The 144179-nt window shown below is 44.5% G+C and overlaps 2 protein-coding genes across 2 annotated transcripts; one reads left to right on the plus strand and one right to left on the minus strand.

Annotated features, from left to right (window-relative positions):
* Positions 1-868: 868 nt before the first annotated feature.
* On the minus strand, positions 869-88156 carry NUBP1 (NUBP iron-sulfur cluster assembly factor 1, cytosolic). Its single transcript, XM_077275202.1, has 11 exons — positions 88024-88156; positions 87842-87946; positions 83020-83153; positions 36157-36225; positions 25178-25210; positions 19333-19423; positions 13671-13825; positions 11801-11911; positions 3575-3677; positions 2319-2402; positions 869-1260 (listed from the first exon to the last, which is right to left on the minus strand). The coding sequence occupies exons 1-11, from the start codon at positions 88052-88054 to the stop codon at positions 1229-1231; spliced, it is 948 nt and encodes a 315-aa protein (XP_077131317.1). The 5' UTR covers positions 88055-88156; the 3' UTR covers positions 869-1228.
* Positions 76207-82706, plus strand: LOC143785081 (uncharacterized). The gene is made up of 3 exons (XM_077273753.1): positions 76207-76470; positions 76548-76965; positions 82650-82706. Exons 1-3 carry the CDS (start codon positions 76412-76414, stop codon positions 82704-82706), a joined length of 534 nt encoding a protein of 177 aa, XP_077129868.1. The 5' UTR covers positions 76207-76411.
* Positions 88157-144179: the final 56023 nt, after the last annotated feature.

Below are 144179 nucleotides of genomic sequence, written 5' to 3' on the forward strand. Positions count from 1 at the left end.
ATAGAGACGTGCACAGAGAGGTTACAGTTACTGCTCAGCCCTATACTGTGAGCGGCAGCTGTATGCACGCCCCAACACTTGGATTTACAGCTCATCAGTGTATAAATGGACACAAAGCAACAAGGCACGCTCACAGCATAGTGCTGTGCCCTGAGCGGCGACTGTACCCGCTCTGTGCACGCCTCTGACTGAAAGCCGGCGGTGCCCCGCTGGAAATAGGCTCATTTTGTCATGACAGCCGCACCCTCAGTTAGACAACATTATAATGATTATCCCGATATCTGCAGGTAAACGGTGCTTTCATAGGTGACAGCTTCCCTTTATTAAGGCTTAGGCCACTTAAAGTGTATACATTGCATTATGTAGGTAGATTCACTGAATATAATTTTATAGGGGTTCAGAGCTTCACTTTACACTGAATTATCAGATTCTCATCATGTACAGATCGTACTAAGGGATTATTATGGGGTTGTCTGGTTCCATGAAAAATGGACCACAGGCTGGATCTGTGGTAGAAAACTCCCAAAACAAGCAGTGCTTCCCTACTGACACCCCCGCCACTCCAGGTACGTCTCTGCTATTCCAAGGTGTTCCTCATTGACAAGGCTGTAGTGGTAATGTTAAATCTACCGCCCATGACCCCTGAGGCCAGTCACTGGGCTCAGCAATATTGTATTGTTTACCTATAGCATGGTCACTAAGCCCAGTGATTGGTTGCAGCGGTCACATATAGGCATGACATAACCACCGCACCTCTGTAAACACAACCAGCGTAGAGGTGGTGCATTAGAGGCAGGGGCTTTATTTGCTCTAACTGGGGTATCAGCCCCTAGATATTTAGTGCTGCTTAACACAAATTATTTCCAAATCATCTGATATTCTTTATGTGGCTGCAGTGACCACATTTGATCTGATCCATTGCAGTTTTCTTCTGTCTCGGTCTTGTGATCCTCGCAGTATTTTGGGTCCACCTGCTTTCCGTTACCCATTCGATTGTTATCCTGCTCGCTCAGTGTCAGCAGATTCTTATATGAATAGTCCAGGACTTTTCTAAGCAACATGTCAGTGCCTAGAAAAGGACAACTTTTCAAGATGAAGATTCTCCGGTTTTACAAAATAACAGGTGAAATAATGTCCCTCCTGCCACAGATTCAGTTACTGGAATATTAAAAATCACTTGGTGGAAAAAAAAACAACTTCTATTTCTTAAATCAGAAAAAATGGATCGTTATGGTCTCTGAGAACAAAAATCTTGAATTTCTGTGGGAAACAAAAAGAAGGCGAAATCACAAAGGTTAGTTATTAGTGAATGTGCTGGGATAAGGTGTTATGCTTGTATGGTAACCGAGTGTCTTTGGCGTGCTCGAAAAATATGGTCGCGATCCCGCGGCTGTTCGACAGGCGCAACACATGCATGGATTACCTAACAAACAGACAATCCCTCCATGTGTTGCAGCTGTTGTACAGCCGTGGGGACTCGGACATATTTTTTGATACTCTGTTGGTCACGAGCATGCTCGGATAACACCTTATCCTAGCACATTTGCTCATCACTATTAGTAATTGCTCTGCTCAATGTTATTTTGCCTTTTGGATTAGTTACCCTCTAATGAGAACGCGTCAAAAGAATTTTATACCCCAAACATTGTCCCTTTCTCCCTATTCCCAGCAGTCTGCCTGCTTGCTAGAGACAGAAGGCAGGCTGTGGGTGGGCAATAGGGAGAAAAAAGTAGAAGAGATGCCAGTGTGGACCCTCCCAATCCACTGAAAATTATATGCTAATGAGCTGCAACTATAGATTTCTGTAAATGAGAAAAACGGATTTACTGTGCATTATAGCTTTACCTCCATGCCATTCGTTTACGGTATAAAATCCTGATGACAGGTTTTCTTTAAAGAAGGGGTATTCCCATCTCCAAGATCCTATCCCAATATGTAGTAAGTAATAATAGTAATAGAAAATATATTCAATTATAAATGCAGTATAGTTCTTCTGATTAGCTATGTTGCTTACCCCATGTGCAGGGCATTGCAGTAGCTTGTAACAATCACTAACAACTAACTATATGAATAGTCGGAACCATGGATCCTTAAAGTAACTGCAATGCCCTGCACATGGGGTAAGTGACATAGTGAATCAAAAGAACTATACTACATTTCTAATTGGAGGTATTTGCTAATACTATTATTATTACACCTATTCGATATGGAGATGGGAATACCCCTTTAAGCCTCATTCTCACATTGTAGATTCGGTCGTTATTTTCCATCAGTAGTGGATGGAAACAGAAGTATAGGTAAAATGGTTTAGGACATACTTCGTATTATGGTTCTGTAGGACAACGTTGCTGGAGAATCCGGAATTTCAGCAAGAAATGATTTTCCTGTGTCACAGCTCTTCCCTTAAAAAGAAAAATAAAGTACAATTATTTCTGAGTCTTTTCAACAAGTATTTTTTTAGGTTATGTTCACACACTCTAGATCGTAAAAAACGCCCAATTTACAGTGTTTTTGAAGAGTTTTTGGAACTTTTTTTGGATGCGGATTACGCGTGCTTTGTCTACAGTACACGTTTACATAAAGTAAATTTTAGTCACCACAACCGCTTAAAAATGCTGTAAAAAATTTGTACTGTATTTGGAGGATTTTTTCACTCATTACTTTCCATGAGACAAAAGACACTGCAAGAATTGACGTGCTGCAGTTTTAAAAAAACTTGATCTGAAAAAAAAAAAAAAAAAAAAAGTATACAGATTTCTGAAATCTCATAGCTTTTCCTGTTACTGCAAAAAGCAGCCTTTAATATGCATTAAAAAGCTGCAAAAAAAAAAAAAAACGCAGCAAAAATGCTGCATGTGAACATGGCCTCGCAGTGCCTGCCCAGCATCCTTGTAGAGGGCCTTCGCCATCACAACTAAACATGCAGTAATTCACTTTTGGACACATAATGACTGTGAACATCGTCATGTATAGCTCTAAGAAAGCTATCCTTTATACAGTTCATGAGAGCAGCCATCTTGGGATTGGCAGCTCAGCCTGCGGTCTTCTAACAGGACATGCCACCAGATTCCAGACTTGCAGCCACCATAGCCTCTGGTGAGCAGTAGGGTGGTAACCCTAAGAGCCAAGTTATACAAGAAGAAATACATACAATTATATAGAGAATATCTCCCGCTATACAGTAGTGGACAAAAGTTTTAGGTGAGAGTGGAAAAAATGCTGCCAAGTACTGGGGTTGAACAGTCATTCTGTGCCGACAGAGTCCCTTTAAGAGTGGTCACTAAATGTATGGGGCGGCCTTGCTGCAGTTCTGTACAATGCTTACATGCAGCTGCCGAAAGAGCAGATAGCTGATTGTGGGGGTGCGGAGCGGAGGACCCCGACCGATCAGATACTGATGACCTATCCTACATGGTACCACCCCTTCATGGTTCTCGGGAGGAAGTTTCCCATTTACATTAAATTCATAGAGCTGAGAAACACCTAAAACCTATAGTGAAAAGCTGAAGAAACTATTATTTACATTAGGGCTCATTGTGTTCCAGGAAAGAATGTGGAGTAACCGGTCACCGACCTATGGTTGGGTCCAAGGGAACCTGACCCAGCAGGGGAATGTGGAGATCGCTGCACATTTTCTCTGCTCCACCCGTCGTCGGAGGGAAAATTTGAGATTCATTCTGAAAGGAGAGAAATAAGAACAAACGGTCATTAGCTGGCGCTCTACAGACGACTCCTCGCAGCGAGACGTTCACCATTCACTGCAGTACATCATTCTAATGAAAGCCGGGACTACTGCAAATGTTGGACGCTTACTTGGACACTACAGATAGATCGAGTACACAGGGGTTGTTAGGTTTTATTTTTTTACATTTTTCGACATCTACTGTGTGCAAAATTGGAACATTCAAATATGCTGCACCCCAATGTATCACCCAGGCGCCACAATATTGTGTCCCCGAACAGTCTGATGTTCATGATGAAAACAGCAATATTAAAAAAGGGATTTTCCACCAAATTTTTTTTATTAAGATTAAAATGTATGTATTTGTGGCCACAAATCATTTTTGCAATTGGGTTTCATAAAACGTGTTGTCCTGAAAGAGCAAATTGATTCTAAGGGTATGTGCACACATTGCAGATTTCCTGCGGATCCACAGCTTTTTTTCCGCGCAGAAACGCTGCAGATCCGCAAGTGATTTACAGTACAATGTAAAATCAATGGAAAAAAAATGCTGTGCTAATGGTGCGGAAAATTCCACAGGCAAATCCGCAACGTGTGCACATAGCCTAAATGAAGTACACTCCTTTAGACTTTTACATAATTTGCGGATTTTAGAAAATTCAATTTGGCTGCTGTTTTGCAAGACTCAATTGGGCTGAAAAAGGGTTAAAAGACAAAATGTACCCCTGGCACGTCCCAGACACTATCTCCTCCGCCGGCTTCCAAGGGCATCAGCTGGCCATCAATGCACAACCTGAGATCAGTGTGTTTTCTCACGCGTTCACATGGGGCAGCGCATCTCATGACGAGCGTCGGGGCCGAGAAGGTGCTGAACTGCCAGAAGAGGAGAGGAGACCAGAGCAGGAGCCTTAGGAAGCCAGTGGGAGACTGGCACCAAGCTGCGGTGGTGGCAGGGATAGGTGAGGGACGAGGAAAGTAGAGATTTTATTCCTGGCCTATACATTTATGGGGTTGGGAGACCTCACAGCATAATATAGGTTTTTATTTTGTTTTTCTACTGCAAATCAGAGCTCATTCGATTTGCAGTCAATAAATTATTTTTTGACATATTGTGCCGCAACCAATGAAATGACAAAGAGAAGCGACTGTGATATTAACACTCCTATGTTGTGTGGGGTTGCAGGTCTCCGAGCGCAGCCTGCAGTGTAGACAATGGCGCGGTCATTCAGGTTGCCATGGCAGCATACGGGGACAAGTTTCCTTTATTATGTCAATAAACCTCAATGTGCTTACTAAACAGTACAAAGCTAAAGTAGATCTGTGTGTCAAGCATACGTATAACCATAGCAATCAGGATGAAAGCGTCCATTGTTCACACTGCTCACGCCGCTCATATTACAAAAGGATTCTCATTTTAGGACTAAACAGCCTTATTTACTGAGACCCTTTAACCCCTTCCCGACATTTGACGTACTATCCCGTAGAGGTGGGGTGGGCCCGTATGACCGCCGACGGGATAGTACGTCATAGCCGATCGGCCGCGCTCACGGGGGGAGCGCGGCCGATCGCGGCCGGGTGTCGGCTGCATATCGCAGCTGACATCCGGCACTATGTGCCAGGAGCGGTCACGGACCGCCCCCGGCACATTAACCCCCGGCACACCGCGATCAAACATGATCGCGATGTGCCGGCGATGCAGGGAAGCATCGCGCAGGGAGGGGGCTCCCTGCGGGCTTCCCTGAGCCCCCCGCAGCAACGCGATGTGATCGCGTTGCTGCGAGGGTCTTACCTCCCTCCCTGCCTGCTCCAGACCCGGATCCAAGATGGCCGCGGATCCGGGTCCTGCAGGGAGGGAGGTGGCTTCACAGAAGCCTGCTCAGAGCAGGCACTGTGAAGCAGCCTGCACTTCTCGCAGATCGGTGATCTGTCAGAGTGCTATGCAAACTGACAGATCACCGATCTGTATTGTCCCCCCCTGGGGCAAAGTAAAAAAGTAAAAAAAAAAATTTCCAAATGTGTAAAAAAAAATAAAAAAAAATATTCCAAAATAATGAAAAAAAAAAAATATATTATTCCCATAAATACATTTCTTTATCTAAATTAAAAAAAAAAAACTATAAAAGTACACATATTTAGTATCGCCACGTCCGTAACGACCCAACCTATAAAACTGCCACACTAGTTAACCCCTTCAGTAAACACCGTAAGGAAAAAAAAAAAAAAACGAGGCAAAAAACAACGCTTTATTACCATACCGCCGAACAAAAAGTGGAATAACACGCGATCAAAAAGACTGATATAAATATCCATGGTACCGCTGAAAACGTCATCTTGTCCCGCAAAAAACAAGCCGCCATACAGCATCATCAGCAAAAAAATAAAAAAGTTATAGTCCTGAGAATAAAGCGATACCAAAATAATTATTTTTTCTATAAAATAGTTTTTATCGTATAAAAGCGCCAAAACATAAAAAAAATGATATAAATGAGATATCGCTGTAATCGTACTGACCCGACGAATAAAACTGCTTTATCAATTTTACCAAACCCGGAACGGTATAAACGCCTCTCCCAAAAGAAATTCATGAATAGCAGGTTTTTGGTCATTCTGCCTCACAAAAATCGGAATAAAAAGCGATCAAAAACGGTCACGTGTCCGAAAATGTTACCAATAAAAACGTCAACTCGTCCCGCAAAAAACAAGACCTCACATGACTCTGTGGAGCAAATGTGGAAAAATTATAGGTCTCAAAATGTGGAGACGCAAAAACTTTTTTGCTATAAAAAGCGTCGCTGGTTTCACACTTCCGTTTTTGTCTGCAGCGTTTTTTGCACAAAAAAACGCATGCGTTTTTTCCCTATATTTAACATTGAAAACGCATGCGGTTTTTTTGTACGCGTTTGGTCGCGTTTTCAAACGCATGCGGTTTTTTTCTGCATGCGTTCATTTTCAGAAATACAACCTGCAGTATTTTCTTGCGTTTTTAAGCACATGCGTTTGTTTGCGTTAAAAACGCATGCATTTTTATCGAAAAAAACAGAAAACACACTGAAAAGCCAACCCCACCACCATCAAGGTGATAAAGGGATCCAAACCCTAACCCTAACTCTACCCCTAACCTCACCCCTAACCGTTTAATGAACATTTTCTGACAGTCATAGTGCCACGTATTTCAGTGCCACGTATTTCAGTGCCACGTATTTCAGTGCCACGTATTTCAGTGCCACGTATCACGTATTTCAGTGGCACGTGTTTCAGTGCCACGTATTTCAGTGCCACGTATCACGTATTTCAGTGCCACATATTTTAGTACCACGTATTTCAGTTGCACGTATTTCAGTGCCACGTATTTCAGTGCCACGTATTTCAGTGCCACGTATCACGTATTTCAGTGCCACGTGTTTCAGTGCCACGTATTTAAGTGCCACGTATCACATATTTCAGTGCCACGTATTTCAGTGCCACGTATTTCAGTGCCACGTATTTCAGTGCCACGTATTTAAGTGCCACATATCACATATTTCAGTGCCACTTATTTAAGTGCCACTTATTTAAGTGCCACGTATTTCAGTGCCACGTGTTTCAGTGCCACGTGTTTCAGTGCCACGTGTTTCAGTGCCACGTATTTAAGTGCCACGTATTTCAGTGCCACGTATTTCAGTGCCACGTATTTCAGTGCCACGTATTTCAGTGCCACGTATTTCAGTGCCACGTATTTCAGTCACGTTTAGGGGTAGGGTTAGGGGTAGGGTTAGGGTTAGGGTTGGAGGTAAAGTTAGGGTTGGGGCTAAAGTTAGGGTTGGGGCTAAAGTTAGGGTTAGGGTTTGGATTACATTTACGTTTGGATTAGGGTTGGGATTAGAATTATGGGTGTGTCAGGGCTAGGGGTGTGGTTAGGGTTACCGTTGGGATTAGGGTTAGGGGTGTGTTTGGGTTAGGGTTTCAGGTAGAATTGGGGGGTTTCCACTGTCCAGGCACATCAGGGGCTCTCCAAGCGCGACATGGCGTCCAATCTCAATTCCAGCCAATTCTGCGTTGAAAAAGTAAAACAGTGCTCCTTCCCTTCCGAGCTCTCCCGTGCGCCCAAAAAGGGGTTTACCCCAACATATGTGTTATCAGCGTACTCGGGACAAATTGAACAACAACTTCTGGGGTCCAAGTTCTCTTGTTATCCTTAGGAAAATAAAAATTTGGGGGGCTAAAAATCATTTTTGTGGGAAAAAAAAGATGTTTTATTTTCACGGCTCTGCATTATAAACTGTAGTGAAACACTTGGGGGTTCAAAGTTCTCACAACACATCTAGATAAGTTCCTTGGGAGGTCTAGTTTCCAATATGGGGTCACTTGTGGGGGGTTTGTACTGTTTGGGTACATCAGGGGCTCTGCAAATGCAACGTGACGCCTGCAGACCAATCCATTTAAGGCTGCATTCCAAATGGCGCTCCTTCCCTTCCGAGCTCTGTCATGCGCCCAAACAGTGGTTCCCCCCGACATATGGGGTATCAGCGTACTCAGGACAAATTGGACAACAACTTTTGGGGTCTAATTTATCCTGTTACCCTTGTGAAAATACAAAACTGGGGGCTAAAAAATCATTTTTGTGAAAAAAAAAAAAAGAATTTTTATTTTCACGGCTTTGCGCTATAAACTTTAGTGAAACACTTGGGGGTTCAAAGTTCTCAAAACACATCTAGATAAGTTCCTTGGGAGGTCTAGTTTCCAATATGGGGTCACTTGTGGGGGGTTTGTACTGTTTGGGTACATCAGGGGCTCTGCAAATGCAACGTGACGGCTGCTGACCAATCCATTTAAGTCTGCATTCCAAATGGCGCTCCTTCCCTTCCGAGCTCTGTCATGCGCCCAAACAGTGGTTCCCCCCCACATATGGGGTATCAGCGTACTCAGGACAAATTGGAAAACAAATTTTGGGGTCCAATTTATTCTGTTACCCTTGTAAAAATACAAAGCTGGGGGCTAAAAAATCATTTTTGAGAAAAAAAAATAAATTATTTTCACGGCTCTGCGTTATAATCTGTAGTGAAACACTTGGGGGTTCAAAGCTCTCAAAACACATCTAGATAAGTTCCTTAGGGGGTCTACTTTCCAAAATGGTGTCACTTGTAGGGAGTTTCAATGTTTAGGCACATCAGGGGCTCTCCAAACGCAACATGGCGTCCCATCTCAATTCCAGTCAATTTTGCATTGAAAAGTCAAATGGCGCTCCTTCCCTTCCAAGCTCTGCCATGCGCCCAAACAATGGTTTACACCCACATATGGGGTATCAGCGTACTCAGGACAAATTGCACAACATTTTTTGGGGTCCAATTTCTTCTCTTACCCTTGGGAAAATAAAAAATTGGGGGCAAAAAGATCATTTTTGTGAAAAAAATATGATTTTTTATTTTTACGGCTCTGCATTATAAACTTCTGTGAAGCACTTGGTGGGTCAAAGTGCTCACCACACATCTAGATAAGTTCCTTAGGGGGTCTACTTTCCAAAATGGTGTCACTTGTAGGGAGTTTCAATGTTTAGGCACATCAGGGGCTCTCCAAACGCAACATGGCGTCCCATCTCAATTCCAGTCAATTTTGCATTGAAAAGTCAAATGGCGCTCCTTCCCTTCCAAGCTCTGCCATGCGCCCAAACAATGGTTTACACCCACATATGGGGTATCAGCGTACTCAGGACAAATTGCACAACATTTTTTGGGGTCCAATTTCTTCTCTTACCCTTGGGAAAATAAAAAATTGGGGGCGAAAAGATCATTTTTGTGAAAAAATATGATTTTTTATTTTTACGGCTCTGCATTATAAACTTCTGTGAAGCACTTGGTGGGTCAAAGTGCTCACCACACATCTAGATAAGTTCCTTAGGGGGTCTACTTTCCAAAATGGTGTCACTTGTAGGGAGTTTCAATGTTTAGGCACATCAGGGGCTCTCCAAACGCAACATGGCGTCCCATCTCAATTCCAGTCAATTTTGCATTGAAAAGTCAAATGGCGCTCCTTCCCTTCCAAGCTCTGCCATGCGCCTAAACAACGGTTTACACCCACATATGGGGTATCATCGTACTCAGGACAAATTGTACAACAACTTTGGGGGTCCATTTTCTCCTGTTACCCTTGGTAAAATAAAACAAATTGGAGCTGAAATAAATTTTGTGTGAAAAAAAGTTAAATGTTCATTTTTATTTAAACATTCCAAAAATTCCTGTGAAACACCTGAAGGGTTAATAAACTTCTTGAATGTGGTTTTGAGCACCTTGAGGGGTGCAGTTTTTAGAATGGTGTCACACTTGAGTATTTTCTATCATATAGACCCCTCAAAATGACTTCAAATGAGATGTGGTCCCTAAAAAAAAATGGTGTTGTAAAAATGAGAAATTGCTGGTCAACTTTTAACCCTTATAACTCCGTCACAAAAAAAAATTTTGGTTCCAAAATTGTACTGATGTAAAGTAGACATGTGGGAAATGTTACTTATTAAGTATTTTGCGTGACATATGTCTGTGATTTAAGGGCACAAAAATTCAAAGTTGGAAAATTGCAAAATTTTCAAAATTTTCGCCAAATTTCCATTTTTTTCACAAATAAACGCAAGTTATATCGAATAAATTTTACCTTTAACATGAAGTACAATATGTCACGAGAAAACAATGTCAGAATCGCCAAGATCCGTCAAAGCGTTCCAGAGTTATAGCCTCATAAAGGGACAGTGGTCAGAATTGTAAAAATTGGCCCGGTCATTAACGTGCAAACCACCCTTGGGGGTGAAGGGGTTAAAGAATATTTTTACATTTTAAGTTTAAAGAGGAACTTTTTTCCTAAATTTTTCATGTTGAACTGGACACCCGATGTAATAGTGGTTGCAGAGTGCAAAACTTGCCCCCGCCATATCTTAGAGCGCCGAATCCTCTGTGTGGGAGATGTAATGATTCAGCTCAGATCTCCGGCATGGGTCAGTGTGGGGGAGGGGCAGCGCAGCGGAGTTTAGCGGTGTCATTATATACCCTTAAAAAAATAAAAATCAACCAAAAAAAATAAACATTTCACACTCTGCAGCCACTATTACATCCTGTGTTCACTTCAACTGAAAAAAAAAAAAAAATGTTCTCTTTAAAGGGGTTTTCCCATAATAATCATTTATCAGGTCTCCACAGGACGGGGGTTAAAGCTATGTGCACACTTTGCGGCGTCCTCTGCGGGTTCTCCCACAGCGGATTTGATAAATCTGCAGGGCAAAACCGCTGCGGTTATCCCTGCAGATTTATCGGCGTTTGTCTTGCGGTTTCCGCTGCGGGTTTACTCCTACTATTGATGCTGCATATGCAGCAATATGCAGCATCAATAGTAATGGTAAACATAATTAAAAAATGGTTTATACTCACCCTCTGACGTCCCGATCTCCTCGGCGCTGCACGCGGCGGTCCGGTTCCAAAGATGCTGTGCGAGAAGGACCTTCGTGACGTCATGTGACCACGACGTCATCTCAGGCCCTGCTCGCACAGCAACCCTGCGACCGGACGGCCGCGTGCAGCGCTGAGAGGTGAGTATATCATTATTTTTTATTTTAATTCTTTTTTTTTTACACAAATATGGTTCCCAGGGCCTGGAGGAGAGTCTCCTCTCCTCCACCCCAGGTACCATCTGCACATTAGCAACTTACTTCCCGCATCGTGGGCACAGCCCCATGCGGGAAGTTAGCGGATCAAAGCATTCCTATGTGTGCAGAATCGCAGCGATTCTGCACAAAGAAGTGACATGCTGCGGAATGTAAACAGCTGCATTTCTGCGCGGTTTTTCCCGCAGCATGTGCACAGCGGATTGCGGTTTCCATAGGGTTTACATGTTAATGTAAACGCTATGGAAACTGCTGCGGACCTGCAGCATCAAAATCGCCGTGGATCCACGGGAAAAACCACAAAGTGTGAACATGGCCTAAATGTAGGATTGCTGGGGATACCGCAGTTATGTGAATGGAGTTCCCACAGTCCCCTGTGAATGGAGCATATGCGACCGCCACTCCATTGACTGTCCATGGCACTGACAAAGATTTTGCATTCCTAATGGAATAGTACATACATTATATGGATATCTATGAGAAGTCCAAGCACTCACCTTGCATTTTGGGCAGATAAAACCGCTCATGTTTTCGACAACTCCTATAATTGGTAATTTTACTTTGCGACAAAAACTGATTTCTTTTCGTACATCCTGCAGTGACACCTCCTGGTAAAGAGAGAGAAAACTTGTAAGTAGGTGGTTTTCCGTATAGAAGCTTAATGACATGGGGATTATAATCCACATCTATAAGCCTGGGCTACACTGCAACTTTTTGTAGCGCTACTGATTGATTTTAACTATTTAGTTAGAGCTGCAGTCCTAAGCAATACATTGAGTTGTATGTAATCGGTTGGACTGCGGCTTAATACTTTAGGGGCAGCCGCAGACCACCTAATTGCTTACAACTCAATAACTTCTTGGACTGCAGCTATATAGCTAAAACCAATAAGTAGGGCTACAAAAAAAGTTGCAGTGTAGCCCTGGCCTAATTGAATATTAATTACATGGTGATCTTTTGTCAACTACTGGTCCAGACTGATAGATGGCATCTGTCCGCTGTGACAAACTGCCGGAAATCAGAAAAGGTTTCCCCCATCCTGTGGATAGGCGATAGAGGTCATTAGTGGCACAAGTTCAACATCCACCCGGACGGAGCTGTGAAAAGCTGCAGCGCTGTGTCCTCCACTGACCTTGTGACATTTTGCCACACAAGCGCTGCAATCCATTGGCGGTCATTGCTGGGCTGTAGCTTTCACTGCATCATCTGCATAGTATGGTTTTTTTTTTTAGAACATTCAAACTGTGTGTCCAGTAGTGGACAACCACCAGCACCCGACATTGACACGCCACCAGGCCCAGCTTTAACATTGACTTCCACTACTGCCCAGTCTCAATTTTAACATACACTTTCACAGTAGAAGAAGATGTTAAAATGGGGTCTTGGTCACTACTGGGCAGCCGCTAAGCCAGCCCCAAAGGAACTGATCACCCGGCAGCACCATATTTACCAGAGGCTGCTTACCAAGACCGGTCAGCCAGGATAATGGCACTGATATGGAGCCTGCAGAGGTTTCTTTGTTCTTTACAGCCTGAGGTCCCATTGGTTGATCCTAAGGAGCTTCATTAATGGCTCTGCCGCCATCATTACACAACAATATCCACTCTCTAACTAGAGCCCGGGAGTAATGGCAATAAATCCGTGTGCAGCAGATCTGCTCCCCGCACTCCCGTATGGGCAGCCTCACTCTCCCTGCTCACCCTCTGCCATGCCGTCCCTGCTCACCCTCTGTCATGCCATGGGGTCCCTGCTCACCCTCTGCCATTCCATGATGTCCCTGCTCACCCTCTGTCATGCCATGGGGTCCCTGCTCACCCTCTGCCATTCCATGAGGTCCCTGCTCACCCTCTGCCATGCCGTCCCTGCTCACCCTCTGCCATGTCGTCCCTGCTCACCCTCTGCCATGCCATGGGGTCTCTGCTCACCCTCTGCCATGCCATGGGGTCCCTGCTCATCCTCTGCCATGCCATGGGGTCTCTGCTCACCCTCTGCCATGCCATGGGGTCCCTGCTCACCCTCTGCCATGCCGTCCCTGCTCACCCTCTGCCATGCCATGGGGTCCCTGCTCACCCTCTGCCATGCCATGGGGTCGGGGTGCACTGCTTTTCCATTGACCTCATGTACAGCTCCATGGCTGTGCTCTTCCCTACTCAGAATTCAGTCTCATGAATAGTTGTGTGACCTCTGAGTCCGGCACAAGGAAAACTAGGCTGCGGGTCACAAATAATTGGGTCCGTTTTTTCTTTAAATTGTCTCAAGTTCCCACTCAGCCTTGTTTGCCATAAATCTGCCGCAACCAAGTTTCCCATAGTTATAATTCTATGAAAAATTATTAAAAACAGCATATAAAAAAATGTAAAGTCTTACCTGAGGAGTAGTGATGATGACAGCGCCATCAATGTGGGCAGCACTGAGATACTGAACCACTGACAGGTGCTCATCAGAGGTGCCCGGAGGAGTGTCCACTATCAGGTAATCCACCTCTCCCCAGTCTACATCTCTTAAAAACTGTTTAATCATTCCTGAAGGATTGGAAAGAAAACAGTATTACATCAAACACTGCCCAGCCATTCATTTCTATCACATATACTGTACACCCAGAAAAGATCACGTGGCCGAACAATCCCCCGGATCACGTGGCCGAACAATCCCCCGGATCACGTGGCCGAACAATCTGACCATGGACACATCAGACTAAATTGGTAAGGGGGGTGGGGAAGGATTGTGCAAAGTGACAACTTATTAGCCATTTGACCAGTCATGCGCGGCACTGGTGGTCTTATATTTTTGGAAGACTGTCTACATAATAGGACACTATGTGCACTAGAAATACAGAACAATCCGTACTTCTCTAAAGATTCAGAGGGATGCATCAAGACCGGCATGGTTCACGCTGGAAAGGGGGTGCACTCCTGAGAAGAGAAGACTCCTTTGCGACTGTATATTATAAACTTATGTCACGTGGGTGCATTGGGTATATGAAAATGGCTCAAACACCGAGCCCGCGCCATTCTTGGCAGACAATGGCTATGTTACATAGCTGACATCTGCCCGTCGTAGCAGCGGCTAATGCGAGCTCCATTGAAATGATGCTGAAGCCCCTCATGACTGCCATGATGACCCTCCAATGGAGCCCACCTGTGCTCCACTACAAGATCCTCCAAGTAATACTACAACAGCAGGTCATTCCATATCAAGTGATCCAAATATGAATATTGTTTTCACCTCGCGTCTTTAGATTTTTTTTTTTTTTTTATGAAGTACGACTTTAGTTAGATACAAATTAAAAGTTTTAAATTTTTTTCTTCATCAGTTAAATTTTTTTACACACTTCTAAAGTTTTGAAAAAGCGCGGATTTTGGCCTGGTATGGCTTCACATTCTTTATCATATCTCGGGCTAGAATTAAGATAAAGAGGTGGGAGAGGAATCATTTTTCTCAGAACGGTACCGGCTTTCGTTTGCTATGTCACAATACTATGTTTCTTTACATTTTGTTTTGGAGAAATCAAATTCAAACTTTTGATGCGCAATTGTGAAAAAAAACCTGTATGTTTTAACCCCTTCACCCCCAAGGGTTGTTTGCACGTTATGGACCGGGCCAATTTTTACAATTCTGACCACTGTCCCTTTATGAGGTTATAACTCTGGAACGCTTCAACGGATCCCGGTGATTCTGACATTGTTTTCTCGTGACATATTATACTTCATGATAGTGGTAAAATTTCTTTGATATTACCTGCGTTTATTTGTGAAAAAAACGGAAATTTGGCGAAAATTTTGAAAATTTCACAATTTTCCAACTTTGAATTTTTATGCAATTAAATCACAGAGATATGTCACACAAAATACTTAAAAAGTAACATTTCCCACATGTCTACTTTACATCAGCACAATTTTGGAACCAAAATTTTTTTTTGTTAGGGAGTTATGAGGGTGAAAAGTTGACCAGCAATTTCTCATTTTTACAACACCATTTTTTTTTTAGGGACCACATCTCATTTGAAGTCATTTTGAGGGGTCAATATGATAGAAAATACCCAAGTGTGACACCATTCTAAAAACTGCACCCCTCAAGGTGCTCAAAACCACATTCAAGAAGTTTATTAACCCTTAAGGTGTTTCACAGGAATTTTTGGAATGTTTAAATAAAAATGAACATTTAACTTTTTTTCACAAAAAATTTACTTCAGCTCCAATTTGTTTTATTTTACCAAGGGTAACAGGAGATAATGGACCCCAAACGTTGTTGTACAATTTGTCCCGAGTACGCCGATACCCCATATGTGGGGATAAACCACTGTTTGTGCGCATGGCAGAGCTCGGAAGGGAAGGAGCGCCGTTTGACTTTTCAATGCAAAATTGACAGGAATTGAGATGGGACGCCATGTTGCGTTTGGAGAGCCACTGATGTGCCTAAACAGTGGAAACTCCCCCAATTATAACTGAAACCCTAATGCAAACACACCCCTAACCCTAATCCCAACGGTAACCCTAACCACACCTCTAACCCAGACACACCCCTAACCCTAATCCCAACCGTAAATGTAATCCAAACCCTAACTTTAGCCCCAACCCTAACTGTAGCCTTAACCCTAGCCCCAACCCTAACCCTAGCCCTAACAACCCTAACCCTAACCCCAACCCTAACGGAAAAATGGAAATACGTTTTTTTAATTTTTTCCTAACTAAGGGGGTGATGAAGGGGGGTTTGATTTACTTTTATAGCGGGTTTTTTAGCGGATTTTTATGATTGACAGCAGTCACACACTGAAAGATGCTTTTTATTGCAAAAAATATTTTTTGCGTTACCACATTTTGAGAGCTATAATTTTTCCATATTTGAGACCACAGAGTCATGTGAGGTCTTGTTTTTTGCGGGACGAGTTGACGTTTTTAATGGTAACATTTTCGGGCACGTGACATTTTTTGATCGCTTTTTATTCCGATTTTTGTGAGGCAGAATGACCAAAAACCTGCTATTCATGAATTTCTTTTGGGGGGAGGCGTTTATACCGTTCTGCGTTTGGTAAAATTGATAAAGCAGTTTTATTCTTCGGGTCAGTACGATTACAGCGATATCTCATTTATATCATTTTTTTATGTTTTGGCGCTTTAATACGATAAAAACTTTTATAGAAAAAAATAATTATTTTGGCATCGCTTTATTCTGAGGACTATAACTTTTTTATTTTTTTGCTGATGATGCTGTATGGAGGCTCGTTTTTTGCGGGACAAAATGACGCTTTCAGCGGTACCATGGTTATTTATATCTCTTTTTGATCGCGTTTTATTCCACTTTTGATTCGGCGGTATGATAATAAAGCGTTGTTTTTTGCCTCTTTTTTCTTACGGTGTTTACTGAAGGGGTTAACTAGTGGGACAGTTTTATAGGTTGGGTCGTTACGGACGCGGCGATACTAAATATGTGTACTTTTATTGTTTTTTTTATTATTTAGATAAAGAAATGTATTTATGGGAATAATACATATATATTTTTTTCTTTATTTTGGAATTATTTTTTTTTTATTTACACATGTGGAAATTTTTTTTTAAACTTTTTACTTTGTCCCAGGGGGGGACATCACAGATCGGTGATCTGACAGTTTGCACAGCACTCTGTCAGATCACCGATCTGACTTACAGCACTGCAGGCTTACCAACCGCCTGCTCTGAGCAGGCACTTGGTAAGCCACCTCCCTCCCTGCAGGACCCAGATGCCGCGGCCATCTTGGATCCGGGACCTGCAGCGAGGAAGGAGGTAGGAGACCCTCGGAGCAACGCGATCACATCACGTTGCTGCGGGGGTCTCAGGGAAGCCCGCAGGGAGCCCCCTCCCTGCGTGATGCTTCCCTATACCGCCGGCACACCGCGATCATGTTTGATCGCGGTGTGCCGGGGGTTAATGTGCCTGGGGCGGTCCGTGACCGCTCCTGGCACATAGCGCCGGATGTCAGCTGTGATAGGCAGCTGACACCCGGCCGCGATCGGCTGCGCTCCCCCCGTGAGCGCGGCCGATCGCGCTGGACGTACTATTCCGTCCTTGGGAAGTAGGGCCCACCCCACATGGACGGAATAGTACGTCCAATGACAGAAAGGGGTTAAAATTGTGAAAAAATGCATGTGTGTTACTTGTGTTCTTGTTTATATTTGTACAGGGATTCAACTTGGGACCTGTCAAATTTCATTTTTTTTCTTTTAAGCCTTGAATCATCTGATTTTATGTTTGTGTGAGTTTTTTTTCTTTTGTCTTTTGAAATGACAACTTATTGAATTCAACATTTATATGCAACAATAAAGAAACACAAAAAAACAACTACTGAAGTGCCGGAATAAATCCATGTTAGTCATCATAACACAACTTGCTCAGCATTTTCAACCTGAATGCATTGAACACGCCAAAAGAAAAAACATGATCATATCCTCAAGTGTGGTTTTCTAAATACAGTCTCATCCTAATTATATGTTAAAAACAAGATTAAAAGAACCAATATTTCTACCACCTTTTTATACATGGAACAATTTTTTTTATTATATCACTAAACATGTCATTTATGAAGTGTTTAAGAAGAATAGTACAGTAGTTAAATCCTCGTTCTATAAAATACGAACTAATCAAACAATTAATAGTAGGTTTTTACACTGGTCTTTTATCAATGTGTCCCTTCTAGAGGGCGAAATGTCATCTTGTCCATAAGCGCTCACTAGCATTGTGCGGCTGTCATGGTGCTCGGCTCCACCTGAGTTAGTATCTGATTTTTGTTCTCTTTTACAATGTCTGGTCTTCTTGGATACACAAAGGACGGCGCTGGACCAGAAGGTGCAGAAAAGTCACTTCTTCATTTTCACAATCTTTGGAGAGTCCAGTAGCCGTCAGCGCTGATCATATTCATAGGTCACATAGCCAGTTGTCATCCATGGCCGATCTTGTGCCGCCTTCTAACACTTCATGGACGTCACTGTCTTTATTTCCACTACATGGGATGACAGTCTGGTATTGCTGAGTCCCTGTGATGGGTTCTGCTTCCTGTATCCGAGGTTTTCACAATCTTTCCTCTTCGTAGTCCTGGTTTGTACAATACATGAACTGGATGTTAGAGTATTTTTCTCCCTCCATTTGAGGAGTTGCCTGGGTGTTAAGATTTGGTGTGAATACGGTCTGTGGAGGCCCGAGCTGCCGGCCTGTCATCTGCTCTGCAGTCACTGTCTACCCCTGACAAAGCTTCTCCTCTGTCCTCTCCTGCTTCTAAGCTGTAACATAATAAAATAATACAGTAATATCTAACAAGCATGGTTTATTTGGTAAATATGGACCCCACACTAAGACCACAAGCTGAACAGATCTGAATTCAAGATTCTCAAACTGACACTGTAATAGTTTTATTCTTTTTAAATATGATCCCATCAAGATCCCAACTTGCATTTCGGTACAGATGTGGCTAGGAGCCTAGCAGGCACATGTGCAGTTTTTGAAATTAAACGTTATTTTTGGAAATGCGTTTTAAAATTTTGTGCTTGCGTTCGCATGGGTAAAATATTAACAAAGATACTCTTGTGACATATCTGGTGAAAGCCTGTACAGTTCTGAGTAGAATAGTGTTTATTTTGTTTCTCTATCTTTTTTTAGCCTGAGGAGAAATGTAAAGGCAGGCAACACCGAAATTCGCACTTTTTCCGAACTTTGAAAATCAATTAAAAAGAAAAAAAAAAAAAAAAAATCTAGAATTTTTTTTTCTTCACATTTTGCATTCTCTGACACACTATTACCAAATAACAAAATCTCAAAAGACTTAAAAATGTAGAGGTAAAAATCATTGGTTCACTTGACATGGAATGACCCCATGGCGCTGAAGGGGAAATATTTGACTGGTCTGAACGTTTTTGCCCTGACTTTATCCAACAATGGCGTCATGCTGCTTTCTTTATAATGTATGTTCCTGAATTTGGTAGGGCAGGGGGTTAGCTGAAGGCAATGAATAATCTACTTCATCAGATTCATTTCCGCTTAATTACATAAATTTCATACAAACCATTTTTCTTGGGGCCCCTCCATATAACGGCATCATCGGGACTGCCAAGTAAGAAGCCGACAGACATCACCGCCAGGTTGTCCTCCACATACTGAAATACAAGCACAGGAAGCTCACAACCGACCAGGGACCGGTATTGCTGCTCCTAGACTTTACATTTCACAAGTAATGATATATATTATAGTGTCACGCAATTACAGCGGAGCATAACTGAGGTCAAAAACACCAACTTATTCTATAAAAGAGTAATATAAAAATTAATGCCACAGGATGGCTGATGTGATACAGATATAGAAGAAGGGTAAGAAGGTGGATCCAGGCAACTAACGTCCAGTAAGTGACATCACTGGGGGGATTTTTGAGGGCATCATAAGAGATGACCTGCAGAGAACAATATAATAACTGACAAGCAGCACAGATTCATGAAGGATAGGTCGTGTCTTACCAACATGTTGGGTTTCTATGAGGAGGTGAGTGCAAATCAGTATGTTGGTAATGTGGTCGATATGATTTGTCTTGACTTTCCAAAGGCATTTATTACTGTACCACATAACAGCCTTAGGCCATGTTCACACGCTGCGGGTTCCTCTGCGGGTTAATCCCGCAGCGGAATTGAAAATCTGCAGGGCAAAACCGCTGTGGTTATCCCTGCAGATTTATCGCGGTTTGTTCCGCGGTTTCCGCTGCGGGATTACTGCTGTACTATTGATGCTGCATATGCAGCAATATGCAGCATCAATAGTAATGTAAAAAATAATAAAAATTGGCTATACTCACCCTCTGACGTCGCGATCTCCCCGGCGCTGCAAGCGGCTGTGCCGACAAGGACCTTCGTGACGTCACGGTCATGTGACCGCGGCGTCATCACGGTCATGTGACCGCGACGTCACCACAGGTCCTGTTCGGCACAGCAACTGAGACCGGACGGCCGCGGGCAGCGCTGAGAGGTGAGTATAGCTTCATTTTTTATTTTAATTCTTTTTTTTACACTATTTTATGGTTCCCAGGGCCTGGAGGAGAGTCTCCTCTCCTCCACCCCGGGTACCACCCGCACATTATCCGCTTACTTCCCGCAACGTGGGCACAGCCCCATGCGGGAAGTAAGCGGTTCAATGCATTTCTATGGGTGCAGAATCGCAGCGATTCTGCACAAAGAAGTGACATGCTGCGGGTTGTAAACCGCTGCGTTTCTGCGCGGTTTTTCCCGCAGCATGTGCACTGCGGTTTGCGGTTTCCATAGGGTTTACATGTTAATGTAAACGCTATGGAAACTGCTGCAGACCCGCAGCATCAAAATCGCGGCGGTTCCGCGGTAAAAACCGCAGCGTGTGAACATGGCCTTATACTGAAGCTACAGAAGCAAGGACTGGAGGAAAATATATGCAGTTGGATAAGAAATTGGTTAAGAGACAGGAAACATAAAACTGTGAATTGTATTTACGTGAAATGTAATAAAGTCAACAGTGGAGACCCACAAGGAAGGGCCAACAGTGGAGACCCACAAGGAAGGGCCAACAGTGGAGACCCACAAGGAAGGGCCAACAGTGGAGACCCACAAGGAAGGGCCAACAGTGGAGACCCACAAGGAAGGGCCAACAGTGGAGACCCACAAGGAAGGGCCAACAGTGGAGACCCACAAGGAAGGGCCAACAGTGGAGACCCACAAGGAAGGGCCAACAGTGGAGACCCACAAGGAAGGGCCAACAGCGGAGACCCACAAGGAAGGGCCAACAGCGGAGACCCACAAGGAAGGGCCAACAGCGGAGACCCACAAGGAAGGGCCAACAGCGGAGACCCACAAGGAAGGGCCAACAGCGGAGACCCACAAGGAAGGGCCAACAGCGGAGACCCACAAGGAAGGGCCAACAGCGGAGACCCACAAGGAAGGGCCAACAGCGGAGACCCACAAGGAAGGGCCAACAGCGGAGACCCACAAGGAAGGGCCAACAGCGGAGACCCACAAGGAAGGGCCAACAGCGGAGACCCACAAGGAAGGGCCAACAGCGGAGACCCACAAGGAAGGGCCAACAGTGGAGACCCACAAGGAAGGGCCAACAGTGGAGACCCACAAGGAAGGGCCAACAGTGGAGACCCACAAGGAAGGGCCAACAGTTGAGACCCACAAGGAAGAACCAAAAGTGGAGACACACAAGGAAGGGCCAACAGTGGAGACCCACAAAGAAGGACCAACAGTGGGGACACACAATGGACCGACAGTGAGGACCCACAAAGGACCAATAGTGGGGACACACAAAGGACTAACAGTGGGGACCCACAAGGACCAACAGTGGGGACCCACAAGGATTTGTCTTGAGACCAATTCTTTTTATTCTCTTTATTAATGAGTTTGTGGATGGGATTTAAAGTAAAGTGATTCTTTGCTGATGACACAAAACAATGAGAGGATAATAAAAATTGAGCTTAACAGTATAATATTACAATCTGCATAAGATGTGTGAATGGGTAAACACGTGGCAGATGAGGTTTACCATTGATAAATGTAGATTAATGCACCTAGGACGGAGTAGTTGTCTTGCTGCATTGATCTTATTGGAATATACACATTGCAGATACAGACTGAAGGCCGTACAACCACCAGGGGCTGTGGAGTCGGAGCCCATTTTGGTGGAGTCTGAGTTGGTGTCATGGAAATTGAGGAGTCGGAGGTTTGGCTTACCAACTCCACAGCCATGACAGCCACACAGGAACACATACAAAAACACGGAGTACAGAAACACGTGTGGAAAAAAAAAACAAAACAGATTGTGTGTTAAACCTTAGATTCCTCACAGTATCCCACTTTTACACACCATGAACAGTCTCTCAAGCAGCTTCATCAGCTAGTCACCTGGAATGACTTTTTAAGTCTCAAAGGAGATTCCAAAGTGCTGAGCACTTGTTGGCTGCTTTGTCTTCACTCGGGAGGTCCAACTCCTCCCAAACCATGTCTGTAAGGTTGAGCCCGGGTGATTGTGGAGTCCACACCATCTGATGCGCCACCCAATCACTCTCCTTGGTTACACAGCCCTTACATAGCATGGAGGGATTTTTGGTCATTGTCCTGTTGCAACATAAAGGATAGTCCCTCTAAGTCCAAGCCAGGTGGGGTGGCATGTCATTGCAGAATTCGGTGGTAGCCATGTTGGGTAAGTGTGCTTTGAATTTGGAATACCGTATATACTCGAGTATAAGCCGACCCGAGTATAAGCCGACCCCCCTAATTTTGCCACAAAAAACTGGGAAAACTTAATGACTCGAGTATAAGCCTAGGGTGGGAAATGCAGCAGCTACCGGTAAATTTCAAAAATAAAAATAGATACCAATAAAAGTAAAATTAATTGAGACATCAGTAGGTTAAGTGTTTTTGAATATCCATATTGAATCAGGAGCCCCATATAATGCTCCATACAGTTTATGATGGCCCCATAAGATGCTCCATATTAAAATATGCCCTATATAATGCTGCACAAAGGTCATAATGGCCCCATAAGATGCTCCATTGACACATTTGCCCAGTATAATGCTGCACAAATGTTGATTATGGCCCCATAAGATGCTCCATAAAGATATTTGCCCCATATAGTGCTGCACAAACCTTGATTTTGGTCCCGTAAGATGCTCCATACAGACACTTGCCCCATATACCGTAATGCTCCACAAATGTTAATTATGGCCCCATACAGACACTTGCCCCATATAGTGCTGCACAAACGTTATGGCCCCATACAGACACTTGCCCCATATAGGGCTGCACAAACGTTATGGCCCATAAGATGCCCCATACAGACACTTGCCCCGTTATAGTGCTGCACAAACGTTGATAATGGCCCCATAAGATGCCCCATACAGACACTTGCACCATATAATGCTGCGCAAATGTTATGGCCCCATAAGATGCTCGATTCAGACACTTTCCCCATATAATGCTGCACAAACATTATGGCCCAATAGATGCTCCATACAGACACTTGCCCCATTTGCTGTTGCTGCGATAAAAAAAAAAAAAATCACATACTCACCTCCGTCGCTCAGGCCCCCGGCACTTTCAATATTCACCTGCTCCTCGTTCCGGTGCCGCTCCATCTTCAGCGTCTTCTGCACTGACATTCAGACAGATGGCGCGCACTAACCACGTCACCGCGCCCTCTGACCTGAGCGTCACTGCAGAAGATGCTGAAGACGGAGCGGCGCCCGAACGGGGAGCAGGTGAATATCGCGCAGCGCTCCCCTCCCCGTTATACTCACCTGCTCCTGGCGCTGTGCAGTCCCTGCTTCCCCGACGCCGCAGCTTCATCCTGTACTGAGCGGTAACAGTTACCGCTCATTACAGTAATGAACATGCGGCTCCACCTCCCATAGAGGTGGAGCCGCATATTCATTACTGTAATGAGCGGTACCATGTGACCGCTCAGTACAGGAAGAAGCTGGGGCGCCAGGGACCTGCAGGGACCGCGCCAGGAGTAGGTGAGTATAATTAGACAGCCCCGCTCCCCCTCCCCCCCCTGGGTATGACTCGAGTATAAGCCGAGAGGGGGACTTCCAGCCCCCCAAAAATGGGCTAAAAACTCGGCTTATACTTGAGTATATACGGTAAATGATCAACAGTGTCACCAGCACAGCACCCCCACACCTCCTCCTGCATGTTTCACGGTGGACCCCACACATATAGAGACCATCCATCCACCTTTTCTGCATCTCACAGACACAGCAGCAGTCGATACCAAAAAATCTCACATTTTACCTCAGACCACAGTAGTGATTTCCAGTGATCTTATGTCCAGTCCTTGTGTTGTTTGGCCCAAACAAGTCTCTTCTTATTTGCGGTTCTCAGTAGTGGCTTCTTTGCAGCAATTTGACGAAAAAGGCCTGCTTCTCAGGCTCCTCTGCACAGTTTATGTTGAGATATGTCTGCTACTTGAGGTTTATGCATCACTTATGAGGGCTGTTATCTGAGGAGCTATTGATTTGCCGTGTCTTAGGATGGTAGCTAATTCTTGGACTTCCTTTTCCTGGGATAGACCTCATGAGAGCCAATTTCATCTCAGCGATTGATGGTTTTCATTATTGCACTTCAGGATACCTTCAAGGTTCTAGCAATTGTCCAGACTGACGGTCCTTCATACCATAAAGTAATGACGGACTGTTTTGAGTGGTTCTTGCCATATTCTGGCTTAGAACAGTTGTGAAATATGGAGCCGTGTACCAACACGATGGCTATGCAAAACATGCGCAGATGGTCGCAAACACGTTCTGAGGCTAGGGAAACGAGATCCTCGAGGAATACCTGTTCATTGGAAGCCATTCAAGGTGACTACCTGATTAAGCTGCTTGAGAGAATGCGGAGGGGATGTACAACAGTGATTTGAGTAACACATGGATATAGTGGGGAATCTAAGGTTTAACAAGCAGGCTATGTGTACAAAATGTCTTTTTCAGGCAATTTTACTGTAATATGTAAAATGCTTAAGAGACTACTAAAAAAAACTCAATTATTTTTTTTTACACATCCTGTAGTAATGGCAGACATATCAGCTTTTCATTAGCCAAAAGAATTAAAAGGTTAAATCATACTCTTGCTATAAAAAAAAATGTAAAAATTATTTAAATGGTTTATTAAAAAAACAAAAAAACAAAACAAAACAAAAAAAAAAAAAGACATGGCCCATCGAGCTCAACCTACATGGTAAATAAAGGTCAGCAGCTCTGTACATATCAGTGTGAACACTGCGGTCACTATATAGAAAGGCGCAGTGTGGCCACTGGGGGGCACACTTGTACTTGCACAATCCACCTCTCCCATAATATACAGCCATCCGGCAGTCCGGTCAGGATGACAGATACTTACTACAGGTGACCATCCTGAGCCACTTTGGTGAACCTAAGGGTAAAAAAGGATTAACAATAATTAGCACAAGTAGAAAGCCCACATTAGATTTTAACCTATCTAATTATGGTGAATGAAATTCTATTTAACAAAGCCTGAAAAAAAAAGTGAGTCTGAATATTTATTTTCTCATTGCTATATTTTCCTAAAGGGTTACAGAAACACCCCACAAAAAAAACACAAAAAAACCAGTACTAAAAAAAGAAATAAATAAATAAAAAAAAGAGAGAGAGAGAGAGAGAGAGAGAGAGAGAGAGAGAGAGAGTGACAAAAAACTTAGGGTGTGTTTCCACGGTCAGGAAACGCTGTGTGTTTGGCGCTGCGTAGAGCCGCAGGGCCAAACACGCAGCGTCCAGATGTTACAGCATAGTGGAGGGGATTTCCTGAAATCCCGTTTCCACTATGCGTTAAAACACACATGCGGCAGACCCGCGTAAACGGACATGTGGCGCGTCTTTTCAGAACGCAGCATGTCTGTTTACGATGCGGCAATGCTCCGTCGCTGCACCGTAAATTTCCCATAGACAATTAGATGCGGTAAAACTGCATCTAATGATTAGTCACATGCGTAATAACTGCGTAAAGGCAGCTCATTACACATATCTACTAATTTACATGCGATCTTACCTGTCCCGCCGCTGGTGGAAGTCCCGCGTCCACTGCAGTTCTCGCGGTAAGCTGAGTTCTTGCGATAACCTGGCTTACCACGAGAACGGCCGTGCACGTGACCGGGGGTTATCTCAGGTCACTAGTCTGTTTCAGGCATCCAGATGTAGCAGAGCTGGACTCATCGTGGGACACTCGTTATTAAGGACTACGTCGGACACACGGAGTATACTGTTGGTTTTTTTTCTTTTTTTTTTCCAGGAGACGAGGGCTTCGCTTGGATTACCAGTACAATAAAAATATGGTCAAAACTGTGTGGTGTTTTATTTTATTAAAATACTTTACTCTGCATGTGTGTGCGTTTTATTAACCCTTTAACATCTATAGGATTAGTAATGGTAGGTATCTTATTGACGCCTCTCCATTGCTAAGCCGGCTTAATGTCACCTTACAAAGGTGACATTAACCCTTTATTACCCCATATCCCACCGCTACTCGGGGTGGGAAGAGAGGGGCTAAGCGCTGGAATTGGCGCATCTTACAGATGCGCATTTTCTGGGGTGGCTGGTATTTGTAGCCAGGGGGGCCAATATCCATGGCCCCTCTCTAGGCTATGAATATCAGTCCGCAGCTGTCTGCGTAGCCTTTTTGGCTATAAATTATAGGGGCACCCCACGTCATTTTTTTTTTGGGGGGGGTCCCCCTATTTTTATAGCCAGTAAAGTCTAAATACACAGCTGCGGGCGGATATTCATAGCCTTGGATGATCCATGGGTATTAACCCCTTCCCAGGCTACAAACATCGGTCCCCCAGTCGCTGGCTTTCCCTCTCTGGCGCAGAAAATTGCGTGGGAGCTCACGCCATTTTTTTTTTTTTTTTTAAATTAAACATACTGCTTTTAAGGCCGGGGTCACACTTGCAAGAAACTCACACAAGTCTCTCGCCTCAATACCTGTGACTGCCGCCGGCACTCGAACCGGAGCGTTCAGCTACATAGAAATACATGCAGCTGCACACTCCGTTCCCGCGTGCCAGCGGCAGTGTCGGGTATTGAGGTGCGAGACTCGTGCGAGTTTCTTGCAAGTGTGACCCCGGCCTAACGCAGATTTTGTGTGTGTGTCTATAAGGCCGGTATCACACATGCAAGAAACGGATACGATAGATGATAGATACGATAGATACGATAGATACGATAGATAGATAGATACGATAGATAGATAGATACGATAGATAGATAGATACGATAGATAGATACGATAGATAGATAGATACGATAGATAGATAGATACGATAGATAGATAGATACGATAGATAGAATAGATAGATAGGTACGATAGATAGATCGATAGATAGATACGATAGATAGATACGATAGATAGATACGATAGATAGATACGATAGATAGATACGATAGATAGATACGATAGATAGATACGATAGATAGATACGATAGATAGATAGATAGATATAGATAGATACGATAGATAGAGATACGATAGATAGAGATACGATAGATAGATACGATAGATAGATACGATAGATAGATACGATAGATAGATACGATAGATAGATAGATAGATAGATAGATAGATAGATAGATACGATAGATAGATACGATAGATAGATACGATAGATAGATAGATATAGATAGATACGATAGATAGATAGATACGATAGATAGATACGATAGATAGATACGATAGATAGATACGATAGATAGATACGATAGATAGATACGATAGATAGATAGAGATACGATAGATAGATAGATACGATAGATAGATAGATAGATAGATACGATAGATAGATACGATAGATAGATACGATAGATAGATAGATACGATAGATAGATAGATACGATAGATAGATAGATACGATAGATAGATAGATACGATAGATAGATAGATACGATAGATAGATACGATAGATAGATAGATACGATAGATAGATACGATAGATAGATACAATAGATAGATACGATAGATAGATACGATAGATAGATACGATAGATAGATACGATAGATAGATACGATAGATAGATACGATAGATAGATACGATAGATAGATAGAGATACGATAGATAGATAGATACGATAGATAGATAGATAGATAGATAGATAGATACGATAGATACGATAGATAGATACGATAGATAGATACGATAGATAGATAGATACGATAGATAGATACGATAGATAGATAGATACGATAGATAGATAGATACGATAGATAGATAGATACGATAGATAGATACGATAGATAGATAGATAGATAGATAGATACGATAGATAGATAGATAGATACGATAGATAGATACGATAGATAGATAGATACGATAGATAGATACGATAGATAGATAGATACGATAGATAGATAGATACGATAGATAGATACGATAGATAGATATAGATAGATACGATAGATAGATAGAGATACGATAGATAGATAGATACGATAGATAGATACGATAGATAGAGATACGATAGATAGATACGATAGATAGATACGATAGATAGATAGATAGATACGATAGATAGATACGATAGATAGATACGATAGATAGATAGATAGATACGATAGATAGATACGATAGATAGATACGATAGATAGATAGATACGATAGATAGATACGATAGATAGATACGATAGATAGATAGATATAGATAGATACGATAGATAGAGATACGATAGATAGATACGATAGATAGATACGATAGATAGATATAGATAGATACGATAGATAGAGATACGATAGATACGATAGATAGATAGATACGATAGATAGATACGATAGATAGATACGATAGATACGATAGATAGATACGATAGATAGATAGATACGATAGATAGATACGATAGATAGATACGATAGATAGATACGATAGATAGATACGATAGATAGATACAATAGATAGATACGATAGATAGATACGATAGATAGATACGATAGATAGATACGATAGATAGATACGATAGATAGATAGAGATACGATAGATAGATAGATACGATAGATAGATAGATACGATAGATAGATACGATAGATAGATACGATAGATAGATAGATACGATAGATAGATAGATAGATACGATAGATAGATAGATAGATACGATAGATAGATACGATAGATAGATACGATAGATAGATACGATAGATAGATAGATAGATATAGATAGATACGATAGATAGATACGATAGATAGATACGATAGATAGATACGATAGATAGATACGATAGATAGATAGATAGATACGATAGATAGATACGATAGATACGATAGATAGATACGATAGATACGATAGATAGATAGATATAGATAGATAGATATAGATAGATACGATAGATAGATACGATAGATAGATACGATAGATAGATACGATAGATAGATAGATACGATAGATAGATACGATAGATAGATAGATACGATAGATAGATACGATAGATAGATACGATAGATAGATAGATAGATATAGATAGATACGATAGATAGATACGATAGATAGATACGATAGATAGATACGATAGATAGATAGATAGATACGATAGATAGATAGATACGATAGATAGATACGATAGATAGATAGATACGATAGATAGATACGATAGATAGATACGATAGATAGATACGATAGATAGATACGATAGATAGATAGAGATACGATAGATAGATAGATACGATAGATAGATACGATAGATAGATACGATAGATAGATAGATATAGATAGATACGATAGATAGATACGATAGATAGATACGATAGATAGATACGATAGATAGATACGATAGATAGATACGATAGATAGATAGATACGATAGATAGATAGATAGATAGATAGATAGATAGATAGATAGATAGATACGATAGATAGATAGATAGATAGATAGATAGATAGATAGATACGATAGATAGATACGATAGATAGATACGATAGATAGATACGATAGATAGATATAGATAGATACGATAGATAGATAGATACGATAGATAGATAGATACGATAGATAGATACGATAGATAGATATAGATAGATACGATAGATAGATAGATAGATACGATAGATAGATAGATAGATACGATAGATAGATAGATAGATACGATAGATAGATACGATAGATAGATACGATAGATAGATATAGATAGATACGATAGATAGATAGATACGATAGATAGATAGATACGATAGATAGATACGATAGATAGATATAGATAGATACGATAGATAGATAGAGATACGATAGATAGATAGATACGATAGATAGATAGATACGATAGATAGATACGATAGATAGATACGATAGATAGATAGATACGATAGATAGATAGATACGATAGATAGATAGATAGATACGATAGATAGATAGATACGATAGATAGATACGATAGATAGATAGATACGATAGATAGATAGATACGATAGATAGATAGATAGATACGATAGATAGATAGATACGATAGATAGATACGATAGATAGATACGATAGATAGATACGATAGATAGATATGATAGATAGATAGATACGATAGATAGATACGATAGATAGATACGATAGATAGATATAGATAGATACGATAGATAGATAGAGATACGATAGATAGATAGATACGATAGATAGATACGATAGATAGATAGATACGATAGATAGATACGATAGATAGATAGATACGATAGATAGATACGATAGATAGATAGATATAGATAGATACGATAGATAGATACGATAGATAGATACGATAGATAGATACGATAGATAGATACGATAGATAGATACGATAGATAGATACGATAGATAGATACGATAGATAGATACGATAGATAGATAGATAGATACGATAGATACATAGATAGATACGATAGATAGATACGATAGATAGATACGATAGATAGATAGATACGATAGATAGATACGATAGATAGATACGATAGATAGATACGATAGATAGATACGATAGATAGATACGATAGATAGATAGATACGATAGATAGATAGATACGATAGATACGATAGATAGATAGATACGATAGATAGATAGATACGATAGATAGATACGATACGATAGATCGATACGATAGATCTATCTATTTATCCCATATCTATCTATCGGTCTGTGTAAACATTATTCTTCAATGGAGTATGTACCGTAAATGAAGAGGTTGGACAAGAAATGACATCACAATTCTTTTTTTTGGTATATCTTTATTTAGCTTACAAAAACACACAAATCCGCATGTAAAAATGCATAAAAAACGCAGGTGACTTGCCAGTGACATCAGGTGCAGATTTGGTGCAGATTTTACCTGCGTCAAATTCTGAGCAAATCCTGATGCAATCCTGACCGTGGAAACATACCCTTAAAGGGAACCAGTCATGTCAGATAACATTTAAAAGAGGTTATCCACTACTTTATCATTGATAACCTATCCTTAGGATAGGTCAGCAATGTCTAATCAGTGGGGATGCGACACCCGGCACCCCCGCCGATTATCTATTCTCGGTGCAAATGCTCAATTGCACAGCTGCTCCATCTTCGGATAGTGGCCGCAGCTGGGTACTGCAGATCCGCCTTCCATTGATTTGAATAGGAGGAGGATGCGGAGTACCCAGGCGCGGCCCCTATTAGATGACGGAGGAGCTCCACAATAGAGCATTCGCAGCTGCCGACACTGAGAATAGATAATCGACGGGGGTGCAGTGTTGCATCCCCACCGATCAGACATTGATGACCTACAGTGGTGTTCAAAAGTCCTGCATAGGATAAATTGATTTTTCAAGTTTTAAACGTTTTCTGTCGAATATCTTCGATGCTAATGTGACATATTATATATGGTTTTGTTCAGAATACAATTTTGCATTCTCTCCCTGTAATATTTTTAGCTTTTGAAGCAGTTTTGCCTGAAATTATTGCAACAATATGGGAATTGAAAGCACAACTATATATTGTACAGCTTCAGATCCAAAATTAGCCAATCACAGATGAGGTTCTTGTGACCAATCATAACCTGGATATGGCAGCCAATCACATTGCATTACATTGCATCACATCTGCTGCTTTGTTTGTTTGTTTTATCTGTTGGTCTATCTAGTGAATCATACTGTAGAGTTTTATGATGGGAGCCTTCAGATTTTTGTCAGCGGAGGATCGTGTGCGAGTTGTGGTGCTACATGAAGAGGGTTATACTGGCCCCCAGATCGCAAGGAAGGTCGGCTGTAATCAGAGTATAGTCGTAAGAATTTTGCAGAAACATAAGCAGCTTGGAATTGCCCAGGACAGGCCCAGATCTGGTCGGCCCAGAAAGTCAACTAAAAGGGAGGATAGAGTACTGATAAGAACATCCCTTGCCAATCGAAAGCTCACCTCTCCTCAGCTTCTGCGAGAATGGCAAGAAAAGTGCAATATTGAGGTAGCAACATCAACTGTTAGGAAGAGATGTTTGGAAGCAGGATTGAAAGGGTGCAAGGCCCGAAAGAAGCCATTGATGACAGCCATACAAAGACAAAGGAGAAAACTGTGGGCATTGAAATATTTAAAATGGAGGAAGGAGGAGTGGGAAAAAGTGCTAATTAGTGATGAAAGCACTTTTTGCATTTTAGGAAATGATGGCAAGTCTTATGTGAGAAGGTTCCCACATGAAGAGTACAAGCCAGAGTGTTTGAGCTTCTCTGTGAAACATGTAATGAAAGTAATGGTCTGGGGCTGTATGGCAGCCATTGGTGTTGGAAGAACAAGGTGGCTACTATTGACTGGCCAGCTCAGTCCCCGGACCTCATTCCAATTGAAAATTTGTGGCACAAGGTATCATTAGAGATATCTAGAAAACAGCCAAGGACCAAGAGTGAGTTGATTGAGGCTCTGATACAGGCCTGGAACCACATCATCACTCGTGAACATCTGCAGAAGCTTGTTCACTCAATGCCACAGAGATGCAAGCTGGTGCTCAAGAGCAAAGGCTGGCCAATAAAGTATTAGAAGCTAAAGATGCACTCAAAAGGCCCTTTTCAGGACTCTGAATTTAATAAAAAATAATAAATCTTAAAAAGTAAAATTTAAGTCTGTGTGAACTTGCATTGGAAGTTAATGAACTTATAAACCTGTTCACCATTCTACACACTGTACTGGTGTAGGTATGGTTATGCTGTAAAAAAAATTATCAAAAATGCGCATGCCATAAAATTAATACACTTGGGACATTCAAAAATGAGTATGGCATACAATGAGGGATTACAAAAACATATATGTTCCACCAGTTTCACTGTAGAGCTGCAGAAATATGAAACATATATTTTTCTTCACGCCTATGCAGGACTTTTGAACACCACTGTATCTTAAGGATAAAGCATATGAAGTATATAATAAAGTATATGATATAGAAGTATATAAAGTATATGATAAAGTAGTAGACATCCTCTTAAACTTGTAGATAAAGGGTAAATCTGCAGGTTAATAGCACTAGGAAAGTGCCTGGCAGCTGTACTGCAAGTATGACACGCAGGTGAAAATGACCTTTATGTCTCCAGGCAGCCGCCGGCTTTCAGTCATACAGGCGTGCCAGCGCAGCTACAGTCATCACTCAGGATACAGCGTGTAGCAGTTGTAAGCACACCCATTACTGACTGACAGCTAGCTCAGCAGTACATGACTGCAAAGAAGGTGTCAAAGTGTCAAGGCCCATGTCTGTGTCCTGAGCGATGACTATAGCTGCGCTGGCACGCCTGTATGATTGAAAGCTGGCAGCTCTCGGGATAAATAATGTTAGTTATCTCTCAGGTCCTGCATTTTCAGTACTGTGGCCATGTGAAAGCGAGGTGGTTGCTGATTGCTACAAGAGCCGTGCAATCAATGTTGTGCGAGTCCCAGAAGAACGGGAGCGGACAGTGCTGAAACGGCGCTGGCATGAGAAGTAAACACACACACCGTATTTAGCCTGTTAAATGTCGCTATCAAACTCCCATGATACGATTGATCTTGGGACACCAAAGGCCTGCTATGGCAGCCGAGGGTCTATAGAAGACCTCCGTATCTGTCATCACGGAGCTCCTTTGAAATCCTGCCTGTGGCCGAGCTTCAAAGGAGACTGTTTACCATGTGCAGCAATGCTGTTGTATCACAGTATATCAGGTCAAAATCTCCTAAGGGGACTAATATAAAGTTTAAAAAAAAGTTGAAAATATGAAAATAACTTAAAAAAAAAAAGTTTAATTCATATCCCTTTTTGCCCCATTAAAAGAAAAAATACAACACAAAACAAACAAAAGTTATGGCTGTTGGAAGTAGGAAAAACAAAACAAAAAAATAGAAATTGGCCAAGTTGGGAAGGGTTAAAGAGAACCTGTCATAAGGATGTTATGCCCCATACTATGGACATGTACAGTACAGACCATAAGTTTGGGCACACCTTCTCATTTAAAGATTTTTCTGTATTTTCATGACTATGAAAATTGTACATTCACACTGAAGGCATCAAAACTATGAATTAACACATGTGGAATTATATACTTAACAACAAAGTGCGAAACAACTGAAATTATGTCTTATAGTCTAGGTTCTTCAATGTAGCCACCTTTTGCTTTGATGACTGCTTTGCACACTCTTGGCATTCTCTTGATGAGCTTCAAGAGGTAGTCACCGGAAATGGTCTTCCAACAATCTTGAAGGAGTTCCCAGAGATGCTTAGCACTTGTTGGCCCTTTTGCTTTCACTCTGCGGTCCAGCTCACCCCAAACCATCTCGATTGCGTTCAGGTCTGGTGACTGTGGAGGTCAGCTCATCTGGCGTAGCACCCCATCACTCTCCTTTTTGGTCAAATAGCCCTTACACAGCCTGGAGGTGTGTTTGGGGTCATTGTCCTGTTGAAAAATAAATGATGGTCCAACTAAACGCAAACCGGATGGAATAGCATGCCGCTGCAAGATGCTGTGGTAGCCATGCTGGTTCAGTATGCCTTCAATTTTGAATAAATCCCCAACAGTGTCACCAGCAAAGCACCCCCACACCATCACACCTCCTCCTCCATGCTTCACGGTGGGAACCAGGCATGTAGAGTCCATCCGTTCACCTTTTCTGCGTCGCACAAAGACACGGTGGTTGGAACCAAAGATTTCAAATGTGGACTCATCAGACCAAAGCACAGATTTCCACTGGTCTATTGTCCATTCCTTGTGTTCTTTAGCCCCATCAAGTCTCTTCTGCTTGTTGCCTGTCCTTAGCAGTGGTTTCCTAGCAGCTATTTTACCATGAAGGCCTGCTGCACAAAGTCTCTTAACAGTTGTTGTAGAGATGTGTCTGCTGCTAGAACTCTGTGTGGCATTGACCTGGTCTCTAATCTGAGCTGCTGTTAACCTGCGATTTCTGAGGCTGGTGACTCGGATAAACTTATCCTCAGAAGCAGAGGTGACTCTTGGTCTTCCTTTCCTGGGGCGGTCCTCATGTGAGCCAGTTTCTTTGCAGTGCTTGATGGTTTTTGCCACTGCACTTGGGGACACTTTCAAAGTTTTCCCAATTTTTCGGACTGACTGACCTTCATTTCTTAAAGTAATGATGGCCACTCATTTTTCTTTACTTAGCTGCTTTTTTCTTGCCATAATACAAATTCTAACAGTCTATTCAGTAGGACTATCAGCTGTGTATCCACCAGACTTCTGCACAACACAACTGATGGTCCAAACACCAAAAGGCAGGAATTCCCACTTATTAAACCTGACAGGGCACACCTGTGAAGTGAAAACCATTCCCGGTGACTACCTCTTGAAGCTCATCAAGAGAATGCAGAGAGTGTGCAAAGCAGTCATCAAAGCAAAATGTGGCTACTTTGAAGAACCTAGAATATAAGACATAATTTCAGTTGTTTCACACTTTTTTGTTAAGTATATAATTCCACATGTGGTAATTCATAGTTTTGATGCCTTCAGTGTGAATGTACAATTTTCATAGTCATGAAAATACAGAAAAATCTTTAAATGAGAAGGTGTGTCCAAACTTTTGGTCTGTACTGTAGGTAAAGGTGATTTAATGCTGAGCAAAGCCTTACCTTTCTTATAAAAATCCGTTTGCTGCTATAGAGAATCCATAGTTGAAATGTTATGCTAATGAGCTACAAGTGCAGTGGGCGGGGAATATGGAGAGAGGCAGGACAGCTGGAGGTGCAGGGCCCGCCCACTGCATTTGTGGCTCATTAGCATACAGTTTCCACCATGAATTTCTGTAAACTAGCAAAACAGATGTCTATGAGAAATTAGGACTTACTCGGCAGTAAAGCACCGTCACATACATGTCATTATTTTTGTGTATAATGTCCCAATGACAGGTTCTCTTTAAGGGAGGCATCTGACGCAGTTACCTGTTCATCTTCAAGACCCATGATCTTTGGAATGGACGGACCACAGATGTCCACATCAAGTAAAGCAATCTAAAAGAAAAAAACATATTTAGAAGTGTGTTTATACATCTATGTAAGTAGACAATATATGAAGGATCTTATTTATGTAAAGGAGTTGTCCGTTTCTTACATATTGATCTCGGGGTGTCTGATATAGATTGCTGACCTAGCTATAAGTCCCCGACAACCCCTTTAAGGAACCTTTGCCCCATAGGCTAAAGCTCATCACGTCCCTTGGCTAGAAATGTCTGTATATAGGGCTTTGAAGTTTGTAAAAAGGACATCCAAGATTAAAACGACAAAGCAGCCTTCTTCCACAAACAGCGCCATCTTTGTCTACAGGTTGTATATGGTATTGCAGTACTATGTCCTTCATTCCAGTGGAGTTGAGCTGCAAAACCACACACAACCTTATACAGGGGGAGGTAATCTCTTTGAAAGAAGCATTGAATTACTAATGAAGAATAAAAAAAATAAAAATACAACAAAAAACAGAGAACCTTTCACTAGATTTTTTTTAATCAAACTGAGCACCTCCTACAATTGTCACTGTTTCACCGATTCTGGACAGTTTCTTTTCTTCTTATTGTAAAGTTATACCCCAGGTAATAAAGGGTGACATTTTTCCTTCAACCAACTGGGCATGTGCCATATAACTTCTGTCATAGAGGAGGAAAGCAAACACCCACAGAAAAGTTCTGTAGTACACGCCCAGTTGGCTGAAGGGAAAATGTCACTTTTTACTACTGGAGGCATACGTTTGGAATGGAGTAGCACAAAAGAAAAACTGTTCCAGAATCAGTGGAGCAGCAGCAATCGAAAGAGGTAAATTAGAATACCAAGTGAAACATCCCCTTTAAGGGAGCATGCAAACAGCTTATGTGTACAGTTGGCACATGCATCTATTCTGGTGGCTTTCTTCGTGTTCTGCCGGCGGCAATTTTCCTGAAGCCCACATCTGGGAGAGCAATGTGTAGAGCGTGGACTCTGCACTGCCAACATGTTCATCAAACCCAGTGCTGGGACACCCCCTGCGCCCAGGGCCCTCAGCATCGCCCCACCCTGCCTCCTGTGAACCCACTCCACGCTCCCTCACACCTCCGCTAAGCTATATTTCAGACTATAAGACGCACCCCCATTTTCCTCCCAAATTTAGGGGCAAAACAGTGCGTCCTATAGTTAGTTCATTTTTTAGTTTGCGCCAAATTCATGAGTTGTGTATGTCATTTTGATTAATTTTTCGCTAAAAACAGCAACTCATACCGCAAGACAAAAAGGAAAGGGACTTAAAAATATTGGACGTAACTCAGATGACAACTGAGTGCGGTCCTATTTTTCCTCACAGTCTGTCGGAAAGAAGAAGGTGGACGATTTTTTCCCCCTCTATAGAATAGAAAAAAAATGACTACTCTCTGATCAAACTCTGAAAATAAGTCAGTTTTTCTAGTATGTGAGAAAACGGACGTCTGAATGAGACCCAACTAAACGTTCACTTTTGTTTCTAATGTCTAGTATGGAAAGTTCTGACAAATTACACTGTGTGCAGAATTATTAGGCAAGTTGTATTTTAGAGGATTATTTTTATTATTGATCAACAACTATGTACTCAATCAATCCAAAATACTCGTACATATCAAAGTTTAATATTTTTGGAAGTTGGAGTGTTTTTTTTTTTGGATTTAGCTATCTTAGGAGGATATCTGTTTGTGCAGGTAACTATTACTGTGCAGAATTATTAGGCAACTTAATAAAAACCAAATATATTCCCATCTCACTTGTTTATTTTCACCAGGTAAACCAATATAACTGTACAAAATATAGAAATAAACATTTCTGACATGCAAAAACAAAACCCCCCAAAATTAGTGCCCAATATAGCCACCTTTCTTTATGATGACACAACAGCCTTCCATCCATAGATTCCGTCAGTTACTTGATCTGTTTACGATCAACATTGCGTGCAGCAGCCACCACAGCCTCCCAGACACTGTTCCGAGAGGTGTACTGTTTTACCTCCCTGTAGATCTCACATTTTATGAGGGACCACAGGTTCTCTATGGGGTTCAGATCAGGTGAATAAGGGGGCCATGTCATTATTTTTTCTTCTTTGAGACCTTTACTAGCCAGCCACGCTGTGGAGTAGTTGGAGGCATGTGATGGAGCATTGTCCTGCATGAAAATCATGTTTTTCTTGAACGATACAGACTTCTTCCTGTACCACTGTTTGAAGAAGTTGTCTTCCAGAAACTGGCAGTAGGTCTGGGAGTTGAACTTCACTCCAATCTCAACGAGAAAAGGTCCCACAAGTTCATCTTTGATAGCAGCCCATACCAGTACCCCACCTCCATCTTGCTGGCGTCTGAGTCGGAGTGGAGCTCTCTGCCCCTTAGTGATCCAGCCTCTGGCCCATCCATCTGGCCCATCAAGAGTCACTCATTTCATCAGTCTATAAGACCTCTGAAAAGTCAGTCTTAAGATAAAACGTCAAGACTGGGCCAAGAAATATCTTGTTTCTTGTTCAAAGGTGGTCGTTTTTCAGCCTTCCTTACCTTGGCCATGCCCCTGAGTATCGCACACCTTGTGCTTTTTGTTACTCCAGTAACGTTGCAGCTCTGAAATATGGCAAAACTGGTGGCAAATGGCATCTTGGCAGCTTCACGCTTGATTTTCCTCAATTCATGGGCAGTTATTTTGCGCCTTTTTTGCCCAACACGCTTCTTGCGACCTTGTTGGCTATTTGCCATGAAACGCTTGATTGTTCGGTGATCACGCTTCCAAAGTTTGGCAATTTCAAGACTGCTGCATCCCTCTGCAAGACATCTCACAATTTTGGACTTTTCAGAGCTTGTCAAATCTCTCTTCTGACCCATTTTGCCAAAGGAAAGGAAGTTGCCTAATAATTAAGCACACCTTATATAGGGTTTTGATGTCATTAGACAACACCCCTCCTCATTACAGAGATGCACATCACCTGATTTACTTAATTGGTAGTTGGCTCTCAAGCCTGAACAGCTTGGAGTAGGACAACATGTATACAAAGTATCATGTGATCCAAATACAACTTGCCTAATAATTCTGCACACAGTGTACAAATCACTTTATTATGGGGACTGGTCTTCATTTTTGTAGGAAAAATAAATTAAATTAATATAAAGTGGCAATTTTGCTGTATAAGGAAAAAGCAAAACTCGGGAGGAGACACTGACAATTTTACTGCTATCATCTGTACTCCAAATGAATACTATAGCTGGAAGCAGGAAAAGTAGAGGTTTGCAAGCCATGTACATATACATTTTTATTATTATTTTTTTTTTTGCAGGAACAAAGATAACAAATCACTTTATTAAGGAATTTAAGTGTTACAATTTTCCATGCTGGAAAAAAAAATATTGCATGTATTAGTTACGACAAAATTCATAGCGCCCATTAGCACATGCAGGGTGTTTTAGGACATCCTCTAAAAGCCGTGAGGTTCTCCTTAGGGTAAATGTTCCTTAGTTCCCCATGACCGTGCCAGTCTGGAGGAGCGATCCCACTGCACCCATATGAAGCATTACAGGATGGACGTCACCTACAATACAGCTGTAATACAATCCGTGAATAAAACCGCCCTTACACAACAGCAAATGTGATGAACCTCAAAAGTAACAATCATCTGGGGATATGGGACAAATTGTATTTCCATGTAACAGTAAATGGGTTTAACATGTGCACGTGTAGCAATCATCATCCGACAAGAGGAGCCTCCGGCCAATGTGACCGAATGGTCAATGTGATCACAGCAGCTGCGCCCCAGTAACTGCACTTACATGTACAAGCGAGGGAGGAAAGGGAAGCAAACCCAAGCCCTGCCCAGCCTGGAATGTCAGCAGCCAACTTTGATCCAAGTGAAAATGGCTTTTTTATTTGCCAAAACACAGCCCTTCTTAAAAAGTAATTGGTTACATAATGGGGAATATGTTAGCACCTCCTAGCACCTGTTGTGAGACCTCATCCATGGAGCTCGAGGAAATCTCACTGAAAGCCATCAACTAAGTTATTACTTTGTCCTTCCTCTACCCACTGCTTACTAAAAAATGAATAAACCCAGGGAAATTGGGAGTGGTCGGACATCGACTGAATGTGCTTCCAATTATTTCGCTCACAGCAGACAAACAGATCATGTCCTTAATAATCTGAACACATTCATACCAACTAGGCCTCAAGAGTAGAGAAGGAAAAAACAAAACCTCTAGAACTCATAAAAATTAGAAAAAAAAAAAAGTCCAAAATGTAACGCTACTCCTTACGGAGAGTGACATGTCAAGCCTGACATGCCGAGGTGAGGAGACTGAAGGGCTTGAAGGTTTTTTCCCCCCCAAGAGAGAGAGATTATATAATATATATATATATATATATATATATATATATATATATATATATATATAAAAGAAAGGCTCAGTCAGAGCCGAAACGTTGCATGGAGATGTGGGCACAATAAACACCTGCATATCAACTTAAGGACATGGAGTGCTGCCTGTTTTTGTGGTATATATATATATATATATTTGTGGTATATATATATATATATATTTGTGGTATATATATATATATATATATATATATATATATATATATATTTGTTATATATATATATATATATATATATATATATATATATATATATATATATATATATATATATATATATATATATATTGTAGCATCTCACCCGCTACGGGTCTAGGGGACACTCACTTAGGTGCGGCGGATGACACTCAGGAGACACGTTTCCTTAAAAGTTCACAGGTTTATTGCTCCATAAACCACATTGCATCAGGAACAATGGGTAAACAGTCTTACATCAGACAGATGATTCCTCAATGTCCATAATAGAGCTCCGCTCTCTCTCAGACCTGTAGGCACACAGGTCGTGCTATGTCCAGCACGTAGGCTCTCCAGCCTAAATAGTCTCTGTGTGTTGTTCAGGACGTCTGTCCCCACGTGGAACCGTCCAACACACAGGCCACTCTGCAGTGTCCAGCCAGGACACCTGGAAGTGTGTCCACCCTGACACACACCCACACCATGTGCTACACACACCTCCTTACATAGGTATAACCACACCCAGGTACCTGTCACATGGCCAGTCAGATGAGCGTGACATCACCACAGGTCCTTACACACAAAGCCATCTTACGTGTTCAGACACGCCTCTTTGGGAGGGTTTGTAGGTGACTGAACCCACCCATCTCTCCAATCACCTGGAAGCCTTCTCAACTTAAACAAATCCCTCCGCAGTAGATCTGCTTGAGCAAAACATACCCAGGCTTCCATCACAGGGCCACCCACCTCTGCGATACATACTGTCCATCAATCACATGACCAGTCTCTATAATATATATATATATATATATATATATATATATATATATATATATATATATATATATATATATATATATATATATATATATATATATATATATATATATATATATATATACACACACACACACACATATATATATATATATACACTAGATGGTGGCCCGATTCTAACGCATCAGGTATTCTAGAATATGTGTGCGTAGTGTATAGCGCAGCCCACGTCGTACATTGCCCAGCCCACGTCGTACATTGCCCAGCCCACGTCGTACATTGCCCAGCCCACGTCGTACATTGCCCAGCCCACGTCGTACATTGCCCAGCCACATAGTATATTGCCCAGCCACATAGTATATTGCCCAGCCACATAGTATATTGCCCAGCCACATAGTATATTGCCCAGCCACATAGTATATTGCCCAGCGACATACTATATTGCCCAGCGACATACTATATTGCCCAGCGACATACTATATTGCCCAGCGACATACTATATTGCCCAGCGACATAGTATATTGCCCAGTGACATAGTATATTGCCCAGTGACATAGTATATTGCCCTGTGACATAGTATATTGCCCTGTCACGTAGTATATTGCGCAGCCCACATAGTATTTTGCCCAGCCACATAGTATATTGCCCAGCCACACAGTATATTGCCCAGCCACACAGTATATTGCCCAGCCACGTAGGATATTGCCCAGCCACGTAGGATATTGCCCAGCCACGTAGGATATTGCCCAGCCACGTAGGATATTGCCCAGTCACGTAGGATATTGCCCAGTCACGTAGTATATTGCCCAGCCACGTAGTATACTGCCCAGTCACGTAGTATATTGGCCAGTCACGTAGTATGCACCATATCCCTGTTAAAAAAAAAAAAAAAAAATTAAAATAAAAAATAGTTACATACTCACCTTCTGGAGCCTCAGGATCGAAGCGACCGGTTACCGATGCTCCTCGCGCGCTCTGGTCTGAAGATTGCATGGCGGTCTCGCGAGATGATGACGTAGCGGTCTCGCGAGACCGCACGTCATCATCTCGCGAGACCGCACTGCATGCAGCGGTCACCGCGGTGTCGTGAGGAGCATCGGTAACCGGCCGCTTCGATCCGGGGGGGCCACCGGAGGGTGAGTATGTAACTATTTTTTATTTTATTATTTTTAACATTACATATTTTTACTATTCATGCTGCATAGGCAGCATCAATAGTAAAAAGTTGGTCACACAGGGTTAATAGCAGCGTTAACCAAGTGCGTTACACCGCGGTCAACGCTGCCATTAACCCTGTGTGAGCGCTGACCGGAGGGGAGTACGGAGCGGGCGCTGTGACCGGAAGGGAGTGCGGAGCGGGCGCTGTGACAGGAGGGGAGTGCGGAGCGGGCGCTGTGACAGGAGGGGAGTGCGGAGCGGGCGCTGTGACAGGAGGGGAGTGCGGAGCGGGCGCTGTGACCGGAGGGGAGTGCGGAGCGGGCGCGGTGACCAGAGGGGAGGAAGGAGCGGCCATTTTCTTCCGGACTGTGCCCGTCGCTGATTGGTCGAGGCTGTTTTGCCACGACCAATCAGCGACTTGGATTTCCATGACTGACAGAGGCCGCGACCAATGAATATCCGTGACAGACGGAAGTGTCCCTTAGACAATTATATAGTAGAATATATATATATATATATATATATATATATATATATATATATATATATATATACACATACACACACACATTATGTAAACTAGGGGGCAGGTCAGTAAGGGATCAGTGACCTGTCAGAAGCCATACTGATGAATGCCTAATCCAAGCATCACATGCAGACCCCCCAAGCCGCCGCGGGGCACGAGCATCTCATTAACCCCAAACTGAAAATAAAGATTACACAACAACCACAAGACGGATTTCATCATCAGGTATCATTGTAATCAGTATAACGGCGCCGACCTAACACTGTCTGTAGGTTACTGTGCACAATCCTGTTGACAGATTCCTTTTAAATTATATATACTGTGACAGTCACTGGCAGGCTGATAGAGGGGAGATATGTCACTGCGTTTAACGGTGTCAGTGATATGAAACCAAAGCATTTTTCTCCAGCACACTACATGTTGTGAGGGTTAAGTTGAATAAAAGGGCTGGTTTTATGTGGACCTTCATAGAGCGGGTGGGAGAAGGTCCACTTTCTCTCCCCTGGCAGACCTGCCAGGACCTGCATGAGGTCATGATCATGTGGTCAATCACATGATGGGAAAATCACAGGCTTGGGTTGAAATAACCAAGCTCTACAGGCAGTCTAGGTTCAACAAGCCAGGAGGGAGGAGACTCCAGAGGCTTTGCGGCTAGTCGAGAACAGACTGAACCTGTGCTGCTCCAGAGTGGGGTGTCATCTGCAACAAACGGACTGTGTTGCAGCATTTTTGTTTTCCTTTTGAGGTTCTGTTCCTGTTTTAGTCAGAAAGGCCGAGTTTTGTTCTCATGGGTTGGTTTAAGCTGCCTGACAATAAACCAACAAGGATTTAACCCCTTCACCCCCAAGGGTGGTTTGCACGTTAATGACCGGGCCAATTTTTACAATTCTGACCACTGTCCCTTTATGAGGCTATAACTCTGGAACGCTTTGACGGATCTTGGCGATTCTGACATTGTTTTCTCGTGACATATTGTACTTCATGTTAGTGGTAAAATTTATTCGATATAACTTGCGTTTATTTGTGAAAAAAATGGAAATTTGGCGAAAATTTTGAAAATTTTGCAATTTTCCAACTTTGAATTTTTATGCCCTTAAATCACAGACATATGTCACGCAAAATACTTAATAAGTAACATTTCCCACATGTCTACTTTACATCAGTACAATTTTGGAACCAAAATTTTTTTTTGTGACGGAGTTATAAGGGTTAAAAGTTGACCAGCAATTTCTCATTTTTACAACACCATTTTTTTTTAGGGACCACATCTCATTTGAAGTCATTTTGAGGGGTCTATATGATAGAAAATACCCAAGTGTGACACCATTCTAAAAACTGCACCCCTCAAGGTGCTCAAAACCACATTCAAGAAGTTTATTAACCCTTCAGGTGTTTCACAGGAATTTTTGGAATGTTTAAATAAAAATGAACATTTAACTTTTTTTCACACAAAATTTATTTCAGCTCCAATTTGTTTTATTTTACCAAGGGTAACAGGAGAAAATGGACCCCCAAAGTTGTTGTACAATTTGTCCTGAGTACGCTGATACCCCATATGTGGGGGTAAACCACTGTTTGGGCGTATGGCAGAGCTCGGAAGGAAAGGAGCGCCATTTGACTTTTCAATGCAAAATTGACTGGAATTGAGATGGGACGCCATGTTGCGTTTGGAGAGCCCCTGATGTGCCTAAACACTGAAACCCCCTACAAGTGACACCATTTTGGAAAGTAGACCCCCTAAGGAACTTATCTTGATGTGTGGTGAGCACTTTGACCCACCAAGTGCTTCACAGAAGTTTATAATGCAGAGCCGTAAAAATAAAAAATCATATTGTTTCACAAAAATGATCTTTTCGCCCCCAATTTTTTATTTTCCCAAGGGTAAGAGAAGAAATTGGACCCCAAAAAATGTTGTGCAATTTGTCCTGAGTACGATGATACCCCATATGTGGGTGTAAACCATTGTTTGGGCGCATGGCAGAGCTTGGAAGGGAAGGAGCGCCATTTGACTTTTCAATGCAAAATTGACTGGAATTGAGATGGGACGCCATGTTGCGTTTGGAGAGCCTCTGATGTGCCTAAACATTGAAACTCCCTACAAGTGACACCATTTTGGAAAGTAGACCCCCTAAGGAACTTATCTAGATGTGTGGTGAGCACTTTGACCCACCAAGTGCTTCACAGAAGTTTATAATGCAGAGCCGTAAAAATAAAAAATCATATTTTTTCACAAAAATGATCTTTTCGCCCCAATTTTTTATTTTCCCAAGGGTAAGAGAAGAAATTGGACCCCAAAAAATGTTGGCCAATTTGTCCTGAGTACGATGATACCCCATATGTGGGTGTAAACCATTGTTTGGGCGCATGGCAGAGCTTGGAAGGGAAGGAGCGCCATTTGACTTTTCAATGCAAAATTGACTGGAATTGAGATGGGACGCCATGTTGCGTTTGGAGAGCCCCTGATGTGCCTAAACATTGAAACTCCCTACAAGTGACACCATTTTGGAAAGTAGACCCCCTAAGGATCTTATCTAGATGTGTTTTGAGAGCTTTGAACCCCCAAGTGTTTCACTACAGATTATAACGCAGAGCCGTGAAAATAATTTTTATTTTTTTTCTCAAAAATGATTTTTTTAGCACCCAGCTTTGTATTTTTACAAGGGTAACAGAATAAATTGGACCCCAAAATTTGTTTTCCAATTTGTCCTGAGTACGCTGATACCCCATATGTGGGGGGGAACCACTGTTTGGGCGCATGACAGAGCTCGGAAGGGAAGGAGCGCCATTTGGAATGCAGACTTAAATGGATTGGTCAGCAGCCGTCACGTTGCATTTGCAGAGCCCCTGATGTACCCAAACAGTACAAACCCCCCACAAGTGACCCCATATTGGAAACTAGACCTCCCAAGGAACTTATCTAGATGTGTTTTGAGAACTTTGAACCCCCAAGTGTTTCACTAAAGTTTATAGCGCAAAGCCGTGAAAATAAAAATTCCTTTTTTTTTTCACAAAAATGATTTTTTAGCCCCCAGTTTTGTATTTTTACAAGGGTAACAGGATAAATTAGACCCCAAAAGTTGTTGTCCAATTTGTCCTGAGTACGCTGATACCCCATATGTGGGGGGGAACCACTGTTTGGGTGCATGACAGAGCTCGGAAGGGAAGGAGCGCCATTTGGAATGCAGCCTTAAATGGATTGGTCTGCAGGCGTCACGTTGCATTTGCAGAGCCCCTGATGTACCCAAACAGTACAAACCCCCCACAAGTGACCCCATATTGGAAACTAGACCTCCCAAGGAACTTATCTAGATGTGTTGTGAGAACTTTGAACCCCCAAGTGTTTCACTACAGTTTATAACGCAGAGCCGTGAAAATAAAACATCTTTTTTTTCCCACAAAAATGATTTTTAGCCCCCCAAATTTTTATTTTCCTAAGGATAACAAGAGAACTTGGACCCCAGAAGTTGTTGTTCAATTTGTCCCGAGTACGCTGATAACACATATGTTGGGGTAAACCCCTTTTTGGGCGCACGGGAGAGCTCGGAAGGGAAGGAGCACTGTTTTACTTTTTCAACGCAGAATTGGCTGGAATTGAGATTGGACGCCATGTCGCGCTTGGAGAGCCCCTGATGTGCCTGGACAGTGGAAACTCCCCAATTCTACCTGAAACCCTAACCCAAACACACCCCTAACCCTAATCCCAACGGTAACCCTAACCACACCCCTAGCCCTGACACACCCATAATTCTAATCCCAACCCTAATCCAAACGTAAATGTAATCCAAACCCTAACCCTAACTTTACCTCCAACCCTAGCCCTAACCCTAACCCTACCCCTCACCCTAACCCTAAACGTGACTGAAATACGTGTCACTAAAATACGTGTCACTAAAATACGTGGCACTAAAATACGTGGCACTGAAATACGTGGCACTGAAATACGTGGCACTGAAATACGTGGCACTGAAATACGTGGCACTGAAATACGTGGCACTGAAATACGTGATACGTGGCACTTAAATACGTGGCACTGAAACACGTGGCACTGAAATACGTGATACGTGGCACTGAAATACGTGGCACTGAAATACGTGGCACTGAAATACGTGGCACTGAAATACGTGGCACTGAAATACGTGGCACTGAAACACGTGGCACTGAAACACGTGGCACTGAAACACGTGGCACTGAAACACGTGGCACTGAAATACGTGGCCCTAAAATACGTGGCACTGAAATACGTGGCACTGAAATACGTGGCACTGAAATATGTGGCACTGAAATACGTGGCACTGAAATACGTGGCACTGAAACACGTGGCACGTGGCACTGAAATATGTGGCACTGAAATACGTGGCACTTAAATACGTGGCACTGAAATATGTGATACGTGGCACTGAAATACGTGGCACTGAAATACGTGGCACTGAAATACGTGGCACTGAAATACGTGGCACTGAAATACGTGGCACTGAAATATGTGATACGTGGCACTTAAATACGTGGCACTGAAACACGTGGCACTGAAACACGTGGCACTGAAATACGTGGCACTGAAATACGTGGCACTGAAATACGTGGCACTGAAATACGTGGCACTGAAATACGTGGCACTGAAATACGTGGTACTAAAATATGTGGCACTGAAATACGTGATACGTGGCACTGAAATACGTGGCACTGAAACACGTGGCACTGAAATACGTGGCACAGAAATACGTGGCACTGAAATACGTGGCACTGAAATACGTGGCACTGAAATACGTGGCACTGAAATACGTGGCACTATGACTGTCAGAAAATGTTCATTAAACGGTTAGGGGTGAGGTTAGGGGTAGAGTTAGGGTTAGGGTTTGGATCCCTTTATCACCTTGATGGTGGTGGGTGGCTTTTCAGTGTGTTTTCTGTTTTTTTTCGATAAAAATGCATGCGTTTTTAACGCAAACAAACGCATGTGCTTAAAAACGCAAGAAAATACTGCAGGTTGTATTTCTGAAAATGAACGCATGCAGAAAAAAACCGCATGCGTTTGAAAACGCGACCAAACGCGTACAAAAAAACCGCATGCGTTTTCAATGTCAAATATAGGGAAAAAACGCATGCGGTTTTTTGTGCAAAAAACGCTGCAGACAAAAACGCAAGTGTGAAACCAGCGACGCTTTTTATAGCAAAAAAGTTTTTGCGTCTCCACATTTTGAGACCTATAATTTTTCCACATTTTGCTCCACAGAGTCATGTGAGGTCTTGTTTTTTGCGGGACGAGTTGACGTTTTTATTGGTAACATTTTCGGACACGTGACCATTTTTGATCGCTTTTTATTCCGATTTTTGTGAGGCAGAATGACCAAAAACCTGCTATTCATGAATTTCTTTTGGGAGAGGCGTTTATACCGTTCCGCGTTTGGTAAAATTGATAAAGCAGTTTTATTCGTCGGGTCAGTACGATTACAGCGATATCTCATTTATATCATTTTTTTATGTTTTGGCGCTTTTATACGATAAAAACTAAAATATAGAAAAAATAATTATTTTGGTATCGCTTTATTCTCAGGACTATAACTTTTTTATTTTTTTGCTGATGATGCTGTATGGCGGCTTTTTTTTTGCGGGACAAGATGACGTTTTCAGCGGTACCATGGATATTTATATCAGTCTTTTTGATCGTGTGTTATTCCACTTTTTGTTCGGCGGTATGGTAATAAAGCGTTGTTTTTTGCCTCGTTTTTTTTTTTTTTTTCTTACGGTGTTTACTGAAGGGGTTAACTAGTGGGGCAGTTTTATAGGTTGGGTCGTTACGGACGCGGCGATACTAAATATGTGTACTTTTATTGTTTTGTTTTTTTTATTTAGATAAAGAAATGTATTTATGGGAATAATATATTTTTTTTATTATTATTTATTTAGGAATTTTTTTTTTATTTTTTTTTACACATGTGGAAAAATTTTTTTTTTACTTTTTTACTTTGTCCCAGGGGGGGACATCACAGATCATTGATCTGGCAGTGTGCACAGCACTCTGCCAGATCGACGATCTGCTGTGCAGGGCTGCAGGCTTTCCAAGTGTCTGCTCTGAGCAGACACTCGGTAAGCCACCTCCCTCCCTGCAGGACCCGGATGCCGCGGCCATCTTGGATCCGGGACCTGCGGCGAGGAGGGAGGTAGGAGACCCTCAGAGCAACGCGATCACATCGCGTTGCTCCGGGGGTCTCAGGGAAGCCCGCAGGGAGCCCCCTCCCTGCGCGATGCTTCCCTATACCGCCGGTACACTGCGATCATGTTTGATCGCGGTGTGCCGGGGGTTAATGTGCCGGGGGCGGTCCGTGACCGCTCCTGGCACATAGTGCCGGATGTCAGCTGCGATATGCAGCTGACACCCGGCCGCGATCGGCCGCGCTCCCCCCGTGAGCGCCGCTGATCGATGATGACGTACTATCCCGTCGGCGGTCATACGGGCCCACCCCACCTCGACGGGATAGTACGTCAAATGTCGGGAAGGGGTTAAAGAGGCAGTGTTCCCATTCTTCCTACCCCTCTGTGCCGCCACATGAGTGAACTGCTAATATATATATATATATATATATATATATATATATATATATATATATATATATATATATATATATATATATATATATATATATATATACATATATACATATACATATACACACACACATACATACATACAGTACTGACCAAAAGTTTGGATACACCTCATTTAAAGATTTTTCTGTATTTTCATGACTATGAAAATTGTAAATTCACACTGAAGGCATCAAAACTATGAATTAACACATATGGAATTATATACTTAACAAAAAAGTGTGAAACAACTGAAATTATGTCTTATATTCTAGGTTCATCAAAGTAGCCACCTTTTGCTTTGATGACTGCTTTGCACACTCTTGGCATTCTCTTGATGAGCTTCAAGAGGTAGTCACCGGAAATGGTCTTCACTTCACAGGTGTGCACTGTCAGGTTTAATAAGTGAGATTTCTTGCCTTATAAGTGGGGTAGGGACCATCAGTTGTGTTGTGCAGAAGTCTGGTGGATACACAGCTGATAGTCCTACTGAATAGAGTTAGAATTTGTATTATGGCAAGAAAAAAGCAGCCAAGTAAAGAAAAACGAGTGGCCATCATTACTTTAAGAAATGAAGATCAGTCAGTCCGAAAAATTGGGAAAGCTTTGAAAGTGTCCCCAAGTGCAGTGGCAAAAACCATCAAGCACTACAAAGAAACAGGCTCACATGAGGACCGCAACAGGAAAGGAAGACCAAGAGTCACCTCTGCTTCTGAGGATGTTTATCGGAGTCACCAGCCTCAGAAATCGCAGGTTAACAGAAGCTCAGATTAGAGACCAGGTCAATGCCACACAGAGTTCTAGCAGCAGACAGATAGCTACAACAACTGTTAAGAGGAGACTTTGTGCAGCAGGCCTTCATGGTAAAATAGCTGCTAGGAAACCACTGCTAAGGATAGGCAACAAGCAGAAGAGACTTGTTTGGGCTAAAGAACACAAGGAATGGACATTACACCAGTGGAAATCTGTGCTTTGGTCTGATGAGTCCAAATTTGAGATCTTTGGTTCCAACCACCGTGTCTTTGTGCGACGTAGAAAAGGTCAACGGATGGACTCTACATGCCTGGTTCCCACCGTGAAGCATGGAGGAGGTGTGATGGTGTGGGGGTGCTTTGCTGGTGACACTGTTGGAAATTTATTCAAAATTGAAGGCATACTGAACCAGCATGGCTACCACAGCATCTTGTAGCGGCATGCTATTCCACCCGGTTTGCGTTTAGTTGGACCATCATTTATTTTTTCAACAGGACAATGACCCCAAACACACCTCCAGGCTGTGTAAGGGCTATTTGACCAAGAAGGAGAGTGATTGAGTGCTACGCCAGATGACCTGGCCTCCACAGTCACCAGACCTGAACCCAATCGAGATGGTTTGGGGTGAGCTGGACCGCAGAGTGAAGGCAAAAGGGCCAACAAGTGCTAAGCATCTCTGGGAACTCCTTCAAGATTGTTGGAAGACCATTTCCTGTGACTACCTCATGAAGCTCATCAAGAGAATGCCAAGAGTGTGCAAAGCAGTCATCAAAGCAAAAGGTGGCTACTTTGAAGAACCTAGAATATAAGACATAATTTCAGTTGTTTCACACTTTTTTGTCAAGTATATAATTCCACATGTGTTAATTCATAGTTTTGATGCCTTCAGTGTGAATTTACAATTTTCATAGTCATGAAAATACAGAAAAATCTTTAAATGAGAAGGTGTGTCCAAACTTTTGGTCTGTACTGTATATATATCTATTTATCATATCTGGAGCTGACATGAGTAATAGCTAGAGTCTACTTTATTTTTAAAGATGACTGCTATTAGGTTCTCAAGAGATTTAGCAGAAAGGACAGACTAAGTGACGCTCAGAAAGTTCAAAAGGAAATAATAGGCCTTCAGGAGATGCTGGAACTCTAGTTAATTACAGGTATGACTTCATCTGCGCCATATGCAGCTCACAAGAAATAATGTCCCTAATACCAAGCTCAAAGGGATCATACGCTACAAGGAATATGTTGTAAATGCATAGATCTCAGGTATAACCCAGTGGATGTCTACTCCACACTTCGAGAAAGCTCACTTCAGTTGTACTCCTGAACTCTACATACCACGTGTACACTTCATTCCTCCATATATCGACATAATGAAATGTGACCACAGTTCTAGTACTCACACAGGGGATGGCCTGTACGGGAATAGCTAACCCTGACGTTCAATGACATGCGCTGCCAGTAAATGATCCCGACTAATGGCCAAATGTACTGATTAATGTCATGGCTGCCCGCTCTCATAAAATCCCAGCGTTCTGATAGAGCGTAGAAACTAACATCTGCTCCGAATTACTGCTAATAACTTATTTTAGGTTTTGCTGCACAGATCTGATCGGAGAACTTTATGAATCTGAGCCACCATGTCTAGTATTTTGTGATTTCTCAGTTGTGACGACTATTCTATAAATTGTAACTCTGAACATTACTGAATGTCATATTTGTTATCGATGTTATGGCGCTACAAAATCTGACAACAGACGCCCGTGCTAAGAGCCAGAAACGGTCTAATTCATTTTACCCACATTATAGGGCTCAATGTTTCTGAATAGCAAAGACTAAGGCCGCAGTTCATCTAAGTGTTTATGCCAGATAATAGAATCTATCTATCTACTGGCTAACACGGTACCAAGTTATATATCTTTCCAATATGCCAGATAAAACACTTTGAAAAGAGGCGACATTTTTGCCCAATGGGAGGTTAAGCACAAACTTGGTAACTTCTCGTGTTTACACGCCAGTTTGGTCAGCATTGTCAGAATGAGCCGAGTTGGGTTGGGATGGGTCAGGGTGTGACGACTATTATACGATGAGTTGTAGAGTACCTGACTCACACTTATTTATTTTTCTGTCCCCAATGGGGGTAAAAAGTTAAAGCAACCGACCTACTACTTCAACGAATCTGACATGGTCAAATTTTTTAGCTGGTCTGACTATCTTGAGAATTCTTTTTTCTATAAAACGACCAGCGAAATCACACTATGGTTATAGTGATCCACGACTCATGGGCGTCACTACGTGTAAACATTTGTGGCTTCAGTAAGAATTCGGACCTTGATTCTATAGTTTTATGGCTACTCCAAAGCTTATATAAATAGGTTATTAGTCTTATGTTGGCGACACTCTAGTCGGCTCAGTCGTGAGAAAACAAGCTTATGTTACTATGTAGTGAAACTGTGCATTCCCAAACTATTGTTACAGGCAACTGGAGGAGAAATCATCTTAACTCAACCCTTCTCAAAATCTGGCAAAGCTCCCCTGAACTTCCTAAACTTTTACTGCCAATTCTTATACAGGAAGCAGCTCCACCTTCCCACTCAAAAAACAAATCTACAGACAGAAAACTTTCAGTGTAAACAGCTAGGACAAAAATCTAACCTGAAAAATGTAGAACAGGGACTGAGTAAACAAAAGTTCTCACTGGTCTAATCATTGACGATAGATTTTGTGTGTATGTACATTGCTTATGATGTAGCACAGTATAAACTATTGAAAAAATGTATACATAGTTCGAAACAAAAGCCAGGAATTAATAAGGGAAGTGCAACAATAAGAAATGTATTAGTGCCACACACCATTCAGTAACATTTCTTTTTTTTTTTTAAATTCGTTTATTTAAACGCTTAATTCACATGTACATACACAGTTAACATATTTCCAGGTCAGTGCAGGTACATCATAACGATAGATTCATTAACATAATGTTATATACACCGATCAGATTATGCATATTTAAGATATAATAGTATGTCACATATACTGAAAATCCTAAACCTCAACCTGTCTTACTGCCTAAACAAAACAAACTCCATCACCTTAGTATAACGGTTTCAGTGCTCAGCGTGAATCGTATAGTCTCTCAACTCTTTACTATACTGAATCTAGGCCCTTAATCACGTGATGACATGGTGAGATACGACGAGTTCCATAAGTCCCAGATTTTATTAAATTTCTCTAAACAACCTCTATTCTGGTATAAGGTGCGTTCATACGGCACAATCAGATTTACCAACTCTATCCAGGCCCTAAGAGACGGATGTGGAGTGCCCATCCAACGCAAGGCAATCAATTTTCTTGCCAGAAAAAGTGTCTCCCTCAAAAAAATTTGAACGTGGTGGCCCCACATTTCCTCCTCCAGAATCCCAAACAAACACACTGCCGGGGTCAAGGGAACAGGAATATGTACAAGGGAAGTCAACAACGAGGCTACCTCTCTCCAATAAGACATAATAACTGGGCATTCCCATATCATGTGTATGAAATCCTCCTCCTCCATATGACATCTAGTACATTCAGAAGATCGGGACCACCCAATTTTAAATAGTCGCAATGGGGTTAGATATGATTGATGCAGAATATATAACTGTATCATTTTATTGTTAGCCGAGGGGGACACCTTGGTCGGGGACTCAAGGGCCATCTCCCAGTCCTCACCCTGTAAGTCAGGTATCAGGACTCTCCACTTTTCCCTTATTGGCAACAAAGTAGCATCAGCACCCACGGACAACATGTAAGTATACAATGCAGAAATAAGACCACGGGGTCCCTGTGACTTAAAAATCCCTATCAGTGGGAAGGAGGATATTACTTGTGTCACCTCTACACTTCGAAGATGTGACTGAATCGCCGATCTAAGTTGAAGGTATCGGAAGAACTGAGGTCTCGGTATATCATACTTATGCTGGATTTGTTCAAAGGACATTAGGGTTCCCTGCTCATAAAGATCATTAAGCGACAAAACACCATGCGACGTCCAAAACTGAGCGGAAGGGTGATTCAGTAAGCTCGGGAAGTATTCACTATCCCATAATGGCATTTCAGCTACAATACCATCAAAACGGATTACCTTTTTCACTTGTCGCCAAATCAACCTTGCCAACCGAAGCAATGGCAATAACTTAGGGACAGAGGGTTTGTTTATTTCCAGGAAACCCAACGGGCAGCTGATCTTGGCAGCATAAGCCAGGTGGTTCTCCGAGTTTGGTAAATCGCTCCCAGGCATCCATTTTCCCAGAGCTCTAAGCTGTCCAGCCAAGTAGTATAAAAAAAAAGTCTGGCAACGCCGCCCCTCCCATTTGCTTAGATCTGTGTAAGGTGGATAATTTGAGTTTGGGTCTAGCCCTCCCCCAGATAAAGGATGTAGTTAAAGAGTTTAAGTTGGCAAAAAAGGATTTAGGAACTGGTACTGCACTATGTTGGAGGGAGTAATTAAGCTTCGGGAGGAGTATCATTTTTATCAAATTTATACGGCCCAAGACAGATAGAGGCAGTTTACTCCATATAGCAAATTTATGTTTAACGAATTCCAGCAACGGGAGAATATTAAATTGTAAATCCAGTCTACTATCTTTTGGTATAATTATTCCTAGGTATTTAAAGCTAGTGACAACTGGCAATAGGGACAGCGTAGTAAGGTGTGCTGCCGAGCCATGAAAGAGAGGCATCAAGGCAGATTTATCCCAGTTAATATATAGTCCGGAACGTCTACTGAATCCCTCTATAGTAGTGATCACGTGTGGCAAGGTCTCCTCCACCTCATCAAGAAATACAACCATATCGTCCGCATATAGACCGACAGTATCCACGCGGTCTGCTATCGTAATGCCCTTAACCAACGGGGAGGACCTCATACGAATCGCCAACGCCTCGATTGCAAGAGCAAACAAGGCCGGAGATAGAGGACATCCCTGGCGAGTCCCTCTCTTTAACCCCTTCACCCCCAAGGGTGGTTTGCACGTTAATGACCGGGCCAATTTTTACAATTCTGACCACTGTCCCTTTATGAGGCTATAACTCTGGAACGCTTTGACGGATCTTGGCGATTCTGACATTGTTTTCTCGTGACATATTGTACTTCATGTTAGTGGTAAAATTTATTCGATATAACTTGCATTTATTTGTGAAAAAAACGAATATTTGGCGAAAATTTTGAAAATTTCGCAATTTTCCAACTTTGAATTTTTATGCCCTTAAATCACAGACATATGTCACGCAAAATACTTAATAAGTAACATTTCCCACATGTCTACTTTACATCAGTACAATTTTGGAACCAAAATTTTTTTTTGTGACGGAGTTATAAGGGTTAAAAGTTGACCAGCAATTTCTCATTTTTACAACACCATTTTTTTTTAGGGACCACATCTCATTTGAAGTCATTTTGAGGGGTCTATATGATAGAAAATACTCAAGTGTGACACCATTCTAAAAACTGCACCCCTCAAGGTGCTCAAAACCACATTCAAGAAGTTTATTAACCCTTCAGGTGTTTCACAGGAATTTTTTGAATGTTTAAATAAAAATGAGCATTTAACTTTTTTTCACACACAATTTATTTCAGCTCCAATTTGTTTTATTTTACCAAGGGTAACAGGAGAAAATGGACCCCCAAAGTTGTTGTACAATTTGTCCTGAGTACGCTGATACCCCATATGTGAGGGTAAACCACTGTTTGGGCGTATGGCAGAGCTCGGAAGGAAAGGAGCGCCATTTGACTTTTCAATGCAAAATTGACTGGAATTGAGATGGGACGCCATGTTGCGTTTGGAGAGCCCCTGATGTGCCTAAACACTGAAACCCCCTACAAGTGACACCATTTTGGAAAGTAGACCCCCTAAGGAACTTATCTTGATGTGTGGTGAGCACTTTGACCCACCAAGTGCTTCACAGAAGTTTATAATGCAGAGCCGTAAAAATAAAAAATCATATTTTTTCACAAAAATGATCTTTTTGCCCCCAATTTTTTATTTTCCCAAGGGTAAGAGAAGAAATTGGACCCCAAAAAATGTTGTGCAATTTGTCCTGAGTACGATGATACCCCATATGTGGGTGTAAACCATTGTTTGGGCGCATGGCAGAGCTTGGAAGGGAAGGAGCGCCATTTGACTTTTCAATGCAAAATTGACTGGAATTGAGATGGGACGCCATGTTGCGTTTGGAGAGCCCCTGATGTGCCTAAACATTGAAACTCCCTACAAGTGACACCATTTTGGAAAGTAGACCCCCTAAGGAACTTATCTTGATGTGTGGTGAGCACTTTGACCCACCAAGTGCTTCACAGAAGTTTATAATGCAGAGCCGTAAAAATAAAAAATCATATTTTTTCACAAAAATGATCTTTTTGCCCCCAATTTTTTATTTTCCCAAGGGTAAGAGAAGAAATTGGACCCCAAAAAATGTTGTGCAATTTGTCCTGAGTACGCTGATACCCCATATGTGGGTGTAAACCATTGTTTGGGCGCATGGCAGAGCTTGGAAGGGAAGGAGCGCCATTTGACTTTTCAATGCAAAATTGACTGGAATTGAGATGGGACGCCATGTTGCGTTTGGAGAGCCCCTGATGTGCCTAAACATTGAAACTCCCTACAAGTGACACCATTTTGGAAAGTAGACCCCCTAAGGAACTTATCTAGATGTGTGGTGAGCACTTTGACCCACCAAGTGCTTCACAGAAGTTTATAATGCAGAGCCGTAAAAATAAAAAATCATATTTTTTCACAAAAATGATCTTTTTGCCCCCAATTTTTTATTTTCCCAAGGGTAAGAGAAGAAATTGGACCCCAAAAAATGTTGTGCAATTTGTCCTGAGTACGCTGATACCCCATATGTGGGTGTAAACCATTGTTTGGGCGCATGGCAGAGCTTGGAAGGGAAGGAGCGCCATTTGACTTTTCAATGCAAAATTGACTGGAATTGAGATGGGACGCCATGTTGCGTTTGGAGAGCCCCTGATGTGCCTAAACACTGAAACCCCCTACAAGTGACACCATTTTGGAAAGTAGACCCCCTAAGGAACTTATCTTGATGTGTGGTGAGCACTTTGACCCACCAAGTGCTTCACAGAAGTTTATAATGCAGAGCCGTAAAAATAAAAAATCATATTTTTTCACAAAAATGATCTTTTTGCCCCCAATTTTTTATTTTCCCAAGGGTAAGAGAAGAAATTGGACCCCAAAAAATGTTGTGCAATTTGTCCTGAGTACGCTGATACCCCATATGTGGGTGTAAACCATTGTTTGGGCGCATGGCAGAGCTTGGAAGGGAAGGAGCGCCATTTGACTTTTCAATGCAAAATTGACTGGAATTGAGATGGGACGCCATGTTGCGTTTGGAGAGCCCCTGATGTGCCTAAACATTGAAACTCCCTACAAGTGACACCATTTTGGAAAGTAGACCCCCTAAGGAACTTATCTAGATGTGTTTTGAGAGCTTTGAACCCCCAAGTGTTTCACTACAGATTATAACGCAGAGCCGTGAAAATAATTTTTATTTTTTTTCTCAAAAATGATTTTTTAGCACCCAGCTTTGTATTTTTACAAGGGTAACAGAATAAATTGGACCCCAAAATTTGTTTTCCAATTTGTCCTGAGTACGCTGATACCCCATATGTGGGGGGGAACCACTGTTTGGGCGCATGACAGAGCTCGGAAGGGAAGGAGCGCCATTTGGAATGCAGACTTAAATGGATTGGTCAGCAGCCGTCACGTTGCATTTGCAGAGCCCCTGATGTACCCAAACAGTACAAACCCCCCACAAGTGACCCCATATTGGAAACTAGACCTCCCAAAGAACTTATCTAGATGTGTTTTGAGAACTTTGAACCCCCAAGTGTTTCACTAAAGTTTATAGCGCAAAGCCGTGAAAATAAAAATTCTTTTTTTTTTTCACAAAAATGATTTTTTAGCCCCCAGTTTTGTATTTTCACAAGGGTAACAGGATAAATTAGACCCCAAAAGTTGTTGTCCAATTTGTCCTGAGTACGCTGATACCCCATATGTGGGGGGGAACCACTGTTTGGGTGCATGACAGAGCTCGGAAGGGAAGGAGCGCCATTTGGAATGCAGCCTTAAATGGATTGGTCTGCAGGCGTCACGTTGCATTTGCAGAGCCCCTGATGTACCCAAACAGTACAAACCCCCCACAAGTGACCCCATATTGGAAACTAGACCTCCCAAGGAACTTATCTAGATGTGTTGTGAGAACTTTGAACCCCCAAGTGTTTCACTACAGTTTATAACGCAGAGCCGTGAAAATAAAACATCTTTTTTTTCCCACAAAAATGATTTTTAGCCCCCCAAATTTTTATTTTCCTAAGGATAACAAGAGAACTTGGACCCCAGAAGTTGTTGTTCAATTTGTCCCGAGTACGCTGATAACACATATGTTGGGGTAAACCCCTTTTTGGGCGCACGGGAGAGCTCGGAAGGGAAGGAGCACTGTTTTACTTTTTCAACGCAGAATTGGCTGGAATTGAGATTGGACGCCATGTCGCGCTTGTAGAGCCCCTGATGTGCCTGGACAGTGGAAACTCCCCAATTCTACCTGAAACCCTAACCCAAACACACCCCTAACCCTAATCCCAACGGTAACCCTAACCACACCCCTAGCCCTGACACACCCATAATTCTAATCCCAACCCTAATCCAAACGTAAATGTAATCCAAACCCTAACCCTAACTTTAGCCCCAACCCTAACTTTAGCCCCAACCCTAACTTTACCTCCAACCCTAGCCCTAACCCTAACCCTACCCCTAACCCTAACCCTAAACGTGACTGAAATACGTGGCACTGAAATACGTGGCACTGAAATACGTGGCACTGAAATACGTGGCACTGAAATACGTGGCACTGAAATACGTGATACGTGGCACTTAAATACGTGGCACTGAAACACGTGGCACTGAAATACGTGATACGTGGCACTGAAATACGTGGCACTGAAATACGTGGCACTGAAATACGTGGCACTGAAATACGTGGCACTGAAATACGTGGCACTGAAATATGTGATACGTGGCACTGAAATACGTGGCACTGAAATACGTGGCACTGAAATACGTGGCACTGAAATACGTGGCACTGAAATACGTGGCACTGAAATACGTGGCACTGAAATACGTGATACGTGGCACTGAAATACGTGGCACTGAAATACGTGGCACTGAAATACGTGATACGTGGCACTTAAATACGTGGCACTGAAACACGTGGCACTGAAATACGTGATACGTGGCACTGAAATACGTGGCACTGAAATACGTGGCACTGAAATACGTGGCACTGAAATACGTGGCACTGAAATACGTGGCACTGAAATACGTGGCACTGAAATACGTGGCACTGAAATACGTGGCACTGAAATACGTGGCACTGAAATACGTGGCACTGAAATACGTGGCACTGAAATACGTGGTACTAAAATATGTGGCACTGAAATACGTGATACGTGGCACTGAAATACGTGATACGTGGCACTGAAATATGTGATACGTGGCACTGAAATACGTGGCACTGAAACACGTGGCACTGAAATACGTGGCACTGAAATACGTGGCACTGAAATACGTGGCACTATGACTGTCAGAAAATGTTCATTAAACGGTTAGGGGTGAGGTTAGGGGTAGAGTTAGGGTTAGGGTTTGGATCCCTTTATCACCTTGATGGTGGTGGGTGGCTTTTCAGTGTGTTTAAATGCATGCGTTTTTAACGCAAACAAACGCATGTGCTTAAAAACGCAAGAAAATACTGCAGGTTGTATTTCTGAAAATGAACGCATGCAGAAAAAAAACGCATGCGTTTGAAAACGCGACCAAACGCGTACAAAAAAACCGCATGCGTTTTCAATGTTAAATATAGGGAAGAAACGCATGCTTTTTTTTGTGCAAAAAACGCTGCAGACAAAAACGCAAGTGTGAAACCAGCGACGCTTTTTATAGCAAAAAAGTTTTTGCGTCTCCACATTTTGAGACCTATAATTTTTCCACATTTTGCTCCACAGAGTCATGTGAGGTCTTGTTTTTTGCGGGACGAGTTGACGTTTTTATTGGTAACATTTTCGGACACGTGACCGTTTTTGATCGCTTTTTATTCCGATTTTTGTGAGGCAGAATGACCAAAAACCAGCTATTCATGAATTTCTTTTGGGGGAGGCGTTTATACCGTTCCGCGTTTGGTAAAATTGATAAAGCAGTTTTATTCGTCGGGTCAGTACGATTACAGCGATATCTCATTTATATCATTTTTTTATGTTTTGGCGCTTTTATACGATAAAAACTAAAATATAGAAAAAATAATTATTTTCGTATCGCTTTATTCTCAGGACTATAACTTTTTTATTTTTTTGCTGATAATGTTGTATGGCGGCTTGTTTTTTGCGGGACAAGATGACGTTTTCAGCGGTACCATGGATATTTATATCAGTCTTTTTGATCGCGTGTTATTCCACTTTTTGTTCGGCGGTATGGTAATAAAGCGTTGTTTTTTGCCTCGTTTTTTTTTTTTTTTTCTTACGGTGTTTACTGAAGGGGTTAACTAGTGGGGCAGTTTTATAGGTTGGGTCGTTACGGACGCGGCGATACTAAATATGTGTACTTTTATTGTTTTGTTTTTTTTATTTAGATAAAGAAATGTATTTATGGGAATAATATATATTTTTTTTTTATTATTTATTTAGGATTTTTTTTTTTTTTTTTTTTTTTACACATGTGGAAAAATTTTTTTTTAACTTTTTTACTTTGTCCCAGGGGGGGACATCACAGATCATTGATCTGGCAGTGTGCACAGCACTCTGCCAGATCGACGATCTGCTGTGCAGGGCTGCAGGCTTACCAAGTGTCTGCTCTGAGCAGACACTCGGTAAGCCACCTCCTTCCCTGCAGGACCCGGATGCCGCGGCCATCTTGGATCCGGGACCTGCAGCCAGGAAGGAGGTAGGAGACCCTCGCAGCAACGCGATCACATCGCGTTGCTCCGGGGGTCTCAGGGAAGCCCGCAGGGAGCCCCCTCCCTGCGCGATGCTTCCCTATACCGCCGGTACACTGCGATCATGTTTGATCGCGGTGTGCCGGGGGTTAATGTGCCGGGGGCGGTCCGTGACCGCTCCTGGCACATAGTGCCGGATGTCAGCTGCGATATGCAGCTGACACCCGGCCGCGATCGGCCGCGCTCCCCCCGTGAGCGCCGCTGATCGGTGATGACGTACTATCCCGTCGGCGGTCATACGGGCCCACCCCACCTCGACGGGATAGTACGTCAAATGTCGGGAAGGGGTTAAGGAGAAAGATTCAGAAATAGAATTATTGATAATTATCCGGGCTCTTGGTTTCAAATATAATGCTGCAATCCATTTTTGGAATTTAGGACCAAATTGGAATCGCTGTAAACATGCAGACAGAAAAGGCCATTCAAGGGAGTAAAATGCCTTAGCCGCGTCTAGTGAGGCCATGGCCCATTTATTCTCAGGTACCAACGTACTGTATTGAGCTATTGATTGAACCCTCCTGATATTAATAGAGGTACTCTTACCCGGCATAAAACCTGTCTGATCTGGATGTATTATATCTAATATTACCGTGTTTAATCTAGTAGCTAGAATTTTAGTGAAAATCTTATAGTCCACATTAACTAATGAAATAGGACGATAAGATCCGCAGTCCAGGGGGTCCTTCCCTTCCTTTAAGACTATGATATTTGCTTCATAATAAGAATCCGGCAAGGAACCTCCCTCCCAAATCCCCTGAAATACTTTCAGCAGAGTTGGAACCAGAGCATCTCTATATTTTCTATATATTTCTATAGGGAAGCCATCCGGACCAGGCGCCCTGCCAGAAGCCATGTCAGATATAGCCTTGTTCACCTCATCAAGAGTAAAGTCAGCGTCTAAAAAGGCTTGCTGTGCAGCATTCAACGCGGGGAATACTAAATCTGATAAATAACTTAGACACTCCGAGGTATCAGAGTCTCCCCTGGAACTGTACAGCTCTTTATAAAAATCACAAAAACATTGGAGTATGTCATCTGTCGAGGTTACTACAGAGTCATCTGGTTTCCGGATTTTAAGTATAGTGTTGGACGTATTGTGCTGGCGCACCATGTATGCTAGGAGCTTACTGGACTGATTTCCCAGTTCAAAGTATGTCTGTCTAGTAAAAAATAGTTTGCGCTTAGACTTAGTGTCAGTATATTGACTATGGAGTCTGTGCAAGTGTAGCCACTCCATCCTGTTCTCATTCGTCTGGTTAGCTATATAGGCCGCCTCCGAGTCTCTCAGTCGCTCGTCCATGTCATCGTCTTCCTTTGAGGTCTGTCGCTTAATATACGAAATAGTAGAAGACAAACAACCCCTTAGGTATGCCTTAAGGGCGTCCCAGAGAATATTAATATTTTGCGGCATAGGGTGGGATGCAATAAAACAGTCCAGTTGGTCAACAGTCCGGTCCTCTGGGCCCATTAACTTCAGCCAGAATGGATTTACTTTCCACGTTATAATGTTCCTCACCCGACCCAACTTAAGTTTAAGGATCACTGGACTATGGTCTGAAATTCCTCTATTCCCATGACACACCTCCCTCACCCGTACTGCCAAGTTACTGGAGCCGAATACATAGTCCAAGCGAGACAAAGTACGTCTGACAGACGAATGACAAGTAAACTCCCTTACGTCGGGGTGATGCATTCTCCAAAGATCCAACCAGCCAGTACCTTCCATGAATATTGACAATTGAGATGGTGAAGGACTTACATCTGTGTTCTCTCCATCGAGCCGAAGTCTATCCATACCTTCATTCATTAACATATTGAAATCTCCCATACAGAGAACATGCGCATCTGGATAGTTTAAGGCAAAGTCGACCGCCTTCTTGACAACCGACATGTTAGCAGGAGGAGGGTTATATATACACATTATAACATACTCCTCTGAATTCATATTCGCATACACAAACACAAAACGACCTTCCGGATCCCTCCGAACTTCTCTGACCTCCCATCTAATATCCTTATGGATTAACAAAGATACTCCTCTAGAATAACTAGTATGAAATGCGTGCACAGACCATTGTACCCAAGGCTTCTGCACATATCGAGCCGAGTCTCTAGTCAGGTGTGTTTCAACTAAAGCTATTACATGAGGGCGATAACGTCTTATCTGAGAAAATACTTTGACTCTCTTACGAGGCGACCCTAGACCTCTCACATTCCAAGTCATGCATGTTACTTCAGACGCCATATCTCATCAGTTTAGAAAATATAGTATCACGTCGAGTGCCCGTCACGCCGGTGATGAAGAAAAACATGGCAGTAATGTCTATATAACTAACAATGAACAAAATCAAAACATTAAAGATCAAAAAATACTTCTTAAGGGAGCAAAAATTTGTGCTCCGCATAACCCAGTCCAAAAAAGGGGATACCATCTCTGGATGCAGAGTTCGGTAAAGTTGTTTCCTAGGGCGCTGGCAAGGGAGCTCCCCTCATCAACAAGGAAAATCCGGCGAGAGAGTTCCAGACCCTTAATAGAAAGAAACTAGAAAATCTGCCCGACAAGAGGGCTCCTCTTTTTATAGATCCATGTAAATATAAACAGCAGCCAACTTAGGATTTCTCTCCTCTCCCGTCCACTCCCACACACGACCGTAGCCACTCTTCAGCGTCCGCCGGGGTGGTAAAAAAGGAAGAAGAACCTTTATACACGACCCTGAGTCTAGCAGGATAAAGCATTGAATACACGATATTTTCCCCCCTCAGTCGTTTCTTTATCTCCATGAACTGAGACCGTTGTTTTTGTAACTCCATAGAAAAGTCTGGGAATATCGAGACAGTAGCGCTGTTAAATTTAATAGGACTTTTTTGCCTCGCCATACGAAGAGCCATATCTCTGTCTCTGGAATTAAGAAGGCGGGCCAAGAAGGGTCTCGGCGGAGCGCCTGGAGGAGGAGCTTTTGTTGGGACCCTGTGGGCCCTCTCCACAGCAAATGTAGGGGAGAATTCATCTCCCAGAATATCTCTGAGCCAGCCCTCCAAGAATTTTTCAGGTTGTTGGCCTTCTGAGCGTTCCGGCAGGCCTATAATACGGATGTTATTTCGGCGTAGCCTGTTTTCCAGATCATCCGCCTTCTGTTTCCAAGCATTTATGGAGCCAGCCACTTTTGTCAATTTAGCTTCCATAGGTGCGGAGTTGTCCTCCAAGCGAGACACCCGTGTTTCAACCTCTGTAATACGGCCCTTCATAGACTGCATATCTTGACGGAGGCGCCCCACCTCAGAGTGCACTTCCTCTATCTTCCCAGTTAGAGAGGTTCTAGTCAGTGATATAGCTTGCATCAGTTGTTCGGATGCCTGTCTCAGAGTTAAGTCCTCCTGATCTCCATCCCCCTCATCCTCGGAGGCACGATTTTGTACCTGGGTCTCAGATTTCCCCATAGGAGAAGCATTATTCTTTTTTGGGCGCAGATTATCAGGAGGATCAGATCGTGTAAATTTTTTAAGTTTTTCAGCTGCACTTAGGTTTTTGGTGCGATGTGCGGACGACATAGTGAGGATCAGTTAGTATTTTAATAGGGTACAGATTCTGCCCGGACAATGCAATACTGTGGCACAATACCCAAACAGCCTATGGGGCCCTCTCAGCCGTGCACCACAAGGTTAATGGTAGATTATAATCCAACCCAATGTACTCTCAGGAGATATAGGGATCCAGGAAGTAGTTCCAGCAGCGAACAATAAGAGTGTAGTATCTGCATTCAATGCTCAGGATTACACCCAGGCAGTTGTAGTATATAGTTAAAACATGGCAAATCCACACCCACCGTGCAGGTAGTGGAGCGGGGGAGAAGTTCCAGTGTAGTATGCGCCAGGAACAGTCAGCGCTATAAAGCGTTGTGCGGCACTGATGAGGGGGAGCCCGGGGCCCGTTTCTTAGGGCACACACCGTAAGACTCCCCCCCCGTACCTTGAAGAGCTGCACCGGAGACCAGCCAGCTCTCTCCCGTGCAGCAGGATTTGCTTCGCGCCTTCCGCCGTCAGCGCGCGTGGTTAGTGAAAATGGCCGCCGCCTCTTGCAGCTCCGTCCTCCGTCCAGGCTCTCCCGGAGCTCACCCGACCGAAGCCGCCCACGCCGCCTCTCTGAAGCCGGGCACCTCCAGGCACCTAGGGGAACACAGCGGTGGTTCGGAAAACCCTCGCGGGCAAGTATTAACAGAGGATTCAGGTCAGGATTATCGGAGCTCCAGCCAGACGCGTCCTCACAGCTCCGCTACATCGCCACGCCCCATTCAGTAACATTTCTGGTGTAAGAAATGCTGCCACTTTTCATGAACTTGACAAGCAAGCATAGCTACACCAAGTTGTGACTTTGATGAATCAGGGTCAAAAGTGCCAAACTTTTTAGGTAGTTTGCGCAAAATTATTCTCCCACTGCCAGGTTTCCTGGCCTGTTAAGTCAGAGTCGTGGTCCAATTTGGTGAAGTTGGGGTCTGTATAAAATGGACCGACTGACTCCTAAAATATATAATAAATTGGGCTCAGTATTTAAATGCAGTATGTGCCGAATAGTTTTTCATAAGAATTTGGGAAAGTTATGAAATGCCCTATAAATGTCTGTTCTATTCCATCTATGTATCTCGGCGGCTTTTGAGATGAATCTGTGCTGCACTTTATGCACATGCTCAGTAGTAAAGCTCCTCTACAGATCATAGCAAACAGGCACTGATAAGGAATGTCTGCAGCCCTGCACTCCTCAAGAACTGCTGGCGTGAACAGGAAAACAGGATTAAGACATGTACTTCTTAAAGCATATCTAAACTTTCAGTAAACTGTGCATAAATCAATAGTCTAATATATGTTTTCTCTGTATGTTTCATGTTTTCGTTTGCTTTTCCTCTGAGCGCATGTTTGGAGAGGTTCGCTGATTTGATGCTCTTCATGTCATTAGCTCAGCCAGCAGTTTCAGTTTCTTTCTGGGGTAGGATTCAGCACAAACTTGCTCCCTCCTTCCTCTTCATAGACTGTGAAGCATCATTATGTGAAACATTTACTGAGCTGTACCCTGAGAACTGCCTGAGACTGGAAGTTCAGAGTAAAGCTATCTAATAACGTATTACAAATGTCTTCTTTGTCATCATTTGTACTATTTATTTAAGCAAAGTTTGTTTTATTTCTATCCAAAATTATACATGATTCCCTATTCTTGCAGGAATTAAAATACACCTTATTTTTTTTGAGAAGACAAAAATCTATATGATTACAAAATGCCTAAGAAGCTCGCTATGAAGTCAGATTTCCTTTAGTGTGAAGTGCTCAAATACATCTGTCACCCCCCGGGACGTATATGACCTATTAATATGGGCATAAAGGTAATATAAATGTTACACTAGTCCTACCTGTATGCCTCATATTAATGGTCTTGTTGCTGAGAAATCTTACAGTATATTCTATCTTTATGCTGAGGATTTTGTTGAAGAAATCCCTCTTTTGTCTTCGTTGTAATACTTACTCCCTCCCATCAGCATCAGTTACGCCTGTGCCCTGCACTCCCTCAGAAATACATACCGCATCCTCCCTTCTGTGGGCACTGCATTCAGGGATCTTATCCTAGGACTAATGTAACATTTCTATAACCGGTAGGACCATATTAATAGCTCATATACGTCCCAGGGGTGACAGATTCCCTTTAACTCAAGATAAAAAATATTTTATGCTTCAGTGTATGACAGATCAAAACAAATTCCACGAGCTCAAAATCAGTGCATACTCAGGCAGTGATAAAAATGCTCCTACAAGAGCTTCCAATCTAAAAAGACATTTACAATGCTTACACCCAGAAGTTTTCAAAGCTATGACTGAGAAAGATCACAGCAACACCAAGAAACCAGTGCCGTGACTTCCTGCAATGAAAAGGAGGAAACAGCATCTCAAACATCAGTTAAGATATTTTGTAAGTGACAAAGTTACTGTAACAATGACAGCAGATATTTTTAAAAGACAAGAGCTTGTGAAAGACGGTGTACCATTATCAGTGCTTTCACACCTCAATAGAGAAAGGGCCTGCAAAGTTGGCGTCTCTCTGGAAAGAGAAAGTATTAGAAAATTAGTGATTGAAGAAGCCCTTAACCAAAGGGACGATTTTAAAAAGACTCTACCAGATGCTTTATATATCTTAAAATGGATGAATTCACACGTCACAGAATGAACTATTTTGCGGTCAACGTTCGATTTGTTTATGACAACAAGAAAATTGTTACCAAGACACTGGCACTAAAAGATACTAAAGATCATCACAGCAGCCAGTTTCTCCAGGCCTTAGTGGAAAACTTTCTGCAAGATTATAAACTCAAAAGAACAGGTTCCTGCTATTGTAACTGACTATGATTCACGCAAGATAAGTACATTTAAACTTATGAATGAGAATAATGAAGGTGAACAGCAGCTAGAAGAAAACTTCAGATTCAGTATGAGATGGAAGGCCACAGTCCTGTAACTGATGAACAAACAGATATTACTACAGAAGAACAGCAAAATGATTCTTTACAATTAGATTATTTTGTTGAAGCAGCACTGTTGTGCACACACTGCAGCTGGCAGTAAGAGATAGTCTGCAAGAGGGTCATGGTGGATCTCTGGCAAAGTGAGGAAATTGGTTATGTCTGCCAGAACCCCTAAAACTGATTCCATCTTGAAGAGACATGCTGGAAATGGGGTAATTGTGCATCAAGCCACTCACAGCACCTATTTAATGATTGAGTGATTGCTTGAGCTGAAACCCTTCATTTTAGATATAGCCAACCCTCAGGTAACACTACATGAAGGTTATTGGACAAAGGTGGCTGAATTGAAGGAATTGATGAATCACTCATTTACAGTGACTAAAAAATTAGAAGCTGAGAATTTAACTCCTGTCATTTTTATGAAGAAGCGGAAGAACTTGTCGCTTTGCCTGTCCCAAACAGGAGGTTTAATCGCTGATAGCATTGCTGCTTCAATGAAACAGAGAGACTGCTATTAGAAAATAAAATTCTTCTGGCAGCTGTTTATGTGGACCCGAGTCATCATATATCGCTGGATGATCAACAGCTTAGTAAAGGAAAAGAAGCTCTGATTGAGGTAGCTGTTAGGATGAGTGGGCTACAGGACGGCCAAGAGCAAGGGGACTTGGGTCTTGCCAGTGCTACTGCTACCATATCTTCAGCCTCATCAGATGGAGTTTTATTTTGAAAAGTATTTGGACGACATGGAGCAGGCAAAGCGTTGCCGCAGAATAAAAGATTCCACTCCCACAGCAAACAGATTGACCATATTTCAGCAAAAAAAATTTCACTTGCTCTCAAAGAAGTAGATGAGTTCAATTGTTCATCAAAACTGAGTGTGCACGAGGCAATTCCTTTACACCCTGAAATTGTTAGAGATGTTGCCCACGTGGTTACTGCTTTGCCACCAACCCAAGTTAGTGTAGAGAGGTTGTTCTCTGGTTTAAAATAAGTAGGTCAGATTTGAGGTAGTCTATGAAGGAGGATCTGATGGAGGCGATACTATTTCTCAGAACAAATTGACTACGCAAATGCTATTCAGTACGTTTTTACCCACTTACTGCATAGTGTTTTGCGTATTTACAATTTATTAAAAAGTTTTTTTCTGTTCTAAAGTTGTATTCCAATAAATATATTTTACGTTCTATCTAAATAGCTTGATTATTGTATCATAATGGTGATTAAAAGCCTGATGTTTCCATTTTACTACAATAAATGTATCACCTAAACATGAGCCATGTTTGCGGGAGTCCGAATCGAAGAAATTGAGGAGTTCTAGGTTTGGCTTCCCGACTCCACAGCCTTGCTTGCTACTCTGTTGGCATATCACATAAAATCCCAATAAAATACATTTAAGCTTGTGGGTGTATAGTGAAAAAAAAATGTGGAAAAGATCACAAGCTATGAATACTTTCTCGAAGCACTATGTGTATATCCATACAGAAGTGTTGTGTATATGTGTGTCCTGCAGAGAGTACATAGTGTTTCTCTGCAATATACACACTAACAGGAGAACTATTACCCCCATTCTATCCTAGAGCATTAAACGTCATGGTATTGGCCCCTGCACGTCTTTACACCGCCAGGGAAGTTTTTATTAGTAGGAAATACAGTTTTCCTATTTTCAGCTGTCTAATCCTGGAGAGTGTTTTATACGCCAAAAGATTAGGAATATTAGTAATTTATTTTTCTGTAACATTGACCTCTACGTTACGTTAATCAGAGAAGCATTTCTTTCTCTCACCTATGGGAAGATCATATCCTACCTAGCTCTGTATAGATATACCCTGTCCGAGGTCGAGCACACGCCCCGACGTCCCCAGTTATCCCCCTCTGTACGGCAACAGATACGCGAAACTAAACACAAGGCTCAGTCCTTCCAGAAGAATGAAGATATCTGGACACTTCCTTAGTATATGCCAATGATAAACAGGAAGATGCGAGCATTATGTGTAATCCCACAAGTCTACGTATTGGCTGCCATTTTTACTTTCCATGAGGGGGAAGCATGAGGTACGCAGGTGTGACGCGGAGCAGTGTCCAGGCCATTGATACAATTGGAACCCATACTTATACAGGAGAGACAGACAAGAATACTGGGGGGGTGTTAATCTCAGGAAGCAGGATGTGATCTAAAACATATTTCCACTTTCAACATCTGTCTGCTGAACACAAAAAAAAAAATGTTACAACGAAAAGCTAAAATAGTCGCTACCTGGACGCAAGCCACTAAACTTTCCAGACGGAAGCAGACAGTCCAGAGAGAGATATGGACAGCTCATGCTCACTAATACATTTTTCATTTATTTTTTACTCCGAATCTAATGACAATTTTGACATTTAAAAACAGATTCCGAGTTTTTGTGGTTTTCATCAACTCATTTAAAATGCAAAATATAAGACGACACAAAATGTTATCGTAAATTTCCATCACCTGATGTACAATGTCAATGAGAACATCTGCTGTGTGCTTTAGGGCACATACACAGGGCTGCGCCGTATACACGGAGCCTGCATGGTGGTCCTTCAGAGATAAAAGCACCCAGTGTGCAGCTGGATGGAGACACTGGACAGCAGAGTATCACAGAGACATTCTCCCACAGAAATAAATGTGCAGTGAGAAATCAGTAATGAGTCTTCTGATGGTGCATGACTTTTACAACTCAATAGCCCTATATGCAAACTATACCCTAGGCCCCCACAGATGAATGATATGGTGTGCTATGAACTGTACAGGTCTCATGCTTTGTAACATCTACTGTTTCAGTTGGCGATTCCTCTTCAGCAGCATCCTGCCAGCACTATAGGTGACTAAACTTCCCCTCTCAATTCCCAGCATGCATTGTCCACTGGCTTTCCAGCTCACTTCTTTGTCCTGAGAGTATGTAGTATAACAGACAGAAGAGCAGTAACAGGGCAACAAACACCCCCTACACTTCCTGTAAGACAAATTAGTGTCTTCCTTGTAAAAAGGGAACAAGACAGGTGATACCTCCTGCCCGAATCATCAGCAGGATGTATCGGGACTGGTTGTACGATCACAGCCATGTACAATTGAAATGCGGTGGCGCTGACAAGTCTCTGCCTGTGTGTATAGGCAGAGACATATCAGGCACTGAGAGGGCGGCGAGAAGCCTCCGGGGACCCACCTGTACAACTAGAGCACAGTGTGGCTCGGTGCCCGGCAGCTATTAAAAGTATGTTCTCTGAAAAGCCACAACATTTCCGAGTCAACCATAAGCGGCTGAGATCATACAGCCAGTGCCAGATACATGATGCCCACAGTTTGGTCACCGTGTACCACCTGTCAAATTCCCTTTAAAGGGAACCAGTCAGCAGATTGCGCTCAGTGACCTACAGTGTCAGGTTGGCGCCGTTATACTGATTACAATGATACCTTGGTTGATGAAATCCGTCTTGTGGTTGTTTCTTAATCTTTATTTTCAGTTATGTGTTAATGAAATTCTTGTGCCCTAAGGTTGGATTCATGTATGTGGTGCTCTGATTATATACCGTATTTTTCCGACCATAAGACGCACTTTTTTCCCTCCAAATTTGGGAGGAAAGTGTGGGTGCGTCTTATGGTAGGGATGTAGCATGTGGGGAGGGGGGCAGCAGCGAGTGGGATCGCACTGTTATCCCACTTCAGGAGGCAGAAACACCGGATTACGTACCGGTAATGCTCTTTCATAGAGCCACGACAGCACCCACTGAGAGAGGGGATCCGCCCCTAGGAACAGGAAACCCTACGGAGAGATAAAAGGGGCGGTCCCCCTCGCTCCCACAGTTTGGGTTACAGAGATTGCGAGGAACCGCCCACCAGTTTTAGTAGGTCATTCTATATTAACATTTTATCTTAACTTAATTACGTATATTTACAAGAACCAATCACCCTTAATAACGCTCATATGCTAACTAATATATAAGGGAGGGAAGTGAAGGGGTGCTGTCGTGGCTCTATAAAAGAGCATTACCGGTAAGTAATCCGGTGTTTTCTCTTCGCCGCGACAGCACCCACTGAGAGACTTTCAGAGATAGTTATTTGGGGGGGATTATCGTGTTAAGAACTGATCTACCGAAACACAAGTCAGTGGAAGCAGATAGATCTAATCTATAGTGATTATAGAAGGTAACAGGAGAAGACCAGGTTGCGGCCTTACATATGAGTTCTATTGGAACCTCTGCTCGTTCCGCCCAGGATGAAGCTATCGCACGGGTGGAATGTGCCTTTACAATCTCAGGTGGATTCTCCCCTTTAGACAAATAGGCAAGGTATATCGCCTCCCGAATCCATCGAGATAATGTGCCTTTTGTAACACCAGCTCCTTTCCTTTGACCCTGGAAGGAAACAAAGAGAGCCCTACTCTTCCTCCAGGCGCTAGTCCTGTCTAAGTAAGTCATTACAGCCCTTTTCACATCTAAGGTATGGTATTTCTCCTCTTCCTGATTTGTAGGGTTATTATAAAAAGTAGGAAGAAGAATTTCTTGAGATCTATGAAATTTAGTACACATCTTAGGTAGGTAGGAAGGGTCTGTTTTCAGGACAATTCTATCTGGAAATATCGACAGAAAGGGAGGATCTACTGATAATGCCTGTAAGTCACTTACTCTTCTCGCCGATACTAATGCGACAAGAAGAGCAGTTTTGAGGGTAACGTGTTTAATGTGAGCTGAGTGCAGTGGCTCAAATGGGTGACCTGTCAAGGCTTCAAGGACTAGATTAACATCGCAAGGAGGTATGCGGGGTATCTGAACTGGTTCTGACCTCTGGCAGGCTGAAATAAATCTAGCTATCCACCTATCACCCACTACATTGTGACTATACAATGCCCCTAGAGCAGAGACTTGTACTTTTAAGGTATTAACTGAAAGACCTAAGTCACGTCCTCTCTGGAGAAATTCTAAAATGTTAAAAATAGGAATTTCTTTTGACAAGGCCAATGGATAAAGACTTAGAAACTTTCCCTATACTCTCACATATATAGAAGTAGTGGATCTTTTCCTACTTAATAATAAAGTATTAACTACTTGATCAGGGAAACCCCTTAGTTTCAACAATTGTCTCTCAAATTCCAGGCTGTCAACCGTAGACCCTTCACATGAGGGTGGTTGAAGGGTCCCTGGAAGAGAAGATCCTGATGCTCTGGGAGAATCCATGGATCTGAGGTGGACATGGCTCTGAGCAGGGAGAACCATGGTCTCTTTGGCCAAAATGGGGCAATCAGGATTATATTGGCTTTGTCCTCCCTTATCTTCCTGATTACTGTTGGTAGAAGTATCAGAGGAGGAAAAGCATACGCTTTCTGAAATGTCCATGGCACCTGGAGAGCGTCGAGAAAATCGGGTTTGTCGGATTGGAACATTGAAGCGAACTTTTTTAATTGCCTGTTGTTTCTTGTAGCGAAGAGATCTATCTCTGGTAAACCCCATTTCATGGTTATCATTTTGAAGATTTGATGATTTAAAACCCACTCCCCTTGGTGGAGGGTATGACGACTGAGGAAGTCCGCTTTTGAATTGTCCACTCCTCTGACATGTAGTGCTGATAAGGACAGAAGATGTTCCTCGGCTATAGTTAGGATGTCTTCGGCTATAGACATGAGTGTTCCTGATCTTGTTCCTCCTTGATGATTGATATACGCTACTGATGTCATGTTGTCTGACAGAATCCTTGTATGTGTTCCGTGTAGCTGCAGAAGGAATTCACATAGAGTGTGATGGATAGCTTTCAGCTCTCTTATATTAGATGAGTCGTCTGACTCCGTAACCGACCATAGACCTTGGGCTACCTGATCTCTCAAATGTGCTCCCCAACCACTAGGACTGGCATCCGTGAATATTGTGTTTGAGGGTTTAACTACCCAGGGGACCCCACTAACCAAGTGATCTGGTTCTAGCCACCAGGATAGAGATTTAATTACGTCTTCAGAAAGGGAAATTTTACCGTCTAGATGACCTTGTAATTTTATTTCCTCATGTAAAATTGCATATTGTAAACACCTTGAATGAAATTGAGCCCATGGTACTGCTGGGATACATGACGTGAAGGAGCCAAGGAGGGACATGCCTTGTCTGAAAGATATTAGAGGTTTATCTATTACCGACTGTACCTTATTTCTTATTGTCAATTGCTTGGATTGTGGTAGGAAACATTTTTGGCTTATAGAGTCTATTATAATTCCCAAGAATGTTTGTCGAGTAGTTGGAAGAAGTCTAGACTTTTCCCAATTTATCAACCATCCTAACCTTTGCAGGGACGAAACCATATCACACAATCGTTGGTGACATTGTGAAGGGGAACTCCCTACTACTAAAAGATCATCAAGGTATGGGATTATGAGGGTATCTCTTACTCTTAGGTATGACATTACTTCCGACATTAACTTAGTGAATACCCTTGGAGCTATTGATAGTCCAAAGGGCATTGCTGTATACTGAAAGTGTCGTATACATCCATACAACACAATCGCCACGCGGAGATATTGTTGATGTTCTATAAAAATTGGCAGATGGTAATACGCATCTTTTAGGTCGAGTACCGTCATAAAGCAATGGGGAGACAACAGTTTTATGGTGGACCGGATAGACTCCATTTTAAAGGTTTGATTCTCTAAGAAGGTGTTCAATTTTTTAAGGTTCAATATGGTTCTGAATGATCCATCTGGCTTTGGGATTAAAAATAGAGGGGAATAGAATCCCTTTTTTTGCTGAAGAAATGGAACTTCCACCAAAACTCCTTTGGCTAGAAGATTCATTACCTCCTGCTCCAAAGCCTCCTGTTGTAACTGGGTTTTTAAAGAAGTCAATAGAAATGAGTCCGGAGGGACTCGGGAAAATTTTAGTTTTAGGCCAAAGGTGATGATACTATTTGCCCAAACGTTTGAAGTTATTTTCTGCCATTGATCTGAGAAGGAAGACAATCTACCTCCCACAGGCAGATCTGTTCTAGCAGGGTTTTTCCTCAGTTTTGAAAGGGCGCTTCCCAAAGAATGCTCCTCTCTGTCTGGTGTCTCTAGTGGCCCAGCGGTCTTGGTTCTTGAAATCCTTCCTTTTGTTAAACACGGGCTTTCGGAACACCCTCCTATAAGATGGAAGGTAATTATTATTAGGGAAGCCCTTTTTCCTCTCTCCTGCTTTAGTTAGGATCTCGTCCAGCTTAGTACCAAATAGGTACTCACCCTGACATGGAAGGCCACACAATTTGGATTTTGTCTGGGGATCGCCTTTCCAACCCTTAAGCCATAGGGTCCTACGTGCTGCATTAGTCAGCCCCGCCGACTTGGCCGCCAAACGTATTGAGTCAGCAGATAAGTCTGCCAGGAAGGCTGTAGCGCCCCTAATCAAAGGTATAGAGGCTCTCAACTTGTCTCTAGAGAGACCGTTTTTAAGTCCTTCCTCCAAGTCACTTAGCCAGACTAACATGGACCTAGCGGTGCATGTAGCCGACACAGCCGGTTTTAGGGCTCCCGCACAAGATTCCCACGCTCTTTTAAGGAGAGAGTCGGCTTTGCGGTCCAGAGGATCCTGTAGTGAACCTGAATCCTCCACAGGTATCAGGGATTTTTTGGATGTGGAAGCCACTGCTGCGTCTACTTTTGGGGCTTTTGACCAAGTCGAGAATTCCTCATCATTAAAAGGATAACGTCTCTTTGAAGATGGTGGTATTCCCCTCTGCCCCTGGCTTTCCCACTCTTTTTTAACCCTTGTCAGGCTGCATAATTTTACAACCTTAACAGGCTGCATAGGTACAATTGTACCTTCACATATACCTCCACTGTGGGAAGACTTTACTTGGTTTCAGAAACTAAAGTTCATTCAGCTACAAATGTTATGCTGATATCTATTGTTCAGTGTTGTTACTGGTCACTTATGTTGCTGTCAATTAAGTTAATTCAAACTGGGAGTGGCTTCTACTTGTCTTCCTGCCTCCCTCCTCTCATTAGCCATTTTGCTGTTCATCTCATTGCTGTGAGCACACATTTCTAGGCTTGTGAAGTCTTCAATTTCTTGGAAACGAAGGTAGGAAAGTCTCACAGCATCTAACAGCCAGTTATACCTTTATTCTCATTATGTGGGGACAGAACAGTCAAATTGTCTTTCAGCCTGGACTTGGCTTACATATATTTTGTATGAAACTTATCACTATAGGTATAATTTTTATACGAAAAATGGATAATAATTAGTATCTACATATTGTTTTACGATGTTTTATTTATATTCAGCACAAAATACGAAGCCAAAATTCATCTAGCAAGTCATCATGAGTGATAGTAATGCTGGATCTAGTTTCCGCCATAATCCAAGAAAACGTGTTTGCAGGTTAGTATAATTTTGTGAAAAGCCAATAATGTAGTATTTCGGAAAATTATTTATTTTACATTTTTTCATATTTACAGATTTACGTCTGACGAAATAATGCGAATGCTAGAAGAATCTGATTCTGAGCATGAGGATGAACCATATGTTGCATCTGATGATGAAAACTATGTACCACAAGTGGATGTTACTGAAGAAGATTCAGACATTGAACAAGAAATGGTCATAGAGCATGAAAATGAATACGAATCAGACGAAAGTGTTGAGGATGATTCTGTGCCTCAAAGTGCAGGCGACATTTGGACTGCTAAGGATGAAACTCAATGGTGCAGTAATCCACTGCCAAATGCACAAACAAAATCTCGTAATGTCCTACGACAAAGAGGTGGCCCTGCAGCAATCAGCAACCTATATACAGCAAAAGAGCTATTCAAGTCCATCATGACTCCCGAGATGTGTGACATCATATTACGGGAAACGAATCGAAAGGCCAAGAGAGTTTGTGATGCTTACAACAACGAACTGGTACAACGTTTTCCTGATTCTTCCAAACGGCCACCACAAAAAACATTCAAGCAATTTACTGAAACTGAACTTCATGCATTTTTGGGCATACTGATTGCTGCTGGTGTGCACAGAGCCAACAAAGAGAATCTGGAGGAAATGTGGAATGTTGCTGCTCTGCCTCTTATACGTGCAGCCATGTCTCGTGACCGCTTCAAGATGATACTCAGATTTATCAGGTTTGACAACGAAAATACACGTGCAGAACGTGTGCAAACAGATAAAGCTGCACCAATACGGGACATCTGGACAATGCTGAACAGTAATCTGGAGAGAGCCTACAAGCCATATCATTGTATCACCGTCGACGAGCAATTATTTCCATTTAGAGGTCATACTAAATTTACCCAGTATATACCTTCAAAACCAGCTAAATATGGCATAAAGATTTTCTGGGCTTGTGACTCATCAAATGCCTACCCTTTACAAGGTCAGCTCTACACTGGGAAACCAACTGATGGTCCTCGACAAGTAAACATTGGAGAACGAACAGTATTGGACCTAGTGAGCTCGTATAAAGGCTCTGGAAGAAATGTCACCACCGATAACTTCTTTACAACCATGGAACTAGCTAAGGTATTGAACTCCTGGAACATGACACTAGTTGGTACAGTAAGAAAAAACAAAAGGTTCCTACCTAGCAACATGCAGCCTGCCAAAGAAAGGCCTGTAAACTCGACAAATTTTGCCTACAATCATGATGCAACAGTCTGTTCATATGTACCAAAGAAGAACAAATCAGTCGTGCTTCTATCATCTATGCACATGACGGGAGAAGTTGAAGAGACACTAGCAGCCAAGCCAGAGATAATAAAATACTACAACATAACAAAAGGTGGCGTTGATGTTATGGATAAAATGTTGGGAGAGTACACTGTGAAACGACGAACATCACGTTGGACTTTGGCATTTTTCTACAATATGATTGATGTCAGTGGGTTAGCATCCTACATCATCTACAGAGAACACAATCCAAGCTTCAGGGCAAAGGATCAACGAAGAAAGTTCCTGAAAGATCTCGCAAATCAGCTGTGTATGATTGCAATTGAAGATCGTAGTACAAACAAAATGATAATGAGAAACCATTTTCTTCGAGGTGCAGTAGAAATGGTGCTTGGACGATGCATTGTGGTAGCATCGCAGCCAGCAGCTGGCCCCAACATACCTCATGGTAGTCGTGGACCCTCCCCTGTTGTTGGTAGTTGCTATGTCTGCAGAGACCTGAGGCGAAAACAACGCAAGACTAGAAAGTCTTGTGTGGTTTGTGTGAAACCCATTTGCGATGAACACTCTGTAGCAAAGCCAACATGCATTACTTGCAAAGAAAATCAATAAAAAAAAGTTTCTTACATTTTCTTTTATAATGTAAATGAACAGTTTTTTACTTGTTTATAATAGTTAAATAGCATTATCATTAAAAAAAAATTTATGCTTTTTCCCTTGCATTATCTTCATTCAAAATATATGAGGTACATTTGTACCTATGCAGCTTGTTATGGATGCAAAAAGATCTCGACCCCTTATCTCGGAAGCGGGTGGAGATATTTTATTGAAATTTGGCCAATATATTCTGGACCAAAAATGTAGAGATGTCACGAAATTTCAGCCCTCTACGTCTTTTCAAAAAAAAGTTATTGCAATTTTAAAACGGAATAGTTACAATTGTACCTATTCAGCCGGATAAGGGTTAATTAAATTTTTAACTGCTGCTATCACCGGAAAGGAGGGTCTTTTCCTTTCAGACAGCCCAGCGAACATTATGTCCTGCTGTGTTTTAGGGGTCTTAGAATCCTCGATGCCCATGGTGTTACAGACGGATTTCACCAGGTTATCTATACTATCGGTGGGGAAGCACGTATCCTGATCCTCGTCCGAGGAAACATATTCTCTGGAAATATCCGAATCTGCATTCTCTAATTCGGAAGACTGGTCAGATATGGGTGAAACATATTCTCTTATCCCCTTAGTACGCGTTTCTTTTTCCGAACTATGCAGGGCTTGTAATTCCTCTCTAATCAACACTCTAATGTCTTCTGATTTAACCGAGGCCTCCTCCCGTAAGGTGGAATCAATACATGGTTTACAAAGTTTCTTTTTGTAACTATCCGGAAGGGGCTGAAGACATATCGCACACTGTTTGTGTTTCGTTTTTTCAGTACATTTTGCCTAGAGTGTTAGAGGAGAGGGAACAGCAATCAGCTTAATAGGGTAGATGTACACTCACCCCAGTGAAGCAGTCTGTGAAGGTACCGGCTGACGAGGAGGAGACTGCAGAGGCTTGTTCTTCTTAGAAGATCCGCTCCGCTTGGAGCGGCTGCTGCTGCTGGCATGGCTGCGAGGAGTAGTTGCGGTGGCTTCAATAGAAGACATCGCAGGGTCCTGTGCCGAATCCATATTGGACGCCGGAACGTTACTGCCGGCGTCCTTTTCACATGGGGGCCGCCATCTTCTTCCTGTTGAACCCGGAAGTGCTAACAACTTCCGGGTCGCGGCCATATTCCATGTGCCCGCGCTGTCACCGGCACCAGCGCAGGCGGCGTCTCCTCCATCACCCCGGAAGTTTTTTGCTGTACTTCTGGGGGAACATACTGGGGCTCCACGCCGTATGAGCGCTCGCCGAGGACGGCGCAGCGCTCACCAAACCACAGCGCTAACTTCCCGCAGACGTCCCGGATGAATTCCTGTGAGCCAGCCACTTTCCAGCCCTGGCCTCACGGCATCTGCCAGCAGAGGGGGGAAGCTGACACCAGGACCCCTGACGCTGCCTCCAGCTCTGGAGCCCTTGCCGTCCTCACAGGTAAACTGCGCAAGCGGCATCCAGGCTAGGCATCCTCTTCTCCGTGGATTCCCATAGGAACAGGAAACCAAACTGTGGGAGCGAGGGGGACCGCCCCTTTTATCTCTCCGTAGGGTTTCCTGTTCCTAGGGGCGGATCCCCTCTCTCAGTGGGTGCTGTCGTGGCGAAGAGAAAAAATGTCCCCACTGCCCGGAATCAGAGCTGGGGAAACCATGTGGTCCCGATGATTAAGTGCAGTGAATATTCATTAGCTGCTTCCCCGCCCACCTATCAGCTGAGTGGTGAGCCAGGAGCAGCAAATGAATACTGCACTTAAGCAGGGACACACATGGTTTCCTCAGCGCTGGATTCCTGCAGCAGCTGGGGAGATCTGTGTGTCCGGGGGAGGAGGAGGCAGCAGCAGCAGGGGCCAGGGGAGAGGAGATCGCTGCATACCTGCCTGGGCTGGACACTGAGTGCTGTGCACAAGGAGGACCTGTGTGATATCAGACGTGGGCGGGTTGGAGCATCACATGGCAGCTCAGAGCCCTCCCTCTTCTTGACATCATCACAGGTCCTTCAGACTCCCCACTAGAATCTGCAGGATTCCTCTTATAACCTGTGCTGTGGAAAGGCAACAAGTGGGAAGGCTCTGTGTGTGCAGCCATGGGATGCTTTTACTTCACCCCAGTGAGGCTGGCTGCCACAATTAAGAGGTTAGTCTTTACAAAACACAATAAAGCACTCTGCCACTCCTTTGGTGAACTATAACTCCCAGAATGTCATAGGATCTGCAGGACATGCTGGGAGTTATAGTTCTCCCATGGGATTTTAAAGCAGCACTCCAGTGTTATTTTGCAGTGCTGGAGTGGTGCTTTCAATATAAGCCCTGTGCCCCCATTCTTATACTCATCCTCCAGCGTCTTCATATAGTACTTCATAGACACCACACTGGTCCCGCAGCTTCCAACATAATATACTAATATGTATAATAACACCACATATAATAGTATGTTATTTATGTAATTAAATATTTTACCACATTTTTTTGCTTCAAATATTTTTTTCCCTATTTTCCACCTCTAAAACCAGGGTGCGCCTTATAGTCCGGTGCATCTTATAGTACGAAAAATACGGTATTCATAATGCAGACTGCTGACAGGTCACTGATCTCTCACTGACCCGCCTCCTACTTTACATAATGAATATCTCCACAAAAAAATAAAAAATAAAAAAAAGACACGCTTCTGCAGGCAGGTGCCAGCATAATCGCATGGTTACAGTGCACTTAATCCCTTTTACAGATTTCATTCAGGAAAAAAAAAAAAAAGTCATTTTGAAAATGGTGCCCAGGGCGCCTGCGCAGCAGCTGTTTGTATAGAGATCTGGCATGCGCCGCCATCTTACTGGGGAAAAAAAAACATGTCCTCCACCAAGATGGCGCCGCCCGCGCAGTAACAGCTTTCGGAGATCACAAATAGCCGCTACTGCGCAGGTAGCGCCATCTTGTAGGAGAACTTTTTTTTTTTTCCCCTTCTTCAGCAAGATGGCGCCACCCACACAACAGCAGCTATCGGACCTCTACACAAAGATAGCTGCTACGGCGCAGGCGCCATTTTCAAAATTACTTTCCCCCCCCCCCTCGCTCAAGTAAATCTGCAAAGGGTGCACAGTAACCATGCGACTATGCTGCTGCGCAGGTGCCAAGGATGGCACCTGCCTGCCGAAGCGGTTTTTTTCCATTCAGTATCTGATGGTATCCATTATGTAAACTAGGGGGCAGGTCAGTGAGGGATCAGTGATTGTCAGCAGGCTGCATTATGAATATGTAATCAGAGCACCAACCCATATACCAACCCCGCATTAGCGCACAAGAATCTCATTAACACAAAACTGAAAATAAAGATTAAGAAACAACCACAAGACGGATTTCATCACCAGGTATCATTGTAATCAGTATAACGGCGCCGACCTGACACTGTCTGTAGGTTACTGTGCACAATCCTGCTGACAGGCTCCCTTTAAAGGGGTTCTCCATGAACAAAGTACATTTTAATTAACAGATCTTGGAATAATAATAAATTACGCAATTGGATGTGTTAAAAAAAAAAAATGTTCCTGCGCTGAGATAATCTTATAAATGTGCCCCTACTGTGTAATGGCTATGTCTGACCGTGCAGGGACATTGTCTGACCATACCACATCTCCTGAGCATTGGAGAGACGCACAAAAAAGTATACAGAAAGGACAGGAGGTGATCACAGCTGTTTCTTTCTGTGAGGTTAAAAAAAAAATTCACTGCCTGTTTTTAAACAGGTTTTACCTCACAGAAAGCAGCAGCAGCAGCCTTCCCCTGCAGTCTTGTCTGTATACTCTGCCCAGGAGCTGTGGTATGATCAGACCATGGTCCTGCACGATCAGACACAGCCATTACACAGCAGGGGCACATTTATAAGATTATCTCAGCACAGGGACACATCCAATTGTGGAAATGATTATTATTCCAAGATCTACTGATTAAAATTATTATTATTATTTATTACTATAGCGCCATTTATTCCATGGCGCTTAACATGTGAGGAGGGGTATGCATAATAAAAACAAGTGCAATAATCTTGAACAATACAAGTCACAACTGGTACAGGAGGAGAGAGGACCCTGCCCGCGAGGGCTCGCAATCTACAAATACTTCGTTCATAGGAAAATCTCTTTAAAGGGAACCTGTCAGCAGGATTGTGCAGAGTAACCTACACACAGTGTTAGGTCGGTGCTGTTATACTGGTTGTAATGATACCTGGTGATGAAATCCATCTTATGATTGTTCTTTAATCTTTATTTTCAGAGAACGATATTAGAAACTATAGAAAGCATGAAGAAAAGTTCCAGCAGCTTCCTTTAGGCTCCTGGAAGCTGAAGAGATGACAGACGCAGGAGATCTTTCTGATGTAACTTGGACTTTTTGCCCTCACACGACGCAGATCCATAGAACAAGAACAATTGCACCAAGAATGTAAGGTAGATCCTGGGATCATTAATCTGCACAAGAGCCTAAAAATGTGAATAAACACTAACCACTAAATAATGAAAACTTATGCCACCTTCTACACTTTTTTCCACTGCCTTCAAATAGTCGAGATCTCCAACTACAGTCAGTGATGGAAACATCATGGTCTCCACCCAATACTATATATAAGATACACTACTGAGCTGACCTGTTTGCCTTCATCCTCAGCCAAGCCATGAGCCAAATGTGCACTAAATGTGCTCTTCCCGACGCCTCCTTTTCCTGAGAGAACCAGAATCTTGTGTTTCACTGAAGACATTTTTTCTTTGATTTCTTCTATTGCTAAAACAGAATACAGAAAGTAGGTTACGATCAGGGTCTATGGAAAGGCAACATTAAACATCACATTGGCTATTGAAGACACTGGACATGTTTTTGTATTCCACATTATATTCATCCTTACGTACGGTCCTAATAATGTGAGATTTACACACAGCTAATGGCTATTGTTTGGTAAAGGAAGAATCTGCCAGGTTTTCATAATTCGGTGCTTCATATTTGTTCTTCTAACAGATAAACACACACTTAAAAGGGGTTTTACACCAGAATTATGGCTTATAATAGACTGCGAATGCCTGAGCGGTGGGGCAGGTTCACTACCGGATGTGACGGATCAGTGGTGTTCCGCTTTGTGCACTGCTTACATCCAGCGATTTTAACAGTTCATTGAGGGGGTGCCGCATTAAAGGTTTATACCTAACGACTTAGGGCCCAAGTGACCGTAAGTCATATGCTTTTTGATCGACCACTAATTTTATTTATTTTTTTTAAACACAGGCCACCCACACTCCCGATGGGAACTCGCTGACATGGAATTGATCGCTCAGTGTGAATTGGCTGATATTGTAATTGGCAGAGCAGGTCCTGTTCACACAGGATGATGTGCTGCCAAGAACGATGATCCTTTATGCAGCAAAAAAGATCATTTCTACAGTGGCATAACTAGAGTCTGATGGGCCTCGCTGCAAGATTTGGACCTCTTCTGCCGCTGCTGTTTATTGTATAGAATATAATTTACAATATAATGTATAATGCGCAGCCCACAGTCCTCGCTACAGCATAATGCGCAGCCCACAGTCCTCGCTACAGCATAATGCGCAGCCCACAGTCCTCGCTACAGCATAATGCGCAGCCCACAGTCCTCGCTACAGCATAATGCGCAGCCCACAGTCCTCGCTACAGCATAATGCGCAGCCCACAGTCCTCGCTACAGCATAATGCGCAGCCCACAGTCCTCGCTACAGCATAATGCGCAGCCCACAGTCCTCGCTACAGCATAATGCGCAGCCCACAGTCCTCGCTACAGCATAATGCGCAGCCCACAGTCCTCGCTACAGCATAATGCGCAGCCCACAGTCCTCGCTACAGCATAATGCGCAGCCCCACAGTCCTCCCTACAGTATAATGCGCAGCCCACAGTCCTCGCTACAGTATAATGCGCAGCCCACAGTCCTCGCTACAGTATAATGCGCAGCCCACAGTCCTCGCTACAGTATAATGCGCAGCCCACAGTCCTCGCTACAGTATAATGCGCAGCCCATAGTCCTCGCTACAGTATAATGCGCAGCCCATAGTCCTCCCTATAGTATAATGCGCAGCCCATAGTCCTCCCTATAGTATAATGCGCAGCCCATAGTCCTCCCTATAGTATAATGCGCAGCCCATAGTCCTCCCTATAGTATAATGCGCAGCCCATAGTCCTCCCTATAGTATAATGCGCAGCCCATAGTCCTCCCTATAGTATAATGCGCAGCCCATAGTCCTCCCTATAGTATAATGCGCAGCCCATAGTCCTCCCTATAGTATAATGCGCAGCCCATAGTCCTCCCTATAGTATAATGCGCAGCCCATAGTCCTCCCTATAGTATAATGCGCAGCCCATAGTCCTCCCTATAGTATAATGCGCAGCCCATAGTCCTCCCTATAGTATAATGCGCAGCCCATAGTCCTCCCTATAGTATAATGCGCAGCCCATAGTCCTCCCTATAGTATAATGCGCAGCCCATAGTCCTCCCTATAGTATAATGCGCAGCCCATAGTCCTCCCTATAGTATAATGCGCAGCCCATAGTCCTCCCTATAGTATAATGCGCAGCCCATAGTCCTCCCTATAGTATAATGCGCAGCCCATAGTCCTCCCTATAGTATAATGCGCAGCCCATAGTCCTCCCTATAGTATAATGCGCAGCCCATAGTCCTCCCTATAGTATAATGCGCAGCCCATAGTCCTCCCTATAGTATAATGCGCAGCCCATAGTCCTCCCTATAGTATAATGCGCAGCCCATAGTCCTCCCTATAGTATAATGCGCAGCCCATAGTCCTCCCTATAGTATAATGCGCAGCCCATAGTCCTCCCTATAGTATAATGCGCAGCCCATAGTCCTCCCTATAGTATAATGCGCAGCCCATAGTCCTCCCTATAGTATAATGCGCAGCCCATAGTCCTCCCTATAGTATAATGCGCAGCCCATAGTCCTCCCTATAGTATAATGCGCAGCCCATAGTCCTCCCTATAGTATAATGCGCAGCCCATAGTCCTCCCTATAGTATAATGCGCAGCCCATAGTCCTCCCTATAGTATAATGCGCAGCCCATAGTCCTCCCTATAGTATAATGCGCAGCCCATAGTCCTCCCTATAGTATAATGCGCAGCCCATAGTCCTCCCTATAGTATAATGCGCAGCCCATAGTCCTCCCTATAGTATAATGCGCAGCCCATAGTCCTCCCTATAGTATAATGCGCAGCCCATAGTCCTCCCTATAGTATAATGCGCAGCCCATAGTCCTCCCTATAGTATAATGCGCAGCCCATAGTCCTCCCTATAGTATAATGCGCAGCCCATAGTCCTCCCTATAGTATAATGCGCAGCCCATAGTCCTCCCTATAGTATAATGCGCAGCCCATAGTCCTCCCTATAGTATAATGCGCAGCCCATAGTCCTCCCTATAGTATAATGCGCAGCCCATAGTCCTCCCTATAGTATAATGCGCAGCCCATAGTCCTCCCTATAGTATAATGCGCAGCCCATAGTCCTCCCTATAGTATAATGCGCAGCCCATAGTCCTCCCTATAGTATAATGCGCAGCCCATAGTCCTCCCTATAGTATAATGCGCAGCCCATAGTCCTCCCTATAGTATAATGCGCAGCCCATAGTCCTCCCTATAGTATAATGCGCAGCCCATAGTCCTCCCTATAGTATAATGCGCAGCCCATAGTCCTCCCTATAGTATAATGCGCAGCCCATAGTCCTCCCTATAGTATAATGCGCAGCCCATAGTCCTCCCTATAGTATAATGCGCAGCCCATAGTCCTCCCTATAGTATAATGCGCAGCCCATAGTCCTCCCTATAGTATAATGCGCAGCCCATAGTCCTCCCTATAGTATAATGCGCAGCCCATAGTCCTCCCTATAGTATAATGCGCAGCCCATAGTCCTCCCTATAGTATAATGCGCAGCCCATAGTCCTCCCTATAGTATAATGCGCAGCCCATAGTCCTCCCTATAGTATAATGCGCAGCCCATAGTCCTCCCTATAGTATAATGCGCAGCCCATAGTCCTCCCTATAGTATAATGCGCAGCCCATAGTCCTCCCTATAGTATAATGCGCAGCCCATAGTCCTCCCTATAGTATAATGCGCAGCCCATAGTCCTCCCTATAGTATAATGCGCAGCCCATAGTCCTCCCTATAGTATAATGCGCAGCCCATAGTCCTCCCTATAGTATAATGCGCAGCCCATAGTCCTCCCTATAGTATAATGCGCAGCCCATAGTCCTCCCTATAGTATAATGCGCAGCCCATAGTCCTCCCTATAGTATAATGCGCAGCCCATAGTCCTCCCTATAGTATAATGCGCAGCCCATAGTCCTCCCTATAGTATAATGCGCAGCCCATAGTCCTCCCTATAGTATAATGCGCAGCCCATAGTCCTCCCTATAGTATAATGCGCAGCCCATAGTCCTCCCTATAGTATAATGCGCAGCCCATAGTCCTCCCTATAGTATAATGCGCAGCCCATAGTCCTCCCTATAGTATAATGCGCAGCCCATAGTCCTCCCTATAGTATAATGCGCAGCCCATAGTCCTCCCTATAGTATAATGCGCAGCCCATAGTCCTTCCTATAGTATAATGCGCAGCCCATAGTCCTCCCTATAGTATAATGCACAGCCCATAGTCCTCCCTATAGTATAATGCACAGCCCATAGTCCTCCCTATAGTATAATGCACAGCCCATAGTCCTCCCTATAGTATAATGCACAGCCCATAGTCCTCCCTATAGTATAATGCACAGCCCATAGTCCTTCCTATAGTATAATGCACAGCCCTCCACACATGGTTGGACTACCTGGAAACAGGTTTACTAGTCCTCAAGTCATAATCTCCTGCTACTAAAACAATAGCTTTATAAAAACTATACTAATTAGCCAAGTAAGTGACACAGACCCCCAACATAGCTTGATGTGAAAGCGTGCATCGGATGCCTTTTTCTTCATAGGTAAAGTGGATTCAATGCCACTGTGCATTATTATTATTATAATGTCAATTTCATGTGATATCATGCTCTCCTTGTTTACCTGTATTCGTTACAAAGGACCTTAATCCCTTCATGACCTTAAAGTACCTACACATCATGTTCAGGGAGAGGCGAATTCCTGACCCATGACGTACAGTTACGTCATGACAATTGTGGGGGGCACAGGTGCAAAGTCCGCAAGACCGCCGCTGGGAGCTCAGCTTATGTGATGGGGGCCATGCACTCCCCCAGGTAGCACACCGTCCCAGCAGGGACTGTGACATCTATCCCTGGTGATGGCGCTGCCCCCTACATGTGCCATCAGCCGGATCATATGGCTCTTTTCACCTGTTGCAGTACTACAACCCCCAGCAATGCTTAGTCAGTACACGCTGGGAGTTGTACTGATACATAATATGACCAGTCACCAGCTGCCCTGCCGCCATCTCGTACCTGGGTCCGGTCCCGCCGCTGCCCCGGAGGCGCACACGGACTGGTTGGGACATCCCTCACACGCAGAGCTCTTCCCCGCATCACTACTTCCAGTGCCCGGACAGTCTGCAAGAGAAACACCACACATCACCCACAAAGCCCGGAGCCAGCACCGGAGCCTCCGCCGTGCCGGCCGCACTCACGCTGCGGAGCGTTCTCCGGGACAGCAGCCATAGCACCACGTGACCCGCACAACACTTCCTACTCGCTCCTACTTGTTTACTTCCGGCATTGTCGCGTTCCAAGCCTCAATTTAGTTATGATTTTTTTTACAACTTTATTAACCCAGGTACAATCAGCAGCTTTCTACGCTATATGTGTCCATCATCCCTGGGATCCGTGCAGTCACTTTGCTCTCGGCTTCTTTTCCTTCTCATCAGAATTCCTCCTATAATGTTTACTGACCACCTGATGACTATGAGAGTGGTCACTTGATTGGTTGCCATGGGCAACGCCTTCAGTTTTCTACCTTTAGTTAATCCAATAGTCCAGTTCTGTTTTTGGCCCCGTCAGTGTGTTCCCTTATTTCTCATTGTCTTGCATAGATGCGGTAGACAATTACATGTCCCGCCATTCATTATAATTACATGCCCCCAATAAATTATAATTACATGCCCCTCAATCCATTATAATTACATGTCCCCCCATTCATTATAATTACATGTCCCCTATTCATTATATCAACATGTCCCTCAATCCATTATAATTACATGCCCCTCAATCCATTATAATTACATGTCCCCATTCATTATAATTACGTGTCCCCTATTCATTATATCAACATGTCCCTCAATCCATTATAATTACATGTCCCCCTATTCATTATAATTACATGCACCCAATAAATTATAATTACGTGTCACCTATTCATTATAATTACATGCCCCCAATAAATTATAATTACCAGGGCCGGACTTAGCCCAAAAGGCGCCCTGTGCGAGACTGCAGGACGGCGCCCCCCCCCCTCCAAACTTTGAAAGAAAACAATAACTCTTTAATATTCACAACAACACGTTTACTTAGAAAACTTGTGTTTCCCTGCAAAACACTTGAAGAAACACTAATATTGCAATAACGGGAATTATAAAGTGCTTTAAAGCGGACCAAAAGGAAAAAATGACGCTTGGTCCAAAGCCATATGGGCTGACAGCCAATCAGAGTGCAGAGCGGCGGCCTGCAAGGCCAAACACCGCCCTGCACTCTGATTGGCTGTCAGCCCAACGCTGACAGCCAATCGGAGTGCAGAGATGATGGCCAGCATGGAGAAGAGTTCCGGACGGGTGGCAGCAGGTCGGGTGCCGTGCGGACCAAGAGTCATTCTATGACTTTTGATCCACCTTAATACTAAATAAAATATCTTAAAATATCAAATATAAATAATATAATAAATATGCAACATACATGAGAAAAACTGTCATTAAATATGTGCACAATTTTCAACCTTCAAGACAAAAAAATAAAAATAAAGTGCACTATACTGTAATCCAGCAACAACAAGAACATAATAACGTGCTACATAAACTGATTTAAAAAGCAACTTTCCGTGCTTTTACTTTGGCAAACTCATCAATAGTTTCATTTAAGTCTAGAGATGCCAACACATCATTTTCAATTGACAAGACTGCAAGTGAGGATAACCTGCTCTCTGTCATAGTGGACCTTAAATATGTCTTAATGAGCTTAAGTTTTGAAAAACTGCGCTCTCCTGAGGCCACAGAAATCGGGATGGTGCACAGAATCTGAAGTGCAGTCCAGCCTACGTCACACGCAGAGAGCCGAGCGACAGGGCGGGCGCCGGGCGGGCGGCACTGGGCAGGAGCAGGCGAGCAGCAGATACAGATAGCGCAAATGGCGCGGCGGGGGGCGCCACAAGAGGTGCGGGCGCCCTCAGGCCATTAAGCGTCTACATTGTGATCAGGGGTGGGATTCAAATTTTTAACAACAGGTCCTCTAAGTCGCGGCGGCCGGAATTTTGGCCACGCCCATTTTCAATAACCCCGCCCATACTAATAAGCCACGCCCAGTTCAATAGACAGACCAGACACCATATCACCACAGTGACCTATAATACTATCTACAAGGCACAAATACCGCCACACCATGACCAGATGACATATTACCACCACAGTGATCGAATAATATCAAATACAAGGAACGAATACCACAACATCATGACCAGACCACATATTACCACCACATAGTGACTGAATACTACAATACTGATCAATAATAAAAAAAACCACAATACTATCACCATAAGTGCCATTATACACAGGAGATCTGTACTTAGTATGCAGCGTCTGTGTATAGGTAATACAGTGATCACCGGTGACATACACAGGACCTCAGTATATAGTATACAGTGTATAGTGTCAGTGTATAGGTAACACACTGACTCACCAGTGACATCTCTAGGTGAAGTCCTTCATCTTTCATCCCGCACAGACCGCCATCACTTCATCCAGCCAGGACTCGTCTCTGCAGGAAATAACACAGTTATCTCGAGTTCCACTTGCAGAACACGTTACTTAATTTTCCCAACTTCTACATTACACCACATGAAGAAGGCGACATAGTGTCACTCTACACAGTAATAGGACCGCCCCTCCATTTAAAACAGTATACTCAAAAAATAAAATAAATACATCACTGCAGTAATAATATCCCTTAATTAGCCCCTATGGTAATAATATTCGCCATCCTGGCCCCCGTGTGTCTCATTCCTGGCGTCAGCCATATATTCTCCCATCCTGCCCTAATGAGTATCTATCCTGCCCCATATGATCTTCCCATCCTGCCCCATCTGTCTCCATCGTATCCATCCTGCCCCATCTGTCTCCAATCCTGCCTCCAGTGTCTCCAGTCATGACGCCATGTCTGTCATCCTGCCCCGTGTCTCCATTCTGCCCCTGTGTCAAGCATTCTGCCCGTGTCCAGCATTCTGCACCAGTGTCCAGCATTCTGCACCAGTGTCCAGCATTCTGCACCAGTGTTCAGCTTTCTGCCCCTGTGTCCAGCTTTCTGCCCCCTGTGTCCAGCTTTCTGCCCCAGTGTCCAGCTTTCTGCCCCAGTGTCCAGCTTTCTGCCCCAGTGTCCAGCGTTCTGCCCCAGTGTCCAGCTTTCTGCCCCAGTGTCCAGCGTTCTGCATCAGTGTCCAGCGTTCTGCCCCAATGTCCAGCGTTCTGCCCCTGTGTCCAGCGTTCTGCCCCTGTGTCCAGCTTTCTGCCGCATTGTCCAGCTTTCTGCCCCAGTGTCCAGCTTTCTGCCCCCGTGTCCAGCTTTCTGCCCCAGTGTCCAGCGTTCTGCATCAGTGTCCAGCGTTCTGCCCCAATGTCCAGCGTTCTGCCCCCGTGTCCAGCTTTCTGCCCCAGTGTCCAGCTTTCTGCCCCAGTGTCCAGCTTTCTGCCCCAGTGTCCAGCTTTCTGCCCCAGTGTCCAGCTTTCTGCCCCAGTGTCCAGCGTTCTGCCCCAGTGTCCAGCTTTCTGCCCCAGTGTCCAGCGTTCTGCCCCCGTGTCCAGCGTTCTGCCCCCGTGTCCAGCGTTCTGCCCCCGTGTCCAGCGTTCTGCCCCAGTGTCCAGCGTTCTGCCCCAGTGTCCAGCGTTCTGCCCCAGTGTCCAGCGTTCTGCCCCAGTGTCCAGCGTTCTGCCCCAGTGTCCAGCTTTCTGCCCCAGTGTCCAGCTTTCTGCCCCAGTGTCCAGCGTTCTGCCCCAGTGTCCAGCTTTCTGCCCCCCAGTGTCCAGCTTTCTGCCCCCCCCTGTGTCCAGCGTTCTGCCCCAGTGTCCAGCTTTCTGCCCCCCAGTGTCCAGCTTTCTGCCCCCCCCTGTGTCCAGCTTTCTGCCCCCCAGTGTCCAGCTTTCTGCCCCCCCCTGTGTCCAGCGTTCTGCCCCAGTGTCCAGCTTTCTGCCCCCCAGTGTCCAGCTTTCTGCCCCCCCTGTGTCCAGCGTTCTGCCCCAGTGTCCAGCTTTCTGCCCCCCTGTGTCCAGCTTTCTGCCCCCCTGTGTCCAGCTTTCTGCCCCCCAGTGTCCAGCTTTCTGCCCCCCAGTGTCCAGCTTTCTGCCCCCCTGTGTCCAGCTTTCTGCCCCCCAGTGTCCAGCTTTCTGCCCCCCAGTGTCCAGCTTTCTTCCCCCCAGTGTCCAGCTTTCTGCCCCAGTGTCCAGCGTTCTGCCCCAGTGTCCAGCGTTCTGCCCCCGTGTCCAGCGTTCTGCCCCAGTGTCCAGCGTTCTGCCCCCCGTGTCCAGCGTTCTGCCCTCGTGTGCAGCGTTCTGCCCCAATGTCCTTTCTGCCCCCCTGTGTCCAGCTTTCTGCCCCCCAGTGTCCAGCTTTCTGCCCCCCCCTGTGTCCAGCGTTCTGCCCCAGTGTCCAGCTTTCTGCCCCCCTGTGTCCAGCTTTCTGCCCCCCTGTGTCCAGCTTTCTGCCCCCCAGTGTCCAGCTTTCTGCCCCCCTGTGTCCAGCTTTCTGCCCTGGGCCCCCCCCCCCCCCCCCGACCGCCGCTCTCAATAAAAAAAAAAACAAAACAAGTTCTGCTTACCTGACCGCGATCCTGCTCTGTCTGGTTATCGGTGGGGGCGGCCATCTTCCTGAGGCCGCGCGTGCGCAGGTGGAGTGCTCTGCTGCCTGGGGCTTCAGGAAAATGGCCGCGGGATGCCGCGCATGCGCAGATGGAGATCGCGGCGGCCATTTTTCTGAAGCCGACATGCGAACAGGTAAATTCTGCGCCGCCGGCGACCCGCCCCCCGCATTGTGCCGCCCCCCACATTGCGCCCCCCTTCCTACGCCACTGCTTGGCGCCCTGTGCGGCCGCACAGGTCGCACAGGGCAAAGGCCGGCCCTGATAATTACATGCCCCCAATTCATTATAATTACATGTCCCTCAATCCATTATAATTACATGTCCCCCCATTCATTATAATTACATGCCCCAAATAAATTATAATTACATGCCCCTCAATCCATTATAATTACTTTCCCCCAATTCATTATAATTACGTGTCCCCTATTCATTATAATTACATGTCCCAAATAAATTATAATTAAATGCCCCCAATTCATTATAATTACATGTCCCTCAATCCATTATAATTACATGTCCCCCCATTCATTATAATTACATGCCCCCAATTCATTATAATTACATGCCCCAAATAAATTATAATTACATGCCCCTCAATCCATTATAATTACATGCCCCCAATTCATTATAATTACGTGTCCCCTATTCATTATAATTACATGCCCCTAATAAATTATAATTACATGCCCCCAATTCATTATAATTACATGTCCCTCAATTCATTATAATTACATGCCCCTAATAAATTATAATTACATGCCCCTCAATCCATTATAATTACTTTCCCCCAATTCATTATAATTACGTGTCCCCTATTCATTATAATTACATGTCCCAAATAAATTATAATTAAATGCCCCCAATTCATTATAATTATATGTCCCTCAATCCATTATAATTACATGTCCCCCCATTCATTATAATTACATGCCCCCAATTCATTATAATTACATGCCCCAAATAAATTATAATTACATGCCCCTCAATCCATTATAATTACATGCCCCCAATTCATTATAATTACGTGTCCCCTATTCATTATAATTACATGCCCACAATAAATTATAATTACATGCCCCCAATTCATTATAATTACATGTCCCTCAATCCATTATAATTACATGTCCCCCCATTCATTATAATTACATGCCCCCAATTCATTATAATTACATGCCCCAAATAAATTATAATTACATGCCCCTCAATCCATTATAATTACTTGCCCCCAATTCATTATAATTACTTGTCCCCTATTCATTATAATTACATGCCCCAAATAAATTATAATTACATGTCCCCTATTCATTATAATTACATGCCCCCAATAAATTATAATTACATGCCCCCAATCCATTATAATTAAATGCCCCCAATCCATTATAATTACATGCCCCTCAATCCAATATAATTACTTGCCCCAATTCATTATAATTGCACACCCTTCAATCCATTATAATTACATGCCCCCAATTCGTTATAATGACATGCTCCCAATAAATTCTAATTATATGAATCCCAATTAACCATTTTTCTCCCTATCAATAAATATATAAATTAATTAGCAACTGTGTTCCTCCCTCCCCTCAATTCAACATAGTTACATTCCCCCAATTAATTATGCAATGTCCTCTCTCACACACTCAATTCCTTATAATATAATGTTCTCTCTCCCACCCACGTTTCATTCACTTTATTGAAAAGAAAATACTTACAGTACCTCCCAATACGATCTTTTGCTACTCTGTTATGGACCTGGTGGTTAGGAGCACCCGGAATGACCTGATGAGTAAACTCAAAATCGGGACTAGCTCTGGGGAAATGGGAACTCTGCTGACCGCAAACTCTACTCCTATCACACACACTAGAAATAGCCGTGGAGCGTACCTAACTCTCCCTAGATGCCTCTTCACAGCCTAAGAGCTAACTACCCCTAAAGATAGAAATAGAAGCCTTACCTTGCCTCAGAGAAATTCCCCATAGGTAAAGGCAGCCCCCCACATATATTGACTGTGAGTTAAGAGGAAAGTCACAAACACAGGAATGAAACAGGTTTTAGCAAAGGAGGCCAGACTTAACTAAATAGTCAGAGGAAAGAAAAGGGAACTATGCGGTCAGCACAAAAAACTACAAAAAAGCCACGCAGAGTAAGCAAAAAGACTCCCCACACCGACTCACGGTGTGGAGGTGCCACTCTGCACCCCAAGAGCTTCCAGCTAGCAAAGGAATGTCATGATAGCAAGCTGGACTAGAATTTAGCAGTACTAAGAAATATATTCAGGGAGCAGTAACAACAAATGAACTAGCAAAGACTTAGCTTCTGCTGGAGTAGACAGGTCCTCAGAGAAGTCCAAGAGAGATCTGAACCAATACTGAGACATTGACAGCTGGCATGAAGTAACGATCTGAGTGGAGTTAAATAGGGAAGCCAGCATAGCAATAAACGAGAGCAGCTGATAAAGCCAACCTCAGTGACCAGCAGTTCCGCTCGAAGCCACCAGAGGGAGTCCAAGAGCAGAACTAACCAAAGTACCATTCATGACCACAGGAGGGAGTCCGAGAACGGAATTCACAACAGTACCCCCCCCCCCTTGAGGAGGGGTCACCGAACCCTCACCAGGGCCCCCAGGCCGATCAGGATGAGCCAAATGAAAGGCACAAACTAAATCGGCAGCATGGACATCGGAGGCAACAACCCAGGAATTATCCTCCTGACCATAGCCCTTCCACTTAACCAGGTACTGAAGCTTCCGTCTCGAAATACGAGAATCCAAAATTTTTTCCACCACATACTCCAACTCCCCGTCAACCAACACCGGAGCCGGAGGATCAACGGAGGGAACCATAGGCACCACGTACCTCCGCAACAACGACCTATGGAACACATTATGGATGGCAAAAGAAGCTGGAAGGACCAAACGAAATGACACAGGGTTGAGAATTTCAGAAATCTTATAAGGACCAATGAAACGAGGCTTAAACTTAGGAGAAGAAACCTTCATAGGAACATAACGAGAAGGCAACCAAACCAAATCCCCAACACGAAGTCGGGGACCAACACAACGACGGCGGTTAGCGAAACGTTGAGCCTTCTCCTGGGACAACGTCAGATTGTCCACTACGTGAGTCCAAATTTGCTGCAACCTGTCCACCACAGAATCCACACCAGGACAGTCAGAAGGCTCAACCTGCCCCGAAGAAAAACGAGGATGAAAACCAGAATTAAAAAAAAAAGGCGAAACCAAAGTAGCAGAACTAGCACGATTATTAAGGGCGAACTCAGCCAATGGCAAGAAGGTCACCCAATCATCCTGATCAGCAGAAACAAAGCATCTCAGATAGGTTTCCAAAGTTTGGTTGGTTCGTTCGATTTGGCCATTTGTTTGAGGATGGAAAGCCGAAGAAAAAGACAAATCAATGCCCATCTTAGCACAAAAGGACCGCCAAAACCTAGAGACAAACTGGGAACCTCTGTCCGACACAATGTTCTCTGGAATGCCATGCAAACGAACCACATGTTGAAAAAATAATGGCACCAAATCAGAGGAGGAAGGCAATTTAGGCAAGGGTACCAAATGGACCATCTTAGAAAAGCGATCACAAACCACCTAGATGACAGACATCCTTTGAGAGACAGGAAGATCTGAAATAAAATCCATGGAAACATGCGTCCAAGGCCTTTTCGGGACTGGCAATGGCAAAAGCAACCCACTGGCACGAGAACAGCAGGGCTTAGCCCGAGCACAAGTCCCACAGGACTGCACAAAAGAACGCACATCCCGTGACAAGGAAGGCCACCAAAAGGACCTAGCCACCAAATCTCTGGTACCAAAAATCCCAGGATGACCGGCCAACACCGAGCAATGAACCTCAGAAATAACTCTGCTAGTCCACCTATCAGGGACAAACAGTTTCTCCGCTGGACAACGGTCAGGTCTATCAGCCTGAAAGTCCTGCAGCACCCGCCGCAAATCAGGGGAGATGGCAGACAGAATTACCCCCTCTTTGAGAATACCAGCCGGCTCTGGGACTCCCGGAGAATCAGGCACAAAACTCCTAGAAAGGGCATCCGCCTTCACATTCTTAGAACCTGGAAGGTATGAGACCACAAAATCGAAACGGGAGAAAAACAGCGACCATCGAGCCTGTCTAGGATTCAACCGCTTGGCAGACTCGAGATAAGTCAGATTTTTGTGATCCGTCAAGACCACCACGCGGTGCTTAACTCCCTCAAGCCAATGTCGCCACTCCTCGAATGCCCACTTCATAGCTAGCAGCTCCCGATTGCCAACATCATAATTACGCTCAGCAGGCGAAAACTTTCTAGAAAAGAAGGCACATGGCTTCATCACAGAGCCATCAGAACTTCTTTGAGACAAAACAGCCCCTGCTCCAATCTCAGAAGCATCAACCTCGACCTGAAAAGGGAGCGAAACATCTGGCTGACGCAACACAGGGGCCGAAGAAAAACGACGTTTCAGCTCCTGAAAAGCCTCAACGGCCGCAGAGGACCAATTCACCACATCAGCACCTTTGTTTGTCAAATCAGTCAAAGGTTTAACCACACTAGAAAAATTAGCGATGAAGCGACGGTAAAAATTAGCAAAGCCCAGGAATTTCTGGAGGCTCTTCACAGATGTAGGTTGAGTCCAATCATAAATGGCCTGAACTCTAACAGGATCCATCTCGATAGTAGAAGGGGAAAAAATGAAGCCCAAAAAGGAAACCTTCTGAACTCCGAAGAGACATTTAGACCCCTTCACAAACAAGGAATTAGCACGAAGGACCTGGAATACCATTCTGACCTGATTCACATGAGACTCCCAATCATCCGAAAAGACCAAAATATCATCCAAATATACAATCATGAATCTATCCAGATACTTTCGGAAGATGTCATGCATAAAGGACTGAAACACAGATGGAGCATTTGAAAGCCCGAATGGCATTACCAGGTACTCAAAATGGCCCTCGGGCGTATTAAATGCTGTTTTCCATTCATCGCCCTGTTTAATACGCACAAGGTTATATGCCCCTCGAAGATCTATCTTGGTGAACCAACTAGCCCCCTTAATCCGAGCAAACAAATCAGACAGCAGAGGCAAACGGTACTGAAATTTGACCGTGATTTTATTGAGAAGGCGGTAATCTATACAGGGTCTCAGAGAACCATCCTTCTTGGCCACAAAAAAGAACTCTGCTCCCAACGGTGATGAAGATGGGCAAATATGCCCTTTCTCCAAGGACTCCTTTATATAACTCCGCATAGCGGCGTCCTCTGGCACAGATAAATTGAAAAGTCGGCCCTTAGGAAACTTACTACCAGGAATCAAATTTATAGCACAATCACAATCCCTATGAGGGGGTAGGACACTGGATTTGGGCTCATCAAATACATCCTGGTAATCCGACAGAAACTCAGGGACTTCAGAAGGAGTGGAAGAAGAAATAGACACCAACGGAACATCGCCATGTACCCCTTGACAACCCCAACTAGACACAGACATTGATTTCCAATTCAGTACTGGATTATGAACCTGTAGCCATGGCAAACCCAACACGACCACATCATGCAAATTATGCAACACCAAAAAGCGAATATCTTCCTGATGTGCAGGAGCCATGCACATGGTCAACTGAGTCCAGTACTGAGGTTTATTCTTGGCCAACGGCGTGGCATCAATTCCCCTTAATGGAATAGGATACTGCAAAGGCTCCAAGAAAAAACCACAGCGCCTGGCAAACTCCAAGTCCATCAAATTCAGGGCAGCGCCTGAATCCACAAATGCCATAACCGAGTAGGATGACAAAGAGCAAATCAGAGTAACAGACAAAAGAAATTTAGGCTGTACAGTACCAATGGTGACAGACCTAGCGAACCGCTTAGTGCGCTTAGGACAATCAGAGATAGCATGAGTGGGGTCACCACAGTAAAAACACAGCCCTTTCTAACGTCTGTGTTCTTGCCGTTCAGTTCTGGTCAAAGTTCTATCACATTGCATAAGCTCAGGCCTCTGCTCAGAGGACACCGCCAAATGGTGCACAAGCTTGCGCTCACGCAAACGCCGATCAATTTGAATGGCCATGGACATTGATTCTTTCAGACCAGCAGGCGTGGGGAACCCCGCCATAACATCCTTAAGGGCTTCAGAAAGACCCTTTCTAAAAATTGCTGCCAGGGCACACTCATTCCATTGAGTAAGCACAGACCATTTTCTAAACTTCTGACAATATACCTCCGCTTCGTCCTGACCCTGACACAAAGCTAGCAGGATTTTCTCTGCCTGATCCACTGAATTCAGTTCGTCATAAAGCAATCCAAGCGCCAGAAAAAATGCATCTACATTATGCAATGCAGGGTCTCCTGGCGCAAGGGAGAATGCCCAATCTTGAGGGTCGCCACGCAACAAAGAAATAATAATTTTTACTTGCTGAATGGGGTCACCAGAGGAGCGGGGTTTCAAAGCAAGAAACAGTTTACAATTATTTTTGAAATTCAAAAACTTAGATCTATCCCCAGAAAACAAATCAGGAATTGGAATTCTTGGCTCTAACATCGGATTCTGAACTACATAATCTTGAATGCTTCGTACCCTTGCAGTGAGTTGATCCATACAAGAGGACAGACCTTGAATATCCATATCTACACCTGAGTCCTGAACCACCCAAAGGTTAAGGGGAAAAGAGAGACAAAACACACTGCAAAGAAAAAAAAATGGGTTCAGAACTTCTCTTATCCCTCTTTTGAGATGCATTAACACTTTGTGGGCCAGCTGTACTGTTATGGACCTGGTGGTTAGGAGCACCCGGAATGACCTGATGAGTAAACTCAAAATCGGGACTAGCTCTGGGGAAATGGGAACTCTGCTGACCGCAAACTCTACTCCTATCACACACACTAGAAATAGCCGTGGAGCGTACCTAACTCTCCCTAGACGCCTCTTCACAGCCTAAGAGCTAACTACCCCTAAAGATAGAAATAGAAGCCTTACCTTGCCTCAGAGAAATTCTCCATAGGTAAAGGCAGCCCCCCACATATATTGACTGTGAGTTAAGAGGAAAGTCACAAACACAGGAATGAAACAGGTTTTAGCAAAGGAGGCCAGACTTAACTAAATAGTCAGAGGAAAGAAAAGGGAACTATGCGGTCAGCACAAAAAACTACAAAAAAGCCACGCAGAGTAAGCAAAAAGACTCCCCACACCGACTCACGGTGTGGAGGTGCCACTCTGCACCCCCAGAGCTTCCAGCTAGCAAAGGAATGTCATGATAGCAAGCTGGACTAGAATTTAGCAGTACTAAGAAATATATTCAGGGAGCAGTAACAACAAATGAACTAGCAAAGACTTAGCTTCTGCTGGAGTAGACAGGTCCTCAGAGAAGTCCAAGAGAGATCTGAACCAATACTGAGACATTGACAGCTGGCATGAAGTAACGATCTGAGTGGAGTTAAATAGGGAAGCCAGCATAGCAATAAACGAGAGCAGCTGATAAAGCCAACCTCAGTGACCAGCAGTTCCGCTCGAAGCCACCAGAGGGAGTCCAAGAGCAGAACTAACCAAAGTACCATTCATGACCACAGGAGCGAGTCCGAGAACGGAATTCACAACACTACTCCACTTCGTCTCTGAGTCACAAAGAAGGGTTTCTGTGGAGACACGGAGGTCAGTGGTTGCTCTAGTACAGTGATTTTCAACCTATTTTGAGCTGCGGCACACTTTTTATACTTAAAAAGTCCTGGGGCACACCACCAACCAAAATGGCACAAAATGACACTAAAACAGTACATATTCTACATATAGTTAATAATATAGATTCTAAATGTATTTATACTCACTCAGTGTGAAACCTGGGCCTGTTTCGATAAACACAAAAGGGATATCCTGGCAGGAATGGTGGAAAGACACACACGAAGCTCTTCCTCAACAGTTCTCAGTCTCTCCCTGTTTTTAGTTTTTATCGCAGTCAAGCTTGAGAAGCCCAGCTCACATAGATATGTGGTCGAAAATGGGAGCAATGTCAAAATAGCTTTGTTGGCCAGAATGGGGAACTCCTTGGCAACAAATAACCAAAAACTGTCCAAAGGAAGATCAGCAAACTTTAGCTTTAAACCGCGATCTTGCTTCAGTTCATTGAGTTCCTCTTGCTCCTTTAAAGTAATGTCCTTTCCAGCAACGGATAATGAGCTGTATGGGTCCCTAACCCAGTCAAGGCATTCTGTGAAGGTTGAAGAGAAATAAAACGATAACTTCTCAAGAGTTTTCAAATGTCTGCCAATCACCTCGCACATTGCAGCAGTGTTGTCATCATGCAGTTTCTCGGTGAGCGGGAACATCTGAAGGTTGCCACCCTGCACATGTTGCTGCCAGAGCTGCAACTTTAAACGGAATCCGTTCATTTTATCAGTGCTTATAAGCAGGTTTTCATTTCGGCCTTGCATCAGTGTGTTTAGTTCATTCAGATATTGAAATATATCAGCCAGGTATGCCAGCTTTGCACACCACTCATCACTTGCAAGCAGCTTTGAATAATCGGACCTCTCGTTTGTCAGAAATATTTTAAGTTCCTCTCGCAACTCATACACACGGGCCAGCACTTTGCCGCATGACAGCCACCTGACCTCTGTGTGGAGCAATAAGATTTTATGTTCCGCTCCCATTTCTGTACACAAAGACGCAAATAAGCGACATCTCAAAGGTCGCGTCTTCACAAAGTTCACTATGCGCACAACATCATCCAACACTGGAGCTAGATCTGCTGGTAAGGTCTTTGCAACGAGGGCCTCACGGTGCAAGAAACAGTGGGTAACAAGAACATCTGGGTTTCTTTCTTTAACCCTACTTACAAAGCCTTTGATGCGCCCGACCATGGCTGCGGCTCCATCAGTGCAGACACCTGTGCAGTTTTCCCATGTAAGCCCACTTTTATCAAGATATTCCGATGTGACCTGGAATATTACCTCTCCTGTTGATTTTTCTGGCAGTGCCTTGCAAAATAGGAAGTTTTCTCTAATGGCTTCTCCATCCACAAAACGCACATTGGCCAACAGCTGACAATGTCCACTGATATCCGTCGACTCATCAAGTTGCAAGGCAAATTTCTTACTGATCCGCACCTTTTCCAAAACAACTGTTTCAATGTCCGCAGACATGTCATCAATCCGTCTGGCAATTGTGTTATCAGAGAGAGGCACTTTAGCTATCTCTTTGGCTGCGTCAGGGCCAAGCATCTCATTTACAATAGCTTTACAAGCTGGCAGTATTAATGTTTCTGCCACAGTGTGTGACTTTTTTGATTTAGCTATGAGTTCAGCAACAATGTAGCTAGCTTTGAGGGCTCTCTCATTTATCTTTGTGCTTTTTCTCAAAAAAGTTGCCCCTTTCTCCTTGTTTGTACGTAAGCGTACAAAATACTCCATCGGCTTGTTTTGAATGGAAGGGTGTTTCGTTTGGAGATGGCATTTAAGCTTGCTTGGCACCATGGCGCTATTGGATAGCTTCTCACCACACACCAAGCACAGTGGTGTTGGTGCTGTCGCATCCCCAGTGAAAGTAAATCCAAATGAAAGATAGCTTTCACTGTATTGCCTTGAGCTCACCGTCTTGTCTTTTTTCTTTTGTCAACCTCTCATACTAGGGCCTTCATCTGGGTTAGAATTGTGTCCAGCGTCCTGTTCGGCATTTGCCTTTTCCATTCTCAAATACTTCTCCATCACTGCTGAGATAGTGTGCGCAGCCACACACTAAAATAGAAGAGTATTACATTATCTGCCACACTTAAAGGACCTCTGCCAGGTACTAAAAGTACCAGCTCATATGCTGAGTATTCTGCCAACAGTTCATATACTCAGGCAAAAGCTCATATAGTCAGCAACAGCTGATTAACTGTTAATGAGCTGTTGCTGACTTAACCCCTTCATGACCCAGCTTATTTTGACCTTAATGACCTCGCCATTTTTTGCAATTCTGACCAGTGTTGCTTTATGAGGTAATAACTCAGGAACGCTTCAACGGATCCTAGCGATTCTGAGATTGTTTTTTCGTGACATATTTTTTAGCCCTGAATTTTTTATTTTCCCAAGGGTAACAGGAGAAATTTGACCCCAAGAGTTGCTGTCCAGTTTCTCCTGAGTACGCTGATACCCCATATGTGGGGGTAAACCACTGTTTGGGCACATGCCGGGGCTCGGAAGTGAAGTAGTGACGTTTTGAAATGCAGACTTTGATGGAATGCTCTGCGGGCATCACGTTGCGTTTGCAGAGCCCCTGATGTGCCTAAACAGTAGAAACCACCCACAAGTGACCCCATTTTGGAAACTAGACCCCCAAAGGAACTTATTTAGATGTGTGGTGAGCACTTTGAACCCCCACGTGCTTCACAGAAGTTTATAACGCAGAGCCGTGAAAATAATAAATACGTTTTCTTTCCTCAAAAATAATTTTTAAGCCCAGAATTTTTTATTTTCCCAAGGGTTACAGGAGAAATTAGACCCCAAAAGTTATTGTTCAGTTTCTCCTGAGTATGCTGGTACCCTATATGTGGGGGTAAACCACTGTTTGGGCACACGTCAGGGCTTGGAAGGGAGAGAGCACCATTCGACTTTTTCAACGCAAGATTGGCTGGAATCAATGGTGGCGCCGTGTCGCGTTTGGAGACCCCCTGATGTGCATAAAAAGTGGAAACCCCTCAATTCTAACTCCAACACTAACCCCAACACACCCCTAACCCTAATCCCAACCCTAACCACAACCCTAACCCCAACACACCCCTAACCCTAGTCTTAACCCTAATTTCAACCCTAACCCTAAGGCTATGTGCTCACGTTGCGGATTTGTGTGTGGATTTTTCCGCACAGTTTTTGAAAAATCTGCAGGTAAAACGCACTGCGCTTTACCTGCGGATTTACCGCGGATTTCCAGTGTTTTTTGTGTGGATTTCACTTGCGGATTCCTATTATGGAGCAGGTGTAAAATGCTGCGGAATCCGCACAAAGAATTGACATGCTGCGGAAAATACAACGCAGCGTTTCCTCGCTGTATTTTCCGCACCATGGGCACAGCGGATTTGGTTTTCCATAGGTTTACGTGGTACTGTAAATGTGATGGAAAACTGATACGAATCCGCAGCGACCAATCCGCTGCGGATCCGCAGCCAAATCCGCACCGTGTGCACATAGCCTAATTCTAACCCTAATTCCAACCCTAACCCTAATGGCAACCGTAATTCTAACCCTAATTCTAACCCTAACCCTAATTCTAACCCTAGCCCTAAGTGCAACCCAAGCCCTAAGTGCAACCCTAGCCCTAAGTGCAACCCTAGCCCTAAGTGCAACCCTAACCCTAAGTGCAACCCTAAGTGCAACCCTAACCCTAAGTGCAACCCTAACCCTACCCCTAACCCTAACCCTACCCCTAACCCTAACCCTACCCCTAACCCTAATGGAAAAACAAAAATAATTATATTTTCTGTATTTTATTATTGTCCCTACCTATGGGGGTGATAAAGGGGGGGTTTATTTACTATTTTTTTTATTTTGATCGCTGTGATAGAACTTATCACAGTGACCAAAATGTACAGGAATGAATCTGCCGGCCGGCAGATTCGGCGGGCGCACTGCGCATGCGCCCGCCATTTTCCAAGATGGCGGCGCCCATGGAGAAGACGGCCGGAGACCGGGAGGGACATCAGAGCTAGGTAAGTATGGGGGGGTGGGATCGGAACATGGGGGGGGGATCGGAGGACCGGGGGAGCGGACAGGAGGACCGGGGAAGCGGACAGGAGGGAGGAGGGGAGCGGACAGGAGATCGGGGCAGAGAGGACGACTGGGGAGGCGATCGGTGGCGGTGGGGGGGCAGATCGGGGTCTCCAGCCATGGCAGATGCTATTGCAGCATCGGCCATGGCTGGATTGTAATATTTCACCATTTTCATAGGTGAAATATTACAAATCACTCTGATTGGCTGTTTCACTTTCAACAGCCAATCAGAGCGATCGTAGCCACGGAGGGGTGAAGCCACCCCCCTGGGCTGAAGTACCACTCCCCCTGTCCCTGCAGATCGGGTGAAATTGGAGTTAACCCTTTCACCCGATCTGCAGGGATGCGATCTTTCCATGACGCCACATAGGCGTCATGGGTCGGATTGGCACCGACTTTCATGACACCTACGTGGCGTCATGGGTCGGGAAGGGATTAATGATTATAGACCGCATTATTGGCGGGCATTACCTTGGCGGCGGGCAAATGAGAGTCTCTCCGCTCTCAGGATGACGCGCCGGCCTCGGTGACGTCATTAAGTCGCGCGAGCGTTCAAAGCTCGCGCATGTGTTATTCTGTGACTGCGCATCGCTGCGCATCGCTGCGCATTGCCGGGGAACAAAACAAAGGGGGCACCATAGTTTGGGGAACTTTCCCCGCGGCACACCCGACCATGTGTCGCGGCACACTAGTGTGCCGCGGAACACTGGTTGAAAATCACTGCTCTAGTACACTAGCCTAAACAGCATGGACCAGGGTTCATCCCACCGAACGCACACTTTCCTTTTACTGTGGGCATAATATTACTCGGACAATACAAGGGGAGGGTAAAACATTGTGGCAATATTTAATTGAACCACAAAACAGTCAAATAACACATAGAACAGTCTCATTAAAATACTGAAGATGGTGCAAATGACAGAGTCTCGCTCTTCCGCTGACTTGTCGGGATAAGAGCAGCTGTGACTTCAGGGCTTCCAGGGCTGACTACCCCACCTGTGGCACGCACAGAGAGGAGGTAATGACAAGCTTAGGAAGCTGAGGTACAAGGCCAGGTTTCCGGAGGGTCACAACCTGGCTTCTCCCAAAAAATCACCATGGAGTCAGGTGACCGGTGTTTCACAATCCTAGCTTTCCAAAATGTATCCATGGGGCTCAGGGGACCAGTGCGTCCAAATCCTGGCTTCCCCAAACATATCCATGGGTACAGTAATGGTCCATGGAGCAGATCTGTATTCTTTCAGTTGGGGCCATGGTCCCCTAAGCTGGTGTCCTGTAGAATGTCAAATCTGTGTCCCTCGTGATGGAGCGATGATCTGGCAGCTGTCCTGTAAAGTGTTCCTGGCTGTGGTTTAGTAAAGAGTCTCTGGTTCTTTGGATCTATGGATCTCTTGGATGTCTTGTTACAGACTCATATCCCATTTTTATAGTTTACAACTATCCTTCAAGCCATCATTCAGAGGTCAAGGGGAAGGGGTAATGAGATTATCTTGCTTTGTTTGACTATTCACTCTTCTGTTTTGCAGTCAACAAGGTACAGGACCCACACAATGGTCACTCAACATATTAAGCAAACATCCATTGTTCAATTACCCTGCATGACTGTCTTGCAAAGATAGCAGATAATAAGCTGTAGGAGATGATATAAGAGGTAAATAGCTACCATTCATCAATTTACAAATATCAGTTCATCCTACAAGAAGAGACAACATAAAGATAACAGTCTATAGGTACCGTCACATTAAGCGACGCTGCAGCGATATAGACAACGATGCCGATCGCTGCAGTGTCTCTGTTTCGTCGTTGTGTGGTCGCTGGAGAGCTGTCACACAGACAGCTCTCCAGCGACCAACGATGCCGAAGTCCCCGGGTAACCAGGGTAAACATCGGGTTACTAAGCGCAGGGCCACGCTTAGTAACCCGATGTTTACCCTGGTTACCAGTGTAAATGTAAAAAACAAACAAACACTACATACTTACATTCCGGTGTCTGTCGTGTCCCCCGGCGTCCGCTTCCCTGCACTGTGTAAGCGCCGGCCCTAAAGCAGAGCGGTGACGTCACCCCTGTGCTCTGCTTTACGGCCGGCCGGTGCTGACACATTCAGTGCAGGGAAGCCGCCGGCGGGGGATGTGACAGACATCAGAAGGTGAGTATGTAGTGTTTTTTTTTTTACTTTTACAATGGTAACCAGGGTAAATATCGGGTTACTAAGCACGGCCCTGCGCTTAGTAACCCGATATTTACCCTGGTTACAAGTGAACACATCGCTGGATCGGTGTCACACACACCGATCCAGCGATGTCAGCGGGTGATCCAGCGACGAAATAAGGTGCTGGCCTTCTAGCTCCGACCAACGATGTCACAGCAGGATCCTGATCGCTGCTGCGTGTCAAACACAACGATATCGCTATCCAGGACGCTGCAACGTCATGGATCGCTATCGTTATCGTTGTTAAGTTGTTCAGTGTGAAGGTACCTTATGACTACAGGCTTAAGGTACCTTCACACTAAGCGACTTTTCAGCGAGAACGACGACGATCCGTGACGTTGCAGCGTCCTGGATAGCGATCTCGTTGTGATTGACACGCAGCAGCAATCTGGATCCTGCTGTGATATCGCTGGTCGGAGCTAGAAGTCCAGAACTTTATTTTGTCGCTTGATCACCCGCTGTCATCGCTGTATCGGCGTGTGTGACGCCGATACAGCGATGTGTTCACCTGTAACCAGGGTAAACATCGGGTTACTAAGTGCAGGGCCGCGCTTAGTAACCCAATATTTACCCTGGTTACCATTGTAAAAGTAAAAAAAAAACCAGTACATACTCACCTTCTGATGTCTGTCACGTCCCCCGGCGTCCACAGGGTTACGCGCTGCTGCCGAGAACTTCCTGCACTGAATGTGTCAGCGCCGGCAGTAAAGTAGAGCACAGCGGTGACACAGTCAGTGCAGGAAGCTCTGAGCAGCAGCGCGTAACCCTGTGGACGCTGGGGGACATGACAGACATCAGAAGGTGAGTATGTACTGTTTTTTTTTTACTTTTACAATGGTAACCAGGGTAAATATCGGGTTTATCGGGTTACTAAGCGCGGCCCTGCGCTTAGTAACCCGATATTTACCCTGGTTACCCGGGTGCTGCAGGGGGACTTCGGCATCGTTGAAGACAGTTTCAACGATGCCGAAGTCGTTCCCCTGATCGTTGGTCACTGGAGAGAGCTGTCTGTATGACAGCTCCCCAGCGACCTAAACAGCGACGCTGCAGCGATCGGCTCGTTGTCTATATCACTGCAGCGTCGCTGAGTGTGATGATACCTTTACTGAAATTAGACAATCTGACCCTGGGCCCTCCCCCGAAGCCTTGGGCCCCCCGCGATTAACCAGAGTGCCCTCATTATAATCTACCTCTGCCTCCTGGACATTGGCAAGTACACTCACTGGCCACTTTATTAGGTACACCATGCTAGTAACGGGTTGGACCCCTTTTGCCTTCAGAACTGCCTCAATTCTTCGTGGCATAGATTCAACAAGGTGCTGGAAGCATTCCTCAGAGATTTTGGTCCATATTGACATGATGGCATCACACAGTTGCCGCAGATTTGTCGGCTGCACATCCCTGATGCGAATCTCCCGTTCCACCACATCCCAAAGATTTCATGTTGTTTACGCTAAATTCTGACCCTACCATCCAAATGTCGCAGCAGAAATCGAGACTCATCAGACCAAGCAACGTTTTTCCAATCTTCTACTGTCCAATTTCGATGAGCTTGTGCAAATTGTAGCCTCAGTTTCCTGTTCTTAGCTGAAAGGAGTGGTACCCGGTGTGGTCTTCTGCTGCTGTAGCCCATCTGCCTCAAAGTTCGACGCACTGTGCGTTCAGAGATGCTCTTAGGCCTACCTTGGTTGTAACGGGTGGCGATTTGAGTCACTGTTGCCTTTCTATCAGCTCGAACCAGTCTGCCCATTCTCCTCTGACCTCTGGCATCAACAAGGCATTTCCGCCCACAGAACTGCCGCTCACTGGATTTTTTTTCTTTTTCGGACCATTCTCTGTAAACCCTAGAGATGGTTGTGCGTGAAAATCCCAGTAGATCAGCAGTTTCTGAAATACTCAGACCAGCCCTTCTGGCACCAACAACCATGCCACGTTCAAAGGCACTCAAATCACCTTTCTTCCCCATACTGATGCTCGGTTTGAACTGCAGGAGATTGTCTTGACCATGTCTACATGCCTAAATGCACTGAGTTGCCGCCATGTGATTGGCTGATTAGAAATTAAGTGTTAACAAGAAGTTGGACAGGTGTACCTAATAAAGTGGCCAGTGAGTGTATGACCTAACTCTCTATACTCTAGCTTGTCTTCACTATAAAATGATGCTCTGGGCGTTAATAAAGGCAACAACAAGCCAAGATTTCCTCTAAACACACCAAACACATCAGGCCATAAAAAATAACACAAGTTCTTGGATTCACTGTTTGCATTCATCTATTGCACATTTTGACGTTTCCATCTCGTGTCATTTGATATCAATTTTGATATTTTTCCTGGCAAAGCGGCACAAATTGGTTTTCTGCTACGTTTCTCTAGCTGTGCCAGACGACATGTGGAAATTATAAAGCATATTTTGGCTATCGATAGGACTGAGTACAGGGCTGATTCATAATCCTGTGATGCATGTTTGCTCAGATTTCTTTTCTTGCACTGTTTTGTATTAACCCTTCTCTCCCGACCTCAGTCTTCATTCCGCCAAGTCTATGATAAAACAACAAGGAAAAGCTGAGCTGTCTCTCTTTAGCACCCAATTATAATTTACTTTGTAAACCGTGTTCATGAAGAAGAGATTCATTTTCTCTAGTAAACCCCTTTCAAAGAGACTCATTCCCAGGAAACGTAAATATTTTACCCATTCTAAATCCTCATTCATTACTTTGGGCTCCTAATTAATCCTCTTCTGCTTTTGATGTATATGAGATTTGTGTTTTCTCACAGAACAAATCTTTATTGTTTACTAGCTGTACTACCCGGCTTCGCCCGGGGTAATAACTGCTGTTAGCAAAATAGAATGTGTTAACAAAAATTTATTCTGCACAAAAAAAACACAAAACAAATAGATAGAAATGTAATTATTAAAAGGCAAAAACTAAGCTAATAGAAGCATTTTACAACATATATTTCAACACCAGAGATATTCCACACAGATTTAACTAAATTGGCCAAGTATGTCATCTCCCCTGTATATAGTATATACCTGCTGTGTCATCTCCTCCTATATATAGTATATACCTGTATGTAATCTCCTCCTGTATATAGTATATACCTGTGTGTCATCTCACCTATATATAGTATATATCTGTGTGTCATCTCCTCCTGTATATAGTATATACCTGTATGTCATCTCCTCCTATACATAGCATATACCTGTATGTCATCTCCTCCTGCATATACTATATACCTGTAGGTAATCTGCTCCTGTATATAGTATATACCTGTGTGTCATCTCCTTCTGTATATAGTATATACCTGTATGTCATGTCCTGCTGTATGTAGTATGTACCTGTATGTCATCTCCTCCTCTATATAGTATATACCTGTGTGTCATCTCTCCTGTATGTAGTATATATCTGTGTGTCATCTCCTCCTGTATATAGTATATACCTGTGTGTCATCTCCTCCTATATATATAGTATATACCTGTATGTCATCTCCTGCTGTATGTAGTATGTACCTGTATGTCATCTCCTCCTCTATATAGTATATACCTGTGTGTCATCTCTCCTGTATATAGTATATATCTGTGTGTCATCTCCTCCTGCATATAGTATATACCTGTGTGTCATCTCCCCTGTAAATAGTATATACCTGTGTGTCATCTCCTCCTGTATATAGTATATATCTGTATGTCATCTCCTCCTGTATTAGACCTCGTTCACACGTTATTTGGTCAGTATTTTTACCTCAGTATTTGTAAGCTAAATTGGCAGCCTGATAAATCCCCAGTCAACAGTAAGCCCACCCCCTGGCAGTATATATTAGCTCACACATACACATAATAGACTGGTCATGTGACTGACAGCTGCCGGATTCCTATATGGTACATTTGTTGCTCTTGTAGTTTTTCAGCTTATTAATCAGATTTTTATTTTTGAAGGATAATACCAGACTTGTGTGTGTTTTAGGGCGAGATTCGTGTGTCAAGTTGTGTGTGTTGAGTTGCGTGTGGCGACATGCATGTAGCGACTTTTGTGAGATGAGTTTTGTATGGCGACATGCGTGTAGCAACTTTTTGTGTGTCGAGTTGCATGTGACAGGTTAGTGTAGCAAGTTGTGTGCAGCAAGTTTTGCGCATGGCGAGTTTTGCGCGTGGCGAGTTTTATGTGTGGTGCCTTTTGAGTATGTGTAAGTTTTGTGTGAGGCAACTTTTGCATGTGTTGCAACTTTTGTGCATGTGGCAATTTTCCCGCGTGTTCAAGTTTTGCGTGTGGCGAGTTTTCCATGAGGTGAGTTTTGCACGTGTGGCGAGTTTTGCATGTGGAGAGTTTTGCGTGTGGCGAGTTTTGAGCGGCGACTTTTGTGTTTCAACTTTTATGTGGCGAGGTTGGTGTATGTGTGGTGAAATGTGCGCTGAGGGTGGTATATGTGTTCAAGCACGTGGTAGTGTATGGCGCATTTTGTGTGTGTGTTCATATCCCCGTGGTGGTGTGGTGATTATCCCATGTTGGGGCCCCACCTTAGCAACTGTACAGTATATACTATTTGGCGCCATCGCTCTCATTCTTTAAGTTCCCCTTGTTCACATCTGGCAGCTGTTAATTTGCCTCCAACACTTTTCCTTTCATTTTTTCCCCATTATGTAGATAGGGGCAAAATTGTTTGGTGAATTGGAACGCGCGGGGTTAAAATTTCACTTCACAACATAGCCTATGACGCTCTCGGGGTCCAGACGTGTGACTGTGCAAAATTTTGTGGCTGTAGCTGCGACGGTTCAGATGCCAATCCCGGACATACATACACACATACATACACACATACACACATTCAGCTTTATATATTAGATGTAGTGAATATACCGTATGTTCTGGTGGGATTAATCAAGTAACCTCTAATTAACAGTTAACGGTGTACTTGTCAATTCAGGCAAAGATGCAGCAGAACGTCTGTGTCTGCCCCTAGCTCCTCCTGCCTCTATCTCACTCCTCCCCTCTCCATAGAATCTTATGAGCACCAACTGTCATCTCCTATCTCAGTAAGGGGAAGCTATGTATTAATAGATGCAGATTTTACCCATTAATTAAACAGATTGTTCAGGATTTAATATTGATAACCTTGCCTAAGGTTTAGTCAATGCCAGATTGGTGGGAGTGGCACCTCCGTCAATCAGCTCTTCCCGATGCCAGATGTGCTTAGTTATGGAGTAGAACAGCACTGCATAGTGGTCACAGCTGGGTACTGCATGTCCACCCCTATTCATTTGGGTATACGCTTCGCTAGGAAAACAAATCCGATAATGGATAACATAACAGATGACCATCCATAATGATCTATTTCTCATAGAGTTCAACGTTAAGAAAACTTTTTCACTTTTTGGGCCAACAATGATGTTGTGCAGTTCACATTTTTTGATCCAGCTAAAAAGTGGATTGCAGCTGGATTGTAGTCTAATGGAAGACATATTAGGACATTTCCATCCCCGTTCAAATGAATGGATCCTGTACTGTATTTTTTCATCTCAAAGACATAAATAACTACTAGACGTGTGAATATAGTCTTAATAGATTTGGTGCACCTTACCCAGCGGCCTATGGGCTCAAGACAGTACAAAACGCCCGGTCTTGATAAATTTCCCTTATGTGCTGATATATTTTTTAATATATCTGTTTTTTCATATGAGATCCCAAACGAAAATGGCATACTTAAAAGGTAGAAGCAACAATTGCATAAGAAAATATATTTAGCTCTTAAAAAGACGACTAAAAATACTCCTACTACATTCAGCCAGTGACGAGCATTATTTGTTTTGGATGGACATATGCTGTGATAGAAAACACCCAAGTTTGTACAGTAAGTACCTGGTAACTCTAGGGGGCAGTGCATATCCTTGTTATGGCAAGCACGCGATACTAAGTATTCTCTTCTCAGTAATAATGACTGAACAAAAGCCTAAATAAGCCTCAAAAAGAAAATCATTAAATACTGTTAGAATAAACTGCAACATAGAAGAGTGGACTGCTAAAAAGTCAGGATCAGTCCTCTAGGATGAATGGAAAATCAGTAGGGAGTACTGTATCGTGTGACTCGACTCTCAATGATGCCATCCCAAGAAAATAAGGTGTCAATATTAAAGGAAGTGTGTTGCAAAGGCAACCCGTTTTTATAAATTCTGCAATTAACTGTCATACCCAGAGGAAGCTTGACTAGACATACATTTTCCCATGCATAGATTTCCTTAAAGTGAACTTGTCAGCAGGATTTTGCTAAGTTAACTACAGGCACTGTCAGGTTGGTGCTGTTATACCGATTAAAATGATACCTGGGGTGAACAAATCCGTCTTGTGGTTCTTGTGTAATCAGTGTTATAAGTTTTCAGTTAATGAGATGCCCATGCTCCAGGGAGGGACTGTAGGCAGAGTCTTATCTTCCTGCTCTAAGCCAGAGAAACCAAGAAGAGTCATGTCCACAGGCTGCCTGAAGCACAAGCATGATCCTCTTCATAGAGACAGAGAGAGAGACTGTTTGTGTTTCCGGCAGCCTCCGGGCAGGTCTTTTCTTGGTTTCTCTGGCTTTGGAGCAGGAAGATAAGACCCTGCCTACAGTCCCACCCTGGAGCATGGGCAAATCATTAACTGAAAACTACACTGATTACACAAGAACCACAAGACACAGGGATCATGGTGGAAGAGTGCACACAAGTTAGTTTGTCGCCTACCAAGTGGTGCAGCGCAGTGGTCCTGGTTAGAGATGAGCAAACCTGTCAAGGTTCAATTCAGCTAATGTCCTGATATTTGCAGAACAGTTCATCGAATGTACCCCGAACCCCATTGAATTAAATGGGAGGCAACAATAAACATATACACAACACCTTAAGGGGGAACAAAATGCTTCCTAAACAGCTCAAATTAGGGGCAAACACCAGGAAAAGTTGCATAAATTGTCTCAAAGTACAAATAGTATAATTGCGCTTGGACCAGCATTTCTAGCTGAAACATTGATCAGTAACAGGTTGATGAGTGACAGGTGTAAGTCTGGTGCTCTGAGACGTCTGGCAAATTCAGGCAGCACACATGAAGGAGACCCAACTTGGAGTCCAAACATTTACAAAAATGATGGGCAGAAACCAGGAAAGGTGGCATCAATTGACCCATAGTATAAATTTCATAATGGTAATGGCACAGCAGCAGTCAGCCATGGGCCATTCATGAGGTAACAGGGCATTTAGAGCTTTGAACTGAAGTTTCAATTAAGACAAGGTGGGTGAGGGAGCAATGTAAGTCTTCTTTGCTGGGAGCCCTGATACTTCATGCAACAACTCAAACTGTTGTTTTTCTCAGCCACACTTAGGTGGCACAAATGTCTGCTTGGCAGAGCACTAATGTTAGAAAAATGTTAGGAAAATAACATAAGTAGTTGACTGAAAGTAAGTGTAGGCCTGCTGGTGTGGGAGCCCTACTGCTATAGGCAACACACATGAAGGAGACCCAACTTGGAGAGCAAACATTTAAAAAAATTATTTGCACACACTGCTAAAGTGGCATCAATTTTCACAGAATAAAAACAGCATAATGGGCTCTGACACCCCTTCCATGACAGGAAACCCACCAGATAGAGACCCAACTTGGAGTCTCCACATTACAAAAAATTATTGCCACACACCACTAGAGTGGCATCAATTTCCACAGAGTAAAAAGAGTATAATTGCCCTCTGGCACACCTTCCACTACAGGCAACCTGACAGATGGAGACCCAAGTTTGAGTTTCCACATTTAAAAAAATTGTTTGTAACATCAGCAGCAGTAGCAACAGCAGGCACAGAAGCCACGACAAAGGTTTCACAGACTGCAATAATGCGAGATCAATGCATCACACTAAAAACAACACCATTGCCCATTCTGGCCAGTCTGAGACTGGGGTGCAAAAGTAATTGGAGATCCAAGTGCAGCGCCCCAGAGACCTGGTTGTTGCAGTAACGTCGCTCTGCCACTAAGGGGAGTGATGGTACGTCTTATTGCACTAAAGGAGTTCACCTGACCAGGTATCACAGTCACACATTACACTTCACACTTCAGCCACCAGGGGGAGCAAAGGGTTCTATGTATTAGGCCACTCCTCACACTCTGGTAAAACTGGGGGCTGGATAGGAAGTTAGAGAGAAGCTGACTGGGTTTTGCCCAGGTGACATCTAGTGAGAGAAGAGCGTTGCTTGGGAAGATTCAGGGGGGTCCCTGTCAGGGGTGGGATCCTGACAGAGGCCTAGCAAAAGGACAGATTGTTACGGAGCCGCACCTGCACCTCATTGCGGCGGCATCTTAAGAAAGGACACGAAGCGAAGTATATTGTGGAGAAGTGAGAAACGAGATCACAGCACAAAGGCGATAGAACCAGTAGGAGTCGTGCCCCGAGATCGGCAACATCCTACTGCGGCGCGTAGCCGGTGGCCGAAACGCCGAGGAAGTATTGGGCTCTAAGCATTACTTCAAACCAATGGCAGGACAGTTAATTATAGGTTGGCTGCCTCACCTAATTCACCTAATAAAGACAACGGAGGCAATTGTGGGAGAGGGGCGTCTCTAGGGTCCCTATAAAATAACTCCAGGCCTACCCCGTCATACGGGTGCGTCCTATCCATATCATCTGGGGGACGGAGAGAGAAAGAACATCAGAAACATACACGACAGTTGTGAGGACTATCCCGTGGTGCTCAGCAGGGAAGTAGTACAACACCCAGGCGCTAGTAGGTAGGTACTGATTTCCACCTGCAAAGGGAACTCTGGATGTGCCTTCGGACCAGCCGGTCTCAGCCAGCCCTGTTAGCAGTGCTCTGGATTGCGGATCCCGAAGCCTTCAGTAAAGCGTTAAAGAGACTGCAACCCTGTGTCCTCATTATTCATCGCACCACACACCACCACCTTTTATTGGACGCCCCTTAGCAGGGTCACGGACCGGGTCAGGCCACCGTGACATCCCCAGAACCGAGAGAGAGACCCGGTACCGAGTACCCCGCGGCCCTGCGTCTGGGGATGCTCCACATGACTTGTTCATCTTGATGAAAGTTAGGCTGTCTATACTTACAGGGGACATCTGGATGCGCTTATCCATCAGGACACCACCAGCAGCGCTGAAGGCACATTCTGAGAGAACGCTGGCTGCCAGGCATGATAAAACCTCCAAGGCGTCACAGGCGAGCTCAGGCTCTTCCATTTTTGAAGACCAAAATGCAAAAGTGTCCGAATTTCCTTTGATGCATTGATATTAAGCTCAAGATACTCCTGAACCATCCTCTCCAGTCGTTCACAACGTGTCAGACTTGTACTCTGTTCTGCTGATGCACAGGCTGGACTAAAAAATGTGTTAAACGACTCACAGAAACTAATTCTGCCACATACACTGCTGCTGCTAATGTTTTTGTGGTAGCGGCTTGACGTTCCTGGGGTTGGAAGTCTAGAACTGTGATGCACACTGTGTTCCTCACAGCTGTCTTGGGGAAAACCATGCGTGGTTCAATACTCCAGCATTCGCGCATCCCTTTCCAGGGGGGAAGCACCTGGCAAAATGTACTCTTGTATCGTGGATCTATCAGAGTGGCAACCCAGTAGTCAGCACTATTTCTAACCCCAATTTCAATACGTGCATGATGTTGAAGATAGTGCAGCAAGAAGGTGCTCATGTGTTAGGCGCTTCCATGAGGTCCAAATCCATGGTGTGTTGGTAATGGTTAAGACTTGAAGTTGCTTCCTTCATCCCCTCCCGCTAACCACAGACAACAGAGAGGGAATCATTATCCTCTTCATATCCTGAGTGTTGAGCGCCCATCACCTCTTTCTCCTCAGCATCGTCCATTTGTTCTTTGGTTCCTGCACCTTCACTAACAGTATGTCTGGTACCATGAGCCCTCCTTGATCGCTGTAATTCACCCTCCTAAAGCACCCGCCTGTGCGACGACAGTCCGGAACATAGAGATATTGTTATGCCTTCTGCATCCTCATCTGCTTCCACCTCTTCCTCTCAGACCCCCACCTCCTCCCACAGACTATTCAATGTGTGCTCCAGCATGTAGATGACCAGAATGGTGATGCTGATGACTGCATCATCGGTGCTAACCATCTTAGTAGCCATTTCAAAACTGTACAGAAGGGTTAAGAGTTCCTTCATCTATCCGACTCTGCAAGTGTGATTTGCCTTGCGTCCTTACTGTGTTGGCCCAGGCTATGCAAAAGGACATACTGCACCAGTGCTTGCTGCTGCCACAGTCGCTGCAACATGTGCAATGTGGAATTCCACTGTGTCGGCACATCACAAATCAAACGGTTAATCGGAAGGGCCGAAAGACCTCTGTAGCAATGCAAGTCAATGACCTGCGGGGCGCAATCAGTGGAAGTGAGCACACAGCAACCATGCTTTCTGCAGCAGCGCATTCAGGCCAGGATAGTGGTGAAGAAATTACTGTACCACCAGGTTGAGGATGTGTGTGAGGTTGCCCTTGCAGAGGGCCACCACCAGGTTTGCACCGTTATCGCACATGGCCTTCTCTGGCTCCAAGTTCAGTGGAGACAGCCATTGCTCTAACTCGGGCTGGATGGCTGTCCACAACTCGTGAGCTGAGTGACTGCGATCTCCAAGGCATATTACTTTAAACGCCGCCTGATTGCGGTGAGTTCGGGCTGCGCAGTACGGAGGTGGGGGGGATTCTCTGTGCACTGTTGGAACGCATGTCTCTTTGAGGGAGAGGTTGAGGGCGCAGGTGGAGGTCCTAGAGCAGGTGCAGGAGCCAGTAACAGTAGAGGAAATGTTAGATACAGAGGCTTGACCTGCAAGATTGGGGATTCCAATGCTTGTGAAGCAGCCCCTTGACCACCTGCCCCATAGCCTCCAGAGTCACCCAGTGACCAGTCAGCAAGATGTAACGTCCCTGCCCATGTTTGCTCATTCAGGTGTCAGTGGTGAAATGCACCCTGGCAGAAAATGGATGTTTTCAGGGAATGAGTGATGTTGAGTGCAACATGCTGGTGTATAGCAGGCACAACTTTCTTAGAGAAGTAATGGTGACTGGGCACCTGGTACTGAGGGCCTTTGATGGCCATGAACTTTCAGAAACTGCATTCACCAGGCGGAAAGGCAGAATTTTCATGGCCAACAGATTGGAGATGGTGGAGTTCAAGCTCTTAGCTTTGGCATGTGTAGGAGGAAACACTCTTTTACGTGACCTCAACTGCGGGACCAAATGCAGATTGCAGTACTGAGAGAGAGCGGAGTATGGTGAACAGGACAAACTACTGGACTGTGAGTGAGGTGCAGGCGGAGATGTTATGGCGGATTGAGAAAGATGTCTTGTGCTCGGTGAAACAAAAATGGCAGGCAGCTCCACCACCGTAACAGCTGACAGATTCTTACTCACCCTGATTGTAGGGGGTAAACAAGTGGAGGTTCTGCGGCCGGAGATCTGTGTGAGAATACTTGCCATGACGATCATTTACCGATCTGTGATCAAATTTTTCCGACTTTTAGGAAAATTGCTTGGGAAACCGAACACGAATCCGAATGTGCTACATTCATGCCGAATTTGAGATTGGCGAAAGTTTTCCAAACAAGTTCACTCATCTCTAGTCCTAGTCAGTCCTGACTAGAAGTGTGAGTTAACTTGTTTAATCTTTTTGGTTGTTGGGAAAGCATTCTATCTAACTTCTTCGTACAAGTCGACCTGACAAGTTTGGTCCGTATTTCTTTCCTTGTCCACGACTTCACTGTATCCTGGGGAACCCACCCCGGTACACGGTCTACATTTGCAAAAGCTGTTAAACTGGATCACACATGTAATTTCTGTCTTTTGGAAGTGACAGATCTACTTTCACTAGATAAAACTGTCAACACATTCATGGTAATGGAACACACAGAACAGCAACATTTTTTATTCTTCAGAATGTCACTATTGGGTGTGTTGCAAAGTCCCATGCCTGCAGGCTCCATTTCACCTTACTGTAGACCTGTGCACTAAGAGTAGTAATGCAAAGTAAATTAACTCCAGCACTTTCTACAGCATTTTGTGAGAATAATTTATGAAACCTTAATTTGTTGCAGATTTGTTGTCCACCTAAGTAGACTGCAGGTCCTGGTGCGGGACCTGATATTGTCAGGGAAGTCTTAGGCACCTTCACATTTTCCAGTCTACTGTTCTGCAAGGGTAATGCGTACTACATGGCGTCCAAAGAAATGAATTGACCCAACTTGCCATTTTGAGACCACAGCTTCTGAGTGACCGAAAGTCAAAGATTACGGTCACAAACTCTCAATGTAAGTGTGTGAAAGCCTTGTTCTGCCTCTCATAGACTTATGAGTTGTGACTTCCGGCTCACCCAGCAAACACTGGAGCTATCCAACAGGTCACAACCTGCAGAAGACAACCGGAGCAGTGTTGAGATTAGCAAAAGACAGTGGAAGACTCCAGTGCTGAAGACGGTGGAAACTCTAGCTGCAGAATAGTAAAAAAAAGCGTCGGAGCGATGCTTTAAACGAATGGGAAACAGCAAGATTTGTTTGGTTACTTTTGAAAATGGTATGTCACATATTTGTCTTGACACCATTACAGCTATTGTTGCGCACCAGAAAAATGTTTTACTATATCATTAATTAAATATTAAAGGGGTTGTCTAGACTTGGGTCAAAAGTCTGCAGTCACTTTATGTAACTACAGATTCCTGAATAGTGACAGCGTACGTACCGTGCTCACACGTAGTATTGCCGGCCAAACCGTAAAACAGCAGTGATTCCCTGGCACTGCCACAGAGTGAAGACAAGGGTATATATTCTCTGGATCTTTATTCATGCACACAACGTGTTTCTAAAGTTGTATTGGCACTTTCATCAGGTGGGGTATGTTATACAGAGCCACCTCCCTTATATAAGGGAGGGAAGAAACTTCTACACAGCTTAAAACAATAAATAAAATGTATTCACATATGTAAAATTTGCCTCAAAGAGCCATTTGTGGTATATAAATGTGAATTATGTTGAGTATATGAATGATGTCTTAAAATTGTATAAAAATACTAATAAAAAATAATAGCTTTGTATTAGGGGACTCCTTCTGATTGTGTATCTGGTGAAACTTGAGACCCTATGTTAGGTTTTCAATGGTTTCATTTAACCCGTTCATGACCTATGACGTATATACGTGATAGGTCGTGTCCCTGCACTCCATGCGGACTCCGGCGCTGAGCCCGCATATTTTCAGGCACATGACATCTAATTTCATCAGCTGACATGTGCGCCTAACAGCCGCAGGTGGAATCAAGATCCACCTGCGGCTGTTAACATGTTCAATGTCATTCTCCAACAGCAGCAGTTAATATGGCTTTGCCAGAAGCGCTTCACTAATCCCACCCATCAGCGCGCCTGTTACATCATCGCAGGGCTCGGATGGGCTGGCAAGACAACCCTGGGTCTGCAGGAGACCCCTGTGGTTGTCAGTGGTGATTTGCTATGAGTGCCGCTCAGTGACCAGCGTTCATCGCAGATGAGTATTTCTGCTACACATGGCAGGGCTGAAGCCCTGGCATGTGTAGCACAAGCGATCAGAAGATCTCACCTTCCAGTCTCTTATGGAGACTAATGCAAGTAAATGCTAGAAAAAGAAGGTTTTTTAAAATATTTTAAAAATATTAAAGTTCAAATCACCCCCCTTTCGCCCCATTCAAAATAAAACAATAATAAAAAAATTAACATATTTAACATTGCCGCATTCAGAATCTCCAGATCTATCAAAATATAAAAATAATTATTCCGATCAGTAAACAGAGTAATGAGAAAAAAAAAATCAAAACACCAGAATTATGTTTTTTTTTTGGTCGCTGCAATATTGCAATAAAATGCAATAACAGATGGTCAAAAGATCGTATCTGCACCAAAATGATATCAATATAAACGTCAGCTCGGCACGCAAAAAATAAGCCCTCACCCAGCCCCAGATCACGAAAAATGGAGACGCTACGGGTCTTGGAAAATGGCTCCATTTCTTTTGCAAACTTTGGATTTTTTTTTCAAAAAAGAACCTAGACATGTTTGGTATCTACAAACTCCTAATGATCTGTAGAATCATAATGGCAGGTCAGTTTTAGAATTTAGGTAAAAAAAAACCTCAAAACAATTGTGGGATTGCACTTTTTTTTAAATTTGAATGCACTTTGATTTTTTGTCCCGTTTTCCAGTATATGGTATGGTATGGTAAAACCAATGGTGTCCTTTAAGAGTACAAATCTGTCAATTTATCTTCTAGATTTGCATTGTGAAATACTGTAGCTATTTAAAATTACAAAGTGCGGAGGGACATAGTATGCTATCCCTTTGTGATGAGTTAATGGGGTACAGTGCCCTCAGTTGCCCCCTTCTTCAAACAAACTTTGTAAAAATCCTACACACAGTAAGAAATCCTTGAGTTTGGCTGCTCCATGGAAAGTATTACTTGACATTCCTTCTGAAGCTAAAGTGATATTGCTAAGTAGATTTGCAGTGTTGAATCTGGATGTCTTTCAACTCTTGTGAATTCTGCTTCACACATTTTCCTGCAATGCATCCATAAAATAAGTGAACATCTGGATTATATATATATATATGACCCACTGAGGAAATTGGAAAGATATGCTATAAGCCTGTATGTTAAGCAATGTTAAATAATAGTTATTTCTGCTCCACAGATCTGACCACATCATTTATTTCAGATGCAATAAATATTGGTTAATGCTGTCAATATGCACAGGTGTCAGGAAACACTAGAAGAGAGATGATTGTCAATTTGGGTTCAGAATATGGGGGTTTCTTATGTCATTTCATTTTACAAGGGTCAGATTTTAGGGGGGGCAGTTGGAAAATTGCACTGAATCCTCCACAACTTTAAGCGACTTCATAATATGTGCTACATTATTAGGTGCGGCCCGTAGACTGCACCCCAGAGTTAGGCTATAGCGGGTGTAGGCTGCAGTAACATTCAGGCTCAATGCCAGAAAGGGTTCAAATCCTCTTCCGAATAAGAGGACAGTTCAAAACTAAGCCTTGCCGCTCAGTGCTTCATGGCGGGGCCAATCATTTAAATACACCTACCCATCTACATGATTTCCATCTATCTCCTCTCTTTTCTGGCTCTATGAAGCTAGGACTGTCAATCAAATAAGGGGGAAAGTGGAGATAGAGGGAAAACAAGCAGGTGTGAAGGTGTATATAAATGATTGACCATGCCTTAATTTACTGAACGGCAAGGCTTAGTTTGAACAGTTTGAACTTTGCTGACAGAGTATCCTTAAACTACATCAATCGTTTACCCTTGACTTGACCATACTCTGTCTTTATAAGCAAATATTCAAAGGTAAACGTGTGCACAACTATATAGTGATTCCGAGGTAGGTTCCCAAACCGTGACAATATGTAAAGAAGAAGACCCTCGCACTCAACTTATGTTTATATGGAACAAGTGTTTTATTCAATCACAGACAGTGGTACATCAAAACGTTTCGGTCTCAAACATTGACCTTCATCAGTTGTGTACTCCAGAATTTGTGGGACCAAAAAATGTCAGTTTGACCAATAAGGGAATCACCAGATAAATAGGGGTTAATACCCATGTGGAGATTGACTGAAGCTTATTCAGTCTCGGCCAGTGGGCTTTAGGCAGATGCAGCCTGGGGCATAGCGGTGCAGACCAGCGGTGGATGCCGCGTCTGCACCACTATGCCCCAGGCTGCATCTGAAAAGTCTCTGAAAAATCTCTGTAACCCCGTGTCCCACCCAAATGCAAACTGTGGGTTTGTACCAGTCACATAGTCACTCTGAACCTCATAGCTACTGCACCACAATGACTTTCTGTGATTTCTCCTGTTGAACAAGTTATAGATACTTCGAAACATGCTGTGAATAAAACTGAATTTTTTCACCATACCCTGGACTCTGGCTTTCTCTTATTTCATATCAACCTGTAGCGCAGCATACCCATGTGAGCAGGTTGCAAGATGCAGTAACGGGTCGGAGGCAGAGCAATGGTTAACGTGGGGTTTACTTTTAACAGGTATACTCCTCGCAGGGAGAAAATGGGTAAAATAGTATAATTGGATAAAGGGCTTGGAACTCAGGGAAAACAAGGGGAATGAATAGGGTAGACAGTTCAAAAATAGCAAACTTATCAGTCTGACAATATCAGGATGCAGCTTTCTGGATGTGAGTGTTGGCACCAAGGCCTTGGTACCTAAAGGGTCTGGTGTATTGCTGGAGAAGATGGCAGCCTGGATCCTGGCGGCGGTGGTGTTTTCTCGTGGTCCGCTCGATGATCGGTGAGTTGAGAAATGATGAACGGCAAAGAGCACAGTCCTTTCCCTTGTCAGAGTCCAGAGACAAGAAACGGTTGTCAGAAGTTATAACGGGACACCACTCACGGCGGGTGACCCGGCTTCCCTGTAGATGCGTGTGTGCATCTGTGTCTTGTCTGTGGGCTTTGTCACTCAAGATCAGCAGTAACGGATGAGCCTTTGTCGGAAGTCTCTGGTCACGGCTCTCAGACCCTTCTGGCTTGGGCCTGCTCTGTCTGAATGCTTTGTGGTGGGAGCCCTGACACTGCCCTCCTGTGGGCTGCATATGCCTGCCAAGAGTGACTGATTGCCCGCATGCTGCCGCCCTCTTAGCTGCGCCCCCTGCTCCTGAGTGTAAAGGTCGGTCTGGGGGTCTTATGCTTTCCCCCGTGCACCCTGGGTGACAGCCCCAACTGTTCCAAATCCGTCATAGAGTAGGCACGCCTGGTCCGAGTCTTCTCCTTACACCCACATCTCTTACAATTGAATTCCGATCTTACACATTGATGAAATATTCACAGGACCCTAAGGGTATGTGCACACGCTGTGGATTATTCGCAGATTTTTTGCTCGTGTTTTCGGCGGCATTCCACTGCAAAAACGCATAAAAAACGCATACATTATGCATTCCATCATTTCCAATGAATTCCGCAATTTTTGTGCACATGTTGCGGATTTTTCCGCACATGTTGCGGATTTTTCTGCAAAAAAAAGCATGCGGAAAAATAAGCAGCACGTTCATTAATTTTGCGGATTTTTTGCGGATTTTTTGCGGATTTCACACTATATTATTGAATTGGGAAGCTCCGGAAAAAAATGCAAACAATCCGCACAAAATCCATGCAAAAAACACGACAAAACTGCGAGTAAAATGCGATAAAAATGCATGCGGATTTTATGCGGAAAATCTCCGGTTTTGCTCAGGAAATTTCCGCATAAAATCCTGACGTGTGCACATACCCTAAATCTTTGGTCAATCTGGGTCCACCTGAAGCAGATCAACATGGCCCTCTCCACCCATTGGTAGCAGATCAACCCTACCCCTCGCACTGGTAGCATATCAACACAATCCCACACTGGTAATAGAACACCCACGCCCATACACTGGTAGCAGATCACTCCACCATTAGTAGTAGATCAACACCATACTGCATTGTTAGCAGAAAAACCCCAACACACCCTACCACTGGTAGGATATCAACATACCCTGTTAACAGATCAACCCTCTGCCAAATATGTTGACATTAGCAGATTAATACTTCCCTCACTAGAAGCAGTTTAGGGGATGATGTAGATGGGAGAGAGAGTGTACAATTGTAGACAAAAATTTTGAGACTAACAAATTTTGTTTTTCAGAAAGTTTACTGCTTCAGCGTCTTTAGATCTTTTAGTCAAATGTTTCTATGGTCACTGATGCAAATTGTCTCTTCAGAGAGGAAGATGACTATAACTCTAGTGCCACCTATAGCAAGTAGCAATCCTAAAAGTCAATATCGACCCTTTAACGAGCCTTGTCACATGACCTAGGATAAAAGCCAAAACTAAAATCTCAATATTATGGTCACTGAAGTACAGTTGTCAGCATTTCATATGTTCTTACAGTTTTATTGACAACATCAAGTTTACGCAAAGACCCATTATTTACAGTGTTAATTAACCCTTATTTTTCAAGACTTTTTCAAATATCATGGGAAGCTGGACATTAGATTCTGGGCCAAATCCAAAAGACAACCCATTCTTGAATAATAATAATCAGTGCTGGAGATTTCTCACAATTTCTGTCTTTTTGTTTGTCCACCCACTTTTTGACAATATGCCACAGGTTCTCTATGGGATTGAGATCTGGATAGTTTTTTAGCCATGGAAATTAAATAAAATGCCAAAGTTTTGTTCACCGAGCCACTCAGTTATCACTTTTGCCTTTGTGACATAGTTTGGGAAAATCATTGTTCACCATCAAATTGCTCCTGGATCTTCAGGAGAAGTTGCTTTTGATGGATGTTAGACAGCATTCTTTATTCATTGGCAGTGTTCTTAGTAAATTTATAAGTTAGCCCATTCCATAGGATGAAAAGTAATCCCACACATAAAATGAAAAAATTGAAAGTCAGAAGAATTGTCAGTAAACAGGGTGAAGTCAGAATCTAACAGGCAAAGCTATAACCGGCAACTTCCAGCAGTGAATTGGGAGTTTTAGTAGGGTGTGGGTGCTGTACTATTGGCCAAAACAAGGAGCTGATTCCTCCAGCTGGACAGCACATACACCCATTCTGCTGGACTAGACAGCCATACAGGTCCCATCCTTCAAGTCTCTATGGCTGGAAAGAGCTTTTGCCACCCAGAGCTTCTGGTCCCAATGTCTTTGTGTCTTCTCCACCACAGAATGAACACAGCAGCGACTTGATACAGAAGCAGCTGTCCCAGGAGCAGGTCTAAGAGGAGATATGATGCTTCAAAGCTGTCTATGCCAACACAGTTCAGGACCTGTGGTCTTGTGACAGTCACCACAGGTCCTTCAACCTGTGTATCTACGGAGCCTGCATTGTTAATGCAGGGTGGGCTTAGTCAGTGCAGCCGACCCACAGACTGCTTGGCTGACCGGGAATTTGTCCTTCAGGGCAGATTGCCAGTCCTGACCTGTATTGGTGTTTTAGTGATGGACTAGGTTGGCTTTAGTTGGCTTTAGAATTTCAATATACATCCTTAAATCTCCATCCAGCAGTGATTTTTATGCATTCCTGTGTACATTTCTAGCTCAATTTGTAAAAATAGAAATGGTCATGCAAAATGCTCCTCACGAGATTAACATGTGACCATATTCCTTATTTTGTCACAGAGAAACTATTTACAACATTTGTCCAAATTAAAGTGTTCTACATTTTCAAATAATTTGCATTTTTCTTGAAATAGTCCATTTAATTCAATAAATGAAGTACTAGCACTAGCTATGAGAATTCACAAACGCTGCCTTTGACATGTTGAAAGAGCGGTGGCTAAATACATGAATACCACAATAATGTGCGTAATTTCAGAGAGGCAAAAAACTGACGCTTTATCACATGCCAAATATTTGAAAGTGTTTGTTATTTTTGTGAACTATGACCTGAGTATTATACAATCCTTATTGATGATGTGCGATCCAGATTTTAGTTTATATTATATTTTATATAGATGAACCTTTAAATTAAAACCATTGAGGCCACGTTCACACTTTGCGCCATCCCTCTGCGGGTTCTCCCGCAGCGGAATTGATAAATCTGCAGGGCAAAACCGCTGCGGTTATCCCTGCAGATTTATCGCGGTTTGTTCCGCGGTTTCCGCTGCTGGATTACTCCTATACTATTGATGCTGCATATGCAGCAATATGCAGCATCAATAGTAATGTAAAAAATAATAAAAATTGCTTATACTCACCCTCCTATGTCCGGATCTCCTCGGCGCTGCACGCGGCGCTCCGGTTCCAAAGATGTTGTGCCGAGAAGGACCTTCGTGACGTCACGGTCATGTGACCCGGGCGTCATCACGGTCATATGACCGCGACGTCACCGCAGGTCCTGTTCGCACAGCAACTCTGACCGGCCGGCCGCGTGCAGCGCTGAGAGGTGAGTATAACATGATTTTTTATTTTTATTCTTTTTTTTACCCCAAATATGGTTCCCAGGGCCTGGAGGAGAGTCTCCTCTCCTCCACCCCGGGTACCACCCGCACATTAACCGCTTACTTCCCGCAACGTGGGCACATCCCCATGCGGGAAGTAAGCGGTTCAATGCATTCCTATGGGTGCAGAATCGCAGCGATTCTGCACAAAGAAGTGACATGCTGCGGGTTTTAAACCGCTGCATTTCTGTGCGGTTTTTCCCGCAGCATGTGCACAGCGGTTTGCGGTTTCCATAGGGTTTACATGTAAATGGAAACGCTATGGAAACTGCTGCGGACCCGCAGCATCAAAATCGCCGTGGTTCCGCGGTAAAAACCGCAAAGTGTGAACATGGCCTGACATTGGAAATAAATATCCTTGACTATCATATTATAAATAGTGTTGAGCATTCCGATACCGCAAGTATCGGGTATCGGCCGATACTTGCGGTATCGGAATTCCGATACCGGGATTCCGATACTTGCCGCGTATCGGATACCGGAATTGGAAGTTCCCAGATTCAAACTGCACGAATTCAGCCAATGAGAATGATTCCAAGTGTGGGCACATCCTGTTCAGCCTGGAGGGCATGAAACTACTGGCAAGGCTGTGATTGGCTGCTGAAATGATGTCATGCTGCAGTTTAAAAGTCGCTGGCGCCATTTTGCGCTCACTCTGCTGTGAATTCAGTTAGTGACAGGACGCTGTTTGCTGACTGAGGGCCAGTTTAGAGATAGCGATTTGCTTCATTGTTCTTTTCCAAGGCTAATTTAGCAACCGCTGTGTTCACCTACTAATCACCTTGCTTTTGCCTTGCAGCGCTGTTTTCACAGCGATCTGCAAGGTCTCTGTGTGTGTGTGTGTGTGTGTGTGTGTGCAGCCCACTCTCTAGTCTGTGTGCAGCCATAGGCCATAGCTGGTTGTATTCAGTTCAGGGAGGGTGGTTCACTGCCTCATACTGTTCTTTTTTTTTTTTTTTTTCAATTAGTGCAGGCTGCTGCACATATTTTCAAAAAATTCCTATTAGTGTCTTTCCACCCGTATCCAGCTAACTTGTGGAAAAACACTACATAGGACAACGTAGAGGAGTGTTTTTGGGCCTTGCAGCGCCGTTTACGGCTGTCTGCACGGTCTCCGTGTAACTGCAGCTCGCCCTGTAGTCTGTGTGCAGCCATAGCCGGTTGTATCCAGCTCAGGGTAAATCACTGCGTCATACCGTAAAATCAATTTTCCTTTTGTTTTAAGTAGTGCAGGCTGCTGCACATTTTTTCAAAAAATTCTATTAGTGTCTTTCCACCCGTATCCAGCTAACTTGTGGAAAAACACTACATAGGATAACGTAGAGGAGTGTTTTTGGGTCTTGCAGCGCCGGTTACGGCTGTCTGCACGGTCTCCGTGTGACTGCAGCTCGCCCTGTAGTCTGTGTGCATCCATAGCCGGTTGTATCCAGCTCAGGGTTCTTCACTGCGTCATACCGTAAAATCAATTTTCCTTTTGTTTTAAGTAGTGCAGGCTGCTGCACATTTTTTCAAAAAATTCCTATTAGTGTCTTTCCACCCGTATCCAGCTAACTTGTGGAAAAACACTACATAGGACAACGTAGAGGAGTGTTTTTGGGCCTTGCAGCGCCGTTTACGGCTGTCTGCACGGTCTCCGTGTGACTGCAGCTCTCCCTGTTGTCAGTTCAGCCCCCAAAAAATAAATAAATAATAAAGTTCACCAAACACACCACTTTACATTTGTGTAGGCCACATTAGCTCATATTAAAGTCTAGTCCACACTTTAGAAAATTAGTGTTTCTTATACCTGTTAGGAGCTGTTCAGGAATAAGCACACAAAGCCGTTAGTACTTTTCTGCTTATCTTTATCAGTCAACCAAGATGAAGAAGGCAGGGAGTAAGGCACGTGGGCGCGGAGCAGGGAGAGGACGTGGGGATTCTGTGCCTGCTGCGGGCACCGGTGACTCATCAGCACCCACTTTCAGCAGGGAACAGTCGTTCATCCGCAGCTTTGTCGGAGAGCGCCGTACACCGCTGCTGCGTGAAGACCAAATTGAAGCCGTTGTTGGATGGATGGCAGCTAATGCATCGACTTCAATTAGTGCCACATCCTCTCAGACACAGAGCACTGGAGAGCACCCATCTGTCTCTTCACCACCTGCCAAATTGCCCAGGCAGTCAGAGAGCCCAGGACAGGAGCCGTCTCTACTTCTGTTCTCTGAATCTCTTGGCTTGGAAACAGGGGGCCAGCCAAGCAGCATTGGAGAAATGGAAGAAGAGGCAGGGTGCAGTGATGCCCAACAGCTTTTTCTCTCTGAGTCTGAAGAGGCGGGTGGGCCAGTGCCTCCGGTCACCACATCGCAGGACGCATCCGCTGATGACACTCAGGTGCCACTTTCTGGTGCGTGCTCTGCTGCTGAGACTACCCAGGAGAAGCAGCTGGTGGCAGGGGGTACTGTAGATGATGAGGTCCTTGACCCATCTTGGCGTGAGGGACAGGAAGGTGGTGGGAGCAGCTCTGAGGAAGAGATTCCCCGAACGGGCCAAAGAGGGAGAGGGAGGGGGAAGACTGCGGATCCTGCAGCCTCCACTTTGGCACCCGTTAGGAGCATGTCTTTTTCAAAAGCCAAAAAGGGCGCTCCCAAGACTTGCAGTGCCTGGTCCTTTTTTGACACAGTTGCAGATGACATTTGCTATGTCAAATGCAAGGTGTGTCATCACAAAGTCAAAAGAGGTCAAAATGTCAGCAACCTCAATACCTCCAACATGTGGAAACATGTGCAGACCAGGCACCTGGCGGAGTTAGAAAAACACACTGAAGAGGTAGGCCAACCAATAGCGGCAGCTACCACCTCTTCAGCTCGTGTTGCCTCTTCCTCCAGCTCACACGCAGCTGGTTCGGCTTCCTCCCAGGATCGCCGTGAAAGAACCTCTGGCCCTGTTGTCCAGAGACCCACTGTAATTCCACCCGCAGCACCACGTTCCCAGGCATCCTCACACTCCCAGCCCAGTCTACAGCCATCGGTAGTACAGGCATGGGAGAAAAGGCGGCCTTTCTCGTCAAACCACCCACGAGCACAGGCTCTGACTGCAGGCATTGCCAAACTTCTGTCACTTGAAATGCTGTCATTCAGGCTGGTGGAGACTGACAGCTTCCATGACTTGATGTCATTGGCAGTCCCACAGTACAATGTGCCCAGCTGCTTTTACTTCAGCAGGCAAGCTGTCCCTGCCCTGCACAAGCATGTGGAGGGACACATAAAACACGCGCTACTGAACGCCGTCAGTAGCAAGGTCCACCTCACCACCGATGCGTGGACCAGTCAACATGGACAGGGGCGATACCTTTCCCTCACAGCCCATTGGGTTAATGTTGTTGAGCCGGGTACAGATCGTGCGAGTGGCGCAGGACGTGTCCTGCCCACTCCAAGGATTGCAGGAATCCAGTCTGTACGCATTGACTCCTCCTCTTACACCAGTTCCTCAGAATCATCGCTGCAGGAGCCGTCACAGTCCACCTCCACATGGACCTGTGAACGTTTACCTGTTACGACCGACATGAGCACAGCCGTGGCAAAACGTCAACAGGCCGTCTTGAAATTAATTTCTTTGGGGAATCGAAGCCACACAGCGCAGGAGCTCTGGAATGCCATCAAGCAGGAGAGCGATGTGTGGTTTGTGGCAGTGAATCTCCAGCCAGGCATGGTAGTGTGTGATAATGGCTGAAATCTGGTGGCAGCTCTGGGCCTCGGCAACCTCACTCACATCCCATGTCTGGCACATGTGCTCAATTTGGTCATGCAGAGTTTTTTGAGGGACTATCCGGATCTTGATGCACTGCTGCACAAGGTCCGCCTAGAGTGTGCTCACTTGCGGCGTTCCAGAATGGCAAAATCGCGCATTGCGGCTCTGCAGCGCCGATTCCGCCTTCCGGAACATCGCATCATATGTGACCTACCTACCAGGTGGAATTCCACGTTACATATGTTGGAGCGGTTGTGTGAGCAGCAGCAAGCAGTAATGGAGTACCAGCTGCATCAGGCGCAAAGAAGTCGCACTCCGCGCCGTTCAGACTTCACAACCACAGAGTGGGCCACTATGAAGGACGTCTGCCAGGTTTTGCGTCCCTTCGATTATTCCACAAGGATGGCGAGTGCAGATGATGCACTAGTCAGCATGACTGTCCCCCTTATCTGCCTGCTTGAAAAATCACTGCAAGCGCTAAGGGATGATGTTGTGGAAGAGGTGGAGGATGAGGATTCACCATTTCCATCATCTTCTGGACAGTCAGCGCCACGTGGTTCCTCACAAACGCGTAGGCAGGGGACACTTTGTGAGGAGGATGAGGAGGAGTCAATGGAGGAGGAAGACATCCATCCAGAGGAGGGAGTTACACAATTGTCCAGTAGTCAGTGTGTACAGCGAGGGTGGGGTGATGACGAGCGGGCAGAGATCACGCCTCAAGCAGGGGACATCGTTTCTTGGCCAGTTGGCAGTCTGCAGCACATGGTGGATTACATGCTGCAGTGCCTGAGAAACGACCGCCGCATCGCCCACATTCTCAGCCTGTCTGATTATTGGGTGTTCACCCTCCTCGATCCTCGCTACCAGGACAACGTAGAAAGCCTCATCACACCGTTGAACCGGGAGCGAAAAATGCGGGAGTACCAAGATACACTGGTGAATTCCATCATCTTCTCCATTCCAACTGAGAGAAGTGCTGCTAGTGCATTACAAAGCAGCTCAGTGCGTCCAGGCAGTGGAGGAGGCTCTGCACAAAGAGGGAGCAGAAGCAGTGCCTCTGCCCAAGGCAAGACCAGTATGGCCCAACTGTGGCACAGTTTTGTGTGCCCGCCACAAAAGTCTACACCATCACAGACGGCTCCAGTCAGCAGGAGGCAACGGTTCCGTCAGATGGTGACAGACTACATGTCTTGCCCTCTTGTTGTACTCCCAGACGGCTCTTCCCCTTTCAACTTTTGGGTCTCAAAGCTGGATACATGGCCAGAGCTAAGCTAGTATGCATTGGAGGTGCTGGCTGTTATGATCCTAGTGGCTTAGGATCACAAATCTAACCAGCTAAGTAGAAAATAATAGGACGAGCTCTGAGGATGTGGTAACTGGACTAACCGCAAACCTGATCCTAACCGCACACACTATAGGCAGCCGTGGAACGTTTCCTGAAATCCTAGACGTCTCTTCACGGCCTGAGAAACTGACTACCCCTAAAGAGAAAGTAAAGACCTCACTTGCCTCAGAGAAATCCCCCAGAGATATAGATGCCCCCCACAAATAATAACGGTGAGTTAAGAGGAAAAGACAAACGCAGAGATGAAACAGGTTAAGCAAATGAGGCCCGCTAACGCTAGATAGCAGAAAATAGCAAGGGATCTGTGCGGTCAGTAAAAAACCCTATGCAAAAATATCCACGCAGAGAATGCGAGAACCCCCACACCAACTAACGATGTGGGGGGAGCAACTCAGCACCCCAGAGCACCAGCAAGCAGGGAAATCACATATTAGCAAGCTGGACAAAAACTCATCATATACTAGGAAACATCTTGAACACAGATGAGCAAAAATAAGCAAACAGAACTTAGCTTCTCTTGGAGAGACTGATAACGGATGTAGACAGGAGCAATCAGAATAGCACTAAATACAACGGCAACAGGCAAGGAATGAAGGACCAGGTGGATTAAATAGGAAACCTAACTAGCAGATGACGAGACAGCTGATCCTGCCAGAAACCTGCAAAATAACAAAAAGAGCCACCAGGAGGAGCCCAAAGAGAGAACTCACACAGTACCACTCATGACCACAGGAGGGAGCCCGGAAACAGAGTTCACAACAGCTGGCTTGCCCTGCGGCTAGTGTACTATCGGAAAACGTCTTTAGTGCTGCAGGTGGTGTACTAACTGACCGTCGCATGCGACTATCCTCCGATAACTTTGACCGGCTTACTTTCCTGAAAATGAACCAGGCCTGGATCTCGCAGGAATTTTCCACTCCTCTTCCTGATTAAATAATTAGGTGACTGTCTACAGTATCCAGGTCTCCAGTTGTGTTCATCTTTCTACCACCTGAACTTTAATTCCTGGGCTCCAACACCGCCAACTGAGGCTCAGAAGTGCCGTCTGCACAGTCAAAACATACGACCCTGTGTTATTGGGTGTCAGTAACGTCAGCTGATCCCCAGCTGTGTAGCCAGCAAATGTGTCCTGCGACCGCCACGCTGACACAACAACTGAAATGTAAGGGAACCTGTCCCCCCCCCAAGGCATTTGTTACTGAAAGAGCCACCTTGTGCAGCAGTAATGCTGCACAAGGAAAAGGTAGCTATTTTTGTTTAGCTCCTTGCACACGCAGAACTTAACACTTATAAAATGTGTTCACTGATACCGTAAAACCGTCCCGGAGGTGGGACTTTCCTTGGTAATGTGACGCAGCACAGCCGTCATTCTTACCCCCCCCCCCGCGCCGTGCGCTGGCTCCTCAGCGTTGTTTGATTCTGTCTCGAAGCCTGCGCTGTTATGTTATCCCTTGGCCAGGCACACTTAGCGCTGCCCCTCTTCTGACATCATTTGGTGTCATGCTGACTGCGCCTGTGTGGCCGCGCTGGCCGAGATCCCGCCTCGCAGTGTCTTCTGATTTAATCACACTGCGGGCCTGGGATCCATGGGCATGCGCAGTGCATATCTTCACCTCCGCCTCTCACTCATCTCCCTTCGCCTTCTTCAGACTGTGCGCCGTCAGCTGATCCCTAATAGCATGCCACGGCCATGACACCGCACAGTCTGAAGAAGCCGGAGGGAGAGGAGTGAGAGGCGAGGATATGCACTGCGCATCGCCACGGATCCCAGGCCCGCGGTGGGATTACATTAGACGACACTGCGAGGCGGGATCTCGGCCAGCGCGGACGCACAGGCGCAGCCAGACTGACACCAAATGATGTCAGAAGATGGGCAGCGCTAAGTGTGCCTGGCCAACGGAGAACATAACAGCGCAGGCTCCGGGACGGAATTAAACAACGCTGAGGAGCCGGGGCACGGATGAATAGAGAAATGGAGGGCACCGCAAAAGACAGAGGGTTCACTGTGGGCTTGTAACTGAGCACAAAAAAAGGAAAAGAAAGATCATGCCCACATGAATAGGAACACCTCTATGATGGTATCAAAGCCGGGGCACGGCGCCAAGGGGGTAGGAATGACGGCTGTGCTGCGTCATATTATGAAGGAAAGTCCCACCTCCGGGACGGTCTCACGGTATCAGGGGACACATTTTATAAGTGTTTAGTTCTGTGTTTGCAAGGAGCATAATGAAAAGAGCCACCTTTTCCTTTTGCATCCTTTGTGCTGCACAAGCTGGCTCTTTCAGCTACAAATGCCTTGGGGGGGGGGGGGTTAAAGGTTCCCTTTTGACTTTCTCCAATCAGGCTTCGGCCTACACTGTGTTCCTCTGCTCCTCCTGCTGTCCCTGGGCTCCAACACCGCTAGTTGGTGCCTGGATGTGCTGTCCGCACAGTCAACACTTGCTGCCGTGTTATTGGGGCTCAGTAACGTCAGCTGTTCCCCAGCTGTGTGTGTGGCAATCCCTCGTCTCTCCTCCACCTCCTCCTCCTCCTTCTGTCCCTGGGCTCCAACACCGCTAGTTGTTGTCTGGAAGTGCTGTCCGCACAGTCAACAGTCGCTCCTCTGTTATTGGGGTTCAGTAATGTCAGCTGTTCCCCAGCTGTGTGTGTGGCAATCCCTCCTCTCTCCTCCACCTCCTCCTCCTCCTTCTGTCCCTGGGCTCCAACACCGCTAGTTGTTGTCTGGAAGTGCTGTCCGCACAGTCAACAGTCGCTCCTCTGTTATTGGGGTTCAGTAACGTCAGCTGTTCCCCAGCTGTGTGTGTGGCAATCCCTCCTATCTCCTCCACCTCCTCCTCCTGCTGTCCCTGGGCTCCAACACCGCTAGTTGTTGCCTGGAAGTGCTGTCCGCACAGTCAACAGTCGCTCCTCTGTTATTGGGGTTCAGTAACGTCAGCTGTTCCCCAGCTGTGTGTGTGGCAATCCCTCCTATCTCCTCCACCTCCTCCTCCTGCTGTCCCTGGGCTCCAACACCGCTAGTTGTTGCCTGGAAGTGCTGTCCGCACAGTCAAGAGTCGCTCCTCTGTTATTGGGGTTCAGTAACGTCAGCTGTTCCCCAGCTGTGTGTGTGGCAATCCCTCCTATCTCCTCCACCTCCTCCTCCTGCTGTCCCTGGGCTCCAACACCGCTAGTTGTTGTCTGGAAGTGCTGTACGCACAGTCAACAGTCACTCCTCTGTTATTGGTGTTCAGTAAAGTCAGCTGTTTCCCAGCTGTGTGTGTGGCAATCCCTCCTATCTCCTCCACCTCCTCCTCCTGCTGTCCCTGGGCTCCAACACCGCTAGTTGTTGCCTGGAAGTGCTGTCCGCACAGTCAACAGTCACTCCTCTGTTATTGGGGTTCAGTAACATCAGCTGTTCCCCAGCTGTGTGTGTGGCAATCCCTCCTATCTCCTCCACCTCCTCCTCCTGCTGTCCCTGGGCTCCAACACCGCTAGTTGTTGCCTGGAAGTGCTGTCCGCACAGTCAACAGTCGCTCCTCTGTTATTGGGGTTCAGTAACGTCAGCTGCTCCCCTGCTGTGTGTGCTGCAATATCTCCTATCTGCTCCTCCTGCTGTCCCTGGGCTCCAACACCGCTAGTTGTTGTCCGGAAGTGCTGTCCGCACAGAGCCAAACACCTCGCCAATGTGTTAGTGGGGTTCAGTAATGCCTGCTGCTCCCCTGCTGTGTATACGGCAACGTGTCATGCGACCGCCACGCAGGCACAACAACTTAAATTTAAGGGAACCTGTCCCCCCCCCAGGCGTTCCTTACTGAAAGAGCCACCTTGTGCAGCAGTAATGATGCAAAAGGAAAAAGTGCCTCTTTTTGTGGTGCTTCTTTCACATGCTGAACCTAACACTTATGAAATGTGTCCCCTCACACCGTTAAACCGTCCGGTAGGTGGAACTTTCCTTCATAATGTGACGCAGCACAGCCGTCATTCTTACCCCCTTGGCACCGTGCGCCGCCTCCTCAGCGTTGTTTGAATCTGTCCCAGAGCCTGCGCTGTTATGTTAGCCCTTGGACATGCACACTTAGCGCTGCCCGTCTTCTGACATTATTTGGTGTCAGGCTGGCTGCGCCTGTTCAGCTGCGCTGGACGAGATCCCGCCTCGTAGTGTCTTCTGATTTAATCCCACTGCGGGCCTGTGATCCATGGACATGCGCAGGGCATATCTTAACATCCGCCTCTCACTCATCTCCCTACGCCTTCTTCAGACTGTGCAACGTCAGCTGATCCCTAATAGCATGCCACGGCCGTGACGCCGCACAGTCTGAAGAAGCCATAGTGAGGGGAGTGAGAGGCGAGGATATGCACTGCTCATGCCCATGGATCACAGGTCCGCAGAGTGATTACATTAGATGACACAGCGAGGCGGGATCTTGGCCAGCGCGGCCGCACAGGCACAGCCAGCCTGACACCAAATGATGTCAGAAGACGGCAGCGCAAAATGTGTGCATGGCCAAGGGCTAACATAACAGCGCAGGCTCCGGGACAGATTCAAACAACGCTGAGGAGGCGGCGCACGGTGCCAAGGGCGTCACATTACGAAGGAAAGTTCCACCTACCGGACGGTTTAACGGTGTGAGGGGACACATTTCATAAGTGTCAAGAACAGCGTTTGCAAGGACCATAATTAAAAGAGCTAAGTTTACCTTTTCCAGCATTAGTGCTGTACAAGATGGCTCTTTCAGCTACAAACGCCTTGGGGGGGGGGGGGTTAAAGGTTCCCTTTCAACTTGCTCCAGTGCAGGCTTCGGCCTACACTCTGCTCCTCCCGCAGAGCCTGGGCTCTAACACCGCCAGTTGGCGCCCGGAAGTGCTAGCTGCACAGAGAAAAACACCTCGCCAATGTGTCAGTGGGGTTCAGCACCGCCAGCTGTTCCCCTGCTTTGTAGCCGGCAACGTGTCCTGCAACAGCCACGCAGACACAAAGCTGCCGCCAGTGCAGGCTTCGGCCTACACTCTGCTCCCTCTCCTCCTGCTGACCCTGGGCTCTAACACCGCCATTTGGTGCCCGGTACTGCTAGCTGCACAGAGAAAAACACCAGCCAATGTGTCAGTGGGGTTCAGCACCGCCAGCTGTTCCCCTGCTGTGTAGCCGGCATCGTGTCCTGCAAAAGCCACGCAGACACAAGAACTGAAATTGAAGGGAACCTGTCCTCCCTCCCCCAGGTGTTTGTATGTTTTACAGCCACCTTGTACAGCAGTAATGCTGCATGTGTGCAAGGTGGCTCATAAACTTATTCTCCTTGCACACGTGGAACGGAACACGTCTACAATGTGTCCCCTGAGACCATTAAAACGTCCCTGAGGTGTGACTTTCTTTTGTAATGACACGCAACGACCCCCTTGGTAGCACAGCCCTTCTTCTGACATCATTGTTTGGCTGGCTGCGCCTCTGCGGCCGCCCTGCCCAGCACAACGCCCCTCGGTGTCTTATTTATTTTGACTGCGAGGGTGTGATTGATGGGCATGAGCAGTGCATATCTTCGCCAGGCTGTCACTCAGCTCCTTCCGCCTTCTTCAGACTGTGCGGCTTCATGGCCGTGGCATGCGATAAAGGATCAGCTGACGCCGCACAGTCTGTAGCAGGTGTAAGGATACGAGCGAGAGGCGAACATATGTACTGCACCAGGCCATGAATCCCAGCCCCGGAGTGTGAAACACTGTAAAGACACTGCGGGGCTGGGATTCATGGGCATCGCGAACCGTACCGGCCGACATGAAATGATGTCAGAAGACGGGCAGCGCATGGCCAAGGGATAACGCAACAACGCAGACTCCTGTACAGCAAAATGCGATGCTCAGGAGGCCGCGCCAAGCACCAAGGTGGTATTTTTGCCAGCTGTGCTGCGTCTCATTACGAAGGGAACTCCCGCCTCCAAGACAGATTGACTGTATAAGGGCAAAAATGTTGTACGTGTTTCATTCAGCTTGTGCAAGGAACAAAATTAAAAGAGCAACCTTTGACTTGTGCAGCACTACTGCTGCATAAGGTGTGGCTCTTCTAGTTTGTAACACCTGAGGGGGGGTTAAAGGTTACCTTTAAAATTGGTTCAATTAGGCTTCGGCCTACACTGTGCTCCCCCTGCAGAGCCTGGGCTCTAACACCGCCAGTTGTTGCCCCGAAGTGCTGGCTGCACAGAGAAAAACACCTCGCCAATGTGTCAGTGGGGTTCAGCACCGCCAGCTGTTCCCCTGCTGTGTAGCCGGCAACGTGTCCTGCAACAGCCACGCAGACACAAAGCTGCCGCCAGTGCAGGCTTCGGCCTACACTCTGCTCCCTCTCCTCCTGCTGACCCTGGGCTCTAACACCGCCAGTTGGTGCCCGGTACTGCTAGCTGCACAGAGAAAAACACCTCTCCAATGTGTCAGTGGGGTTCAGCACCGCCAGCTGTTCCCCTGCTGTGTAGCCGGCATCGTGTCCTGCAAAAGCCACGCAGACACAAGAACTGAAATTGAAGGGAACCTGTCCCCCCTCCCCCAGGTGTTTGTATGTTTTACAGCCACCTTGTACAGCAGTAATGCTGCATGTGTGCAAGGTGGCTCATAAACTTATTCTCCTTGCACACGTGGAACGGAACACGTCTACAATGTGTCCCCTTGAGACCATTAAAACGTCCCTGAGGTGTGACTTTCCTTTGTAATGACACGCAACGACCCCCTTGGTAGCACAGCCCTTCTTCTGACATCATTGTTAGGCTGGCTGCGCCTCTGCGGCCGCCCTGCCCGACACAACGCCCCTCGGTGTCTTATTTATTTTGACTGCGAGGGTGTGATTGACGGGCATGAGCAGTGCATATCTTCGCCAGGCTGTCACTCAGCTCCTTCCGCCTTCTTCAGACTGTGCGGCTTCATGGCCGTGGCATGTGATAAGGGATCAGCTGACGCCGCACAGTCTGTAGCAGGTGTAAGGACACGAGCGAGAGGCGAACATATGTACTGCGCCAGGCCATGAATCCCAGCCCCGGAGTGTGAAACACTGTAAAGACACTGCGGGGCTGGGATTCATGGGCATCGTGAACCGCACCGGCCGACATGAAATGATGTCAGAAGATGGGCAGCGCATGGCCAAGGGATAACGCAACAACGCAGACTCCTGTACAGCAAAATGCGATGCTCAGGAGGCCGCGCCAAGCACCAAGGTGGTATTTTTGCCAGCTGTGCTGCGTCTCATTACAAAGGGAACTCCCGCCTCCAAGACAGATTTACTGTATAAGGGCAAAAATGTTGTACGTGTTTCATTCAGCTTGTGCAAGGAACAAAATTAAAAGAGGAACCTTTGACTTGTGCAGCACTACTGCTGCATAAGGTGTGGCTCTTCTAGTTTGTAACACCTGAGGGGGGGTTAAAGGTTACCTTTAAAATTGGTTCAATTAGGCTTCGGCCTACACTCTGCTCCCCCTGCTGACCCTTTGCTCCAACACCGCTAGTTGGGGCTCTAGGAAGACAAGCTTGAATAGGTCCCCTGTTGTGAATTGAACTTTTTGGCTCCCTCTTGTGGTCACTAGCGACATGACACTTTGATTTTCTTTCCCCAGCTTGGTACCCACCTGGTTCGTTAGTCCAGGGGTGTTGCTATTTAAACTCCCTGGATTCTCAGTCTGGTGTCTGGCATCGTTGTAATCAGTTCCTTTCTGTTTGCTCCTGTCTGCTGGTCCTGGTTCTTTGCAAAATAAGCTAAGTCCTGCTTCCTTATTTTTTGGTTATTTGCATTGCTCTTATTTTTGTCCAGCTTGTACTAAATGTGATTCCTGATATTGCTGGAAGCTCTAGGGGGCTGATATTCTCCCCCCGTGCCGTTAGACGGTTCAGGGGTTCTTGAATATTCAGCGTGGAAATTTTGATAGGGTTTTTGCTGACCGTATAAGTCATCTTCCTATATTCTACTATTAGTCAGTGGGCCTCTCTTTGCTAAAACCTAGTTCATTCTTACGTTTGTCTTTTCTTCTTACCTCACCGTTATTATTTGTTGGGGGCTTGTATCCAACTTTTGGGGTCTTTTCTCTGGAGGCAAGAAAGGTCTTTTGTTTCCCTTTAGGGTTAGTTAGTTCTCCGGCTGGCGCGAGACGTCTAGAACCAACGTAGGTACGTTCCCCGGCTACTGCTATTTGTTGTGCTAGGATCAGTTATACGGTCAGCCTAGTTACCACTGCCCTATGAGCTGTTTTTTTGTGTGTGCAGACTTGGTAATAACCTCTGAGACCCTCTGCCATTGGGGTCATAACAGTATGCCAGGCCAAAAGTAATACTTAATGCATTGCAGAAGTGGGATTATAAGAAAGGAAATTCTGAGGAGTTTTTTTTTTTTTTTCCTTTCTTCCTCCCCTTTATCTCTGAGTGGCTTGAGCTTGCTGCAGACATGAATGTCCAGACTTTGATTACTAGTGTGGATCAGCTTGCTGCTCGTGTGCAGGGCATTCAAGATTTTGTTACTTGTAGTCCTATGTCAGAACCTAAAATACCTATTCCTGAACTGTTCTCTGGAGACCGATTTAAGTTTAGGAATTTCAGGAATAATTGTAAATTGTTTCTATCTCTGAGACCTCGTTCGTCTGGAGACTCAGCTCAGCAAGTAAAAATTGTTATCTCTTTCTTGCGGGGCGACCCTCAGGATTGGGCCTTCTCGTTAGCGCCAGGAGATCCAGCATTGGCAAATATTGATGCGTTTTTTCTGGCGCTCGGGTTGCTTTACGAGGAGCCCAATCTTGAAATTCAGGCAGAAAAAGCTTTGCTGGCTATCTCTCAGGGCCAGGATGAAGCTGAAGTGTATTGCCAAAAATTTCGGAAATGGTCCGTGCTTACTCAGTGGAATGAGTGTGCTCTGGCCGCAAATTTCAGAAATGGCCTTTCTGAAGCCATTAAGAATGTGATGGTGGGTTTCTCCATTCCTACAAGTCTGAATGATTCCATGGCGCTGGCTATTCAAATTGACCGGCGTTTGCGGGAGCGCAAAGCCGCTAATCCTCTGGTGGTGTTGTCTGAACAAACACCTGATTTAATGCAATGTGGTAGAATTCAGACTAGAAATGAACGGAAAAATCATAGACGTCAGAATGGGTTGTGTTTTTACTGTGGTGATCCTACACATGTTATATCAGCATGCTCTAAACGCTTAACAAAGGTGGTTAGTCCTGTCGCCATTGGTAATTTGCAACCTAAATTTATTTTGTCTGTGACTTTAATTTGCTCATTGTCTTCCTACCCTGTTATGGCGTTTGTGGATTCAGGTGCTGCCCTGAGTCTTATGGATTTTTCATTTGCCAAACGCTGTGGTTTTGTTCTTGAGCCGTTGGTAAATCCTATCCCTCTTAGAGGTATTGATGCTACGCCATTGGCGGAAAATAAGCCGCAGTTTTGGACACAGGTAACCATGTGTATGACTCCTGAACATCGGGAGGTGATTCGTTTTCTGGTTCTGCATAAAATGCATGATTTGGTCGTTTTGGGTCTACCATGGTTACAGACCCATAATCCAGTTTTGGATTGGAAGGCAATGTCTGTGTCAAGTTGGGGCTGTCAGGGAATTCATGGCGATTCCCCGCCGGTGTCTATTGCTTCCTCTACTCCTTCGGAAGTTCCTGAGTATTTGTCTGATTATCAGGATGTATTCAGCGAGTCCAGGTCCAGTGCTCTTGCTCCTCATAGGGACTGTGACTGCGCTATAGATTTGATTCCGGGTAGTAAATTTCCTAAGGGAAGATTATTTAATCTGTCTGTACCTGAGCATACCGCAATGCGTTCGTATATCAAGGAGTCTCTGGAGAAGGGGCATATTCGTCCATCCTCTTCCCCTCTTGGTGCGGGATTCTTTTTTGTGGCCAAGAAGGACGGATCTTTGAGACCTTGTATAGACTATCGGCTTCTGAATAAAATCACTGTTAAATTTCAGTATCCTTTGCCTCTGTTGTCGGACTTGTTTGCCCGGATTAAGGGTGCCAAGTGGTTCACCAAGATAGATCTTCGTGGTGCGTACAACCTTGTGCGCATTAAGCAGGGAGATGAATGGAAAACTGCATTTAATACGCCCGAAGGTCATTTTGAGTACTTGGTGATGCCTTTTGGGCTCTCTAATGCCCCTTCAGTGTTTCAGTCCTTTATGCATGATATTTTCCGGAAGTACCTGGATAAATTTATGATCGTTTATCTGGATGATATTCTGTTTTTTTCTGATGATTGGGACTCCCATGTAAAGCAGGTCAGGATGGTGTTTCAGGTTTTGCGTGAGAATGCTTTGTTTGTCAAGGGCTCAAAGTGTCTCTTTGGAGTGCAGAAGGTTCCCTTTTTGGGTTTTATTTTCTCCCCTTCTGCTGTGGAGATGGACCCAGTCAAGGTCCGAGCTATTCATGATTGGACTCAACCCACGTCAGTTAAGAGTCTTCAGAAGTTCTTGGGTTTTGCTAACTTCTACCGTCGTTTTATCGCTAATTTTTCTAGCGTTGTTAAACCTTTGACGGATATGACCAAGAAAGGTTCTGATGTTGCTAACTGGGCTCCTGCAGCCGTGGAAGCTTTCCAAGAGCTGAAGCGCCGGTTTACTTCGGCGCCTGTTTTGTGTCAGCCTGATGTCTCACTTCCCTTTCAGGTTGAAGTGGATGCTTCTGAGATCGGTGCAGGGGCCGTTTTGTCGCAGAGAGACCCTGGTTGCTCTATAATGAGACCATGTGCTTTTTTTTCTAGGAAGTTTTTGCCTGCTGAGCGGAACTATGATGTTGGCATCGGGAGTTGTTGGCCATGAAGTGGGCATTTGAGGAGTGGCGTCATTGGCTTGAGGGTGCTAAGCATCGTGTTGGGGGTCTTGACTGATCACAAAAATCTGATGTATCTCGAGTCTGCTAAACGCCTGAATCCTAGACAGGCCCGTTGGTCATTGTTTTTCTCCCGTTTTGACTTTGTGGTCTCGTACCTACCGGGTTCAAAGAATGTGAAGGCTGATGCTCTTTCTAGGAGCTTTGTGCCTGACTCTCCTGGAGTCTCAGAGCCAGCTGGTATTCTTAAAGAGGGAGTTATCTTGTCGGCCATTTCTCCGTATTTGCGACGTGTGTTGCAGAGATTTCAGGCTGGTAGACCTGACTCTTGTCCACCTGACAGACTGTTTGTTCCTGATAAATGGACCAGCAGAGTCATTTCCGAGGTTCATTCCTCGGTGTTGGCAGGGCATCCGGGGATTTTTGGCACCAGAGATTTGGTGGCTAGGTCCTTTTGGTGGCCTTCCTTGTCACGCGATGTGCGGTCGTTTGTGCAGTCCTGTGGGACTTGTGCTCAAGCTAAGCCTTGCTGTTCTCGTGCCAGCGGGTTGCTCTTGCCCTTGCCTGTCCCGAAGAGGCCTTGGACACACATTTCCATGGATTTCATTTCAGATCTTCCGGTGTCTCAGGGCATGTCTGTCATCTGGGTGGTATGTGATCGTTTTTCCAAGATGGTCCATTTGGTGTCCTTGCCTAAGCTGCCTTCCTCTTCCGATCTGGTTCCTCTATTCTTTCAGAATGTGGTTCGTTTGCACGGCATTCCTGAGAATATTGTGTCTGACAGAGGATCCCAGTTTGTTTCCAGGTTCTGGCGATCCTTTTGTGCTAAGATGGGCATTGATTTGTCGTTTTCATCTGCCTTTCATCCTCAGACTAATGGCCAAACTGAGCGAACAAATCAGACTCTAGAGGCTTATTTGAGGTGTTTTGTTTCTGCAGATCAGGATGATTGGGTGACCTTCTTGCCATTGGCTGAGTTTGCCCTTAATAATCGGGCTAGTTCCGCTACTTTGGTTTCGCCATTTTTCTGCAACTCTGGTTTTCATCCTCGTTTTTCCTCAGGACATGTTAAGCCCTCTGACTGTCCTGGGGTAGATTCTGTGGTGGATAGGTTGCAGCGGATTTGGAATCATGTGGTGGACAACTTAAAGTTGTCACAGGAGAAGGCTCAGCGTTTTGCCAACCGCCGCCGCGGTGTGGGTCCCCGACTTCGCGTTGGGGATTTGGCGTGGCTGTCTTCTCGGTTTGTTCCTATGAAGGTCTCCTCTCCTAAATTTAAGCCTCGCTTCATCGGTCCTTATAAGATTTTGGAAATCCTTAATCCAGTGTCCTTTCGCTTGGATCTTCCGGTGTCGTTTGCCATTCACAACGTGTTCCATAGGTCTTTGTTGCGGCGGTACGTTGTGCCGGTGGTTCCTTCTGTTGAGCCTCCTGCTCCGGTGTTGGTTGAGGGCGAGTTGGAGTACGTGGTGGAGAAGATCTTGGATTCTCGTCTCTCCAGATGGAGGCTTCAGTATCTGGTCAAGTGGAAGGGCTATGGTCAGGAGGATAATTCCTGGGTGGTCGCCTCTGATGTTCATGCGGCCGATTTGGTTCGTGCCTTTCACGCTGCTCATCCTGATTGCCCTGGTGGTCTTGGTGAGGGTTCGGTGACCCCTCCTTAAGGGGGGGTACTGTTGTGAATTGAACTTTTTGGCTCCCTCTTGTGGTCACTAGCGACATGACACTTTGATTTTCTTTCCCCAGCTTGGTACCCACCTGGTTCGTTAGTCCAGGGGTGTTGCTATTTAAACTCCCTGGATTCTCAGTCTGGTGCCTGGCATCGTTGTAATCAGTTCCTTTCTGTTTGCTCCTGTCTGCTGGTCCTGGTTCTTTGCAAAATAAGCTAAGTCCTGCTTCCTTATTTTTTGGTTATTTGCATTGCTCTTATTTTTGTCCCGCTTGTACT

Source organism: Ranitomeya variabilis, chromosome 7, assembly GCF_051348905.1.
Source record: "Ranitomeya variabilis isolate aRanVar5 chromosome 7, aRanVar5.hap1, whole genome shotgun sequence".
Classification (NCBI taxonomy): domain Eukaryota; kingdom Metazoa; phylum Chordata; class Amphibia; order Anura; family Dendrobatidae; genus Ranitomeya; species Ranitomeya variabilis.

Coding starts and splice junctions, on each gene's coding strand:
- LOC143785081 (XM_077273753.1), top strand. CDS start 76,412: ATGAGTGATAGTAATGCTGGATCTAGTTTCCGCCATAATCCAAGAAAA. Junction 76,471..76,547: donor CCAAGAAAACGTGTTTGCAG/GTTAGTATAATT, acceptor TCATATTTACAG/ATTTACGTCTGACGAAATAA. Junction 76,966..82,649: donor CGAATCGAAAGGCCAAGAGA/GTTTGTGATGCT, acceptor CTTTATTTTCAG/AGAACGATATTAGAAACTAT.
- NUBP1 (XM_077275202.1), bottom strand. CDS start 88,054: ATGGCTGCTGTCCCGGAGAACGCTCCGCAGC. Junction 87,947..88,023: donor CCCGGAGAACGCTCCGCAGC/GTGAGTGCGGCC, acceptor TTTCTCTTGCAG/ACTGTCCGGGCACTGGAAGT. Junction 25,211..36,156: donor TGGGTCTTGAAGATGAACAG/GTAACTGCGTCA, acceptor TTTTACCCTTAG/GTTCACCAAAGTGGCTCAGG.